This window comes from Melanostigma gelatinosum (genome assembly GCF_949748355.1).
Source record: "Melanostigma gelatinosum genome assembly, chromosome: 20".
Lineage (NCBI taxonomy): Eukaryota > Metazoa > Chordata > Actinopteri > Perciformes > Zoarcidae > Melanostigma > Melanostigma gelatinosum.
Genome location: NC_136653.1, coordinates 13,060,741 through 13,181,757, shown reverse-complemented (window position 1 = coordinate 13,181,757; position 121,017 = coordinate 13,060,741). Strand labels below are relative to the sequence as shown.

Genomic DNA, 121,017 nt, shown 5'->3' with positions numbered 1-121,017 from the left:
ACAAAAGACCACGCTGTCCACAAACGTCTCACTCATGACTTTGAAAAGAAATTTAAAAAAAACCCCGATTTAGCACGAGACATTTCTGAAATTAAGCGACGATAAGTCTCGGCCTTGACTAAAAACGGTGACAAATATTATTTGACGTAAGTTGAGTGAAAGGCTGGAGGTTCAGAGGGCTGTAATACTCACACAGGACAGAGGGAGGTAGCCTGTTGTTCTCACGGAGCGGCCACTCAGTGAATGAGGTCTGTTTGATGCGGATGGCTGCTGCTGGTGGGCAAATGCTGCCTTCATGGGCTGTTGGAAATTGTATTATTCAGAGATCGAAGCACCAATAAAGCTGAGGGGGAAACGCGGTTTGAGGTGAGGTTTGATCACTTACGCTCATTAGTACATACATATAAAAGGTGATATAGATGAAGATTATACAAAGTGATTTACTAACACATTTATTAAATATTGATATTATCCATGTAGACTTACCCAACTGCTTTTATAAAGTAGATTTGTGATACTTGAGCTCTAAAATGAAAGAGAAAATAATCACCATCACACATGTCTTGGTCTTCTTCGCTTTTTTATTTTTTTTATCAAACACACATTATGACAACTCTTATTTACAACCTTCAAGATACACTAAAATCCAACGAGGAGAAGGTAACTTGAATGCAGCAAACGTGCGTATGAATTATTTGTGTCCTCGGACACATTGGGACTTGTAGTTTCTAACGTGAACCAGCGTATACCAGCATGCTTTTCGGCCCATATGGTGGCTTGTTAAGCGCATTTGGCCGCACGGGACCCTTGCTGACCCAGCAGTGATTGGTAGAAAGGATTCTGATGGCCATTGCAACAAAACATTTGGTACATTTATGAGGTAAACATTAATAATATTGTAATATATAAATAAAGGTAATTGATTCAGTATCTGTCGACATAAACATTTGACACTATATTTTATTTTTGAAAGGTAAAATGCCACTGAATGGAGATTCATTGGAAAACCTCGGTGCTGACAGAGAATTAACTTGCACCGTTTTGTAGAGAGGGAGTTGACTCCCAGTGGCTGTCAACGGGATGGATGACTTACCCCAAGGTCATTAATTCGTTTCCTGGACTAAGTAGGCGGGTGATCAATCCTGCTCCTCCTCCTCCACTCCTCATTCTGATGCTCTTTGGTTCCGTCTTGGAGGAATAGTGTTTGAACGAAACCGGAATGTCAAATCTCTGCCTCACTACCCAAATTTGGTACGTGTGAAAGTAAATGTCTTATATTTTTGTGAAGTCTATCATCAAAAGCACTTTGTTTTAAACTAAAGTGACACACAAGCTTATTTTTATTCCCCAAAGTGTGAAGACTCATGCAGTCCACCACCTTGTTGGTGCCTGATGGAGAAAGACTGTCTTTCATAGGGATCAGTGAGAAGCATCATGGTCCTCTGTGGCCTCTGTTCAGGGGTTTTAATGTCCCTCTCTGGCTATCAGCATGCAGAAGGCTAATCAATACTTCAAACCACCATGAATACAAAACAGCACAAAGGGAAGAGAGGAATTATTCCACAAATAGTGGCACTGTATCATTATGGCAAAGCACCTCTGCAATATTGGGAACTCTCTTATAGAGGCAAAAGTTGTTTGCATTTAATTAATCAATGTCAATTTAACATCATGAGATCAAATCAAGACAGGCATTTGGACAGTCACCCTATGACACCACACACTTTAGAGAGCGGCGTTGTGTTGTAGTAAACATTTTCTTTTCATACCTAAATTTGTGAACTTAATCCATTTTCTATTTTGGATATTTTGAAGTCCAACACAATACTCGATCTCTAATTATTTGCAATCAAGTAGCAGGAGCTCAAGAGGAGGAATATGCAACACACTGTTTATATTCTTTGTCCACAGCAGAATTATTTTTGCCAGCCAAATGCCATTGAGTTGGAGAAGATATGGAAGTTGCAGGGGCATTCAGTTCTCAGAGTGAACAGGAGTGGCTCTCTAAAGGTTAACATGTTCATGCTTCTTATAGAATAGTTCTAATGTATAGAGCACAGTACAGCTTCAGAAGAATCAGCTGCAGAAGAACAAAACGTGTCTGTTTTTGGTGCAGAAAAACAAACACAAAACTTCCCGTGTGAAGGAGTGAACCAGTACAATGGAGACTGAACAAGCATGCCTGCATTTTTAAAAGGGGGGGGGGGTCGTTACAAAGCTTTCCTTCATATCTAAATGTTTCCCACAGTCATCGCCAACCGTTATTGCTGCATTGCATTTCTCATAATACAATAAAACATGTTAGAGCAACTGTAAAAATCAGTTTATCGCTCATAGGGGGTCAGAAATCAAATCTATTTAAAATATCAATATTGATGGGCATAATTCAGACCAGTGTTATGCAGAAATTGATCACTCCCCATTCAGCTGGCTCTTCAGATGGTGATTTATGTTTAATCGAGAGAAAATTCAATCAAACCGAGAACCCTCAAAACAACTGTCTTGGATCCATTTACAGTGTGATGGAGCAGTGCACTGATTTCAAAACTGCGCACTGCTTCCACAAAGGAGAGAAATACAACACCACCCCCTGGTGCACGATGTAGTTCAATGAGACCAGGATCTGCCGAGAGGCTGTGTTTCTGAACAAGACCAGGTGATGGCGCCCAGTCCTCAAGACTGAACGCATCAAACAGAGGGACGGGTTGCCTCATATGCAGGTATTTCTCTGGTTACACCAATATTGCATAGAAAGCTTTGATTTGAATTCGTAAAAGATCTGTCTTAGAAACCAAAATCGAATTATCTCATCTGGTGGAAATGAGTTGGAACGATGTGTTTACCAGCTGCACAGTCTAACCAAAGTTTGTACATCAAGTTGCATCAATTTTGACCGACCTTTTGAATCTGTGCCTTGCAAATGTATATATAATCATAATGATAGAGAGCTGTGTTACCACTTTAAATGAATTGAAAGAAGAATTATTTTCTTTAATTTCATGAAAGTAGATTGTTAGACTGGCAATATACATATTACTTTTTATTTTATTATTTACCATCAATGACATTCAGCATTCCTTTGATTTGGGCATTTCATTTGGTTTTGTCTTCCTTTTACACATAAACACGTAAAATGTACTCTTTATAGTGTTTAAAATGCTTGTTACAAAGATGTTGTGCTTGTGAAATATCTTCCTGTCAGTCACTGAGTGATTACATCATCACCATCATCATCCTCGCCATCATCTGCAGCCGGGTCCGAGACTTCCCATGGCCTTGGGCCGGTCTCCCCCTGCTCCATCCCACACTCTTCCTGTTAACCATCCCAACTTTATTGACATTACAGGAATCACTAATGAAACACAGTCTGCTTCTCAGCTCACCGTGTCTGCCTGTGGAGCTATTAAAGGGCCTCACACACAAACCTATGCAGACATGTGTGCTCATAAATATACTGTACGTTCCCATCCCCCCCCCAACAACAGTTCACACATACACACAGCAGTCTTTTCCTGTATGTGTAGCCTTGGTTATCATATCCACCCAGTAACATATACGGGAAAATGCAACGATGACTGACATTGAAGTGTTTGCATCTGTAACTGGAAGTCAGGGGTGCTTCTATAGTTCCAGGACTCCAGGATACCTGCCTCATAAGGAAGCATAATCAAACCTGACGAATCAGCGGGCTCTTCGTCTCAGGGCCTCTTGATTGTTTTTTTGCATCATGAGAAGAAAGGTGAAGGAAACAATCCATCCGTCTCTGACTGTTGCACGGCTTCATCAGCTAATGGCTTTACAACTGCACTCAAAGATATAGGAGGACTCTATGCTTGAACTATAACCCTCTGTGGTACTGTTTTACCACATTCTGTTTACTGGAAAGGCATCCTTTTAAATTAGCAGTCCTCCTTTGTGTTGCATTCTAAGGTCAACATTCTTGTGATGTGGACAGACTCCCTGGTCTGCTGTCGGGACTACTCCCCAAATTAGGTTACCCATTCAGAGGGGCTTGCAACTGGGAACTTTGCAACCCAGAGAGCGGCTGATGCATATGAATAAGGCAAGCAGATCAGGACAGAAGGGTGGTGTAGTAATTGTGTTAAAAAAAAGCGCAAGGGCCCCAAAATAAAGACCCCCAGTATAAGCCTGCGGAGCCCCCCTCACTGTGCAGAGCAATCCCAGCAGATTGGGCCCCATGCTTATGCAAAAAGTCCTCACCCCCATCCCCTCTAGACCCATCACCCTCAACCCTACCGTCACCTCCAAAAGCCTGATTGGTAGGCCAGGTCAGCCAATGAGCGGACATACACACAGCCCCTCCATGACAAAGACTGGCTGAATGTCCCTTTCCTAATAAATCACCAGGACATTAACAAATATGTTCATTGGTAACAAGAGCACAATAGCGCCATTGCCTGTAGAGACTTTTAACAGTGATAACACAAAGATGACCTGAGAATCCCCCCCTGCTGAGGGGAGCATTGGAAAACATTTGACTGATTATGGATTACTGCAATGCAAATCTTTTTGAAAAAGGCAATAAAAGTCTTAAATGTTAGGATACAGCATACTTCTTCTTTTTGGGGGAAAATTTACTGATTTAATTTCAGTCTCTAGTATGAAATAGAATATCTGCCATCTCACTTTAATCCAATACAACTAAACTAAATGTAAATGAATGAATGCAAATCGAGATGTTATATTTCACAGAACTCTTCCTATTGTATATTACATTATTATTAAGGTTTGCTATCAATCTTGCACTGAAAACAGCAATGGCAGCTCATCTTACAGCAATCAACAATCAAAGCTACTTATTTTGAATCAAATCACCATCTCAATACTTACATTTCTTCCTCGTCAACATTGATGATGAATGAGAAAAAGACACGTGTCAGTCGTTTATTTTAATTTCAATCAAAACAGAAATGCAAATAAATGAGCTCAACTCATGTCGTTTAATAGACTGATGGGCCGCTTCTAGTATTAGTTGAAAAAAAGGCAGTTTAGCTGCATACTCAGCATGACTGTCCTCGGAGAAGAGACCCTGAGTTTACTGTAAACAGTGGGGCTGTTTCAAGCCCTCTTCAATTCCCCTAACACATATGGAAATAGTCCATACCTTTAAGGCTTTGTCCTCCTCCAAGAGCATCCACACAGCCTTCACAATGTTAAAGGAGGGACTGGCAAACATTTCATATTCATGGCATACAATTACCTCCATATGAATGGGAATAATTGCCCTTTAGAGGCTTAACTGAAGTATGTATGCAATTTTCAGGCCCTTGGGCTAAGGTGATCAGCCACCTAAGCAGAGGGTGTGCTCTATCATCTGTTGGAGGGAAGGAACATCTGACTGCTGTAGTATGTTACATAGGTCCCAATAGTATGTACAGTGTGTGTGTGTGTGTGTGTGTGTGTGTGTGTGTGTGTGTGTGTGTGTGTGTGTGTGTGTGTGTGTGTGTGTGTGTGTGTGTGTGTGTGTCAGTCAAGCATCTCTGTATCTGTGCATATTCAGATTTTTATCTGCTGAAAAGAAATGCTAAACTTGTGTTTGTTTTTGTTTAGAAAAGGAAGGACGAGTGAAATAATTCAACTTCCCGTATTCACTGATAATTAAGCAGCAACACATTATACCACGACAAACACCTTTTGGATGCAGAGCTTTGAAAGGAAAAGAACTCATCCGGCTGCTGAAACTAATGCAGCTTTGTCATTGCATATTTTTCTTCCCAAAAGAAAACATGTTTACATTGCTGAATGAAATAGTTCTGATACAACAAATTACATCAGATAACTGAAATGTTCTGTTTGGGACAGCTGTTGATAGTGAAAACATGTATGTCACCCAGCTGTGGTGCAGCTCTTCTCCTCTGTGCAGGGTGGGCCCTATACTTGGATGAACCTAAAGGGAAATCCCCTTCCTATTGTTGTCATACCACCCTGACACACACCAGCCCCTCTGAAGCCAAAGGTACTTGAGCGTGTGCCTTCTTAGCCCCTAATGAGGATCCTTGTGCCCAGCTCATCCCACTAATTACCTTCTAGCCATACTGTAAATGGGCCACTCCTGATAATCAGCCTAAGCCGGGAGGAAGGCTGGATGGAAGCGCAGACAGAGGGAGACATGGATGGATAGGGGATGAAAGGAATTAGAGTATTTCAATAAAAGTGATTAGCTGGGACCAAAAGCACCAGTTTGACAACTTGTTAAGTTTTGATGACATCATCCCTGATAGATACGGTGGATCAATCCCCAACTGAGCAGCTGGTTGATTTCTTTTTCTTGAGTGTGTTTCTGCTTACACAGTTGGGGAAACTGTGCTGTGTTAGCGGTGCAATAATAACTTTTGCATGTCAGATTTTGTACTGAAAAAACGTTCACTAATTAGGTTTTACAGTCGTTCAGAGTGTGTCGCAATGAAGTTTGCTGAATCATAACTTTGAACACATTTGTGGAATTAGTCTGTTGATGTTTTATATTTCCTTATGGTCAACAAACAGCACCCTATAAGTATTGCCTTTAGCTAAAGCCTGATACAGCTTATTGTTTTGCATGATAGGGCTCCATTATTGTCTAAAAACTATTAAGAACATCAACAAGTTACACTGTTGCACTGGCTACATATTCCTTTGTTACAATAAACATGGGCGCTGTAGTTGTTTTTTGATCAAACCCACATACATTAACTTTGTGCCATAAATACTCAGTTGTGAACCAAACCGCTCCAAGAGGCTGTCTCTCTTTCAACCCCCCTCTAGTCCCCAATAACAATACTATTCAATTCAATTCAATTCATTTTTGTACAGCCCAAAATCACAAATTACAAATTTGCCTCAGAGGGCTTTACAATATGTACACATTTGACATCCTCTTGTCCCGGAACCCTCACATCAGAACAGGAAAAACTCCCCAAAAAACCCCTTTAACGTGGAGGAAAGAGGAAGAAACCTGTGGGAGAGCAACAGAGGAGGGATCCCTCTCCCAGGATGGACAGAAGTGCAATGATGTCATGTGTAGAACAGGATAGTGAATTACAACACATTCAATGTAATTACAGCACATTCAATGTATGACACAACCACGACAGGAGGCAACACCTGGTCCAGGTAAACCCGGATACACAGGAACCTGTGAGGCGAGAAAGCACAGAGACTCTGGTGAAGAAGTAAAGTTAGTAATGAGCATTAATGGGACATCAATGCATACAGACGGAGGTGAAGAAGAGGAGGAGAGAGGTGCTCAGTGTAGGAAGTCCCCCTGTAGTTTTTGCTGATACCAGTTTGTCCATGGGCCGGTCCAAGGCAAGCCAGAGCCAGCCCTAAATATAAGCACGATCAAAGAGGAAAGTCTTAAGCCTACTCTTAAATGTGGTGAGTGTGTCTGCCCCCCGGACTGAAACGGGAAGCTGGTTCCACAGAAGAGGAGCTTGATAACTGAAGGCTCTGGCTCCCGTCCTACTTTTTAAGACTCTAGGAACCACAAGTAACCCTGAATCACTGGATCGCAGCTCTCTAGTAGGGCAGTATGGTACTATAAGCTCTTTAAGATATGATGGAGCCTGACCAGTTCGGGCTTTGTAGGTAAGTAAAAGGATTTTAAATTCTATTCTAGATTTTACAGGGAGCCAGTGCAGAGAAGCTAATACAGGAGTAATATGATCTCTCCTCTTAGTTCTTGTTAGTACACGAGCTGCAGCATTCTGGATCAGCTGGAGAGATTTAAGAGACTTATTAGAGCAGCCTGAAAATAAGGAATTGCAGTAATCTAGTCTAGAGGTAACAAATGCATGAACTCATTTCTCTGCATCGCTTTGAGACAGGATGTGCCTGATTTTTGAAATATTACGTAGGTGAAAAAAGGCCAACACCTCTGGATCCAGAGTGGGCTTCTTAAGAAGAGGTTTAATCACAGCTACTTTGAAGGACTGTGGTACATGACCTGTTACTAAAGACAGGTTGATGATATCTAATAAAGCTGTGCTAATTAATGGTAGCACTTCTTTAAGCAGCCTAGTCGGTATAGGGTCTAAGAGACAGGTGGACGGTTTAGACGTAAAAATTGTTGAAGTCAGTTTGTCAAGGTCAATGGGAGTAAAGCATCTAAACATACATCAGGGTTTACAGCTGTTTCTAAGGTTACTCTATTTGTGGAAAGATCGGTCGAGGGCAGGAGATTATTAATGTTCTCTCTAATAATTATAATTTTATCATTAAAGAAGTTCATGAAGTCATTGCTACTGAGGTCTATAGGGATACTCGGCACAACATAGCTGTGACTCTCCGTCAGCCTGGCTACAGTGCTGAAGAGGAACCTGGGCTTGTTCTTATTTTTCTCTATTAACGATGAGTAATAAGCTGCTCTGGCATTACGGAGGGCCTTCTTATATGTCTTAAGACTGTCTCGCCAGAGTAACCGAGATTCTTCCAAGTCAGTGGAACGCCATGTTCTTTCAAGTTTTTGCGATGTTTGCTTTAATTTGCGGGTTTCAGGGTTATACCATGGAGCGAACCTCCTTTGTTTTACCAACTTCTTTTTCAAAGGAGCAATAGTGTCCTTCTCAGTGAGCTTGTAGCACTGTCGACAAGATGATCAATCTGGGTCGGACTAAAGTTAGCACAGGAGTCCTCTGTCACATCGAAGCATGGTATCGAGTTAAATACAGACGGAATCACTTCTTTAAATTGAGCTACGGCACCATCAGATAGACATCTAGTGTAGTAACTCTTGCTTAACGGTTTACACTCCATTAGTAAGAATTCAAAGGTTATTGACTTCGCTTGCTAAAAACTACAATATCTAAGAAAGTATTTAGACACAGGAAAAACTGAAATAATATATTTGTAGTCTTTTAAAGATTTACACACACACACACACACCCTCCTCTTACAGTAGTTAGGTTCTTGAGACACAGCTGCTAATAGAGCAATGCCTTCTGCCCCCGATCCACACACCCCCCCCCACACACACACACACACACACACACACACCCACACACACACACACACACACACACACACACACACACACACACACACACACACACAATGCAGCAGTGTTTGCATTGTAATTACTGCAACACTGTCTTTGTCTGGACCATAATCCGAGGAATCCATTGTTGGTCATACGTGCCTCGTCCTTCATTATTACCAATACTTGCCCTCCTCCTTTCCACTGAACCCCCCCCCCCCCCCCCCGCCCTGCACACAAGAGAAGTGTGCTGCACCACAAAGGCACTAAAAAGAGGCACAATTAGCCCTGTGACAGTAAGCCCCGGTGTGGGGCCAGGAAGCACGCCGCTCAATGGAGACAAACTTTTATACGACGCTTTAATGCAAACACTGGAGTGTGCTGCCTCGTGCCTCGGTGCAAAGAGCGGGGCCACTCTCATCACGGCCCTTTGTGACCGAGAAACAAGTGGCCATTCATTTCCATTTATTAGTTACCCATTAATTGGGGAGGCGGGAAAAAGAAATCATCAGTGGGCTGTGCCTTTAATGGAATCCCATGCTAGTCAGTCAGAGATTGCTCTGTCAATGATTATATGGGGATCAATACAGTCAGGGCAATATCTGAGATGGGGGTGTGTTTTTTTTAGAGTGTAAACCTCTTTGAGAAAAACATTGAGAGCAAATACAGCTCTACCTATGCAGTGTAGTAGAGTAAGAACTCTAGTTTCCCTCTTACAAAACAACTCACACAATCTTACACACACACACACACACACACACACACACACACACACACACACACCTTGCTCTGCCCTTGTTTGGGCTGCTGAGCTGTGTCGGGCCACTTCAACAGGTCTCCACTGCTGCTACGATCTACACTGCAGGACCCACATTAATGATCGGCAGACTTAAATAAACCCTCTGTGGTTGTTCTCCATCGATCAGGTGATCTGGCTATCAGATAAGCTAACAGATCCATGAAGGACTCGAGCTGTAATTGAGTTGCTCTGTGGCAGTGTGTTCAAGCACACGTGTTAACAGGCACATTGCTCGGTATGCTGCTGGAGGATTATCAGCACACTTCAGGCACATGGTGTTGCTTTTGTGTGTGTGTGTGTGTGTTTGTGTTTTATACTGGCGACCCGAATGGGAGCTGTGCTCCCTGTGCTAATTATGAGTTGTAAAGCGCGTTGTGATTGCGGTTGTTGGTTTGAGTCCCAGAGGGGGATCAGTATTCAGTCTGTCCACTGCGCTGTGTGATTAGAGAGACCGGGGAGAGGAGGAGGGTAACGTTTGCATTATGATGTGGAGAATCCCCTCATATGTATTTATTGTTTTGTTTTTGACTGGAGTACATGCATCTTGAAATTCATCAAAAAGTCCCAAAAATACTGAGGACAACATAGTCTTCTTAAGCACTGGTTAATGGATATGCCATTCCTAGAGATCACTGAAGAGAGACAGACTTGACCCAAAGTAAGGATCAGGCAGCTATAACATTACAAAACAATGGTGGAAAGTTGATCAATGTAATGGCTTGAAAATAGCCAGGAGATATATTAAAAAAATAAAAACTGAAAAAAGTACATACTGACATCTGAGACGTCTGGAAACAACTATTTGTTCCATATTATGTTGTTTTTGCTGTCGGGTGTGAGTTGTATTAAATATGTAGACTTCAGAGGGTTTCCTAATTAAGTTTAAAAAGTAGCCAGTGCCATAAACTGTCATTGTGTGTGCATGCATTCATGCTACTTTCATGCTTCTGTGACCACCCGTAACACTAATTTTACCTGTCAGCTCCCTCACCACAGCAGCCATACCGGCAACATACACTGACTAACACACACACACACACACACACACACACACACACACACACACACACACACACACACACACACACACACACACACACACACACACACCACAATCACCTGTCCGTTCAGAGCTCTGCGTCCAGCAGGAGAAGGGTTACAGGACAACAACAGTCACAATTAAGCTGCCTTCATTAGAAGTGTATTTTTTTTCCGCAGGAGTTGAAGGGACAGTCTGATGGTCAGGTTTAAGGCTAATAGGGCACAGGGGGATAGGAGCACCTGACATATTAACACACGGGGTGAAGCAGGGATGACACACAAAAGAGAATAAAGAGGCATAATAGTGACTGTTCTGTTAAAGCACTTGATAAGGTAAAGAGGAAAGTAAATTAACTTTCTCTTTAAAAGGCTCCGTCCACATATTTTCTCACTTTTCTTTCGAGCAATCGAGCTGTGCGGAGAGTTTTATCTGTGGAGGCATTTTGATTGCTTCGGTAGAAAGTGGTGCCAATTATTCAAAGAAATCTGTGGAGCCGTGACTTTGTTTTTAAAAAGGGATGCTACGCTCGCAAAAGGATATTCACTCATTGCGATGGTGGAAAACTTCACAGTGACCCTGACCTTAGAGCAGCTCCAGTTTGCATAACTCTCACACAGTTACCTCTGTGGTAACAGCGAGGATCCACATCTCAGCCACTAAATCAGAGCCTGCATCCCATTCTGGCATTCCCAGCCTCTCCTCCTCCTCCTCCTCCTCGTCCTCCTCCTCCTCCTCCTCCTCCTCCTCTTCCTCCTGCTCCAGACAGGACTGATGGCTTTTGTTTGCAGAGGAGCATCATCGCTCACAGCTGCTGCTGCAAATCTGGCCAGCTTCATCATGTCAGCCAAGAAAGCCAAATGAGCTCACCCTTTTGGCCTCACCTCTGTTGCAGTGGTGAAATATGGAGGATGACGATGATGATGGCGATTGTTGGTGATTTCCTCAGCTGTGTGTGTCATTAAGGGGAGGAGGGGGATTGTTGTTCTTTGTCTTGTTTATGTGAGGCGGGTCCACTCAGGGCGGGATGAATTGTCTGTCCTCGGGTCACTGTTTGGATCACCTGGCTGATTGTATTTCAGCTGTTGATTAACTGAGGCTGGATTAATGCGAGAGCAGTTTATGGAAGAAAAGATAGAGCGATTGATCGAACTGTGTCGCTGCTCTGCCACTGTCTTAATAAATCTGCGCTTTATAAATGGAGCACTGAGGTTCTCTATCTCTTTCCAAGGCGAACCCTATAGACCCCTGCTCTTCTCCTCTCTCCTCATCCCCATGTTCCCTCTTCCTTTAATTACTGTGTTCATGCTTGACGGGCACTGATGACTTGATTACGCCTGCCGTGTGCAGTTCCAGTCTCTACCCTGCTGATGAATGAGTCTAAAGCTTATTAACTTACTTGTTCTGATCAATAAGGCGCTGGGCTCGAACGCTGCAAGGACAAGAGAGGAAACTGCTGCTGCTGCTGCTGCTCCTCCACCGCCGGCAGCAGGGATGAAATCAACACACATGATTAGCGTGTGTAACCAATCCTGCTGCTCTGTGCAGAGAGAGGAGCACCGCTGGATTGATTTTCCAGACTACTTTCAGTTGCAGAGGCGTTAGAGTCAGTCTTTCTGTGATTTTTATGATAAAGATTGCTACCGTAGCAAACATATTCAATTCCTGAGGTTGAACTGTATCATGCAATGCTAATTGAATAGCGTAAATAAAAGAGCCCGGCATGGAGGGAATTTGAACGGAAAGTCAAAATGCCTCAGATATTTGGCAAAAATATCTCCAAAAAAGATACAAGTTCTGGGTGTTAATCTGACTCTGAGCAGCACTTCTTAACTTTGACATCCTTTCTGCCAACACATCAGACAATAAGTTGAGTTATCTGTTAAGAATTCTACATATGATGGGCAAGAATTTGATAAAGGTTAATACACAATTTTGATTGTCTTTTCTATCTTTGTGTTGTCAATTAAAAAAGTTAAATCGACTTCACATGCTACTAAACTACAAACTGCCAACTTGTTTTGGAGCTTTTTTACCGTTTGTATCACCCACAGAGGACACCGCTCATGCATTAGCTCCCACTACTCATTGGAAGCCTTCTGACAGCATCCAGGAGGCAGCGGATGAAGAAGGGTTACATCTAAACCATATTCCCCCGAGTAGGCCCTTCAGCACCACCAGGGCCTTTAGAAATGAGAGGTTCATCATTGAAGCTAATTTGAAACTCCAATGGAATCAGCCGGCATGCATGTAGCCCAAACAGCGCTGAACAGATATTATTTAAAGGTGACATCTTAACTGATAATCCTTTGAACAGGAGATTATGACTGAGGAAGGTGCCGTGTGTCTGTCTGCACCCCGGAGCCACAGAAAACCAGAAAAACAACACGCTGTCCTCTCTTCACATTCCGATATTGATCATTTTTTTTGTGCTGGAGATTCAATCTTTTATGGTAAGAGGTTCCAGTATTGATGTATTGTGGTCAGTGATACACACACGAGAGAGCTGAAAGGTGTTTGATTCATTTTTCATGTGGAGAAAACAGATGCTTCCTGTTGCAGAGAAGATGCAGCTCATACGATCCCCCCCCCGCCCTTGTGTCTGAGAACTACCTCTGGTTTTGTCGGGGTCCTTAATGAACAGGACTTTGTAATGTCAGGATGGCCTGTATTGACCTTTGCTTCCCCTCTGCTGGCTGTTGTGTTTGGAGCGTGTGCGAGAGTGTGAGCAGCAAAGTCTTCTGGGAAGAGCCCTTTAAAGATGATGCGCACCATTAATGTGACTGCAGGTCGGCTCCATTTCAGAGGCATTGATCTGCTGCTGGAGCTTACAGAGTGGCCAGCAGCGCTCAGTCAGAGAGGGTTCGAGAGAAAGGTCCGGAGTTGGATCTGAAAATGATGTAATGATGGGGTGCTAATGCAGGAATACTGTGGGTGCTAAAGGTCTCACCAGGTTTTAGTTGAAACAGAGTTCTCCGTGTAGCTTCCAGCAGCATTCAGCTAAATCCGGTGCCTCTCAGCTCAAAGACAGAGAACTTCCAAGGGAATAGAAAAGGCAGGAATTTCTTGATTGAGTATTTGCCTTTAATTGCATGCAAACGAACAGAAATGTCCACATTACCGCGTCTTCACCAGAGTCAAAGAGAACAACTCCACTCCTTTCTTTTCTCTTGCAAGCTCACTATGTTTAGTTTTATGTTTAAGAAAATTAAAGATCGTCACAATTTTAGTTTTTTGGATTCGATTTGATCTTGTACAAATATATGGATTAGGTCATAACGTGATTGCATGTCCTTTTTACTTCTAGTTTATTTAACAGGGACAGTACATATACACATTCTTCTACATTTAAAGAAGGCAGGATATGTAAAAATGTATTTAACAAGAACATCTCTGTAGTTGTTGAAATCACTGTTTCCCTTGTGCACTAGAAACTTTGTTGTTTGCATATATTTGAGGAATCTTTTGTTGCATTCCAACTTGTGCGCCTGAAGAAATGCTTTGATGTATTGTTGGTTAAGATTTGTATGGAAAGGCAAAGAAGGTTGACATGTAGATCAATCTATTTTACAAAGTCCATTAAGCTAGGGACACGTTTTATACTCAGAGTGTGGACACTTAGCAGACTCCACTAACTCCCGAAGTGAAGAAAATACTTGCAGAGCTCTGCAGTTTTCCTCTGATAATTGTACATTATCAGAAATATGGACTGACTCTTACCGTATCTTGGGTCTGAGCGATCCACCGTGACTTCTATTACCTCAGTCAATAAGGACATCGTCGATAAAGTAGTCTGGGATGTGTAGTTTGTATTAAGTGAGGGTTCATGTCTTTCTCGAGTATCGAATATTTAGTTAAAATAAAACAAACGGCATGGAGTTGCATAATTGCATTGTTGAAATGGTGAATGTCACAGAGTAACTGATATTGCTTCAATAATGATTGACTGCGAAAAAAAAAAGCAGCAATGCTTGCCGCCTCTAATTAATTGGCCTGGTGTTACCGGGTGAATCAATGACCATCAGAAGATTGTCTGTGGCCGAGATGAATCTCATGTGTTTGGAGATTGTTAAATAAAAGCATAAACAGATCAATGGAGCTCCACTTTATAGGCTTGGATATGGCTTAGATATCCATGCTTGATGTTGGACTGTGTGTGTGTGTGGGGCAGACGGACCGCTTGGTAACCAGAGCCGTAATACAAGCCCATTTAGCATATGGCTTCTTTTTACCACGGAGAGGTAAACACAGTGGGGAGGCCAGGAGAATAGTAAAACACACTGCTTGGGTCAGATCTCCCTGTGGAGCCACACAGGGTGGACACACACAGAGGACACAGTGTCCAGTCCCAACGACAAGACGAGGTCACTCTGCTCAGCAATACTTTACGTGTGCTTTAGTTTTAGGTTTTTTTTCTACTGACTTCAGTCTTGTGTCAGGCTTGTTAAAAAAGTAAAAGATGCACCTGGTCTTACTTTTTCCACTCTCTACCTTAAAGGTTCTCATCCACAGTCCTTTCCCCCTATACCCTGCAACCTTTACGTCGCCCACTCTGAGGGTCACGCTGCATCTATACGTGTCCCGACACTCGAGGATGTTGATATCAACTGTCAAAACCTTAAACCCTAATGGGGCTTTTTTTTAAAGTGACAATCTTAACAGATCAATGCACCCCTTAGGAGTCACATTACAAAGACCGCCAATGACCACACGTGAAGGAGAGGGGGGGGGGGGGGGAGGGGAACAACATGACACTGGAAGCACACGAGACAGAGTCAGCCGAGACACGTGCATACCGACCTCATACCTGCAGCTTGATTTAATGGATGTCTCGGGGTAATTGTGTTGCAGAAATCCTTTGTCCGCTCAGGAGACTTGCCAGGGGGGGGGGGGGGGGGGGGGGTCCCCTCCAACAGACTGCTGAAAGGGACGTAAATGACCAGCGGTGGCCGGGGTGTTGAGAAGTTAGATGCCGGGAAGCAGCACCAAGGTGGTGCTAAGCTAGAGAGAGGCCACGACGGTCTGTTAGGGTACATTAGGTGGAGGAGAGGGTCTTAAGGCTTCATGAATGTTTCAGCAGGACGGGGGGGGGGGGGGGGGGCATTTGTCTTCCAGCTCAACTGTCAAAAAGCCATCATGACTCCGAGTTGGGGGGAGGGGAGCTGCGGCTCAGACGCCAAGACACTCTATTTCCCTGTGGCGGAGCACGCATACACCATCGCAGACATGGACAGACAATGCAACAACAGGAGCACATGTACTCTTAGCTGTGGTAGTGCACTCAGTGCCCGCCTCATCCGTCACAGTTTTCCACCTCCATCACTGTCAACACACATGCTGGTGAATCACTGCGTCTTGTCTCCTGGACGAGCAGGTTTAAGACCTTTCAGCTTTACGCTCACTAGTGTTTGGCACCGTCGCAAAGCATCAGGTGCTTAAAGACGCATTCCTGCCCCGAGGTAGCTGCTGAACATCCACACCTCGGGGCCTTCCAGCCTCTTCTCCCCTTTGACCTATTCAGACCTTTGGGAGCTGCCTGGGGTCACGGTCAATTGTCCCGTGAACAATAGGAGTGTAGCTGTGATAGCAGCAGAGACAAAATAACTCAGTTGGTAAATTGTTTTATTAAAAGGCAGTGGAAGGAAGGAGTAGACCCTGAAAGACGAGGACATTGACCCTGATGTCAACGTGTTAGCATCAGAAATGTCAGCACCAAGCTCCACATGCGTTGCAGGCCTGTTCCTGGCACACATGACATGCACACGTGTTTCAATATCTATGCCACGGCGTGGATACATTTTGATTTTAGCCACTGTTTAAAACAGAGAAAAGACTGTTTACCCTCTTAGCTGCACCATCATTGCCCTAATTTAGAGCCAGTCGCACCGACTTTTAAGAAATCTGAAGACATTTGGATTTACACTTCTGTATGACAGTATGTTATGATCCTGGCTCAAAGGAGGCAATATAAAGGAGTCATCCTTATGCTGCCTCGCACTAACTTCTTTTAGCCACGGCTTCCCAAATCAGACTGCAGGTTGATAGAGCGGCAGTGCGGCAGTGATTAGAGAGCGTGAAGTGGGCCAGAGGAGGTGATGAGAAGAGGAGGGAGCTAACTAGCTGATGAAGCAGTTGTCCTCCCTTGTCTCCGCGCTGTTAGCTTTGCTAAATGTGACTGACGGCTATTGATGGACATGTAGCTGACCTGCCCCCCTCTGTCCAACACTTCATGATCGTGTGTGTGTGTGTGTGTGTGTGTGTGTGTAGCAGGAATATATGGCCTATACATGAATATAAGTGTAGATTTTCGTGCATTGCCGTCACGTGTTTGTGCCTATAGGGGCTTGGGTTGCAGGGTTAGAGTGCACTGTTGCGGCTCACTCCTGATCTCTCATGATGGTCCACGGGGGAAATCAATCATCAGCTGTCCTGTGTGGCTGGTGACTGTGCATTCTCCAGGAAGAAGAGATGGAGGGAATGAAGGGGGTGAGGAAAAGACAAGAGTGCTTATTGGCTAATCCACTTCACGAGTGTGGAAATCTCCCGCTCCCTTCACTCTCTCGTGCTCTGTTTGTTTATACCACAGTTGCAAACATAAGATACTTATCACATGGAATACTTAGTCTTTTTCTCAAACTTATAAAACACACCACACAACACATATACATCTTCCTCCCCGTCTCTGACAGTAACAGAGTGAAAGCAAACAGACCTCTATTTGACTGTGCAGTCGATGTCCGCCATACGTGAGTGTTGCCCTCTGAGTGTTGGTCTGAGTGGACAGCTTAGTTAGGATTAGTTGGGCTAACGGCAAACATCTTTAGAGGCAGGGAGGCCACCTCATCTGTGCATGGATGTGCATGCGGCCGGAGTACAGTGTCCATATGTTGTAAATCCTTCCCTCAGGGACAACACATGGTGTCCCTCTTTTAATGGTAGAAAGTACACATTTAACACTGAAATCCCCCTCTGATCTATGAAAACTACGTTTTATGAAATGTCAAATTGCACCTAAAACTGCAAGACTGTGACAAATGGATTGTAAATATCTAAATTGAAAGACTCCTTGGGATACATCAGTGGATTTATGCGAGCATGCACCGGTGTGTGTGTGTCTCTTACTCTGGCCAATAGTGTCGTATATAGCAGCATGTGGTCCAACTGTCCTAAAGTACGAGTTTAGAAGACATCCCAGGGCCTTTCCACACCTCTACCCCACCGAGAGAAACATTTGCCTGAGAATAGACCATGGCACAACAGGGGCCAGACAAAAACCACGAGGAAACTGTCACGTGGCAATTACATGGCCTCAGTCTATCGGAGCATAGCATATGCTAAATGTGCCTGTGTTTTCTTGTAAATGTATTCAAAATTGGAAACATGCCAACACAAACACAAAGACAGAGGGCAGCGAGAAATATGGGGTCATTCCGACACAGGAGTGTGTGTGGGAGAGAGGGAGGCAGGTAGGGAGTACTGTGACAGTCGCTACTCTTCTTGCTACCAAACTGGTGGCTTCATCACTCACAGGAATTTTGGGAATACATGCAATATAGCCTTGCGCATAAAGACACACAAATAGCACACAGAGAACTGTTGTAAAGCGCATCGCATGGGGAGCAGAACCCTATAACACTTTCTAACATCCCGAATGACAAAGCCATGATGTCAACCTACAAGCAGATTTACTCCTCTCGCCACTGTTGCATATGAATCGGCTGAAAAGAAGAGCCCAGGGGTTAAATAGTTCAAACAGGAGCAAGGACATGATGGATGGATGGATGGATGGATGGATGGATGGATGGATGGATGGATGGATGGATGGATGGATGGATGGATGGATGGATGGATGGATGGATGGATCCCATGAGACTCAGGTATACAGTAGATTCAATGATGGTTACTTTGGAGTGAATGTGTGTGTGTGTGTGTGTGTGTGTGTGTGTGTGTGTGTGTGTGTGTGTGTGTGTGTGTGTGTGTGTGTGTGTGTGGGCAGTAGGGGGGCAGTAGGACAAAATATGTTGCCCCATGGGACCACAGTGGAACCTCACACCAGCCCCTACAGAGAAGGATAAGGCCATCTGCCCTCTTCACTCATCAATCCCACCTAGAAGACACACACACACACACACACGCACACACACTGAGTGCTGGGCAGCGACATGGAGAGGCTTTGCAGACAGTGTTTGATCTGCCTTTCATCCAGGCAGCAGCATGCAGGCCGCTGAGCCTCTCTGTGTGTCTCCTGCTCTACTGTCCACTGTCCCAGTGGAAATCACTGCCGTATAACAACAGCTCCAACCTGAGGCACGAATGGCAGGACGCAAGCTGATCAGTCTCATCTCTTGACTGAGGGAACAGGAAGGGGGGGGGGGGGGGGGGCACACAGCCCAGTGGATCCATTCAAACTTAAGTTACTTAACACACACAAATGTTTCTTTAAAGTCACAAAGACAGCACGCCATTGTGACGTGACCGGATTCAAACTAGAATACAGCTGAACCTAATGGAAAAGAATCACCACCGTTTACAATTAAAAGACAAAAGAATGGGAGACAAGAAAAAACCCGGGTGTGGATCCGATCTCAGGACATGAGTAGCTAAACCTGAATGCCCAAAGTTATTGTGTTTTTGAAGGATATACGCTGATATATTTGAACGCGTCAAGTGTCACATTTGCTGTGAGATCAAACCTTTTACACTAAAAAGTCGAACGTTTCAGAATTCTCCTTCATCTTCATCTGGTTTGAGGCAGACTGAGGCACAGATGGACAGAGAGCTGGTGTGGTTATCGGTTATGAGTCCACTCAGCTGAGAGTCTGAGGCCTGTCTGAAACCAGGAGCTATAGTCTCAACATCAGCCAGACTACAGCACACACACACACACACACACTTCACTGACAGCTATTAGGCAATCAATAGAAGCCAATACATCAGAATATTTGACCACTCAGCTCCACTAGGTTATCAGACTGAAAGGAAGAGGAGAGGAGAGGAGAGATCTACAATGTATGAGTAAATGCATTTTACGAGCATGGAGCACAGGTGGTAGGCCATATCCCCGCACCAATAATCTCTTCTTTATATCAATAGACATTATTAATTGATCACAACAACACATTCAGTGATGGGATGACATCATGCATTGTTCAGGAGGGAGTTATGGCCGTTTGCTTCAACCTCCGAGGGAATTAACCTCAGCAAACCTCAGCCATATAAATCCAGAGCTCCTATCATTAATATCACATTAATACAGAGATGAATCTGACGGATAGCCCTCCAGAGGCCCGGTTAACTTGCCAGGAGGTTAAGTGTGAAATCAATCCGTATAAACGACCTGGATAAAAGAATCCTCCCGTGCTGGAGCAGTCCTAAGAGTCCTGAATCAGCCAATCAGAGAGGCGCTAGTAAAACCAGTCTTTTAGCACGGCTCGCTAACAATCTCACTATTTCAGCTCTGGCAGCTCATTCTCCTTTTTTCTCCTTCTGTCTCTCTGTTTGTCTTTGTTTTCTTCATCCTTCTCCTCCACCCCTCTGCTCCTGGAAGGCCACAAAGGGGAGTATCCTCTCTTTTCACAGCAGGCCCCTCGTGGAGGCTCGGGGGTTGTATACATAGGAGGCGCAGGGTGATCTACACTTGTTCAAGCATCCATATTTCGGCCATTTCAAGAGAGAAGGAGGCTTTTAAACATTCAGTGAGGAGGTTGACCCCTGACCCTGAAGCCGGCTGTCCATCCGTTACAGAAAATAAACAGAGAGGCTGAGCAGAGTGGGACTGACTCCTCTCCCTGCAGACGGCCCAGAAGGAAGTACAGAAAAAAATAGTGTAATCTTCAGGCCCCTTATTACTTTGATCTGATGGCAAAACAGGAAGATTTCACAACAGTGTGATCTTTAAAGCGTTGTCATTGTGGAATCACTGATGTCTTTCTTGTGCTTTTTGCTTTATTTCTCTTCTGCCAATGCTTCAATATCCCTTGTAGGTCTCACTTAGCACTGTCGCAGCATTGTTGTGTCTGACTGCACGCCCTCAGTGTGAAGTATGGCGACCCAGAGGTTAAAGGTGACATGACAGAGCACCGAGACAAAGGCTGGACACGGTTTCGTCAGTCAGACCTCATGCTGCTGCCACGACCAGGTCCAATTGGATCTTTCCTCAAATGAACCACAACACACACACACACACAGTTACATCTGTTACAGAAGACCTATCTATCTATCTATCTATCTATCTATCTATCTATCTATCTATCTATCTATCTATCTATCTATCTATCTATCTGTCTATCTATCTATCTATCTATCTGTCTATCTATCTATCTATCTATCTATCTATCTATCTATCTCAGGAGAACACATGTGGGACAGTTGGTGACAGTGTGAGGGCAGATGTCAGTCATGCCGAGTTCCTTTGTGCGAGGAGCAATAGACCACCTTACTGCCGCACTCTATTGTCATTCATTTGGTCCAGTGGGGTTTGTTCATTTTTACTGTGAGCGCGCAGACCTTCAATCCACCACTCGGCTCTATAGAAACGCACCAGACAGTGGATGCATACAGGAGGGACACATGCAATGACTGGACCGACGCAATAGGTGATAAATGCACAGGGTCCACAACAAAAACACACACACACACACACGCACACACACACACACACATGCAGATACCATCGTCTGCAAAATGTTAACCAGGACACCATCCGTGGAGTTTATCTGAATTATTTACTAAGACTGATGGACAGCACTTTTGGAGAGATGACACAACAAAACGATGAAAAACAAATCACAACTGATATCAGCTGTAATTGATTTCCTTAAACTGTTGGAGGGAAATAAATCTCATGTTCCCTCTTTCATTTCAGAAACGTATATGTCTGCCACATTTAGCAAAAATCGTATTTTGTATTTAACAAATTGATTTGTTCTCAACTGAGATTTCAATGAAGGACCTGCTCAATTCAGACATGAACCAAAACCAACACTCCCGTTTCCATGCGCTTGTTTTTATTTGTTGATCATGAAAAAGCGGCCGCTCACAGGGAACACACGAAGACACTTTTGATTGCTTTTGCAGCCTTACATTACAGTACAAAAAATGTTCATACTTTATAAATTAAGAGAGTGAACGACATTTATTTTGTACACAAGTAGGCTCAGATCTACAATGATAAAAATAACTTTGCTTTTCAAGCGTTTTGTCGATGCAAGAAAACCCAACATAATAATAATATAATAACATTAATAATAATAATAATAACTAATATAATATTATTATTACGGAATCACAATGTGTCCACAAACAATTACATAATGAAAGCGTTAAACCACAAAACAACAGATAACATATTTTAACATATTATAAATAGATTTAGACACATTTTTGCCTTCAATTTAAATGATTTAAATAGGGCTCCTATAGAACATTCTTCTTTCTTAAGCAGCATTTACATAAAGAAAAACGAGGAGATCCTACCTGTCGCTTGTGGTTTTACTGTATAGATGCAGTCTTTTGTGATACTTGTATCATCAAAAGTGCTCTATGATAGTACACACAATTAGAATGGGTTTCTTTGTCCGGATTGACTCAGTACAGTCTGGCTCAGTTCCAGGGCCGATACTCTGGATTTAAAACGGTTAACCCCGTGTAAGGAAAGGTTTGTCCGGCGTTCTTCTGAATGTTTGGATTGTCCTTCGCTGGCTGCACGGAGCCCTTCTGTAATCCACTTCCTGGAGAAGGAGGAACAGTTGTGCTGTCCAAGATCTGCCTGTCTGCAGAGTGAGAGAATAGCTCAATAAAACAACCACGTTTCAAGGAGGATGCAGTGCAAAATGTTTCCCTTTGTAGCCTAATATATCTTCATCCGTATTTGAGAATAAAGACAAAAATATACTTGTAAAATATAGCCGAAGAAAACTCTGAATATTCGATTGTTCAAATCTGTTGTTGTATTTTTTATTGCGTTTCTAAAATCACATTAGATAACCAACGCTTTATATCCAGATAATAAAAGGGAAATATTGCCTAATATTTATTGTGATGGCAATCACAATTCCTTACTTTTATGATTTTTCATGTGATATTTAAATTCCTGCTCGTCTTGGAAAGAAGCCCCGCACAGGACGCAGGGAAGGGGCTTGTCCTTGGCGTGGGTCCGCCTCACGTGGCTGTCATGGGCGGCGTGAGAAGCGAAGGCCTTCCCGCAGTGCTTGCACTTGAAGGGCCGCTCTCCGGAGTGCTGGCGGATGTGTGTTCGCAGAATGCTGGAAGCAGTGAAGGCCTGCACGAGAGGAAAGCGAAATAAAACAGATAAGCTCTGGTATTTTATCCATAGTTGCATCACTTGTGTTTCTATTTCAATAAAGGATATTTAAACTCGCTCATTTGGTTTAAAGTGTCATCTCTGGCAATTGTATTTTATTGTTGAATTAATTCATGTATAATTATTGATAAAAACAAATGAATCAGACATTTATATTTCCAACGAATCCTAGATAAGGAGAACGGGGATTAGGTTAAACAAACCCCCAGTGCATAAAAAAGGGGAGGATATCGAGAAGAAAGGACAAAAAAACTCAAAAAAACTTCTGTTCATTCCAGGGCCATAAATTAAAAGTATAATCTCAGCAGACAAAAGGGTGGGTTATCTGGCGATAATTAGCATGTAAGTGTCTCCGTGGAGCGTGCCCGTCGAGAGCAACAATGATGAGGGGCTCGCGCCAAATGCACCATGAAACGAGGAAGCACTAAATGGATCCAAACTGCCGGCTGTCGGTTTTAAAAGATGCGTAGAAGAAGAGGAGTGAAGGCCCGCAGGTCGTGCAGAAGATAAATACTTCATTTCATTTTTTTTTTACAATGTCACAAAATTGAATTCAAATTCTATTTTGTGTTATGACGTTTCAGTTTAAAATGATTGTGGTAAAATGTATTATGAAATGAAAACAAAAGGGCGTCTTACCTTATTGCAGTAAACACACTTGTATGGCCGTTCTCCGGAGTGCACACGCATGTGTTTGTTGAGACTGGACGACTGAGAGAAACTCTTTCCGCACACTGAGCACTGCGGATCAGACAGAAAAAAACATATAAAATGTAAAACATCAGCATGAGATAAAGTTATAGAGTCATATTAATTCGTCATGTCTTTCTATTTGGAATGTAAATTGACTTTTCTGGAAGACTTAATCTATCTTTATTGTGTTCTTTAAAAATTTGAGTGTTGGGGGTTTCAATTGATTTTTAATCACTTATTTTATTGATATATAGTTTTGATTGTTTAGGCTAAAAGGTTAAAGGTCTTAAAATAATTTGCCTTTTAGAGGCCCAATAAAAAACCCGACGCATCCGTTTCTAAGTGACGCTGTGGGGGAGCTGTTCTTTCAGCACCACATCAACTTTTGCGCGCACCTGTCGACTTTACTGCCCGACGCAATGACGTAATGGTCTACAATACGGGGATGGAATAGATACTCAGAACTAAATGCAACACACACGCACGCGCAGTGTTTCACCTTATGAGGCCTGTGTTTTTCGTGAACGTGCAAGATGTGGATCCTTAATCTGTCCCTCTTCTCGAAGGATCGGGTGCAGAGGTGACAGGGGAACTTCCTGTCGCCCTGGTCCACGCAGCGCGTGTACTTCAGATGTTTATCTCTGTAGTACTTGTACGCAAACACCTTGCCGCATCTGTCACACTTGAAACCCTCATCGGTATCTGAGGACAGAAATTATAGACAGAATATGTTTAGTGGTAAAACTACAGAGGAGTGCATCAGAGAGTCAAGCCAACAGAAGGTTAGGATTCGGACCTTCTGGTGGGGGGACCGCGCCGTTGTCCTCTCTGGGGTCCTTCAGGGTGAGAGGGATGCCGAGGAACTGCATGTAGCAGTCTCCGTACCACACCAGCAGCTCCTGACCCGGCCGGATCTCTTTGCAGGCCTCATAGAAGATCTGACCCTGGACCTGTACAGCAATCAGGTTCTGCTCCTCTGGGAAACGAGCACACTTCACCGAAGACATCCAGTTTCCTGAGCCTCCCCTGCCATCAACGAAGTGACTCAACCGGCCGTTTTCAAACACCTGAAGAAGAGAGAAAAGGTGTTTTACATTAGATCGGAGTTTAAAACGATCTGATTCATTTCCTGATTGGCTAGACCGGATTTGGAACAGGACGTTTTTGGAGCAATTGTAATGCATTACCTCCCACATCAGAGTGTTGTCGTCGTATGTTTTAATCTCGCTGGTGTTGACCAGTTTCCCTTGGAAAGGTCCGAAGCGCGTCCCTTGAGGGATGCTGCTTTTGTCTGTGAAGACTCCACAGTGTGACACGTTTCCCCACGCTGCCTGGACGACGGTTAACCCTGCAACACAGCGTCCAAAACAGAGTCACATCTCAGCCGCGCCTTTTGTCAACTCAGACACACAATTAAAGTTGATTTATGTAATGAACGTTGGCGAGTCTTACCGTCTGGAAGGTCAAGTGTTTCTTTGTCCAGTGGACGAATGTGAGAGTTAGGAACTGAAAGAGAAAACAAACACAAATGAGCGAATGGGTGATAAACAATCAATGGGTTAATTAATCCAATTTCTGGAGGATCTAGAGAAGTTGATAACGAACTGAATATTATTATATGTTAAAAGTGATAAGCATTATTAGTCCGTATCGTCAGCAGACAGATGTTTTGGGTAATTTCTAGCCAAAACAAGGCCAAAGTATCCCGTTATCGTCTCATATGAAACTAAATAAACATCCAAGAAGTTAAAGCAGAAGTCTCACCTGACTTTTCGGGCAGGGCCAGTCCTGATATGGCGTGACCCACGGTGCGCTCCTGGCTGCCGGAGTAACCGTAGAGCACCATGAACAAGTCCTCCTCGCTAAAGTTGTAAGACGCGCGCGCTTTTTCTGGCGACTGGAGGCGAAACAACCCGTCTTTAGGCGGCGAGGTGGCGGAAGAGGAGGCGCAGGACGACCTCTCGCTGGACGGGCTGCTGAAGTCCGAGGACAGCGGACCGGCGGCGTGCTCGGTCACCACAGCGGCCAGCTCCTCCGGTTTGGAGTACAGCGGGTGTCCGGGCAACATCTGGCTCAGGTAAGGGATGCCGGAGGCGCTCAACATGTGCTCGTGCAGGACCGAGGCGTGGTGGTGGTGGAACGGTGGCGCTCCGCCGCGCAGGTTGAGCGGCAGGTTCGCCTGTGCGTCCGACACCAGACGACCGAGGGATTTGAGCGGGTGGAGGAGGCTGTGAGTCCGCGGGAAGAAGTCCATGTAGTGGTGGTGGTGGTGGTGGGGGCCGGGGAGAGGGGCCGGGTAGAAGCCTCGAGCGGGACTGCCCTTCAGCATGCCGGCTTGGAAGCAGGTCTTGTCCTTCAGCACTACGGGGATGCTGGACAGGGACACCGACATGACAGCACCGATGGGGGGGAGGGCGACGGTTGAAATGGAGATGTGAATCCTTCAGTGGGTGAGAGAAGAAAGAAGAGGGGGTGGGAGAGGAAGCGAGGGAGAGTTATAAAAGTTGAATGCAAGAAATCTAAAAGAGGAAACATGACATCAGGAGAGGTTGACCACCTGAATTGATTTTTTTTAAATGTTAGTAAGCCTTTAATTTACGAATCCAACAAATGATCGCTAAAATACTGATCTTAATTAATGTGGTGCTGTTGATTAATGTTGATTCACAATTGTATTGAATCTACAACTTCTAAAACGCATCCAGAATTTCAGTTTTAAAATTAAACCCGAATAAATAAATATGGACACCGACAGACAAAACATTTTTGAACAAATCTATTGCATAATAATTAAAAAGCAGTCCACGGTGAAATTGGACAGCCGATTTGGCACTATTTCCAGCTGAGGGGACACGCGCCAGAGACACACGCCAGAGGTTCATCCGCGGCGTTAAACGACCGGCGAAAATAAGGTGTTTTCATTTTTAGGAACCGTTTACCAATCAGCCAGTAAATAGAGAGACAAATCAGGGTCATGGCACTAATTAAAGAACAGTCAACCAGAGCAGAGGTCAACATTAATGAAGCATTTTATAGACCTTACAATTACTGTCAGTGCGGGAAAAAGAGAGACATCAGTGTCGGGGAAATGTGAAAAATATTTGCTGAAGGAATTTACTATAATCAAGAAAAATAAAACAAAAATGTTGAATGAAACAGAAAGATATTAAACACAATGAAAACACAAATTTGATTATCTTAATCCTGTAGTATTTTTTAACATACCTATCACATGTATAATAATATTAAGGCACAAATATCTTAGTCAGTACCACATACCGTAATTTCCTATATAAAGGTGCATCAATTTAATGTAAATTGGAAAAAAGAAGCTTACCTTGTGAAATAAATCAGAGATGTTTCACAGTGAAGTTGTCTCTGTCATGTCCAGTATTACAGGTGTATCAATTAAAACAGAAAATCTCCAAATTGTGCAGATATGAGCGCAGCAGGTCTAAGCTTCAGCGTGCGTAATGAGCTGCAGGGACCTTTCTCTCGGTCTTTCTGGTGGTCGGTGGTCATCTGAGGGCACCTATACTGTACACAGTCAGGTCTGCTGAAGATGCTTCCCTGCACCTTCTTCCTATTGGCCAGGAATCAGCTCAACCTCATGCATCTCAATGTCCCGCAGGAATACATTTTCCCAGGGACAACCCACCGCGCTTACTTCAGCACACCAGTCTGCTTTCTCTGCTACAATGAGGCCGATGGAGAGAGGTTCCCAAACATTTCCATATGAGGACCCCCACCCCAACACACACACACGATACGATTGTATCTGAGGGCCCCCCTGTGGAGTCTAGATGTGTGTTATGACTTGGATGTGGTGAATTAGGAAGAGAGAAGAAGAATGGTCGTTTATCGGCGCTCTCCCGGCTCAAAACGAGTAAAGCTGTGACAATTCTCGATAAATACTTTGGTTTAGTTTAGACCGCATGCTCTCGTGCTTGTCATTATTATATCATTATGACTCATTTTCATTTTCTTTTCGTGCTGAATTTTGCATTTGTTGCAAGCTAAAGCTCAGGCTACAGGCAACATGCTGGTGTGTCATTGGTTTATATGCTTGTCCCCAACATGTAAGAAATTAACTTATTCATAGATTGATATCGCTAATTTAGGCGATATAATTACAACCAAAGCTGGCATGAACCAAAACCAAAAAACTCGCAAAAATCAGTTTCTAGCCTAATACTTAATGAGGTTATATCTATGAATCACCTATATATATATATATATATATATATATATATATATATATATATATATATATATATATATATATATATATATATATATATTTATATATATAAATCTATATATATATATATATATATCTGTATATATATAGATTTATATATATATATATAAATCTATATATATATATAAATCTATATATATATCTGTATATATATAGATTTATATATATTTATGTATATATATATATATATCTATCTATATATATGTATCTATATATATATACATATACACACACACAGTTGTATTGTATTTATTTGAATATTTATTGTATTTGACTTTGTTAGCTGTTTTAGTCTATAAAGCTTAACACTACTTGTGCATTTTGCTTGATTTTGGAAAATACAATGAATGGAGGCCTTAGATCTTTTTTTGTCCTTTTTCTTTTAATCACATGAAATAAGAGTCACTCGGTTAAATACTGCAATAACAGAATTCTTTATTTACAAGGCAAATAGCATCAGCGAAGCCATATTAGTTCACAACTTGCATAACTGTGGTTTTTAACTTCTCTTGTATATCTAATTTTGCATAAAACGCTCACACACACTAGGGGTACAAAGGTGGATGCAGGTATACAGTGTGATTCATGTGAACAATGCAGAAAAAAAAATATCTTCACAACAGTAAGCTTTCCTCAGAAAGTCCATATAGTATATTACATATTGCTTCAATATCCCTATGCATCATCTTTTCCATACAAACAGTGAGGGGGGGGGGGATGAGAGTCTTCAACCCAACACAGAACAGAGAGCAATAATGAGGAACAGTTGAACTGTGACCGAGTTTCCAGCAACTGCGAAGAGCTGAGCGATGACGCACCCATTCAATATTGTACACAAGTCATTATACAAATTTATACAGACAGCGGTGTAATGTACAAGAACGAGAACGGACGAAATCTAAGGCATTATGCTCGGGTTTGTAGCATTTCAAGGTTGCATCTTAGCTCTAAGAAATTGGCAGACAATACAAAAGGGCATTTAAAGTTCTTCAAAACCATAAGTTAAAAGAGAGAGAGAGAGAAAGAGAGTGAAAAACAATGTTTTTTTCGTTTAGTGGGTCAAAAGCCTGGATATTTGTAAGGGGCAAAATCATTTATTTGCTCCCGTCCTCATTATAAATGCTTAAAAAAATGCATTGCTACCACATGGCTTTAAATCTTCTCAAAATCTTGACAATCTTTGGAAATTTGCAGAGGGCTGAGAATCATTCTTTAAAATGGCTCAAAAAGGCTTGTTCTGCACAACTGTATGATACAATCAAAACAGCATTTATCAAAAGAAAAGCAGAAAAGAAGAAGAAGAAGAAGAAGAAGAGTGATCTCCTGTAGGCCCCACAGCAAGACAACTGCAGGACATCTGCAATGACAACCACAACACGAATGCAGACTTTTGTCCCAGAATTGACTCGCTATAGCTTCAAATTTCATTTACGCAAGAAGCAAAACAGAAGCAACAACCGGCGACTTCCTATCTAAATGCTGAGAAGAGCATGGTACAACACCACATTGTCAACATGTTGAGATAAAACACCATCAGTCACATCCTTAGGCCTTCAATGACAGTACATTCAGAATGATTCTCTTCCTGTTTTTACGCCGCAACATCGACAGTTAGGACCCTGTTAAGTGACATCATCGTTCAATTTCTTGTTTTCCGTGGGCCTCGAAGCACGCTAACCAACAGGTCGTCTCCCTACGAAAATAAAAGCTGGTAGAATTCAGAAATCCAATTGAAAGGTGAGGATTATTTGGCTTGCTCCAAGTCTGTCCTGGGTTTAAAATAGTTATAAAAATGTTTTTTTTTCTTGTTGTTGTTGAGGAAAATGTACTTTTGAGGTTAGAGAAGATGACTTGCTTTAAATCTTGTGACCCCGACCGGGGCACAAGAATGGCATGTCATTGCTGAACACTTTTAGAGTTGAAGTAAGTGCCTGAGGTCATAAAATATGGCTAAACGTCCGTCAGAGCAGGGCTCATGACCCGAGCAGTCTTAACTCTGACCTCCGCGATAGAGGAGTGGCTGGAGGCAGAGAGGGCGTGTGTCAACAAGGGGATCACAGACTATGCCTCCCTCTCCAGGCCTCAGCCAATGCTGCATAATCTATTAGGAGCGCTGCGTGTGGATGTAGACTTTCTTGGTACAAACTGCAATAAAAAACGGTGTTTAATACTGCATCCAAACGTGGAGCAAAAATGTGTCCTTTTTCTATTCAGGAAACTGTACAAAAATTACAAAAAGAAAAAGACAAAACAAAACAAAAGAAAAACCCCAAGAGACTCTCAAGTCATCGTTATTGCTTGTTTACGTCACACCAGAACAGTTTGCACCGAGCAGCTTGTATGAAGCACTTTTCACTCCAGACGACATAGAAAGCACACTTCTGTTGTTTTTAATCTTTTTTTTAGTTATTGTATGGCTGTGTTGAATTTGTATACGTTTTTCTTCTTTTTCTTTGTGGTGTTCTATGCTAAAGGCAGAGAAGCAAGCGATAATCTGTACACTGTATACACAGCACACCCCCTTACAACCCCCCCCCCCCCTCACCCGTCTGCATCGTACCAGAACATCAGATTGTAAAGGCTCCCAATCCACCCCCCCCCCCCCCAAAAAACAAACAAAAACCCTTCTCTGCTTCCAGAGGCAGTTGTGACCAGACGGGGGAACCAAACCCTAAGGAATAAAATAAATAGGAAAGACAATGTTTTACTTATTGGTATGTACAATCTCTGAAATTCAATCATATATGATTTTTGAGATCTTCTTCTGAAACTAAAAGGACCAAAGTATAATCCATAATTCATGTTAATAGAAGAATCTTCTCAGAAAGAATACAACCGTTAAACTGTTAAAATGATAAAAAAAAGTGCCTCTTTCACACTTTTAAAATCTTTTTTCTTGTTGCTACTAGGATAAGGAATCATCTACAATAATTAAAATGAATCTATACAGAAAAATAAAACTTAATTTAATACACGATATAAACCTCTTGACTAAAATTAGTCTAATCATACAAATCGCCGTTCCACTCAAACCATTCTCTTCCGCAGTGTTTTCACGATCATTTTTTTTTTCCAACCATATCTTCATTCTACATCTTAATTCTCACGACAAGAAAAAACAACAACAACAAAAAACTAAAATAATAATAAAATAAAGAACAGCAAAAAGGCAAAACCGGCTACGTTTTTTGAGCTCCGTCTGTGAATTTGAAGATAACTTGGAGTGTTTGCTGCCATTTCGGAACTATGTGGAAATGTCACAAATGTGTGAGAAAGAGAGGACAAATAAAAGAAAAATCAGTGTACGTCATTATTTTTTGAGATGAGATTGTAAATGGCCGCTGTCCACTGAGAGGAATACATTCATCAGAACGAGGGATCTCCCAACCACTGCTGCCCCCTTAGGTCGGTGTCCCCCAATCGGGAGGCCTACAGTAAGTCACACTACGGTGAATGCAGCTGGACAGGCAGACAGACTGGCTCATCACAAGGCTCTCCCTCCAGGAGGGTTAGGCGAGAGATCCGCCATCCTCCCCCCCAGCCCCTCTCTTCCCTCTCCCTGTGTCTGCTTCGGGGGGCCGGGCTCCTCCGGGGCGGCCGAAGAGGCCCGGCGGGGACAGACGGCAAACGTGGGCTGGGGAGACGAGGTCGGGGCACCGCCCCGGCTGGGTCAAGGGGCAGTCGGTTGGTTACATGTTTGTACAATTTTTAAAGGGCTGACGCGCTCCTTGCTCCAGCTGATCAGTGAGGTTCAGGCTCAGAACTCCACGAGGGTCAACAGTATTTCTGCAGAGAAAACAACAACATATTAGATCACAAAACTTCTAAAGCACTTCGTTGAACACACAACTCGACAAAACACTCGGACTCGCAGAGCTTGAACTTGTCTGCAGTAAATCAGCCACATGTGCAAAAGACTATAAACAAATAGAAATCCTTCTTGGAACACACCATCAAGCCTAAAACAAGTCAGTAAATCACAAAAGCCCACACTAATGGCCAAACGGTAAATAATTGAAATAATCTAAGTGCCAATATATTTCTATAATCCTGGAAGGAGGATAAACCAAGTGACAGATATACTGGTATCTTACAGCAGTCCGAAGTGCAGACAATCAAACAGCAGCACCGTGGTTAAATATTCATGGCCCTTTATTGGGCTTAAAAGCATTACGGACAACAACAGTGCATCTCACATACAAAGCTAACAATACCAGGGAGACAAAGGAAGAAGGATTAACTTGGTTGATATTAAACACAGAAACACATTTGCACTTTTACCCGATTTTCATTGAGTGACTGAGGTCAGTTGTCTTTCAAATCAAAGTCTGACTTGATTATGTGTGTGGGAGTGTGTGGAGTGTGTGACGGATCTGTGCCGCAAGGAGTCACGTTTTCCACGTTCAGCAAACCGGCTGATTAGTCCAGACAGGCCGGCCTTTGAACATCACGCAGTAACTCCATATTCTATACAGTCTATAGAGGCTAAATGGTCTGGCTCTAAAGTGCCCGTGGCTAATTACATCATTGTCCTCTAAGTTCAAGTGAAGTATCAGAACTCCGGCTGGAGGAGTTGCGTAAACTACTGAGTAAATTATTCACCAGCACGGCTGTTCAATAAGTGTACCCAAACACTTAGGGCCTCGCGATGAGACAAACGCATAGGAAGCTGGGAGTGTGGAGAAAGAAAGACGGAACCTTTTAGTTTTACTTAGTCCCCCGATTGCTGTGTACAACTGTGAGGGGTCCATGTCGTTGACCACTGAGGCTTAAACTCTACAAGTGTGTCTTATATTCAACACAATTCCTCTTCATTTGGTCTGGCCGTGCTGAAAGGATGCCCAGCTGTGTAACTTGTAACTGTCGTTTTCGCTCCTCCTAGTTCTAAAAACATCCTTCATTTTGTTTACCTGTTCTTGCCCAATGGAGGGCAAGCCGGGCGACGGCCCCGAGGCCATGGATGTGACACTCATCTGTCCGGCCATCTGGCCCATGCTGCTGGTTGCCATGTTGCCGGCCATGGAGACATTGTTGAGGTTCAGGCCATTTCCGTTGTACATGTTGCTGTTACTCTGCTGGGTGAACTGCGGCGATGCCTGCTGCTGTGAGAACATACTGGGGAGAGGGGAGGGGAACGCAGAGAAGCTCAAACGTCTAACAACGGGAGCAGAACAGTTCCTTCAGGAGCGCTAAGGAAAGTACAAGGTTGGATGGATTTATATTTGTTTCCAAGAAGCATGTAAACAATTCAGACTGCTGAAATGAGTAGAAAATACAACAGGAACCACCTTTTTTGTACCGTTAAAAGAATGCCAGATCAGCTGTTAGCAGTTCCTGTTTCCACTTTACTCATCAACAGACAACTATCACAAAAGTTATTGTGATACTGAAGAAAAAAGGAGAAACGTGATGATTCTTATCAGACATTTTGGTGTCCTTGGAACCTAACGGTCTAACGAGGATTCATTTCGAAGGAAGTTCCATCTGTCCTTACCTGTTGCCTCCTATGTTGCCTTGCGGCCAGCCGTTCAGGTCAGGGGAGCCCTGGAAAGCAGCGTTTCCTTGGCTCTGCTGCATCATCGGGGACTGTGTGTGGGCCATGCGTGGAGAAAGCAGGGGGCTCTGCGGTGCGCCCGGACCTCCGAAGCCTCCGTCTGCCTGTTGGCTCATACCTGTGTGCGGACGCATCGAGATGGGTCAACCATACTGCACCTGCAGGGACTCGACTACTAACCAACGTACCGAGTGGAGTAAATGTCAGCATTCCATGTCATTTACACAATCATGCCGTGGGCATCGAAGCAAACATGATGATCAGAGTGAATAAAGATTGTCCATTCCAGTCTGCATTCAGGAGTATTGACAGGCAGCTAATATTTCCTACATGCACGTAAGCGGTGAACAGGCAAGGAAGTAGGAAGAAAGGGAATAAGGAGATGACATGGGAGGAATGGGAAAGAGAGAAAGTTATCGCTCTGTACGAACCCACGGCCCACAATCAGATGAAGGTGTGAGGGACAAATCAAACATGTCACTATGCCAACCCGTATTATACTAGATTATCAGTCCATGTCCAGATTACTGGGTGCCGGTTCGATTGTCGCTCTGCCTGCTCACAATCCTAAAGAGTCCGGTTTCAGTGTGTGTCCTCTGCTAAACTTTGATTATTGTGCTCTTGGCGCCCTCTGGTGGAGCAAGACTGCACGGCCAGGACTCCATTTTGGACAGTGCAAAGAACGAGAGTACATGGTCACACATCCTGACGGCTAATCCAATGTATTATAAATAACTGAGGAGTGAAGAATGCAGAATGACTTGGATCATTCAATGGCAGCTGATCGATGCACTCATCAGTGCATAATATTACAAATCAGATGATTGCAGCTACTAAAAAGCATGTGATGCTGTGCAATCAGTCACACACACACACACACACACACACACACACACACACACACACACACACACACACACACACACACACACACACACACACACACACACACACACACACACACACACACACACACACACACACACACAGGTTGTAGGGTGAGGTAGGCTGGGGTGGGGTGGGGGTGGGGGAGCAGTACCTGAGTTGGGAAACTGAAAGGCACTGTGCTGCATTTGGGGGCTGAGTACGGCCCCGTACTGTCCGCCCATCATGTTTGTGTTTCCCATCATCATCTGTGAGGAGGAGGAGGTGGAGGAAGTGCCATGCATGTGGAGCTGAGGGTTGGGGGGGAGAGAGGGCAGGCTGGGGGAGAGAGGGGAGGAGAAGGGGCTGGTAGGGGGAGGTGGCGAGGCCAGGCCTGTACTGGTACCGTAGCTGGGCGGGTAGGGGAACTGCTGAGGGTTGGCCTGGGGGATCCGGGGGTTACTCATGCCTCCGGCGGCCATGTTGGGAGGCAGGTTGAGACCCTGGGCCCTCATGGCCATGCTCCTCTGCTGCTGAACCTGCTGGGCCTGCTGCTGCTGCTGCTGCCTCTGTCGCAGGTGATTACTCAGCAGCTCCCGCTGACGCTGTGCCAACATCTGAGCGTTGATGGTCCCCTGGAGGTGGGAGGAGGATGTGTGATAATAGAGAAACAGAAAAAAAAGCTACCCAGAGTCATGACTGCGTGTCAGTGCAGACAGAGCATGTGACGGCAGCGGTGACCTACCTGGTTCGGAGCACTGGCTCTAAGAGGTAGGTTCACATTTGACACACTACTCATCTGAGTCATCATTGGCTGACGGTTCTGGTGGGACAAGAGACGGAAGAAGAGGTTAAGACAAACACCAGTGAATTGAAATATCTTTAAAATACTTAATTCCTGTTCATTTCTAATCCGTACTGCTCACTTCCAGCTCGTAAATTATATATAAACCCCACACGTATTCTACATGAGACCAATTGGTTTTAAATGATATTCCAGTGAAAGACCAGCACATGGCAGGTAGACCTAAATGTCCCAACTATGTACCTACTCGTCCTTCTTTGCACAGACGAGCTGCCAAAATGTCAACCTCAAGGATAATTACACAACTCCCGTCTGCGTGTCACACAGCTACTGACCAAACAGAGCGGTTACAACAGAAAGACTAAAAAACTAAAATCAATGGCCAGGATCCCTTCCAGTCTCGAGGCCCGTGTACCTGCTGTGACTGTAGCCGGTGCTGGAGCTGTAGCCGTAGTGCGTTGGGCTGGTTGGGGACGACCCCAGCGGGCCTGAGACCGGGCCGGGTCTGCATCCTCATCATGGGGTAACCTGGGCGGGGACCTATCTGGCCAGACATGGGGTGGAAGCCTGGCTCTTGCATGGGGGCACCAGGGTAGCCCCGTTGGGCCATGTGGGATGGCGGGGGAGCAAATTGCTGGGTGTACATGGGGGGCTTTTGGTCTATTATCATGGAGGGGTCCTGAGGGAACTGGTCCGGCTCCATCGTTTGATTCTGAAACAGGCCGCCACAGAAATAAATGACTAAAATGTAGACCCATAAAAGATAATAACAATAAAAAGTTACTAAAAACAATAACAATGAACGTGATCTCACCTGTTCTACCAGACCGGGGATCCCCAGAGCACGATCGATCTCCTCCAGGCCGTCAAAATCCTTTAGTGCAGTGTACAGCTGGGACATCAGGGCCCCCTCGTCTACTCCACTGCCTTCACCAGAGCCGTGTCCCGTACTGCACAGCAATTCATCCTGTTGCACAGAGTGCACCGGCCTGGGCAGAGAGGAGACGGTACTTAATACAGCTACAGGAACAATCTAACGACAACAAAGTGGTCTGATAACAAGAGAAATGCTCCTCTTGAGAAGTGAGGCCAGTGAGATGTTTCGACATTGTTAAAAACATGCCATGGTAATTTGCAGAGGAGCATCTCACCTGGTCTGGTTAACGAAAGCCGTCTGGTCGATGGGCATCATGCTGTCTGGCCAGGGGGCTGTCTGGTTGGGTGGAGCCTGTTGTTGGGTGAAATGGTGGCTGACCATACCAACATCCATATCAGCTTGGGCTGAAGAGGAGGACGAAAACAGATTAGGGCAGGATAGTCGGCAGTAGACGGTCAATTCGACAACTTTGGTTCTCATGAGGAAAACATCTGGCAACTTAGATGATGGTCAATATTCTTAAACGCAGAATAACCAGCACACAGCGTCAGGTTAGGCATTAGGTTCATCTCTGGAGTGCTGTACTATGGTTAGCCACTGGGTGGCAACCTTTAACAATCAACAGCAACAATAGAATGTGGGTGAGTTGAGGTCTTCTCCTTTCGTATTCTCAGGGAGACAGAGATGAAGAGATGGGGGCTTTATCGTCACGGGTCAATGTGGAATCTACTCTATAATGTCGTACCGTCATCTAGTTTCTGCTTTTTAAACTTCATGTAACGTTTTTGGGGCACACTGGGCTCTCACCACCGGCAATCATCGGGGACTGGAGCATTGGTCGGGGCCCCGGCTGGCTGTTGGGCCTCATGGGGGCACCGTTCGGCCCCATCCTGCCTTGCATGGGACCTTGCTGCCCAGGGCCGGGCGCTCCCAGAGGAGGCGCAGAGGTTGAACCCGCCCAGCCCTCCTGCTGCTGCTGCATGCCTGGCCGTGGACCCCCTGCAGCCATCAGTCCTAGAGGAGCAAACAACACAACGGAGACGAGAAACGATGAGAAACGCTCCAGGACATCGTGTCCCCACGATGCAATGGTGTAGCACAAGGTGGAAAGACGTCTACTGGGGGATGTTTGAGGACTGCTAATATGTGGGAGTGACAGAAAGTCAGCCAGTGTGGGTGAAGAAATATTTCCTGTCAAAGGAAGTGAGTCACTGTGCCATGACATGATATGTCACAGGCTGACAGCGACACAGAGGTAGAGGGTAAAAAAGGTCTTTCCTCAGGATTCTAAAAGCAGTGGTGTTGACAAAATCATTCAAAAGGCACCGTGACCGAAAAAAACATCACTGTCACACCCACCTGTGCTGACCATACCGGCCTGGTTGGCCATCATGCCGTGACTTCCCACCATGCCTTGCTGCTGCTGCATCAGAGTGTAGGGGCTGGTGGCCCTTATGGGGTACTGTAATGAGGGCTGCTGGGGGGACACGTTCATGTCCAGGGACACGCTCCTCACAGGCAGACCCCTGCCCGGCTGGCCTGGTCGGACTGCCGCAAAGTCTGAAGGCAAGGAATGGGAAAAGTCAAGAACAAAATAGTACAAACTGTTTCATCTATTTAGAAGGATTTTGTGAACACTGTGAAGTGTGTGTGTGTGTGTGTGAGACTCACTCGTTGGGCCCATGCCAGTCCCGATGCCCCGGTGTTGCTGCTGCTGCGCCGCCACGCCAGGATTGGTCTCGGACATCTGCAGGATGTCATTGATGATGTTCTGTTTGTCCATGGACTGGGCAGCGAAACGGGCCGCGGCTCGCAGAAGAGCTGCGGCTGAGCATTCTGCAGGTCGTTCAGGATGTCGTCCAGCTCCGACGACTGGAGGGAGCACGGAGAGAGAAAAGGGGGAGCGTGTGAAAACAAGACACGGATTAAAACCACTGAGGGCCCACATTTAGAAACCAATTGCTGCTTCACCTGCAGACTCAAACAACAACAAAAAAACATACACTACAACACGTGAGGAGCCTTTTATCGTTGAGATGGGAACGGCAGACTTGGCCTTGTTTATAACAGAGCAGGAACCTCGGGATAAAGCGGACCACTTTCCATCAAATCTAGGCGACACTTCACTTTGACTTATCTTATCAGACACACACTACTCCTCAGCTCAACAGCTGGTGTCCTCAAAAAGCACAACTGTGTCAGACCCCCCCCCCCCCTTACTGTAAACAGCTGGACTGAGCCGGCCCAACACAGCTCAAGGCTGCATTTTTACACAGCTGGGCTTTGGACAATCTGGCCCTGTTTTTTTGTTTAGTTTTTCACACAACTCTCTTAAACAAAGACAAGGCCACGCCGGGGTCTGCTTTCTCACTTGCGGAACTGACGAAATTGCGATAAATCTTTTGTTTTACAACACTGGCACTGTCTCCTCTGTATATCTCTTTCCATCTGTGACACACAACAAAACAGGAACGCCGAAATAATGCAGTCCGATACAATCACCAATCTGGCACAATTTCACCCTTAAGTGGAACATTAGTAACTTCACAAATGGCAACAGTGATTGCAGCATTAGTGCATTGAATTCGGTTTTACATACAGAGAAAAAAGATGGCGGTCAGAGCCGAACAGAAACATCAGCGTAGGTGATCATATTGCTTCTTAAGAGAGGCCTGAGGGACTTTAGGTAAATAAGTCGCACTGGCTGGAACCGGCCACAAGAGTGCAGTACGCGAGGATTCACTGACGAGTCCTCATCGTGACATACTGTACAGCAGGAAAACAAGCACACCAGCCAGTGTTCCAACGGTGTACGCTGCTGTTCCAGACAATGACTGGTATCTGTTCGGCATGTACATGATAATACAGATTACAGGGCTGGCCACAAATGCCTGATAGAAAGGATATCTTACGTGGCCAAGGACTTAAGACGGCATATGCTGTATTGTAAGATGTAGGAGAGCTTGAGAGAGTAGCACAGTGAGGGGTGGGGGGATAGTGGTGGGGGAGAGAACCCTAATGAGGTCAGGAATGATGTAATGCTCCTGTATGCTCTCAGCTTGCTCTTTCCTCCTCCTCTTCAATTCTCTCTCCTCCCACTTTCGGTGCTCTCGTCTCCTCCAGTTGCTTTTACCCTTAATGGGTCCCATTTCTATCAATCCCGGTTACTCTCTTCTTCTTTTCAACGCATGCATGGCCATGCATGTCCTTCTCTTCTGCATCTCTCGGGCTGCTCCACTATATTTGGTGAAAACTGCAGGGATTCGTAAGGCCAAGCGACCCCCTCCGCAGATCATTATTTAAGTTCCTGACATCAGAAAGGTACTCGCGGCGGGAGAGCAGCTAAGGACACACACACTGAATTACAAAATGCTGTTTGTTTGAAACCCTGTTTTCACTTCAGAGATTATCACCGAGCACACAAACGAGCATTGTTAACTACTCGAGAAAATGAGCGAGAGAAACTAACACTTTATTTGGTCCTCTTTGATTGTTGTCAACAATTATCAGTAACTCTCATGTAACAGGCCCACTTCCATGTACTTTAACAAGGCCTCTTAGCCTTCGAGTACGTTTCTTTGTACAAAGGGGACTCGCTGCGAGCTTAAGAACAGCAGAGGCTGACTCTCTCTCACATCAGGGTGGCGATGTGGCTCTGCCAAACGTGTATTCTTACAGTTACACTTAAATTGTAATGACGCGATACAACTTCCTGATCACGACTTCACGCACAGCATGGGCCCCGGTCGGGACATGGTGCCTCTCTGACCTGGCCCATGCCATTTCATAGCAACGGGAACCGAAAAATCAGGGTGGGTAAAGCAGAACTGCCACTGCCAAGTAAGGCAAAAAGGAAAAGTCATTTCATTCCAGAATCAGGCCGTTTGAAAGAGCTGAAATGGCGATTTTTAAATAGATTACTGAAATATATGAAGGTTGACTGCCCTGTTAGGAGTGTTACCACTGAATACTTGTTCCTTCTTTGTTCCTGGTATTCATAAAGAGACGAATCGCATTACATAATTTGCAACTACTTATTTCTGCGTGGTATTTCGGGGTGTTGAACGAGAAAAAGTAAAATCGAAAAGAGAAGTTAAACTGAGCAGATATCCGTATGTTGCAACACACTGCATGATTAGGTTTTATTGTGGGACTGGGAATAATCATCAGATTTTTAATGGTCACATATTACATATAATAAATACATATAATACACCCAGTATAGCATGCTCTCATTTTTCCCCGATGACGGCGGCGGTTGTTCAGGTAATGATCATATTGAAATACTCTCTTATCCTTTGGAAGACTACTGGCTCACCAGCTCTTGACATTGAAAGTACTGAAGCACCTGTGTGATGTCGGATACAGTACGTTTGACCGTGAGCGAGCACCGAGAACCAATGGAGATGAAATGATTGGCATGCAGTTTGACATTATATCATCTCTTATAGAATAAAAAGTATTCACAGCCAGAAGAAACGACTGAAGGACCATTAAATCAGACGATCAGACTGTGCTGCGTGAGATTAAATCAGTCATCTATTTTCTTTACCCACTCACTTATATTCAGGGTCACTGAGGAGCTGTACTTTATATGACCGAGATACTGAGTTGAGCAATAATTTCACATGGCAAAGCCCACAGTGAACAGATTCTATGACATTACTGATGATAGGTTGCTAAATTTAGCTAATTTTGGGTTAGATTAAAGAGAAAAAGGAACGTAATTATTAATATGCATTACAATAAGTATACTACTGTTGTGGAGACAGGTTTCGGGTCAGTAGACACTATTTACAATAATCACAGGAACACACACAGATAATCCTGCGTCCCATCGGGCCATGGGGCTAAATGACCATACCTATAGCTCCTCCAGCCATTAGCTGAGCCGCTGCTACGGAGCTCTGCTCTGATTTCTCATTTAGCTCTGCTCCAGCCATCAATAATTCAGCCCTCAAACAATCATGAGGAGGAGAGAGGAGGGAGGGAGGAGGGGGAGGGCGAGGGAGGGGGGAGGCAGCGAGAAAGCAGTGGGTGAGGTTAGTGGAGAGAAGGATGAGTGGACTTTCTAACTAGTACAGTCAGCTTTCACACATGGCCGAGCAGCAGTTCACTAGGAAGGAGCAGAAACCCACTCGCGCACACATGTCACGGCTCGAATGAAGTCGTTGAGCAAAACGCTAAAGACTTTAATCATCGTCTTACTGCGAAACCCCAGATTTCACTTGTACCATCGTCACAAGGCAGAAATTACAACCAATTTAGTCGTAGCACACTGGCCCCTTCTAGAAAACAAAGGCTCAGCATCAAGACGCACATATTAAAACCTCTATTTCTATGTCCCTCTTTTGTTTCTGGTACATTGCTCGTTCTACAAACACACCACTCCCTCTCCCCTCTATCTCCATGGTAGCAGAGAGGACATGCAGGAGCATATGGCTCATCATTTTTACTCTGCCTGCCGAGGCTGGGCTCTCCTGGGGGTATCTACACCTCTCTCATCTCTCCTTCTTTGTTCAGTTCGGCAGCTCTTACCCATCCATCCAATCACCCTTTCCTCCTCTTCATACGTACCAAAGAGGACAAGCACATTCTGTACATACAACAACTACCGCGCGTAGCTAAGCTCGACAGTCTGTACCACTGCCCCTCTGTCCGCACGGGGGGAAAAAAACACTGTTTCAATAGAAATGAGGCACAAAGCACAAACAAGGTCGGGGACAATAAGAAAGCAAAGCCCCTATAACACCAACACACTGGTCTTTGCACACTTCTCCAGAACAGGTTCATTTCTACAAGAAATTAGACAATTGTTTAATGTTTTTGACATTCAAATGGCATGAATATCACCGGGACTGGTCTAAGAGGAAGGTAACAAGAGAAATAGTGACAGCAAAGAACGTGAAAGAGCGTTCATGTTCTTTTGTGTAATTCTATGTAATTCTGTGGTTTAGCAGTGTGTGATACAACTACATATTGCTCGACGTGTGTCTTGAGTCTGTGCTTAGTAGAGCGCGTCACACACAGGTTTCCTGTATGAAAGGCTGATTCTCACCAAAACACTGGTTTTCTTTCCCGCATGAGAGAATCGGCATTCTGCAACACAGAACTTTTTTTTTTGGAGTTTAACCAGCAACACTCTCCCTTCTTACTCCTTTCCTCCTCTTCTCTCTTTCAGCGCCAGGCCTGACCTGAGTTCGCTGCCAAACCTGCGGATTCTGGCCAAACGCAACCGGGATCAAATGGCTGGAGAACCACAGGGACTCCTTCCAAATGTCACAGTTGTTTGAAGCTGGCGGACAGCTTCCCTCGGCTCGTGCTGCCAACGCATAGGCAGTAAAAAAGGACCAGATGTGTTTATATATACGTGAATGAAAAAAACATGCCATGACAAGACTGTACCTCTGAATGGGACTGTATGTGTGTCACAAACGCTGTCTGTCTGACCGCTACACTGCCAGCCCGTTTGTGTGTTTAGCTGTAGCATCCTGTGTGGACATGGGACTCGGAGGAGTCAACATCTGCTCCCTAACCCAGATTAATGCTCAGACAGAGAGGCGAGGCAAGTGGAGCAGCACAGGGCAGAAGAACTTTTCGTTTTTTCGCAATGGGCTAAAGAGAAGGAGGTTACGATCATTCAGCTTTAAGGGGCGGCTCTAGTTCTTTCAGCATTATAAAAATAAAAAGTGAAGCAATAAACAAGTAAGACACACAAGGAGGAGCTTTTTTTTCAGTAGAAACTAACCTGTTCAGCCCGGTCGTATCCCGTGTCTTGTTTCTCCGTCTTGACAAGAGGGTGTTTTCCCCCTTCGACCTTCACCTCCCCGGGCTCTAGCTTCGGTACCTTGTCCTTCAGTCCAGTGTCGTCCTTATCCAGTAGGTAGCGTAGCAGGGCGTTGTCCTTCTTCTTCGGGCTCAGGGGCTCCTGCTTAAGACCAATGTCTATCCCAGAAGCTGGGCCACCAGCGCCCTGGGTTTGGTCTTGGCCCGGCTCTTTGCCTGTGGCCTCTGCAGTGAGTTTGGCCAGGTCGACTGGAGATGTACTGTTCTGCAGCAGTTGGTGGAGGATCTTATGTTTTTCCTTCAGGGATGTTGCATGAGTGTTCCCTCCAGTGAGGCCACCCCGGACCCCGGTCCCTGCCTGGTCCTTACCCTCACCTCCAGGGGACAGGGGTGTCTCCAGGGGCTCTGGCTTGGTGGTGAGCAGTTGCAGTAGCTTGGTGTGGCCCTTGTTGTCATGAAGACGATTGTGAGCGTCGTGGCCCTCGGGGGGCCCTTCCCTCTCCTCCTTGGGCTCGGCTAGGTTGCTCTCTGTCTGGCCCTGACCAACCTCTGTGTGAGGTCCAAATGAGTCTCCGGTAACACCACCAGTACCGCTGCCTCCTCCCAGTTTTGACATCAGATGAGTGTTCACCCCCGACCCCGGTGTGACCCCAGCTGGGGAGCCTATCATTCGGTCAGGAGACCCTAGTGTGTGTGCATGAGGGGCCCCATGCCCGTGTCCTACACCGTGGCACTCACTCAGGGCCTGCAGAGCTGACAGAGAACTACTAGTGTAGCTGTTAGCATGGGTGCTAGCCGTGCTACTACTACCTGCACCTCCAGGCCCTCCACCGCACATCCCCACCGGGGAGGGTGAGTGCATGCCTCCTGCTACACGAGGGCTGCCTGCCCCCCCAGGACTACCCCGGTGCCTGGGAGACAGCATAGAGTTCTGTTGAGGTGGATGGGGTCCACCTGCTGGGATGGGGCTGGCGCGAGAAGGGCTGTTCATCCTCCAGTTGGGGCCCTGCTGTGGCGGCTGCATGCCCCCAGTGTGGTTATGCGGCGGGGGGCAGCCAAAACGGTAGCCCTGCATATGACCCCCCATGGCTGCCGGTTCTCTGGGACCAGCAGGGCCTGGCGAGGAAAAAGGCGTGCTGTTGCTGCTGATGGTAGTGTCTTGGCCCTGGGGCCCTGAGCCTGGCAGACTGCCGGGGGTTGGAGGAGTCATGGAGGGAGTGGAGGAATTCATAGGTTTGGGAGCCATCCCTGTGGCCTGACTGCCAGGACCCATGTCCTGGCCCATTCCACATACTGTCTGCTCTCTGGAGGTTAAAAACAGACACACAGGTAATACAGTTGATTCGTTCAACAGTTTTCATTACCAAGAATGTTCTGTAGACATTCTAAAATAGAGAAAATTGGGGTTTATCCCGAGTAAGTTTTTCGAAAAGGGCCACGAATGTACACATTGGAGCTTGCATCACATCCACACAGAATACATGAAACCATCAGGTCGTGCTGCAGGGCATCGACAGGCTAAAACACGTAAAGAGGTTCATGCCGCAGGTTTGTCTCTCTCTCTTCCTGACACAGGTGTCGGTAGCGAGACATACCTCTGGAGAATGTGCAGGGACATGTAGAGCTGGGGTTCGTTGGTGGCGGGCGAGCGCACCAGTTTACTCTTGGTGTGGGCCGACACGATGGTTCCGTCAGAGAGGGAGAACCGGTAGATGGGGCTGAATGCCTGGCCGTGGCGGAGCACTGAGGACACATACGCAGTTATATCAGCAGATGCACAAAACAGTTCTTCCTCAGATATCATTTGTATACAAAATCATGAACTAAATCGATCCGTGATCCGTACGTGTGAACCGCGGATTATTACACAGTTTAATGTTCACCATCAGTGTCAAATAAAGTTTTACTGACGATCTTTATCGGAATTTATACTTTTCTAGTCACCGATCTCTGATAATGCCACATTGTAAACAACAAATCCGTGTTGAAATTGCCAGAGGGGGAGCTAGTTAACGGTAAGATCGGCGCTCACGGTTTACGAACAAAGGTTCCATTCGGTTACACGATGATGCGTTCAGGCTCTGTTCAGTGAAAATGAGTATTGGGCGAAGGTAAATTATAACGTGATCATAATGCGCTCACGTGTAATCTCGTAAAATGTAGCGTCGGTGAAATCCAGTTGTTTGAAGGAGATGAGAGGGAATTATGACAAGATTTGTTTTTTATCCATAAAAATACAATCGTTTATTTCCTAATCGTTTGAATTGTGTGTTTTTATGAAAAAGAAAAAAAACACCATAGATGACTATAACTAAAAGTAGAAGTATAATTTAGAATTGTTGATGGTTTACTGACTTCAGAGCAGTTGAAAGGATTTGTTAGACGGTTGCAAAGGGATCTGTATCTGCCAACATGGATCATCAATGATCGTCGGCAAAAAAACAAAACGTGATCTGAAAAAGTTTTATTTGCTCCTTTTTTCTTTTGTGCCGTTCTAATCCGTGATACGATCCGAACCGTAAGTTGTATGATGCGTTGCACCGCTATTTCTCTGGGTTGCCTATTCCGTATTGTTTAGGTGCGGTTTTCAGTTTGCGTTTGTAACAGCAATAAAATGATGAACCATTAGCTTTGGTTAGAAACGACTCGTGGTTCGCCCCGTGATCAAATCACCATTTGATACGAATGCAGTGGTCCGACAGCAGCAGTACCTATCAAAAGCCATTCATTGAAGGAGATATTCTTTGCAGTGAGAGGCATTACCTTCCTGCTGATGCCTCTTAGCAAAAGACATCTCCCCGTCGTTCTGCAGGTGGAACCTCTGGATGCAGCGCCTCACCAGATCCTCCCAGCCCGGCTTCATGGACGCCCGCAGCAGACTGGTATCCAGGGACGTTATCTTACCTAAACACAGAGGACCGGATTAGAGAGGCCTTAGTCAGTCATGGAAATAATGATTTTTATACACTTATAAGCTGAGCTGATGGGGATTCAATGTCTCTCTCAAACATAAACATGTAGAGCAGCTGGTTGACCACAGTATGCGCTTCACTTGGCCACTTTGCTGCACAACAGCTCTGTGGTTTGATGTTGATTGAATAAATACGGAGCATTTACTCTATTTACATTTTAAAGACAACTTGTCTGTGCTAGCGAGGCACTGGAATCAGCTGAAGACAAAGTCCCGGCTACGACAGATTAGATTAGTATTTGTACACACTGTATGCTCGCCCATTTAGACACAACAGGTAGACGGAGTCATCCTACTCGTCACAGTTCTGCTCAACTATCTTTAGAACGCTACAAACACAACCATGCTACGTGTGTAAACACAAATACTCACAACAGGTGTCCCTCACCGGTTTTCAATTTAAATGGAGGTAGCGATGCATTTAAAATGGGCCGACAAGCAGACTGCTGCTCAAATGACATCCATAGGGACTGACTAAACACTTGTAATACAAACATTCATAACGGTAGCCTTCGACAGCACAACACCATATCACACAAGTTCTCATTTTCAAAAGCACTGGGAGTGAAACATCTTGTTTAATCGTATTTTATCCAGAATTGAGCATCCTCAACAAACAGGCTAACAAATGTGGGCATGCATACAAGCCTACAATAGTCTGGGTGGGGAACTACAGTCAATTATTATATGTCAGCAAGTAACTATGCGTGTGTGTGTGTGTGTGTGTGTGTGCGCGTGTGTGTGCCACACACAAATGGTACAAAAAGCACATCAAAGACCAGGTGACACACAGACAACCGTCTGCATCCATGCACTGGTGTTCAGACAAGTACTTTACTTCCCAGAGTGCAGACGGAGGCGGCAGGCCTGTTCAACTAAAGCCTTCTCCTAAGGGCCTCAACCAAGGATATAATAATCTTTAAATGCCTAAACTGTAGTGTGAGGGGATTTATGAGCTGGTGACATGGGATGAGGGTGTGCTGAGCATGTGCCAGTGTAAAGGCACTATGTACTTTTTGTTATGTTTGCAACGCAGGGCAAAGCTTTATTCTACCGAATTGGTAATGGGGGAATATGGGCTTTTACTGAACAGTGTATTTCTGCGGACTGAGAAAAATGAACCTAGTTTGCTGTGAATGCTCTTCACTGTGTTAGTTCGTAGTGTACGGTGTGACTGGTTGGAGTACCTTGCAGGTCTTGGCGTGTGGTGAAGCTCTCGTGCGTGGGATGCATGGGTCTTTCCTTCATTGGCACCCTGCGAGCCACACAGATCAGGCACGACTGAAAGTCTAAAAAGAGAGAGAGAGGAAGAGAGGAAAGGAGAACGGAGGGAAAGTGTGGAGGGAAGATGATGTCGAGGACGTAACAAGATGACAGGCCAGAGACAGAGGGGATGAGGGGGGATCGGGAAGGGGAGGAGAGGGGAGGATGGGGGTGTAAATGATCGAAACAGACAGGGAAAGAAAATGAAAATCATGTTATTCCCAAGCAGTATAATTAATACAGTTATTAATGCGCATGGGGATCAGGGCTCCGCTCCTTTCATGAGGAGCAGCTATCGCTGGCAAGGGAAATGATGAAGTGTGACCTTTGAAGGTGTGTGTGTGTGTGTTTGTGAGTGCTTGCATGTGTGTGAGTGTACGTTCGTGCGCATGTGTCTCCGGCTGGTCTCACCTACAGTGCCATCTCACACTGATGACACCTCCCCTGGCCCAAAGTTAAAAGATTGCCATTGCTCAATCATGGCAGTTGCCTCCAACACACACGCCACCAAGTCCAGGACTGGGGTGACCCCAAAAGGTCTGCCATCTAACTTTCCTGTGCCAGTAATACCCCCCCCCCCCCCCCCACCCATCACCCCATCCCACACATGTTTCTGGCAAAGAAATGCATGCCAGGGCCGACACACACACATTCCTCATTTTGACTTAAACAGAACCTCTTGGGTGGTCCGGCCCTTAGATCTGTGAATCTCTCTCAATTCTCTTCCTTTCCCTCTCCTTCCTTCCTTTGTCTCTGTCTATGGCTGGACAGATTCCTGCAACTGCAGCCACTGATCCCGCCTTGCTGCTCACACACACACACACACACAACTCTGGCCTGGGTCCTTGTCAGTCTATTTGCTAAAGTATGGCTGGCAAGCAGCTGGTGCACAAAGGGAGCCAGAGAGGGGTTAAGGCAGGTTTAGACTTGGAGGGAAACGTTTGCATTTTCACTTATTGTTTTAAGTCACCACTGAGTGATAGTTTGGCAGGAGGATGTTATGGTTGCTCATCAAAGCCACTGAGGATTTAGGTAGGTTTATGTAAAATATTGGAATTGTGAGGAGGGCTTTACGTATCGATGCTTTAAACGGTGCTGGAAGTTTTTGGATGAAGGCCATTCACTTGTGAAGGAAATGTACTCAAACTACAGGATCTCAAGTTCCAGTCTAAAGGCATGAAACCCATTGGAAGGCCCAGTGACCTCTCACTCACTGTAAGGAGCACAGAGCCAACATACAATGTAAATCACTTCCCAGTGAAAGGCGAGCAGATGTTTACGCTTGTGGCCACTGGAAACACAGCATCTCTGCTCACAGATGCTCCAAAACATGTTCTCAACATGACGTCTTGATGCTGGATGTTGAGAATTGTCTGAAGGTTCAAAAGACCGGTTTACTACTGATGCAATAAAAGCTACACCCTTTCCTCGGAGTCATTTGCCTGGCTTTGTGAGGGATGTACATGAATTATAGATAGGCTTTAATGACAGCTGCCCGGCCTCTCGCCTCCCTTGTGTCACTTAACTTTGCATGGATGTAAGTCGAGTGGCACCAGAACTGCTCCTCGTCGGTTGCTTATACAGCTTTTCACATACAATGCGGCTAATGCATGTTGTAAATGGGTGCAACGTGGATTCATATTTATAACCTGTCCAATCATATTTTCCGATTGACTATCCTATTCTTAAATTGCAAAAAGTGTCTTAAAAGTCTATTACTCTCAATACTAAATGTTCAAAAATGTGACTGCCACTGTACATATCACAGGAATTGAGGCCATTTCAACAGATCCCAAAACCATGCTGGTCAGAGGTTGTCTTTTAGGGTCACTAGCTTTGTGTCGAATGGTGCTCTATCTATCTATCCACTCCCCCCCCCCACACAGTCTCCCACTCTCGCTCCATACCGTCTCCTTCCTCCTTGATGGACTTGGGCTCCGAAACGGCGAAACACTGCATGGACTCATATTTCTGCTGCTGAGGCTCGTGCAGCTCGTCCTGGCTGTCGCCGTGGGGATTGACCAGCATCCGGCAGTTGAAAGTGTGACTGTTCCTCCTCGGACTCTCGCTGGACCACGGGACGCCATTCACTGCAGGGGGGGAGCAAGAAGGGGCGAGGAGGGGAGGAGATTTACAATGTGGCCGACCTCCTGGACATATTTGATTAATTTTCTTTTTACTGCGGTCAAAAGTGAACAACAAAACGGGGAGCGGCGGCGAGAGAGGCCACCACGCTGCAAGTGGCAAGACGTAATGAGAGCAAGGCAGAGAGAATGAAGGCGGAGAAAGTGTAAAAAAAGGAGAGAGAGAGAGAGAGAGAGAGACAGAGAGAGAGAGAGAGGGAGCGAGAGAGAGAGACAGAGAGAGACAGAGAGATAGAGAGAGAGACAGAGAGAGAGAGAGAGAGAGAGAGAGAGAGAGAGAGAGAGACAGAGACAGAGAGACAGAGACAGAGAGACAGAGAGAGAGAGAGCAGTTGCTGGGTAGAGATCAGTCGTAATGAGCAGTTGGAACCCTGAGCCCTGTGCCATCCATCCACAGCAAGGCCTCCATATACATGTCCTCTAAAACATCATTGCCAATCTTTCTTCTTCTATCCAACACTTACACAGGCGTGAGCAAACACGCATATGTACACACGTGTGCAAGCAGACGCGCACTTACGTACACACACACACATGCGCGTAAAAAAAAGATAAAGAGACATGTACAGTCACGCACACAACTCATTGAACTCGAGCAAACTCCCATCACACTCCATCTGGTTTGTGATCTCATTCGGTGCATTGATAATCTCCCCAGTATCTGGGACACAGCCCGCTGATCATTTCCAGGGTACTCCGGTCTGTGCTGCTCTTCCACCCAGATGGCTGGGCACTCAGACCTCAATCCCGAGCACCGGGAGAGGAAGGCGAGAAGGGACTTAAGAGCGAGCTCCTGATGGGGTGCGCTGACATACATTGCAATCACCTCTTACGTAGATTGTGGAGACGGAACGGAGGTAGGTATGAAAGGAGAGAGAGAGAGAGAGAGAGGAGACGGGGAAAAGAACAGGGCAAAAGTGGAGAGAGAGAGAGAGAAGAAAAAGGCGTACAAAAATAAATGGCCTGCTTTCATGAGATGAGCAATGCTAGTGCAGAGACAATGCTTTTCAGGGAGGCTAGGAGAGAGGAGAGCGAGAACATATAGACGGGAACTTGGTAAGGGTGAGAATAACATGCAGAGTGAAGCGACGGGGATGGAAGGGCATGAGATGAGATATAGGAAAGGAGGGATGCTGCTGACAGGGGAGAGACGCCGGAAAAAGAAGTTAATTAGCTGAAAAGGGAGGGAGTAAAAGAGAGGAGCGAGAGCAAATGTCTGGGCTGAGCATCGGCAAAGGAGAAAATGAAGAGCCTATTGGTTGAATGCGCAGTGCCAACCCTGTATATAAAGCTTACATAACACCTTGTGTTATTCAGGCGTCCCACATCCTCTGCGTAGCAGTTTAGCAGTAAACATTTTAGCGTTTTAAATAAACCGACATCACGATAAAACAGCCACCGCCAACTGTCTGAACGGAGAAAAAAAAAAGAGAGGCGATGATGGTACAAGACAAGAGGAAGCACACCATGTAAGAAGCAAGAGATGAGGTCAGGGTGTGAACAAGAGGGTACGAGCACAGGTGGGAGTGATGCAACACAGAGGACATACGGCGTCCGGGAACAGAGAGCGAGAGAGAGAGAGAGAGAGGGAGGGAGAGAGAGAGAGAGAGAGAGGGAGAGAGAGAGACGTGGAACACAAGTGACACGGCGAGACACAGAGTGACAGGTAAAAAGAAAACAGAGAGACAGAGAGCGAAGCAAAGGCTGGCAGGGAAAATAAGCTGGAGGCTAACCGAGGGATTTGGGCAGCAGGTTCTTGATGAACTCGGCATGATCCCCGACGTGCAGCACGCTGTAGACACTGGTGTTCATTAGCTCCTCCTGGTTGTAGCGCAGGTACTGGGTCACATTTTCAGACACGAACACAATGTTGCCCTCCATGTTCACCACAAAGAAGAAGCCGTCCAGGGCCTGGAAGAGAGAAGGAGAGGAAAAGTAAGAGACAAGTTCAGAGCAGGCAAGTTTGTTTATTTGAATTTGGGTTTTTGAGTAAAACTGTGTTTGACAACTTGTATTTCCCAGTAATACTGGCTGGTAGGTTATTAAAAGCCCTATCCTCCCTCATGCATTTCTCCACTCATCGTATATTGGGATAGTTTTACTGTTCTAGCTCTCGCATCCAGCACCACAAGCTAAATTTGGATTTACAAAGGATTTCGTACAAAGCCCAAATTCCAGACGTTCTTCTGTTGTATGTGTACCTTTGGCCGACGGTGGTCAAAAGAAACACCTTCTAAAAATGGAGGGAAAACTTTTCCAGGAAGTGTTTTGATAATTCACTGGTAATTCTGATATCGAGTTGTGTAAATATGCGGCACATCTACGTTGTGTTAAAAAAACGAGGCAATTGGTGCACTGTGTGCTGGGTACATCAGTCACTCCTGCAGATGCTCGGTCGTGTCTGACAGACAACAGGATAGAGGCATGTGCCTGCCGAGATTGGAGGACGTGGTGGAGGAGGAGGAGCACTTAATTGAATGAATATAGCCCCAGGTTGGCCATTACACACAAGATGGTGTCAATTAGGCCATCAAATCACCCAGAGCTCTTAAAAGGGAATTCTGGTGGTTGTAAAGCTGTAAAATCGAGTGGCACGATAAGAGATAAGGGACTACTGCCAAGGTGTCTGCGCCTCGCCTCCGCTTAAATAATCATTACCTTCACACCACACAGTTTACATTACATGAATGAAAATGAATCAAATATTTTGATATATTTGATGATATAATGCATATTGCCAGTTGCATATTTGGTTTTCCCACCCTGGTTTGATTGCAGCGTCGTTGCAATCAAACCAGCGGGCTCAATTGTTGGGGGTGTAGCAAAGTCATATATCCCGTGTTACACGTTATCGCATTGGAACATAACTTTTCCCTTGCCTGCATTAACACAGCACCCGCTGAAAATAGACTTACGGGGGGGGGGGGATCTCATCTATCACTGCGTGAAGCGCAGCGGTTCCAAAACGCAACGCGGTTGTTGTGCAAGTCCGCCCTGTGTGAAGGAAGGCCACGTACTGGACAAGTAGGGCAAACATAAACAGAGCAAACACTCTTCAGTGCCAACTCTTGCCTTCTTCCAGAGGCTCTTGAATAATGCCGTTAGCCAATACCTTCATTTATAAGGCCCTGATTAAATATACACTACGGAGGTGACAAAAGCCGATACAAATGAAGACACTCTCAATGAACACACCATGAGGCACCGCACTTACCGCGCTCCATTTTGCTCCCGGCCTCCTGCTGTATAAGTCTATGCTGCTTAACCTCCCACAACAAATGTACAGTCGGTAGTGAATTGTTATGCTGTAGGGAATAGGGTCAGGTCTCCTCCCCTCTCCTGGTGTTGCTGTTATTTATGATACGATACTGGTGCTTTGCAAACAGGATCTCTCTTCACATAAATTCTTGCTAACCACGCTGTATTTTCCGCATGACAAAGCAACTGTCTCGTTAAAAACAATTCAAACAGGTCTCTTGTGGAGCTCGCGTTTGAACTTAGTACTTTTTGTTTTTTTAGTATAGACACAAATGTGTACGTAGCACTGAATATCAAAAACTGTCAAGTACCTAAATCTCGCATAAAACTGATTTATTTTTGGATTTTGATGTTTAGTGATATAAATAATAATTTTGCCAATTTTAGTGTTTATTATGTATTTTCAAGGCAAAGTTCTCATCCAATTACATGTGATTAAACTATGTTTAACGGAGGGGCATCATTCACTTTGGCTTCTTTTGTTAAAAGACCAAAAGAGCTTTCAAAAGAAAGTTGTGTTTTTCTTTAAAGTAAGATATCAAAGCCAGTGTTATTGTATTTGTTTTATATTGGCACTGGTATCTCAGCCCTCGTCTCTTCTATTGTCTGACAATGTTGTCACACCACACAACAGCAACCATATAGAGCAATGTACCAGGAATGCAAAGCACATGCCACAGCAGTCATGTGACAGAAGAAGACTTGCCCCCCGAGGGTTAAAACAACAGCACATTAACGTTTTGTTTTTTTCGCGGCTTTCTCCGTCTTCCTTGCTCCTCAGAGCATCCCATAATGAGCCCAGATTGGCGGACGGGGCGGGGTACACGGCCAGAGCGGAGCGGGTGTGAATGGCCGATCGCTGTGTTTTGGGGGGGCGGCTGACAGATGGGAAAGCATGCAGGCTGCACTGGGCTATATTTAGCCGCGAGTTAGTATGTTGATTCAGTGACGCTGGACCAGGAGAGCTATAAATATTCCATGACAGGACAGATCTAGGAGCAAATGAAGGGAAGATGGGGGGGCGAGAGAAAAGAGAACTGAACAAGTACGAGAGAGAGAGAAAGGGAGGGAGGGAGGAAGTGAGTGAGAGGGGAGGCTCAATGAACTGATTCATTCGCTGGGCTGTTGCTTTCTTTCCCATTATACGTAAGCACTTCAGTGGCCCTCCACAGGACAACGAGGCCATTGCTCTGCCTGGTGATTTACAGCCAATCCGGGGCAGATACAAGATGCTGGCAGCATTTACGCCGCACAGCTACACTCGTACACAACCACGACCGAGTGTGACCCATTTGGGATTGTTCTCTATTACACAGAACTCTTCATTACATACCGATCTTGGTTCAAAGAGGAGGAGTATACCCCGAGCGAGTGTTCGGTGTCTCGATATGACACTGTGAATAAGCAAAGATGACCCACCTCCAGCATCATTGGTCCCAAGGCATCTTTGTCAATCACACTTTGGCCCGTTGATGAGACATCCGCCTTCTGCACCTCCTCCTCATTTGCTGCTGCAGCTTTTTCTGCTGACAGAAAAGTCAATGACAGAAAGGTTAGAGGCAAACAGAAACAAACGATTGGTTCGAGAGAACATGGATCTCAATCTCAAGGAGTTGACATAAAACCTCCCCTGTAGTTATACGAGGTGACGGCATTCCGTTGTTACGGGGGAGCGCGGCACTACATCACAAAAACATGACCCCAAAAACATGCAGGTCAAAACATGAGTGAAACCACTTTTGCTTCGCTCTGAGATTGACCCACATACTTCAAAAGAGGTCACTTGTTGACAAGACGTTGAACCCAGTGTCTTTCCGGCTGTAAAGCAAACACATTTTGTCCCGTCGTCAAAACGCCGTGGCTTGAACCCGAGCAGCGAGCCGAGTGAAAGGTGGTTGCAGTAAAAGGGCCGTGTCAGAGCACGCAGCTGCCACGCTGGAGGCTGCCACTGGATGGATTGCATTGTCCCGTCCAAAAAAAAAAAAAAAAAGGGGGGTCTATTATGGAGACAGTGACAGTGTGTGAGCAACTCTCGCTCCCAATAGAGCAGCAAAGTTGTTGCTATGTCAGGCGGCAAAGGCGAACCCAACGAGTTGACCATAAACCCTTTCATAACGACCGTGACTCATTGCATCACAATGCTGTTTCAACGCCACGAACATAGTTTATTGCGCTGCGGACTCAAAGGTGCTGCCACAAACCTTTTAATGTAATTAAAGCCTCCTGTGAGCTCCTGTACCTGCGCTGTGCTGTTGTGCAGTTGTCCATGTGAGTGATTGGGTTAATAACCATGCAGAGAAGCCTTATGTTCAGAGCGTAGGCTGTCCTACTTTTGGAGATGATGAGAGGCGGAATATGAGTGGGCTGTTGGAGGGGGACACACACACACACACACACACACACATTTAACTGTCGCACCATGCCAAGAAGAGGACTGACCATATGGTGAGAGAATGTTGTGGTGATAAGCAAACAAAAATCATGTCCTCCTTTCTTTTTGTTTGAGGGGGGGGTAGATGTGTGAACACTGACACAAATGCAGGTCTTCCCCTCTGTGGGCTCGTTGCAGCACCGCACAGACCCACATTCATCTCTTTCAGCATTAATGATGTGCGCATCAGCAGGACCCCTCCAGGCCCAGCGGGGCCCAGTATACCAGCACAGCTGCCCTGGGTACAGACCCATCACTCAAAGTCAGCGCAGCCCTCACTGGCTCTCCGTCCGGCTACAGAACTGTGCCACAGATAGCGGGAGGAAGTGATTATTTATCAGGGTCATGTCTGCTACATAATCTATAACCGTCAAGACATTGGCCTTACACTCTTTTCTTCTCTCTCGTATTTTACATAGTGGTGTGTTTTTCGACATTTCTCACACGTTATAATGAATACTGTACTTGACTATCTACGAGCTGCAGCTCAGCAGCTACTGTGTGCGTCACCCTGCAGCCTGCGAAAACTGCGTCGGCACGAGCGAGCCGTTAAAGAGTGTAAAGGGAGTTGTAAAACGCTTGACGATGCCCGTATTTTATAAGCTCTATAAAGATATCATAACTCATCAACTATTAAGAAACAACGAGATGAAAACAGAAGGCATAAGCCTATGCTGAGCGCACAACTCCACCCTGATTCCAATCAGGGAATCTGTGTGCAGACTGCATGAGAGGAACAAACGGGGACGAGTTAACTTCCCCTCAGAGGTTGCTGTACAAACACAATCATGCCTTTAGACACAGCCGAGGGATGTTACTCTAGCCTAGTGTAAAAAAAGAAAAGAAAAGAAGAGTGAGGAAAGGAAAAGAAAGGAGGGAGGGGGTATGAAGTAAGACAGTAGTGTGGGGGGAGGGACGGTCAGACGGTAGCCAGAGTTTTGTGTGTGATTTGCTGCATCACATTGCTCACCATTGCATAACGCTGGGCTCTGTGAGTCACATAAAACAAGTTGACATCATCAGTCGGTCCACTCTTATGTCTACCCGTCACGCGGCTGCTTTTGTTTCTTAGATGCACGACACAAGCTTATTACAACAGTTTAATATCTGCCTTGATGTTTACGTAAAGAAAGCTACAACTGTTTTTTGCTATGTTTGGACCTAAAAAAACCCCGGATGATACGGTTGATGTTGGTCTGGTAAATCCAACATGAAAACACAGACCTCAACTAATTGCTACAGAGAACCAAAAAGGGAGAAGCTGGCGAGTACAACTGAACAGGCTGATCCATTCGCCTGATGTTCTGGCTCAGGGTAGAAGTGGGAAAGACCGGCAGCCAACAAAAAAAACTGCTCTGGTTCATCCGCATGATGAAGTGATGGAGGGAACATTAAATCACATGTGCTGCTCTTTAATAACATCAATTATTGTGTGTGGACCAGATCCCAAAGCATATTATTCATGACATTAGACCTGATGCTTCTGCCAACACGGTGCCACCTGTGCCACTTGTGGTTATGCTGCAGCATTAAAACCACAACCACATCCGTAGCATATCCACGATATTGTAGCACAAGTAGCTTCAATTCAAACCGGTTCACTTAGACTAAGCTGTATATGTAGGTTGTATGTCATAAAAACAACAGATATTATGAAATAAATGCTCCCAGCTGAACAGTAATGGTATTCCTTTCACTGTTGCTCTGTTTGGGACCCGTCACCTTTGACCTTTTCTTCAACAGACATAGATACAGTGTGAAAAACATCCTGAGAGGTTGTACCTTGCTCCTTTATTTGTCTGATCTGTTTCACAGTTTCCTTCAGGATTGCACATTTGTCGGGCTTGACGTTGAAGTTGTCGATGTCGTTGAAGTTGGCAAAGATCAGCTCGGCGAGCTCTTCGATGTATTTGTTCTCGTGCTCGCGGTTGCGCTTCTCGTTGCTCCGCTTCGGGCTGCAGAGACAAAGAGAGAGACTGGGGTGAGAGAACGCGATGACGAAGGTGGCAACAGCAGGAGGGATGGAAAGCACGAAAAAGGAGGTTTCAAATGTGGGTAAATTGCATGTACTGAAGGAGCAATTCTATCACAAAAACAGAACGAAAGAACCGAGAGCAGCGGCAGGAAGGAAGATTTATAAAACTACACCACGGATGAGTGTCCGCACACGTCTCTTGATATGACTGAAGAGCCCTCTCGTTTTCATAGCTGCCAAAAGACAGAGCACAACATCTACTGCGAGCCTTGGCATGGAGAGGAGTCAGAAGAGGGATAAGGCAGGGGTCAATGATTCTCCATATGACTTGGAATATATCTCGAGGCCTCTTCATTGTGCCAACACGGAGCACATCAATAAAGAAAACCCTCGTTCTTTAATGCTCGTCTGCAGATAAATTATGCAGATTTATTGTACAGACTGGAACAGTGCTGCCACAGTATCATAGAGCCATTCTTGGTAACTACTAGAATGTGAGTATAAAATACTTTATAAGTGGCTGGAGCTTGATTATAATTCTCGCCATTTTCAAAAGTCCGACATCGCCTTTGTTTAATGGGTAATAAATGGTTTGGCAACGGGCAATTTTGCAAAGCAGCGGTCGTCGAAGCAAGTTGCTGACCACAGACTTTTGATAAAAACGTCTGAACTTGACGATTGCCGTGTGGAAATGAAAATGTATTTCACTCAAACCTTTCTCGTCGCGTTCGAGTGTGCTCATTTGAATCAAGGAGAAACGTCTTCCTGTGGGAGAAATCTGCCATTTGGCTTGAGGACGTACCTGGGTCCCAGAAGTTCGGCAGAACATTCTTTGCGTTTCCGTGACTCTGCCCGGGCAGGGTCAGATGGGTTTTCACCGACTCCACTCATCCTCAATGCATATCAGCGTCTGAAGAAAAAAAAAAAGGAACACACACATCTATGAAAACATGCATACGAAATGTGATGGATTGACTGCAAACTGCAAAATTGTGTGGAAAACCACTTATATACCGTCGGTGTGTGAGCCTGCCAACATGTGCATCTGCATACAACACACACACGCACACACACACTCCTGTGCTGGGGGCACAGGTTGATCCACTCCAGGAGAAATGAGAGAAAATGGAGCGCAGGAAGAGATTCAATCATTTCCCTCTGATGGTGCGGCTCTCCCCAGAGACGCTGAAATGAGAACACGGCGCTTTGCCCACAGCACCAGACTGTGCGCTCAACCACGCACCAAGAAAAGCCCATTCGCTACACGATACCAGGCAAAAGCCCGCAGTGAGAGCAGAGTGGTGTTCAGAATCACATGTGTCCCTGTTTACCGAGTGCCTCGGAGATCGCTTCACCTGCAGTGATTTGTAAGTCACTCAAAACATGAACTGTAACAATAATATCTCGTCTGCTTTTTCTGAAATCAGGCCACAGAGCACGAGATCTTAAGTACGAATTCATGTTGTGTTACTTGCGCGACCTAAAGTGACAAGCTGGCCGAGGGCTTACTCTGCAATTTCAACGGTTATGGTTACGAATCCATGTTGTGTTCCGAATCCAAATCAATGTCGAGACATTCACAACAACTTGAGAGCCTTTGGAGACGTGTCCCACTGTAGATGCCGAGCACCCACACACACCAACCTATATTTTATTCCGCTCCTCTTACTTTGCGAGCCGGCAACGGCTGAACTTCATGCTACTTCATGAAAGACGATCAATTATTGATCAAAGCAATGTCTTATTAATTACCAACATCATCTGCACCCAAAAATCTGATGGCGGCTAATGGACTTGGATTTCAATCGAGGACGATATCTGCCGCGTGGAAGACGTGAACACCACTTCAAAACAAGCGGTGAGGTCTGAAAACATGTGCATCTGCAGACATTTGCTTTGATAGGGTTACAGAGGGAGGGAAACGAGACATAGAGAGAAAAATAAAGCCCCCCCCCCCTCAGCACGATGCAGGGCAGGCCGTGCTGTGATACACTCTCAGCCACTCAAACCATGGAAACGGGTGACAAACACCGCTCGCTGCTCAGTCATTACATAATGCACAACAGAGCACAGCACGGCGTGGAGCAGGGAGGAATAGCATAGCTTAGCAGGAGCAGGCTCAACTAAAATAAAAAGGGGAGCTAGTGACCATGCAAACTTGAGCCTGGCTCCCTCCTGGCCTTGAGTGACCTACTTTAAGCTCATGGTAGGGGCTGCGCTCAAACGGATGAAGTCACAGCAGTGGTGGCTAGCGAGGCAGAGGAGACTCTGAAGGGTAAAGCACGTCCCCACTGTTCTGTTGATAAGGGACTCGAGTCCTGTACAGTTGTGTGGGATAAGGGATGAACACAAACATCGCCGCGCACGTGTCCTTCGCGTTACGCTCCCTCTCTCTCTCGAATGGCATCGGGTTGTCGTTACGCGGTGCTCTCCGCCGACGTTACAACGTCTTATAGCAGAGGTTGTGTGCTTTTATTAATGACAACAGAAACAGGCCATTAAAACTCGCACAGCTAAGTGGCACTCTCCGTTCCCATTGGTCGCGCCGGGGCTTTCCAGCACAAGTTACCATGGGGATTCTAGACCCGATTGGTTGGGCTCGTCCCGCCGGGGACGGATGTGATTGGTTGCCTTCGTCTCCTTGACATGGCAGTAATGATGGGTCAGTGTACGTTGAAACAAAAAAGAAAAGAGACTGGAAGTACCAGGCACGTCTCAATGACACCAACACAGACAGTCAGACTGCCTGGCAAGAGTGCTGGCAGGCCAGTGTTGTTGCTGGGGTGTCCGGTCCTCACGTGGGAAGACTAGCGAGGGATCTCTAGGCAGATATAAACAGCTGGGCGCTGGTGTTAGAAAAGGACCCGTTACCAAAAAGAGAGCCGAGTCGAGCTGCACGATGCGGCGGAAATGAGGCAGAAGCGACCGGTAGCAGGCTGCTTCCAGCGACACTAAAAGTATATTCGACCAACTTTAATGTTATTATTGTTCAACTTCTCCGTGCACCTAGGAAGTAGGTGAAGTTGTGCCAGAAACCCGCACTCTACATGTTTTGTGTTTAGGCCGGATAACGTCATCTCTTCAGTCTACCTCCAGGAGGACACGTGCATATAAATGATTCACTCACACTTAACGACAGCAAAAGAAAAGCACAACAACCAGTGTTGTTCAAAGAAGATAGAACGTACAGTCTGATGTCCCATTTCATAAAGGAAGGAGTGTTATGGAGGAAAACACTACCACAGCCCGAAAAACATTTTAAAAAACATTTCATTGCTCCAGCGACATTGAAAAGCTGAGGTAACGTGGCCGATGAGGCTCCATTGGTGCACCTGCGCCGTGTGCAGATATCATTGACTCAGAGCGATGTAGGGTAAGTGGGGGTTGGGGAAGAGGATTCATTATACGTTGAACTGATTGTCAAATTCTGGAGGGCATCGCTCACGTTTTGCAGTTCATCGAGCCCTCAGCTCATTTAGCTCATTAGTGTTGTAAGTCGAGACATACAGCCCATCATCATTTCAGGCTACCGTATGTTAGACAGACAGTGTGGAATCATTGTTCACACAAGTATTAAGGATGAAAGCTAGAAAAACTGAATGGTAGGGCCATAATCACATTTTTATTGAAGTAAAAAACGGTAAAGAGAGAAGGGTAAACAAATGACAATGTGGACGATCATAAAAAATGAGGGGTTCATTTTACACTCGGAAGTATGAACTGCTATCAACAGTTTGTTTAGCCAACTGCTTGCTGTTGCTGGCAAAGCCCTGGCAGCCGGACGATCATTGGGAAAGTCCACCCCGAAGATGTGACTGGAAATGACGCTGGGGACATGACGCTCACTGGAACAGATAGCCTTCTGCGCAGTTGTTTTGACTCTTCGCAGTTGGGATGAGCTCAAATTCCATAACTTACATCTCCCTCTCTCTCACGCAAACACACACTTAGACGACGGCGGCCATAATTGCAGATCTGTGCGCCGGCAGGTCAGCCCTGCCAGTGTGAACTCGACACTTCTCACGTCATTACAGGTTTTGCTCCTCACCTATCTGTGTGACTGACTCATAGGGCTAAATGAAGGGCTCCGTTATTAAGCCACTGTAATAAGCACAGTGCCGCCTCCGCAACACACCACTGAGGATTTTTCCAATATCTGAACCAGTTTATTACACCGATTCACTCGAAATGAGATTTTATTATTCAGGACTCAATAGCGTGCAAAGAGAAGGGCTGGGTGCCGCAGAGAAAACCAAACATCAGGATATTCTTTGACCGAATACCTCAATGACGATATTGTAGTGTTGATCATTGGTGCTTTTACAAAATGTTTACGCAATACAGGTTCTGTTTGACAAATAATAATCAGCGATGTGGCTATAATGACTAAGTGGGCAAAGGTAAAGAATAGAACAGCCTGGTACATCACTGTACTGTAGCGAAGCCCTAAAAACCAGGAAGAGACACTTATTACTCCATATTATGATATCCAATATATCTAGCCTCATATCACAATATTGATATATTGCCTGGCCCTAGCATAGAGATATGCATTTATAAAGACAGAAAAGTTAAAGTTTGAAAAATCTATTGACTTTGAAAGCACTGGGTGTACTTGAGGGAGGTGATCATAGGTGTGTCATTGCTCGTGTCTTAGGTGTCACAAGAGCAGACTCTCCAGGACCGCGCTGGAGCCAACCAGTCTGGCGAGGTAGGAATGCAGAAACAACAAGGGGCTGCTGCTGCAGAGGACGCCGCCGCTTCTTGTGTCAAACGCAGCTGGTACAACCTGTACATGACTCTCTCTTAAACCTTTAACTGAACCGTTGCAGCTGTGAGGCCAACATGGTGACACGGTGCTGTTGGCTGCACGGTCATGACGGGCAGCATCCAGCTATTCTCCAAATTTTCACACGTCCACGATGGAAAGACTCCACGGCCTGTTTTGGTCTGCAAATGTTGAGCTGCGTCAGTGTGACGTAAAAAGAAAAAATGGCTCTTGATCTCAGAATTTCCGTGGTCAGAGGGAAATCAGTTGCTGATTTTGAAAACGTGGAACAGATTTATGCTGATAAATTATCCAGTTATTTCTCAAATTAAAAAGAAACAAGTACAGAAAAAGGGAGAATATTGATATTTTGGGCTATCAAGCAATACTTATAGGGTGTGACTGTGAGGGCCCCTTGTTGACTTTTAACAAATTCATACAGACAAGATCACCACATCATCACTATACATTCTCTGCAGTGTAACCCCGATCCAAACTGGTGATGTGTAGACAGGTTGATATTTCCTTTACATATATGATTTTGCATACATTTTCCAATCTTGTGATATCCACTCCCTGGCCACTTTATTAGGTACACCACACACACACACATCTTACAAAGCTAATAATGGACAGTTGTGTTTAAACTTTTAATGTTTATTAAAATACACACGCTGTAAAGCTGCGACACCCCTTCTAACACTCAGGTGTAGCTACTATTACTAGACAGTTATTCTTTAATGAAATTCAGCGAACATAACCACACAGTGAGCCAAGCTACATGCAAATCACCAGAGAGAGGGGGGGGGGGGCGGCTTCAAAAACACTGAATCACCAATTCCAGTCATAGTCTAAGGAGGGGGGGGGGGGGGGGGTGGTCTGCCAGTGTGCCATTCCTGTAATGATGTGGGCTAGCAAGGCTTTGATTAGAAAGACACACCCAGAGCTTCTGGAACTTGGGCATGACTGTGCATTAAATTACATCCAACACCATTGGGGAAGTGTTTGAAATCTCCTGCACTATAATAACGGGGGAGGTGGGGGGGGGGGCTCTTTCAGAAAGTGCATAACCACAGTGGGGCCCTGAACAATGTCTCTCTGGTGTGTAATCTGTCCTCACACGGCTTCTTGGCACAACAGGCCTCGAGAGAGAAGCAAGAAAAAACACGGGAAAGCGCCAATAAAGACTGCTTCTGGTGTGCTGCAACACGGGCTGTTTTCCACCCAAACTGAAGAGGAAATCATGACAGGGGAAGGGCCCAGAGGATTCGCACCTTCTCAAGTTTACATCTCCAAGTAATATATGCGAGGGTGAGAAGAAGTGCTGAGAGAGCCAAAACACACCGAAACATGTTGGAACCGTGTCAGATGGTATTAAAGACAAACATGCATTTAAAAACAATATCACTTTCAACAGAACGCAACTTGGGGGGGGGGGGGGGTCCACAGTGAACTCTGGCCTTGCTGACAGCTGCCGTTACCTTGAACCAGATGTTCCGATATTAGGTTTTGGGTCAGTGGGGAGGCATTGGGAGATGGAGGAAGGAACGTGATGACAGATTGAAAGAGATTAGGAGCATTGTGAATTTGAAACATTGAACCTTGGATTTAACCAGACGTCAGTGACTCAGAACCTATAGAGGGATCAGATCATTGACAGGGAGAGAGTATAGAGACAGGAGAGGAAGGTGGGGGAACAAAAAACAGGTAACTGGCCTTTTTCACAGAGGCGTTGTAATCAGTGTGGCTGTCACTACTCAGACTGTCCAGTTTTCAGCTAAATGACATTTAATCCCCCCCCCCCAGTTATCTGGTTACTCAGTGTAATAGAGGCAAATCTACTCCATTGAAATCACACAAACAAGACGCTGTAATCATGGTAGAAGGAGAGGTATGCACCTTGTCTGCTACCAAATCTCACTAATGAGATCCAGAATCACTGCAAGGTAATGGCTCTAAAGTGCAACCAGGAGCCAGCTCTCGCCACCCCCCTTCCCTCCCCTCCCCCATTTACTGAAAGCTGATAACGCTCATGAATCTTTAACACTGGCAGTCACTTTAGGATGTCGCAGGATGGGGAAAGGAAGGGATAGCACAGAATGCTAGGCTCTAGCTGTCAGAGAGCGAGAGAGAGAGACTCCGGGAGGGCAGGAGAGCTGGAATCATGAAGGGGGGAGGAGAGAGAAATAGGGAAGGGATGTCAAAAATGACTAACTGGTATAAATAAGCACCTCTCTACAATAAAATCTAGTCAACAACTGATCCGTGGATGACGGCACTGGATTGATAGTCTCAACTGACCCAGGTAGCATATTTTAGGCCTGTATGTTGACATAGTCCACAGTATATTTATTGAGCAAATTGCTATAATTTGGTTGATGTGATTGTTACACATTTTGTAACCAGACCCTCAACTGTGGTATGAATGGAGCCGAAGAGAGAAGGAGCTTTCCCCAGTGTGGGTATAAGCTTGCGGCTGCGTGAGAGATTAATACAGTTGACCAACAGTGAGCCGGCCTATGTCTTTAACGTAAACAGTAATGATTGCAGAATCTGTTTATAGAGATTACCGTCACTTCAATCCAGTGGAAGAGCCGCATCAAATAAAAAAAAAAATCCCAAAAGTTTTTACCGGACGTCCAGCCCAGTCTGTCTCTACCGCCGTGAAATTAACCATCTGAAGAAAACTGAACATGCTACAACAGGATAAAAAACACATAAGCCATTAATATCTTTGGCTGGTAAAAAAAATTAAAAAATATGCCTGGGCAGTAAATGTTTTCGTTGCGCAGCCACCTTGGCCGGGAAGGCAAAAAGTTAATTTTGGACCGTGGCTCTGGGTTTCCTAGACGTCAAACACCTCGTTGAGTTCTGTTAAAACACTGGAAACTCTTCTCTGAACCAAAACGGTTTCAATTAATGATCCCTCCATACTGAGAGTCTAAATAGCAGTTTTAAGGTTGCCCGATTGCCTCTAAAGTGATGCTGCTGACATAAGAACACATTCAAACGTCTGCATATCGTTCATGACACTCAATCCTCAGATATTATAAAAAGCACTGCAGGACGCTATAGGAAATTGAATTGACTTCATCTGTTTTTTCTGCAGGTCAACTTTGACCTACGAGTGCACTACGTCAGCTATATTACGTAGGAAAATATAAATACGGCAAGAGGAAAAAAAAAAAAAAAAAAAAAAAAAGGATTTTGCACTTGACCACAAAAAAAGTACAAATGCTCAGTGAACTAAAGTCCATTTTAACTAACTGCAACCAAACTCGGCTAACGCAAACTATTATTTTGAGTCCACTCAAATATGGTTTTGTAAGAACTGCTGGCAAGGACACATTGTAGCCAACACCATCTGAACTTTAACCTGTAGAGTAAATGGCCTCACAGAGAGAATGGTGGTTGACGAAAGAGTGGAGCTTTTTTTTTTTTCTTCCTTTCTCCGCACATGAAGGATGAATACTGCAGACCAACGGAACTTTTGGATCAGAAGTAGCTCTAACTTTGACAAAAAGTCAGGCAAGAACTTGGGGGGAAATGAGGGGGGGGGGGGATTAAGCAGACGAAACCTAATCATTGTTTAAAACCGAATTCTGACCACTAAACAAAGTTCTCACGATGTTGCTTATCTGATGACAGTGGAAAATGCGAGGAGATTTTCATTTTCAAAACCACCATCAAAGCGCTTCCCTTAAAAACAAAAAAAAGACAAATCAGCCACAAACTGCCGAGAATTCAGATCATGTACAGGAAACAGTTATCCCAGCTGGAGACGCGAGCCAATAAAACACAGCCACGTTGGATTGTTTCCATACACACACACAAGTCTAATCTCTTCTTCATGAGCTACGATAAAAGAGTTTGCATCACCTGTACATTGTGTGTTTGACACATTGCACAGCACGTGTAAAAGAGAGCTGGCGTTGCTTCTCACCTTGGTTTCAGTCCAGAGAGTCCCTCAGGCCATTGCTGCAAGACGTTAATGCTGCGAAACCTTTAAGCATCGTCCACGTGTCCCTGCTGAGAGAAATAACAGTACAGTACGCGGTGTACATCAGTACAACTCTCACTACCATGGTACAACAGTGTATAGTAAAGGAAGGCTTTAAGTTTGTACTGGGCCATTTCTGTACTCTAGTTGCATGACAAGTGAAGATATAAGAATATATTTAGGGCTACAACTAACATTTGTTATCATTATCGATTCATCTACTGTCATGATTAATCGTTTGGTTTAAAGTGATATTTTCTGACATATTTAAAAAAAAGCTGTTGCAGATTGTCAATCAACTAACTGATTCATTGTTTCAGCACTTACTGTATTAAAAGACAATTTCCTTGCTTTTGTTTCGGCATTTATTTTATTCACTGTAATGTAATAATAATGCTTCAAAATAATCCATATTTTGTAAACAATACTAGCCCACAGTAACACCACTCCCCACACACTGAAGACAAGGACAGCTCATCACAAAAGCCCAAAAAAAATAAAACGTTGAACCGCATGCCGTCCATGTTTGATCATTAATTTGCACAAGAAGCGAAACTACTGTAAACTCCTGTGTAATCGGCGCAACATCTGCGTAGAAAAATTATCACAACAAAGTAATGCTGCATAACAGCGTATTACAAATCATACCGGGAGTTCTCACAGCCAAGCCCCACAGAGTAAGTCTTACTGACTCATGAGTTTCAATACACACACACCCAGACGCCCACACACACCCACACACAGTTAATTAGAAAGAAAACAGTTATTTCAACACAAAATGCTGTACTTCTGTATTATAAGTCAAAGCTAAACTATGTAAAATGTGAAACTCAAGTTAACTGTTAATGTGCTTCAAACTCTCAACAAGTCATCTCATCGGGTGCCAACTGTCTGCATTAAGTTAGCATGGAGCTGCAAGTCGGTCCATCTCCTCGGGAACCTCAAAGCCCATTACATCGTGTCTTTTTTTAATCACGGAACACAATTAATTAGACGGGAGAAAAGTTTAAATTTTTAATGATATTCCCATTTGGATAATTAGAAAATGCAACTGGTAACTCAAAGAAAAGGACTATGATGGAAGAAGCTCCCAAAGAACGGTCCCTGAGGAAGCGCTCGTCTCGTTCTACATGCAGCCGGATGAAGGGAGAGCCAGCCAGCCCCCCCTTTTTTTGGCCTGGGTGACTTCTCCCAAATACCTGCCAAAGTAAGCCAGCTGAGGAATGCACTCACGTGACGTCATGTTCTGACATAACCGGAGAGGAAACCAACTCCCCTATTGACCCGGAGCCATGTGGAAAGGTGATATTCAGCGTTCTGAAACTGCTGCTACACATTCACTCAAATAGCCGAAATCTGTGAAGTACAATCTTGACAAAAAATCTTGCAAATCTATATTATACCATACATTAAGTATGGTAAAAGTATAAAATAGCTGATATGTCTCGACCAAATTTTGGTGCAATTTCATGACTCTGCGTTTCTCAACTCCACCTTCCTCTTTTTCTGCATAACTCTCAGTTCTCATCCTTTGGAGGAATTTCCTCTGAGCTTTAATGCAGTCACATGCTCGGTCCGGCCCTTGATCTGTGGACTGAGTGACAGAACAAGGCAGAAGTGTGAAAACACTCCGTTGACCTAGTTGAACAGTGATCATTTAAAAAAAAAAAAAAAAAAAAAAAAAAAAAAAAAAAATGCCAAACTGAATCACTGAACACGTCCAGCTGACAGATATTTTCTTTGTTTAGAAATGTAATTGGTAAGAACATCCCCTTTACGGATAGTGATTCCTCTCATAAAATTATTCAGCAATACAACAGGAAGTATTGAATCAAAGGTACCGGTAGATAAAAAAGAAAAATGTTGTTTGACAAGCAAAACTAAGGCATCTGTCATTATACCGACTGCTGGTGCGTTGTCGATGAACATACTTTTATATGCAGGTGTAATGCTCCATGCGAGCCAGTACGAGAGCAAACCGCCTCTCACACATATCTCAGACCAGCTGAGCCACGCCAGCTCTTCCTGTGATATTAGCGGTGTGATCCAAGACCAGTGGCGAGTCCCATTAGACGTACGCGTGCACAGACGTCTGCCCGCCAGTGTGCACATCGCCAAACACACTGGTACAGAAGAAGTTCTCAGGAAAGACCTGTGGAGCTTTCCCTTCCTTGACGGGCTATTATGCTTGGCACGGAAGCGCTGAATGACACACGGTGGAACCGAAACAAAAACACACCACCCTGCCAAGACTGTCACCGAGCCTCAGCGGCAACATTAAATCGAGTTTCATGTTACCTAGTATGCTGGTGTGACACAATCAATACGCTTCTTGTAAATCATAGTGACACCTCTTTCAAAAAAAAAAAAAGTACAAATATGAAAAGTCACAAAAATAAATGACGCAAAAGAAGAAAAAAAACACGAAACGTATACACCTTCTCGGGATCATGGGAGTATTTCACATCTGTTGGTATTTAAAGGAGGTCAAAGATCATCAGGTTAAAAGTTCAAGCTCTCATTAAACAGAGTGCAGCCCTTTAAACTAACAGGCAGGTTCATAATTCAGCCCAAAAGCTCACATTATTGTTAATGTTGGGACAAAACAAAATGATGTGACTGAATAACCACAACATATTTCAAAGTTCATGCAGCTTTGAATGTGCTACACTGCAGTCAAGAAAAAACAAAAAATGTAAATGTCTTTCGACAGCAGCGGATTGATCATGGGATGTGAGCAGAAACGCTGCCTGAAGCCAAACCGTGGGTGTCGTTGTAATCCCTTCTTTCTCCCAGAGTTGGCAATGGGCTCCATCTGAGCTAACAATGCTAATGATCCGGCTAATCGGGTTGAGATGGCACACAAAGGGTAGATGGTTCATGTGCTAGAAATTGACCGTAATGGGCCAGGTCGCCGAAAGGCTAAACACCAATGGAGCCGCTACTTGGTGCCTTTTGAGGGGCCCAATAATGGCCTTCAATCCAATAAGAATCAGGGCTGATGTCCATCCTAATGAAAACACCTGGCTGTGTAGCTCTAGTGACACCAAGGTCTGGTCAAGACCCTCATCCTAACCAATAATCAATTGATTTTGGTTCACATAAGAGCAACTGGGAGGTGTGGTAAATCCCATAATCAGATTAGGATTTCCTCAATGTATACATTTTTCGCCACAAACGGGGCTTGTGACAGTTTATAGGTTAAGAAGTATTTTTATAAGCAGCCGGTTTAAACCGATGGACTGGCCGTAACACTCTGAAACGTACAGCCTCAGTTGTGTGTTGGGAAGCCCAAGAACAAGGCACTCGACACCCATAAACGTCAGTGGTGACGCTCAACAGCAGAATGACAGGAATGTGGTTGTACGGGTTTCTTTCTGGGGAGATGTTTAACTGTACAGCTTTAAAGCACAGCAACGATACCCATGATCAGGAACACCTTGATATATATCTATATATTCTTTAAGATGTGAAAAAAACCACACCAACTGATCTATTAACTTTTGCCAGAAAGTGGAAGCATTGTCATTAGGGATGTTGATTATTAACCATTTAACCGACAGTAACAATCTCGACAGATTAATGCCGTCAGTAAATATTATGCAAACTTTTTTTTTTTTTTTTAGCAAAACTCAGGAACGGCTCATCGCTAAAATGACAACAGCTGGTTCATCTCAAAAGGTCAGCCCACTTTAAGTGAGCCCAGGCCGCTGTTGCTGCTAGCCTGAGGCTAACCCCTTATACTGCAATCAGCAAGCAAGACATATGAACTTGTCTTGATGCAAGTTGCAGCATTGATTCACCGAGAAATTAACTGTAAACGCACTGCATTGTTAAGTTCATTGATACATTACTGCTAACTTCATACTCATTGTCGCTATCAAATATAAATTTGTATATTTTCTTTCACCATCGATGCAAAGAGGGTTAGGAAGAAGAGGGCTGCTAACGATCTGTACTATTTGGACTACAAATCCTGTAGCTTTTGTGACATCGACATACACAGATACCCTCCCATAAAGAACGCATTTAATACACTTTGGCACAGATTTCAATGGGCTGCTCGGATGTGCAGGTGCCACCCTGTTGTCACACCTGTTGCTCAAATAACATCCAGTTCCTTCAGCTGTGACCTCAGGAACAGTAAACACACGTGTATTTAAAGGCCATGAGACGACAAAAAAAAAAAAGTGGTGAGTCGTCATGACAAGAGATAGCACATGCAAGTAGCTACTAGCTCAAAGAGCCATGGAAATGCAGAGTTAGAGAGAGAAGGGATCAATCTTTGTACACGGCATGCTTTTAAGATTTGAAGCTCATCTTGTGACTCGTCTGCATGTCAAATGCACATCATCTATTGTGCCTGCGTGTCCACCATCTTTTATAGCGGGTCACAGTTTGTATGGAATTAGTTCCCGTGGCCTGAGGCCGTACAGTGGAAAGCAGACTCGGGATAAGGAGATCAGCAGACACAACTGTGTCACTTCATCAGCCGAAGACTTGAGACAATGTGACGGGCCGACGCTCCGACTCACAGCAAACACGCACACAGCGTCTGACGAATCTGCAAAACGCAACTAAATACAAGTGGATCGAATCAGATTTAAATTAGGGAGCAAGAAAGAAGTGTCACGTCCAACTTGAAGGTACTGAGTGTAGATACAAAACGCCGAGTTCAGGAGCCAAAAAGAGATAGAATTTAATAAGATATCCCACAGAGGGAAAACACAGGAACAGACGTGTCAAGAAAACATGAGGCTCGAACGAAGGGCAAGGTACAGACACGCCTTAAATACACTTGAGGCAATTACGCAGGTGAACCCACTTAAGGTGAGCCAAGTCCAATCAGTCCACAAAACCTAATTAAGGCGCACTCTGCCACCATCTGCTGGATGTCCTGGGGTCCTACGGCGCAGTCCTGACAGTACCCCCCACCCGACGGCCACCTCCAGGTGGGCCAGGCTGGAGAGGGTGTGCACGGTGAAAGGCACGGATGAGGGCAGGATCCAGGACGTGCCGTGAGGGCACCCATGAGCGTTCCTCTGGGCCGTAGCCCTCCCAGTCAATCAGGTACTGAAGGCCTCGCCCCCTCCGCCGGGAATCCAGCAGCCTCCGGACGGTGTAGACAGGGCCACCAGCGACGACCCGCGGGGCCGGCGGCAGTGGGGCAGGCCTGGACAAGGGCGAGGAGAAGAGAGGTTTCAGCAAAGAGACATGAAACACTGGTCTCACCCGGAGAGTCCTAGGAAGTCTGAGTTTGTAAGCCACCGGGTTGATCCTCCTCTCCACAGGAAACGGACCGATGAACCGGGGAGTGAATTTGGAGTCCGTGCGCAGAGGCAGGTTCTTGGTGGAGAGCCATACTCTCTGTCCAGGGCGGAACGTCGGGGCGCGCCGTCTCCTGCGATTGGCCTGGATCCGATGGGTTTCGGTGGCGCGTGTAATCGCAGCACGGGCCTTCTTCCAGGCCTGGCGGCATCTGGCCACAGCAGCATCCGCAGAGGGGACCGCTGACTCGGACTGCTGAGAGGGAAAAAATGGCGGGACATATCCGTACTGAACCTCAAAAGGCGACATACCGGTGGAGGACCCACTCAGTTGGTTGTGGGCGATCTCAGCCCACACCAGCTTTCGACTCCAGGCACCCGGATTGGATGATACCATGCAGCGTAGGTATTTCTCCAGCTCCTGGTTCACGCGTTCCGTCTGTCCATTACTCTCCGGATGGTAGCCTGATGAAAGACTGACAGACGTTTCAAACAAGGACCAAAATGCACTCCAGTACTTGGACATGAATTGGGGCCCTCTATCAGAGACAATGTCACTAGGGATGCCATGGTGACGCACCACCTCTCGGACCACCAAATCAGCGGTTTCCTTCGCAGACGGCAGCTTAGGTAGTGGGACCATGGCCGATAAGGAACCGGCAGGGGGTGGAGCAGGCCCGCCGGGGCTTGGTTTCCTGACTTCTGTGTAGCACAAACAGAACATGCGTGAACATACTCCTCAATGTCAGTTCTCATGCGTGGCCACCAAAAGCGGCGGCTGACTAGCTCCATCGTGCGGGCAGCCCCAGGATGGCCCGTCACTGGTGAGTCATGCCCCCATTGTAGAACTTCAGAGCGGGCGTTGAGCGGGACATACAGACGGCCCGGGGGTACTCCACTAGGACCTGGATCCTCCTCTTGCGCACGCAGGACGGCGTCCTCCAGGGCAAGCGTCACCTGTCCCACCACGCAGCTGGGGGGAATGATGCACTCAGGGACAGGGTCAGTAACGTTGGCGTCATACTGGCGCGATAAGGCATCAGCCTTGGCATTCTTGGTGCCGGGGCGAAACGTGATGATAAACCTGAATCTGGTGAAAAACAGGGCCCACCTGGCTTGTCGGGGGTTCAGGCGCTTGGCCTCACGGATGTACTGGAGGTTCTTATGATCCGTGATGACTGTGAATGGGTGGCGCGCACCTTCCAGCCAGTGTCTCCATTCTTCAAGTGCCCTTAGGATGGCCAACAGCTCCCTGTCACCGGCGTCATAGTTCCTCTCAGCGTCACTAAGCTTGCGAGAGAAAAAGGCACATGGGTGCGTCTTGTTGTCCATACCTGATTTCTGGGACAGCACAGCTCCAACACCAGACCTGGACGCATCCACCTCCAACACAAACGGAAGGGCAGGGTCAGGGTGCCTCAGCAGTGGGGCTGACGTGAACTGAGCCTTGAGATGCTCGAACGCCGCTTGCGCCTCCGGGGTCCATCTGAGTCTGGTTGGGGCTCCCCGGGCCACTGCTGTGATAGGTGCTACTATGGAGCTGAAGCCTCGAATGAAACGGCGATAAAAGTTAGCAAACCCCACAAAACGCTGTACCTGCTTGAGAGTGGCGGGAACCGGCCAGTCCAGTACAGCCTGCACCCTGGATTCGTCCATGATTACTCCATCGGGGGAGATGACATACCCCAAAAAGGAGGTGCGGGTAACGTGGAACTCACACTTCTCCAGTTTGACGAAGAGCTGGTTGTCCAGCAACTGCTGGAGGACCTGCCGGACGTGCTGGCGATGTTCTGTGAGGGACTTGGAAAAAATTAGCACATCATCGAGGTAAACGAACACACTGCGGTTGAGGAACTCCCTGAGCACTTCATTTACAAAGGCTTGGAACACAGCAGGAGCATTGGTCAGACCAAATGGCATTACCCGGTATTCATAATGTCCACTGGGGGTGCTAAAAGCAGTCTTCCACTCATCATTCTCTCTGATGCGGACCAGATGGTAAGCATTCCGCAGGTCTAGTTTAGTGAACACTGTAGCTCCTCCAAGAAGATCAAAAGCGGAAGACATGAGTGGCAACGGATATTTGTTCTTTACTGTGATGTTGTTCAGTGCTCGGTAATCTATGCATGGTCGTAGACCACCATCTTTCTTGGGTACAAAAAAGAATCCTGCTGACACTGGTGAAGTTGAAGGTGTAATAAGCCCGTTCTTAAGAGACTCGCTAATGTAGTCCTCCATGGCCTGAGTCTCGGGGCTGGAGAGAGGGTATAGTCGTCCCCGAGGGGGAATAGTGTTAGGCAACAGGTCAATGGCACAGTCAAAAGGTCTGTGAGGAGGAAGTGCTGAAGATCTAGTCTTACTAAATACTTCAGCTAGGTCATGATACTCTGCAGGGACTGAAGAGAGCTCAGAGGATGAACAGGCAACAGAACACTTCATCACAGGTGTAACATGTTTGGCTGAGATACACTCTGGGCTCCATGATAAAAATTCGCCAGTGGACCAGTTGAACTGGGGATTGTGTTTCTGAAGCCAGGGAAACCCTAGTACTACTCTATCATGTTGGGATTGGACTAAAGCCAAAGAAACAGTCTCTGTATGTGACCCAATCTGCAGTAGTAAGGGGTGTGTCATGAAGTCAATTTTACCGGAGCCTAGGGGTCGTCCGTCGAGCGCCTGGATCTTCACAGGATTGGGAAGGGCCTTGATAGGTAGACCGAGGCGTGTGGCCAGAGCAGAGTCCATCAGGTTTTCCTCTGAGCCTGAATCGATCAGCACCGTGATAGGGATGTTCTCCGGGTTCTCTGGGGTCCAGGTGAGTCGAGCCCTCAGGCAGAGGCGCTTAACTGGGTTGGGGTACTGAGATTGGACAAAATTGCTCACTACGCTGTCCCCTCCTCCTAATGAGCATCTCTCTCTGCGGCGTCGCTCTCGTTCTGCAGGTGTAATGCGGTACCTGCCTACCTCCATTGCCTCCGCTTGAGCGGGCTGAGCAGTGGGGCCCGACGCGCCCAGTGGTGAATGCGCTTGGGGAGGTGCCGAATTGGGAAGCCTGCGCTCACGCCTCCTTTCGCGTATGCGCTGATCGAGGCAGATAGAGGTGGTTATGAGCTCATCTACAGTGACCCCCCACTCCCGACTAGCCAAATCATCTTTGACCGCCTCAGATAGGCCATTGTAAAAAGTGGTCAAAAGTGCTTCATTGTTCCATTTGCACTCAGCTGCCAAGGTGCGGAATTCTATGGCATATGCAGACACAGGTCTAGCTCCTTGGCGGAGCGAGCTGATGCGGCGTGCTGCTTCTCTGCCACTCACTGGGTGGTTAAAAACCTGGCGTAGTGTCTTGGAGAACTCTACTGCATTAGCACAAAGTGGGGAATTTGCCTCCCATAGGGCAGTAGCCCATACTAGAGCTCTACTGGTTAGCAGCGAAATCATAAAAGCGACTTTAGCTTTTTCTGAGGGGAACTGATCAGGCTGCATGACAAAACACAGGTCACACTGTGTCAAAAATCCCTGACAGGTCTCTGGAGTGCCGTCATACCGCTCTGGTGTCTGTAGGAACGTCTTGGCAGCCGGGGGGTTCGGCTGGTGCATTTGCTGGGTTATCCAGGCTTGGATCTGCTGGATCGAGGTTCCCTGGGATTCCACAGCGCCGAGCACCTGGGCTAGGCTGACGTCTCCTCCTTCGGCGCCTGTTACACTCATGTTGTTGGTTCGAGCCTACTGTCACGTCCAACTTGAAGGTACTGAGTGTAGATACAAAACGCCGAGTTCAGGAGCCAAAAAGAGATAGAATTTAATAAGATATCCCACAGAGGGAAAACACAGGAACAGACGTGTCAAGAAAACATGAGGCTCGAACGAAGGGCAAGGTACAGACACGCCTTAAATACACTTGAGGCAATTACGCAGGTGAACCCACTTAAGGTGAGCCAAGTCCAATCAGTCCACAAAACCTAATTAAGGCGCACTCTGCCACCATCTGCTGGATGTCCTGGGGTCCTACGGCGCAGTCCTGACAAGAAGTGCATAGGGTTCTTCTGCTTACTGAACCAACGTGTGAGACGGGTAATAATCTGCAGAGGACGTTGCAGGGGATGACTTTAAACCCCGGCATTACCTGATTAAAAGCGCTGCCGCGCCGACAGTAGAACATGTACCGGTAATTGGACCAGACAGAGCAAAGTGAAGCAGCCTTCTCTCCCTTTTCCCGTCAGGAATAGACATGGTTTTAAACAGTCATAGCTATGTATAGACTGTGTGCGCTAAAAACACACAAGAAACCTAATTTTCCTTTTTAATAATACGCTATATTCCATAAGATGGCACGGTGGTGACATTAGAACCCACTGGCTGACTAATCCGTATCCTCGTGGAAAGCCCGGTGGTATAGACGCAAAAACACACAGTACACGAGAAAGATATCCAACTACAGTAGCAGCTCTGTATCTAACTGAAATAGAAGGAACTCTATAAGTGGTTCATTCCTACTTAGGGTCAAGAACCTTTAGATACCGTCCCGTCAGCTTCTGTAGCATCAGCGTAGCGTCACGGCTCTGTCTCTCCTGTGTAGTCGCTTATCCAATCAGGGCCTTTGTTTTGCGCTCCACTGCCAGATGAGATGGGAGGCGGTTTTGTTTTGACGGCCCACATCAGGTGCCAAAACTACAAATCTCTGGAGTGAAAAGGCATGAATGGAAGCATATTGACATGCAAACAAACACACCACACACTACACACGGGACAATTATAGGTAATTTGGCTGTCCTGTTAGAGGGGGGAATAGATTATGTAGAATTTCAGTTCTATCATCTTTTATGCCAGTATTCAGAAATACAAAAAAAAAAGGAAAAAGCAAAAGGTTAAAGATACTCTTTCAGAAAACTCCACACTAGGAATTAATCTCCCTGTGTTAACAAGGACAAGAATGGCCTTTAACTTCATAACAGTGACCATCGTTACCTTTTAGTGACATCTCAATTTCTAAAACGTGTAGTGCGTGTTCATTGCTCAGAGAAGGTGGAAACATGCTTTCTTACCCCCATTAAAAAAAAGAGACCGGCTGTATTTGACCTATTCATTATCATCCCAACGATATATCTATCACACTAGCAGGTAGTGTCTGTTCAGTCCATAGTTAATTCAGAAAACTATTGCTAGATTACTTGCTTGAAAAACAACGGCCGCATGTCCACCGCGTAACTTCCTGTCGAGCTGAATTACATGCACGCCATGTTCACCTATTATCACTGGTCGTTTCACTCGCCGTTTGTGGTTAATTGTGGGAGTTAACGGGGCGCGATATGAGGCTCGTGAACCTGCGCAACATTTTATGCTCTTGTGATTAATAAAAGGAAAACAAGTACTTCAGCTGATGGGGGCCGTGCTTAATCTAGCCATAATGTTAATCTACCGTGTTCCTGAACTGTACAGTATGGACTGGAAACACTGGTCAGAATCAGCTTTATTGGCCATGTATGCATCAGCTGAGGAGATTCCCTACCGCGCTGAAAACAGCCAAGATAAAGCAAGCAAAAGCACATTATAGGTCAGAAAGGGAACACTGCTAAGTCAGCAGCGAGCGAAAGACAGAACGAGAGAGGGAGGGGGGAAAGAAGGGAACTCAAACTGGTCTGAGTTTGACCCTCACAATGTGTACAGAAAGGAAAAGCCTAAAACCGAATCCCCACATTCTTCTGGTTTATTACGAGTGAGTGAGAAACGCTGCTGCTCTGCACACGTCATCCCGTACCAGCGTAGCCCGGCCCGCGATACCGCCGCTTACCTCCAACCCAGAATAAGATGGCGCACCAGATTTTTCTGAGGGGCAGATTCACACTGCATTTTTTTTGGACCACCCACCCAACTCCACCGGGGCAGCTTGCTCAATCCAACTTCTCCCTCCCTCCCTCCCTCCCTCCCTGCCAAGGATTCCACCCTGGGCAGTGGGAAAGACGCCAACCACATGCTAGCAGCCAGTGCCACAAACGCATTGTGGCAGAGGGGAAAGCACAAAGTAAGACTTCAAACCACGCTGCCTAACCTTTACACACAACTCCTATCAAGGTATCAATCAAGTGGATAACATCCTGCCCCTTTATTATCTACCGGTATCATTCTTTGAGGGGACGGGTGTGTTTTTATGCCTCTCCATTAAGCGCTTTATGTTTAAATAAGTACTTTTTAATTTATTACCACGATCGGATCAGTAAATTACGATGGGAAGCGTGAATACAAATGGACGTGGCGATTTCAGAAACAGTAACAGTTATTAGATCTACCGTATTGTACAGCTAAGCGATACCAGCCTCGCAAAACAAAAAGGGAAAACAGCTGCAGAAGCATCGTCACAGTCATGTGACCGCTGCCGTCTCCTCTGCTCAGGCCCAACTGGCTGAGGGCACCTTCTTTCGCAATGAGCAGCAGACGCCACAATATCATCTGGCTCGGGAGATCGATATGCACTTCGCTGTAGCTGACCTACATAAGTCGAGGAGCGCGGGCCGTCGAAATCCTGCGAGCCTAAAGATCCTCGGAGTCTCCATGGGAGCGGAGCTCGAGGCCGCCCATGGTGTGAGGTTACAAATCTCAGTTTTTCAAAAACATTACAGATTCAACTAAGCATATCGCTCTAACACAAACCGACTGCCACAGAGAATTACCCCACCTGGACGAGCCAAGGCCACTTCAACAGGGTTTGTTTGCCAACATTGAGCTTAAATGTCCCTGAATAATTGTTCTGAGACGCAAACTCTTCCACGGTCACTCACTGCGGACTGGACCTCTCGATTGCCAACAGAAGACAAAAAAGGTGCAAGTTATTAAAGAGCAAATGTGGGCTCTATTTTATCAGCAAACAACTGTAACTTAGCTTACATCTGGCAACACTTCTCTTCATTGTTATAGCTCCTCAATGACAAAGCGCTGTACTCTGATAATTCCAGTTCTACGGTTCAACCAATAAAAGATCCTGTGCCCGGCTGCTGTTATCAAGACAGGACCTAAACTCTTAGCACAGATAGAGAGGAGGGGGGCTGCTTTGAGGTCAGCCGAACAACACAATGACAACACGCCTTGAAGCAGAGCGCGAGTAAATAATCCGGCTCCTCCTCTTCCATGTCGAAGCCCTCTCAGCTCTCCATCAACCATCTCTGCCCTCGCTTCTGACGTCTCTCCTCTCCTCTCTCTTCCCCCCCCCCCCCCCCATCCTCTCTCCCTATGCTGTAAAAACCTGGCCATTTCCCCACAGCTCATCCCTCACGCCCACCCAGGACCTGTCACACGGCTGTTTCCATGACAACACCGACGCAGAGACAGCAGGGTGAGATGCCCAGTGAGACAAACAGATACCGGGGGGTGGGGGATTGCGTAACCCGTCTATCTTCCAGTTTGGCATCTTTTAAATTTGAAAAAGACGGGAAAATGCTAATAGTTCAAGTCTTCTTTAACTGGTCTGGTCATAGTGGTTTTCCCCTAAAAGCAAAGCAACCCGGACCAGTTTATCCTAACATTCGGTTTCAGAATGAAATTTGCAGATTTGATCGAGGGCAGAAATACTTTGCAACATCCTCATGAAATCTCAGATTCCTGCCAGCGCTGGATGCTGTCATTTGACTCGGCTTTAAAAAATAAATAAATTTAAAAAAAAAAGGAGTACACACACCAAGTATGAGGCGGAGGAGTATGGTGTTGTTCAGGAGCTGGACGCACTAAGCGGCAGAGACAGGGATGTCATTTTCCAGCCTGGTTCAAATGAGTCAACGTAATGTTGTTCGCCACGAGAAGTGTGTGGAAAGAAGAGGAGCCGGACGAGTTAACTCGTAAAACGTGCCATTTTTAAAAAGGGGATTCATGTCCAATTTAAACAGAAGTGTCTTTTAGATTGGTTAGGTGTCATACATTTAAAAACTTCAGCATTAATAAATCTCCAACATAGTACTTCTTAGATTGAGATCCGACAATAAGTATTCTGATAAGAATGTTCAAATAACGAGGCCCAGTAAGGTATTCAGGGCTGCAACTCAAGATTATAAACAGTCCAAGCCACAAAGATAGTATTCTATTCTAGAAGACAAGATATTAAAGAATGGAATCTACAACAAGAAAATCTGGCTTTTTAGTTTCTAATTTGATATAAGCAATTAATTGATTCTCTAAAATGTTGCAGATTAATAGTCTCCTGAAGGACTAATCGATGAACGGACGAATCATTCCAGCAGTAAGCGAGTTTAAGCATCGAGGAGAGTTTTTCATTCTTCTAAAACTGCTTATGATTCCAGTGGGGCCGTGGTTACAAGCCTGGAATAAGTTCAGCTTAAAGCCCCAATAACAACTGGCCACAATAACCTGGGGGTCCTTGTGTGATTTAGGTATTCATCCCAACATCTGTGTGATGTAGTTCACTGACTTTAATACACAAAATCTGCATTTTAATTGAATTTACTGACAAAATCTTATAGATTATCCACCGGATATATCTAACGCATAATGGCATTATGATAATGCTGTGTAGCTAGATGCCACTACTGATTTTGCACACAAAATTCAAAGCGTCAATCAGTATTAACTGCAAGTATGATTCTCATTATGTCTCCACTCGGAAATGAAATAACTTGAAAAAAAAAATATATATATATATATATTAAGATGTACGTTCGCATATTTGTAACCTTGTAACAACCACTACTTTAGTTCATTTAAGCTCAAAAACCGGTGTTTAGTGTAAAGATTGTCTCATAACAACACGTATGAAAAGTCTGCATAAATGACAAAGCATGTCTGACATAATTACAAAAAACAGGATTTAATTCTACATTAGTGGGTGTGCACTGCAGTATAAAAAAAAAAACTCATTAGTTATATAAGGACTCTCATATTAGGCAAACTGTAACAGTCAACAACCCGAGAACTGGCAGTGCATGCAACAGAGCAAGGGTCAAATGATTACAGTATCACTCAGGTGACGCAACAAAGCGAGCCTATCGCAGGGCAAAAGTCAGCAATTACAAGACGAGAGGAGTGTCTCCAATTGCAATAGAAAAACACTTTGCTTTGTTTTATGGAGTCGTGAAGACACATTGAACATGGGATGGGCGACCCGAAAAGAGCTAAACAACACAGAAGGTTTGTGTGAAGGAAGCAACAGACTGATAGAAACAAACAACACATTAATGTAGAGATTGCTTCCAGACCATGTGACCCGATGTCACACACACCTGTTGCTAAAGCTGTATTATACAATGGGTTGAAAGGTAACACACACTACACTAAACTGTGCTAAGTCAGTGTGGAAAAAAACAAAACAACCGCCAGTCAGTTATCCTTGTATAAACATCCACATACTTGCAGACACGCTTGCATGAATTCCGGAATGGTCATCATCCAAAACACAGTCGGTCTATTGTACCGTTTAGTCGAGATGACACAAAACACATTTTTCCACGCAAAAGCCCTGTTATAGGAATCTGAACAGCAGACGAGTATGCTTAGACCTAAGATACAAGCAAAGCAATACTACTACATACACTGTACATGCATACTGTTGGAATGCATGCTTTCATCTGTGCAGGACTGCATGCTTTGCAACTAGGGGAGGCGCCATATGCATGCCCCGTGACCTCATCGCTCAAAAGTAAAAGTATGAACCACATGCCATCATTGTTTCTTTTAAATCCCTTGAGTTTACATTCTGTGTGGCTGCCGGTATTGCTGACTGAGATCCAGCCCTTGAAGTTGCAGCTGGACAACATATCTTATTAGAAGCTCAACGTCGGGTGATGTGACACCGGTGCTGCTGCTGTGCACCATCAGGTGGGCAGAGTGATGCAACAGCAACTGCTCAACTGGTTCCACGAGATGCGTTCCTGCAGCATTACCCGTGAGGAGCGTTGACAATCACCGAAATGGCACAAGCCGTCTGCCTGTATAGTCCCGAATCAGTCAAGCAAGGGGGCCCCATATTAGGAGTGCAACGCAGGCACAACAAAGACACACACAAGTCAAAACTCTGGGTAGCATTTCCCCTGCATTCTATATGGGCACCTTACATCTTCAGAGAGCACCTTCTGTGTTTTATTAAAAGTCCTGCCTCAGTTTACATCTCACACAATTAAGCCCCCGCGTGAGTGCCACGCAAATTGTGTTAACACGTAATTATAAGTTGTATGACGTGTTGGGAACGCAATGCCACAACAAACTGAAAGCACCGTTTTTCCTCCTCCGAGCTTGGAGCGACAGTTTTGAGTTTCTCGTCCCCGAGTGCACGGACAAACTTTCTGAACACTTTCGTCCAAATGTTTAAAAAGGAGACCTTTCAACTGGTTAAAGTGCTCGCGTTATATAGCTTGGCAGCTACATATATCCTCGTAGTAGAGCACCTCGACGATGCATAGTAACACAAGAGAAACATGAGTTCAGCAAAAACAACGAGAATATGCTCCCTGCACCCTGAACACATGGAGGAATTTAATAAAACTTACATAGTAGCATTTTTAACACCACACAAAAAGCCAGGCTAGCAGCCCGCTCAAACACATGCTGGTAAGAGCTGTCCTGACTCACTCGTTTATTCTGACAACGACGTACCGAGCAGCCAGACTTAGCCTGCGGCTAATCAGCTAGCATGCTAACTACGTTGCTGCTGTACTGGCGAACTTCGTCCGGTGTTGTATACACGGTCACCCGCTCACTCAGCACAAAAAACCCACACAATGACATATTAAAGTATTGTGCACGCTATATGTGTATGGCACACCAAATGTATACATAGGTCACCACTAAATAAAAAACCGGCTGACAAACATTGGGAGTAACTCGCTTGCAAAAGCTTCGCTAAATTGAGTTCGCTGCAGAAAACACTATTGACACAGGCAGCGGGGTTAGCCGAGGAGCTAACAATGCTAACGAGCTAACGCCGAAAGCGAGAGCCTGTGCCAGACACAGACACACAACCGAGATTGAAGACCTCGCATTGGATCGGTTTTTTCCCCCCCACAACGAAAACACTCACGTCCCGTCTCGGCAGCGAGCACCAACACGTGTGGCTACTTACGATTTGATACTTTCTGTCCGTGTCCTCGTTGTTAAATTCCGTTTATCAGACGCCGCTCTGACCTTCGCGGTAGTGAAACAACATTTCTGCTGGCTAACTGTGCCGCCATGTTACTCCTGCTGTGCAAACCAATGCTGAGTGTTTATCTGGAGCTGGTAGCTGCTATCCTCCCCCACACCAAACCACATCACGGGGCTTCCAGCAGTATCAACTCAGCAAACCCTCAACGCTGATTTACCTGTTCAAGGATGACACGATTCTCCATATTTGATCGAACTGCGTTCATTTGCATTTAATCTCAAGTAAAAAAAACACTGACAGTTACTTAAAGCCCCCACAGTGTCACGACTGTCAGTATCTAATCTTTAAATGTATGTTGTTATTTAAGAGGTGGGGAAACTATGCCCCCCCCTATCCCAACTCAGATTTACCAATATAGTGATAAAGGGTGTTTAAACCAATACATCTACACTAATGGAAATACTGTTTACCAACATGTTTAAGCTCAAAGATGTTTACCTTCAACAAATAAAAAAGGATGGTAAAAAGAAGACAGTTGAAGTTTCCCTTAACAATATCAATCTAGTTAATTTAAAGATAGAGACATTGTAACTAAACAGTAAAAAAAAAAAAAAAGAAGTGTTTTTCTCCAAACTGTATAATTTTGTTGGCCATCTTACTATATGACCACATTAAAACGCAAACAGCACGCTAACATGTCAGTCTTTAGACATATTACAAGTAAGCGTGTCCTAGTTTAGGTGCCTTGATTTACTGCGTGGTCAAACTATCCATAGATCAAGCAAGCAAGGAGGCGTTTTCTCTCCTTTAAAACGTGTGCAACACTGCCACCAAGTGGCGGATAGGTGAAACACCAACAGGGTGGTTTCTGCACGAGTATATGAACAAGAGTGCCTGTGGAGTACAGAAACTCCATGTGGACGCATTTAACCACACACCACCATTTTTGTAGGTTTTTCTCGTTTGTGTTTGTTTATCTAAGGGCAAGGTTTGTGCAGAACAGTGCTCTACACAGTAGAAAATACATATTTGTGTGCACATAATTGTATGAGGAGGCTTTGAAACACCATTTACACATAAATGTTGGGTTATACAATCTACACAGTGACTGATGACATAACTGGAACAAATTATGACAACAGACTTCTTTTTCTCCATGTTTTTTGCTCAAGGTTCCTAACAATATATCCATTAAAGAAAAATAACTCTTGACAGTTGTTTCTTTCAATAAAGATTTTATTCCTTTGTAAGATAAACAATCAGGACAAGCTGAGAAAAACCAAATACACTTCTGATATGCTGCTGGAGACAACCATGACTTACTGTGTACCTAAAATCAGTTAAGGGGTTTAATTCTTTAGAATAAACCAGCGTTATCGAGGCGATTGTTTCTTACGATACTTTTGTAAATTCATTTTATGGCATGTATGCGAAATACATATAAACAGTCAATCAGGCTCATTTGGCACATTTGTAGTGGGTTGAGGGGGGAAAAAAAGAGCCAACAAAATATGGTTTTCTCGCACTCAGTCCGTGCTTTAACAACATATCATTCTTGTGGACATTTTTACCTTTTATGCAACAATGTGCAGGGACAAACAAATACAATGAACCCTTTTCCTTTCCATCTCTTATAACGTCATCTCATATGACTCAAAACTAAAACACAAAGTGTGTTAATGACAGTGTTATAGGCAGAACGGCAATAGAGTCAGCATAATTTCATGGCAGGGGATATGTTGATTTGTGACTAAAATATGCTTTAAACTCAGATTATGAAACACTACATCAGGTTACTACATCTTTAGTGGCAGTTTTGCACTAAATCTACGTATAGTAGTAGTAGTAGTACAGGGTGATGTCTCCTGTTTTCCTGGGCTGCATTTATGCACACTTCACTATTCTATCCAGGAGTGGATATTGTAAAATCCTCTGCTTTGCTTTCCCATCATATCTGTTGGCCAGTGACACGGCAAAAACACATGTCCTGCTGTGTGAGTTTGAACAGTCTGTGGTGTGAACCCAGTGATTATAAACAGGACTGTATGCAACCGTCACTGATGGAAAAATAAGAGATACTATTAGGAAATTCTTACAAAAAAAAAAGTTTGCAAATATCCTTCCAAAGAGGCGAAGAAGAGGAGCTGCTAGCACTTATAAATACAAGAAAAACAAAGGGAACCAAATCACAAGCTGGAATACACACTATTTTGGAAAAAGCATTGACATGACCTGACTTGGGAGAGACATTAAACACTGAAGGCATCATTCCTGAATTATTTTTTTACACACCCTATACAAAACAATCTGTATCAATAGGCACTTCTTAAATAAGGAATTTTTTTTTTTTTGTTCCCCCATCGTTTGTTTGGGAATTTGTTTTGTTTTTATTCAAAGTGGCACAGCAGAGCAATGATTCTTAAATCAAGGCGTGCTGGACGACTGCCGGCAAGCAAAGCTAAATGCATTCTGGCTCTCGAAGTCCAGCTGGGAGGTCAGTCCTGTGTGGGGGCTGAAAATGCGTATCGTGGGCGGGCGGGGGGGGGAGGGGATGAGGGGGGGGGAGGGGGTGAGGGGGGGGGGGGAGGGGGGCTGGAGGGACTGTTGGTTGGATGCAGCCACGAAAGCACGGGCTGAGATCATTTCTTTGGGAAGGACGCGACAGAGAGGAATGCATTTATGACAACTTCTCTTTTCTTGCTCTTGGTGAATCGGCCGCGTGGGAGCTCACTCCATTTACTCCATTGGCTAAAAACAAAAAAGGGACACATCCAAATTAGTTCCTATGTACGCATAAACATTATGCATAAAATACAAAGAAATGCACATCGTCTCATGTCCGGAGGAACACATTTACAAGAAAAGTCAATGTGCGTCGTACTTTGTGCTCGTTGCTCACCTTTGTCTTTCTTTGATTTGCTCTTGGAAGGAACCACTTTCTTTTTCAAAGTCTGAGCTTGGGCATGCTCTCTCCACCGGCGCAGCTGGAAGTTGATAAATTTCCACATCATGAAGGCCTGAGTGAGGCAGATGGCAGCCAGGACAGTGATCCTAAAAGAGTCGGCAAATCAAAAAAAGGTTGATGAAGAAGCCGCGTGTCACACATCGATACCGCTATAAATCAGATACGAATTCTTGACCTCTCTCAAGTCCCTGTCGAAGAATATTGGTCCACCCTCAGCTCCTCTTATCCAAAGCAGTCCATTATGTACGGAGAATGACTAGTGACATACTCCTTTCATTCTAATCTATTGAAGCTGGCGTTGGTGGACAACTCTCTTCCTCTTCTACAATGGAGCCCTTCCTGTATGACTGTTGAACCTCAGTACTACACGGTGAGAGCAGAAATAAGCTTTTGATCCTTCACTCTAAGCGGCCAACTTGATGTTGACGGATTTACACCATGGGAATTAAGAACATATCAAGGAAATGGACAAGAATATAGCATCGAACTCCAGTAATGCTAAAACTCCATTTAAGAGTGGGTTTTTTTCAGGATAAAATAGTCCCGTTTCTCCTCTCCGACACACTTACCGAACAAAAATAATGTTAAAGTTCCCCGCAGCCAAATCAAAGCCTTGATTCTCAGATGTGGCGAGGCCAAAGCCCACGGTGAGGACGGACAGGGACAGGGTGAGCAGCCGGCCAAGGACAAACAACACGGCCCATATGGTGAAACTGGAAGACAAGAGGATGACTTTCTCACCACCAGTAATGCCTCACTGGTGAAACGTTCACGGACCGTCGCACAATGATGAGTCCACACACACCATTCTGAACATGGGAACTCACCCCGTTTGTCTGTTCTCGTTGCTGAAGTAGATCAGCCGGGAAACGTGGAACAGAAGCTCGACGAAGTAGTGCAACACCAGCAGGACCAGACCCAGACGGTTCAGACTGAAAGACACACAATTCCACCTTTATTACAACACAGAGACACCAATAACTTTCCCCTGAAGGACAGTGTACAAACACAGGACAAACACCACATGTTCGACACGTGTAGTCCAGTTCTTACTTCAGAATGTAGGCGCCTGCAATGTGGACCAGGTACAGGAAGATGTACACAAGTTGGCGTGGAATATCCTCCTAAACAGTAAACACAAAGGATGATGGACCAAGAACGCGAAATATTTACTCTGCACGTGGAATTTAAGCACGGCGAGTACGATTCTTTGAAACAATGCAACACAACCAAAGGAAGTCAAACAGGAAGTAGTCTGAGGGTCCAGACGGACGCTACAGCACGTCATACTAAAGCATCACAACACACACACACACACACACACACACACACACCTTCTTTGTCTTTTGGAAATACAGTTCTGGCAGAGCGTGTAACCAGTAGCCCAGCTGACAAATGAAGTAGAATTTGAACTGGAATCTGAGGGAAAACAGGAGTTTGAAAAATGAAAAGGTTTTCATAATTCAGAGCCATACTTGAAGCGCTTGTAAAACAACCAATAAAGTAACACATGACAGCATTTGTTGTCTATTTAAACCACAAAGGAAAAAAAGAAAAAGTATCTCTAAAATGCACACGGCCTCCACACATCATCAACGTTACAAACTTACGGCATCAGTGTGTGCGGGTAGCCCTCCCACAGGCTGACTGGATTGGACAGGAGTTTTTCCTACAAACAAAGAGGCATTTACATTACAATCATGGACATGATTTTTTTGGGGGGGTAAAACATCTGTTGCCAAGAACAACATCAGCTTAGCTAGTGTACGTACAGAAAGCAGGATGCTTGCGCCCCAGCCAAAGGAGACTAAGTAGAAGGCGCTGAGCTGGCCCGACTCATTGAACTTGCTGTGCTTGGTTTTGGAGAAGTGCTTCTTCCTGTTGATTTTCTGCAAAGATGACAGACAATTAAAAAAAAAAAGAAGAAAAAAAAGCAGCGCTCAAAATGAAAGTCTTGTGTAAGCAGGTTTGCGTCTCACTTACATCCAGCACGTACTCCTGGATAATGGCATGCATGATGATGGCCACCAGCATGTAGAAGAAGGTCGTGGCCAAGTCCTTGATGCCATGGTGGAAGTGGTTCACGGCCGTCTCCTCCGGGCCTTCAGTGGCATGCGTAGAGGTCAGACACATGAATATCATATAATCACATTTTCACATGTTATATGCTTTTTGATTTTCCTGTAACGCCGGTACCGACGCCTCAATTGAAATACAGCTGAAGTTCTTCTTCTTACTATATTACGTGTACATTTTTTTTTTTGGTGCCATCTCTCAAACTCTTGGGCTTGTGCCGCAGTATTTGCACACGCAGCACAACACCAGATTTGAATGGCTAAGAACGTTCGGTGCATCTTTTTTGCATTAAAAGAAAAATATTAGAGAGCTTTAAGAGAATGTTGCTGCACGAGGCCCAATGTGTTTCACCAATATCCACAATATCAGATGAACCCTGTTCATCCTTAACATGAACTGTTAATAACTGTTGATCCATTTTAATTAAATGTAATCAAGTGATTCACACGTTTAATAACCGTAATTCCCGAGGTGAGGTGTTTGGATTAGTGAGTCACGACTGCAGTATTACACCCCTTTGACATGAACCGCCTCAGCACAATAACATGTCATATTAACATACTAACATAACAGACATATTATCTACACAGCCTCCTGCCTGCTATCTGAGAAACACGGAGAACAACGCGATGAGTTGCAGCACGGAGACACACGACGCAGGAGCGGAGTTCCCTGCGAACAGTTTGGTGAAAGACTAAGAAAAACCACAGTGGGGCAACTTCATTCGTTTCACGACAGCAGAGTTAGGTGCACGTTATTTGTGTGATTAGATACAGGCTGTGAATAAGTCACAGAGGTACGTACTCAGATAAGAACTGAATCACCTGCAGCCTGCAAAAAACCCACCAGCCACCATAGCACAATTCACCCGGCACAAACTTGCCACAAGAGAACTTTAGAAATCAGGCAGACTAAATTTAGCTCCAAAGGAGGGGGGGGGGGGGGGGGGGGGGGAGCTCTCGAATGAGTTTGTGTAAAGCTGTGAAGAAGAACCGCTCTAGAATCTAAATGAGAGGCTTCCAGCAGGACGACTCGAAGAAAATACTGCATTGTGTGTCGAAGACAAAACTTGCAGTATCAGTTCAACCCTTAACTTACCGTTTGTTGATATGGTGACGTTGTACTGGACTGTTATGAATAACACCGCAAACTTTGAGGTGACCTGTAGATGGGGGGGGGGGTAAAAAAGGGGTTACATGTGTTTACACCCTAAAACTTGGAGCATTGCATTTATATATCAAGGATTCCCTGCAAGAACTAAAATGGAATGACCGTAACTGTGATTTTGGCAATCTATTATAGCAATTTTAGGGTGATAATACACAAAGATCAGCAATAAATATGAGGCCATATGGGAACTGTGCAAAACTACTGTGACAACTGAATAAATGGGTGATAAAGCTCTGCCAAGTACTTCTGTGGAGGTGTTGGGGATACACTAAACATTATAATTGAATGTATATAGGAATACATCACTAAAATAAATCACTTTAATTAGATTGATATGAGATGGGCAATTAAAAATGACCCAACTAATATTCATCAGAGAAGCGAGTATAGCTGCATCAATACAACCAAATAATAAGGTTACAATGGGAAGCGGCTTAGTTTTCCTTCACAACAAAAGAACTATTTGACGACAAGTTAAAATGCAATGCCGGGAAGAAGTAGTCACTGTGTGAATTAAATTGCCATAAACGGCCATCATTTTTTGAAAAATGTTCATGCTGCCGCCACGACACGATGTACACGTTGCAACAGCTGTTCCTTCGAAAAGGGGATTTTACTTTGTAGAACCAAAACAGGAAGTAGTCGAAATCGACGCAGACGTGACACTAATGGCGCTGATTTTTCACTGAGGATGAAAGATCCTTTTTTTTTTTTTTTGAAATGCAACATAAATGTGAGTGAAAGTGGACCCGCACGCAGCTCCGAGTCGGCGGTTCGGTGTGAGCCGGGGTCCCGTTAGTCCGCCCGCAGCCTCGAGAACGCCGTTCGAGCTCCAACACTTTCCGTTTTAGGGGCACGAGCGGGATTCTCTGTGATGACAGCCCTCTCAGTCGTTGTGTGATTGCCACGTAACACACGTCTACGCACAAAAACCAACCCAGCGGAGAGCGTTGCACGACTATTGTAGCGCACCGATACTAATGTTGCAAGTCTGCAACAAGCTGATACATTTCCATAAACGAGCTGGAAGACGCATCCATCAATCACACGTGAACAACTTTGGTGTGTTGTGTTTTTGTGTTAATGATCGGGCCTGCAGACGAGCGATTTGAAAATATCGATCTCGACATGGGAAGCAGCCAGATGGACAGTGGATTCGAATGCACACGTCGCTTTAATGAAGACAAAAACGCATTACACCTTTATGAAAACATACCCCCGAATAAATCAATACATCTCGCGGATTAAAAGGCAAAAAGCGAGGCCACCGTGCAGAGGGAAAACTTTCGATCAGGGGAGGAAGTAGTTTAGAAGAATACGATCAGACAGCCATGTCGCTTTGCAGGAGAACGGATCATTCGGCAGCCCGTCTAGCAGCAGTCCGGGTCCACTCTCCCATTCAACATGTGGGTCGGGACTTACCTCGAACATCAGCCCGAGGAGGAACACCATAGCAACACAGGAAACAATGTCTGCATGGTTCTGGATGACAAACTCATGGCTCAGCACTGGCGGATTCTTGTTGGTCTTTTTTCGGATCCCCATGTCGACACTATTCGGCACAACTTTTGCTTTACGCGGCGCAGATGTGGTCGGTTTCTGTCGCGATATTGTTATTATTATTATTATTATCCGTCTGGTACGAGGACGCTCAAAGCTTCATACGCGCGAAGGGCCAGGCAACAATTGAACGGCGTGTCACTCTGCTGCTAGTGGGAGGGTCGAGCCGCGGAGGCTGATCAACGACACTCTTTTACGCACGGGAGAGAAACAGCTGGGCCTCTCTATCGCTCCCTAGAGGTTTGGAGTATAAGAGAGAGTATTGCTGTCATAAACCCATTGCCTGTAAATGCATTTCCTTCTTTTTTTGAGTGACCATGAGTTCCTTATTTTGAGGAAGACACTCATTTGCTTTATTGTGGAGAGTTAGAGGAGTAAATTGACACCACTGTCACATGTGGAGCGGTATCAATCTTCTCATCTGGCATCGGCAACAAAGCAAATTAGCCTATTTCCCCCCAAAATGGATTCCTTTAATCAAAATACACACTAATTATAGATACTACACGCCAGGGGCTTTGCTGATGGGTACTGTAGTACTCCAGGACACACATTTTTTTGCCCTGGGGCCCTCTGGTGGTAGATTCGGCCTTGAGCTACTTAGACTACCCACACGCAACACATTTATTCTACACAAAACATAAAATAACGAACTGATACTTGAGCTGAGTATGTAAGGGCTACCTTTGATTTATTTGAGCACACATGAGGAAGATCATCGTATTGAAATGTAGCCTCGGCATTTCACCACTGACTGACTAAAGGACAAAGGATTGTGACAGGGAAGTTAAAGCAGGAACTATTACCCAGTCATACACACACACACACGCCTACATGCACACAGGCACAATATCTGTTATGTCATTACACATTTCTGGTTTGCCTGTTAGTTCAGAAGGTTGTCACGATAGGGTGGGGCTTCTCTCGACTCACAAGTTTCAAGGAAAGAGAAAGAGGACGGCTGCGTGCAGACGCATGTGCCTCTGTGTCTGTACACAGCTGTCTGCCATGGGAACTATATACTGGTAAGTTGAATTGATGGTGATATGCAGTAATAATTGTGTGTAAATTAAGGCAGAATGTGATCGATTTGGGATTTGTATATGAGCTCGGAATCATTTGTCAAGAATCTTGATGAAAATACGATACGTTAACTCAACTTTGGCTGTATTTCTATCGAGGGGAAGATAATATGAATGATATTTTGATATTGTGCTGTCTGAAATGAGTTCATTTTTGTTGCTTTACTTAATCCTAAATGGCCTCTCATTAAACAGTTTAATATTATATTGAGTCTAAAGGATGTAAAGACTTTATGGAAACCTCTAATGAAGTTATTTTGTGACTGAGAAAATAGGTTTTAAAATGCCATTCAGGTGTAAAATAAAAAATACGGTAACTCTTATGAAAGACTTGAATGAACATCATAAATCATTTTGTCATTCCTGCCGATAACATCATTTTCCTATCATGTTTGTAAGCATGCCATGTAGCAGGACCCAGTGTTTATGATAGAGTTCAAAGGGCAGCAGACTGCAGTCACGTTGCATTTCACCACCGTCATAAGATTTGTGGTAAACCTGCACAAGATTTCAACGAAATGTTTTGCGCATGATAAGCACTCTGTCTTTCCCATGATACTCATTGTTCATGTCGTAATGCTCCTACAGATTGACCAAAATGGCACATGAGCTGCATGGGGTCCAACACCAAACTGTCCACAGCAGCTTTTCCTCAGAAACTGAGCAAAGCACATTTCTACCATCATCGCAGAGCGACGCGTTCGGTTGAATGACGACAGAAATGCCTCCATCGGACAATCGATACACTAGACTGCGATGGTTGCTGACCATCGCTGGACTCTTCTTGTATATTGGGGACATTTGGACAGACATCGCACTGGCCGTGAGATATTTTCGAGAGGGTCATTTCGTGTGGACCGGACTGACTGTGGTGTTTGTGCTGGGTGGGCTGCTGGTGACGCAGATCTTCAGCTACGCCTGGTACAGGGACGACATGAAGGACGCCATGGTGAACCCTGAGGGGAAACCAACCGTATTAGGCTTGTCCAGAGGTAGCCTGGTTGTCCTGCACCTATTTGGCATGGGCATCTTCAGCAGGTAGGACCTCGATAAGAGTGCAGCACTGCATTACATAACATAAGCTGCTCCTGTGGAACGCATGCATGTTTCCACTCAAAATGTATCTGCAAACCACATATAAGCTGCAGTGTATTGTAGGATGTCGTCTGTCTTGCGCACCAGCAAAGGAGGAAATACTGACTCATGTTTGTTGTCATTGTGTTTGGCCACCTGTTGCTAGGTATTATCACCTGCTGACAAAGGACTTCGCAGTGGTTTGGACAACTAGACATTCATACACAGTGGACGAGAGGAGCGACGTGCACAAGAATTTGTTTTGCGTGGCGACAGATCTGAGCATGCTCAAGCTGTTTGAGACTTTCCTGGAGAGTGTCCCCCAACTCCTTCTGCAGCTATACATCGTGCTGGGCCAAGGGGGTTCCTCAGTCTTGCAGTGTAAGTCGAGGCAGGAAGTGACATCTTTTGGAATTCGCTGTGTCACCATGTAAAGCATCCGTCCATTTCTTTCAGATGCATCCATGGCGTTCTCCTTCTTCAACATCGCCTGGTCCCTGGTTGACTATCGCCGCTGCCTGCGCAGATCCCTCCCCCACATCGGGGAGATGCCCTCCGGCCTCCCCACAGCCATCTACCTCCTCTACAAACTCTGCACCATCAGCAGCCACATCCTCAGCTACACCCTCCTCCTCATACTGAGCCCCTACACCGCAATAGGCCTCACCGTCCTCTGGCTTGTGGGGACCACCTGGACACACGTGCTCCAGACCAACTTCTGCTCATCCGGAAAGCTCGAGCTTCTGTACCGAGCGGTCATCGGAGTCATCCTCACGTTCACCTTTTTCAACGTCAAAGGAGAGGGCACCAAGGTGCCCGTGATCGTCTACTACTCGTTCTATGCTTGTGTAAACATTGCCGCTCCTTTGCTGCTGGCTGTGTTGAAGCAAGAGTTGCAGGGCTCCACGTTTTTGCTGACAGTCAGCTTTTTAATCTTGGGAGGATCAGTGCTGGGGCTGGTGTGCCTCGTGCTGTACTACGTCCTCCTGCATCCCAGAGAGAAGTGGCGAGAAGCGGACGAGGTGGACGGCCTGAAGAAAACACATGCCGCAAAGAGAGTACAACGCTTTTTACAGCTTGGATAATCTATTTCTGGTTACGGGAGTGCGGAGAAAAAGATGGCTGTGAATCTGAAACTACTGTTAACTACATACTAACAATTGAATGATGAAAAGAAGAGCCTTTACTTACAGAGAGGTGTCATCTTGATGTTGTGCCTTAATAATGCTAACAGTTATCTTCTGAGGAAAGTTAGCTTTTTTCATTACTAATACAAACAGCCAATAAATGACGTGCAATAAAGTTAAGATATAAATTACATTTTATTTATTATTGTTTACTAAACTTGTCAATAAACTACATATTTATTCTTAGCAAAAATACTGTATTTGTAATAACCCTTATGGAATGCATTGTCTCCTTGGATATTATATATCACTGCGACCAAGACTGTCCCATTAATAATGCATTGTATTAAAATATAGAAATGATATTACATTTTTACCCACACTTTCTTGTTGTCAGAATCATAACAGACAGTTGAGTGTACTTATCGTTCAGTAACATCACCTCACCTGGCGCCGCGTCAGCAGGATTGTATTTGGTGGGTGCGGAGAGATGCTTCCTTAAGCCTGTAACACACACGTTAGACACAAGGTGGCGCTATTGTCCAGGTTGACTTTACTAGGTTAGGACCCATATCACCCAAACAAAATTCATACTTTCAGTCAGGAAACATGCAACAATATTCCATGACTTTTCTAATCACAATGTCTTCTCCCTTCATATTTCAAGAGCCCAGCTGGCTGTGATCTCACGATACTTGAGCGCTTTCATTGTTCAACTTTAGAATCGAAACCATAATTGTATGATTTATGCCACTCCTTTAATTGTACAGTCATTTGTTCGAAGTTGCATGTTCATCGTGTTTGACATATTTTTGTTCTTTTCCTGCCTCTTTCCACCTACTCCACCAGAGTGTCTCCTGAGCATACTGATAATTAAAATTAGCCAACAAAAATATCACAAAAATATTGAATTGATCGCCACAGATAAAGCTCACCGGCAGCACACAGGCGTGAATACAGTTTCTCCTGCTCGTGGCCACCAACATCACCTCCCTGACCTCAAATTAAACCACCAGCTGCTTCTCTGATCCTTCTCATCTTAATCACTGGAAACTCAAAAGGTGGCAACTTGTAAAATCCCCCTCTCCTCAGAAATGATGAAGACAGAAGTCAATGGATGAGCGAACTAGAAATAAAAACAAACCGGTGCTAATTTTGTTTTGACGACCGGCAAAATATTGGGCGAGTCAAGCCGGAAAGAGCCGAGGACGCCGTTTCTTCCTGGACGGGGGCTCGAGCGGCCCAGTGTGAGCTCACCTGGGAGGAACGCTGGCAAACCGCAGGGTCCAGAGACCACCATGCCCCCCCCCCCCCTCCCACCCACCCCTTCTCTTCCTTTAATTCAGCCAAACTCAGAGCTTTTTGACTTGTTTATTCCAAGGGGCCACTTAAACCTTCATCTGTCAGTTGTGCTCTATCAGACACACTCCATAAAATGACAAAATTAAGTGAGGAACTTGAGGGAGAAATGAATCGCTGCCAGGTAGTTACCGCACTGAACTCAGCTTTACTGGTGGTAGCTGCAGACGAGTACTCTTGGAATGATTAAATGTTTTTTCTCAATGTTTATTTAGAGTCAGCAAAGCTATTTGTCCGACATGAATAGCTTTAAAGTAAATGCAATCCTAATGTAGAGTGACGAGATGGATAGAATCCCGATAGCCTACCTTTGGGAACCAAAAGGAGGATGTTGCACTACTGCACCTGTAGGCAGGACACATCATTAGGGAGGAAATAAAGTGACTTCATCCTTTGCATTTCAGATGATGGATGATGCCCTCTCTCCCTTCCACTGTATATTTCCTCGGGTTTAGTGGACTAATGCGACGTAAACCTGCCAAAGGGCCTTTTATTGGGAGAAGATGCATGTGTCCTGGGCTGGACTCCTAAGCAGTCTGTCCCTTTCCCTCTTCCCTTGCTTTCGTTGAGCTGCACACACATACTTTTTGGCTGTGACTCACCACTGATAGCACTGCCAGGGAGCAGTCACAAGCCATTGGGATGAAACGCCGTGAGTAAAGCATTACCTCCCTCTCTCTATAGGAGAAAACAAGCAGAGAGAACTCTGGCGTTGACAACCTCTCTGTAATTTCTACTTCTGGCACTGAGAGCTTAATACCCCAGTAATCTCTCACTCTGATCTCAACTGTAATGCACCTCCACAAGGGCTGGAGAGCATGGTGAGAATGTGAGAAAAAACCAAACAGCGCATCAAAGATGATCATATGTGACAGTGCAAGCGGAATCTCCAAAGCACTAGAGGCCTTCATTCCGCTCAGCCAAAGACAGAAAACATTGACCACTGAGTGCACAAAACACAACGACGTGTAAACTCACACCGCAGTCACCGTCGGCAGCTCACTTCTGCCTGATTGGACGCCGCTCAGCGTCTGCGTAAACAGCATTGACCAATGACCTCTCTGTAACCATCACTGGCTTTTCACCAAATCTTATCTTTTTGTTTTCCATCACCACATCCTGCAACAAGGAAGGGGGTGGGGGGGGGGGGGCCTTCCCGGCGTATGCCATCCCCACAATTTGTACAGACACAATAAACCCAGAGAGGCAGGCTGTTTTTCATTACGGCTTCAAAGTCCATATAAACCATGATTAATGAAGCCCTGAGACGTTGTATGTCTTTAATTATTATGACTTGACTGCTGCAGATGCATTAGCGAGGTTGGCGATCTGTACACGTCTGCCTGGCTCACTCGGACATGGCAGCTTCGACTCGTTCTTGGAGAATTCCCCGAATGTGGGAGACGAGGACGTGCAATGGCACAGAAGTTTCTTTAATCACTGTTCGTGCACTCTTACAAATGAGTTTGGGCAGTGACAGATTGGAGAGCAGGCTGAGGATAATCACATGCAGTGGGCTGGTGTGTGATCAGAGCATGGCATTGCGTTACCCAAAGGGGGCTCTGTAAATAAAGTCCTCATGCAATGAATGAGGATATGGTAAAGTGCATTACGGCTGGGCACAATAGCCCCGCCATTGTTACGATATGGATTTCTGCTCCGGAGTGGGTGCCGGTGTTGTATGACAACAACTGCCACAGGGAAGCCATTCTAGGCTTAAGCAGAAAATATTGTGGATGAGGTCAGTTGTTACCATAAATCGGACACAAGGCACCAATTACCCACAGTCATAGAGAGAATGAGCTTAAGTTGGGATGCATCTTTATGCTCTGGGACTTCCAAGAGACTTCCCTTTCATGGAAATGTATTTTTTCAATTATAAAGAAAAGCATCTCGGAATCAAGACCCACACAGTGAAGCTGTCCAGTGTTAGAGTTTACAATTCAATAGATACATTTTGAGAAACATCACAAAGATTATTATTCATATCTTGGGTTGTAATGTGTACAAATAGGCCGACACCATCATCAAATTGAAGTAATTTGTTGGAATAGACAGACAATAACAACGTGTCTACAGCCGCACTAGAGGCTTTGACACGGTGACACTTGGACCTAAATGCTAACATTGGCATGCTAACACCCCACAATGCTAACATGCTGATGTTGACCAGATATACTGTTTACCAAGTTCTCCACCTTAAGTTCAGCATCAACACTTGCTGATTGGGACTAAACACAAAGTACAGCCGAGACTAAATGTCATTAGTTTTGCAAGAAAAAACAAAAAGTGTCTCATCCTCATCAGGAATGTCTGTCCAAAAAGACAACCCACTCATTTCAGTACGGACCAAAGTGGTGGACTGACTGACAGACTGACATTGCCATCAATAGAGCCCATACATCCATGCTAGAGTCACATAGCATTGGCTACAAAGTGACGCATGCATACTGTACAAACTGAGCATGTTTGCTTCTGCTGACCGACCTTCTACTCCACTTTTTGATAATTATGATAAGAGGCAACTGGACCAGCCAGCGCAGCAAAGATGTACCCAATATGCACAGGTTTTGTGACGTAAAAAGGTTCTCCAATTTTTTATTACCCTCAAACGTCAACGGAGAAACAACAACAGTGCAGCTCCAATCGGGGCAGTTGGTGTTCAGTGCTGTTTGGGAATTAAACGATACTTGTTGAAGAAGTAAATTGCAGTAGTTAATCCTCTCCTGCTTCCAGATTCTTTTCCCAGCGAGTCCATGGACCCAGTTCGGGGCGAGGACGATTCATTTATGGGTGATATTAATTGGCTAATTAATATGAAATATAAAATAAATGGTAGAATTCCCCTTGAGCCCTTCTTAAACTTACATGAAAGTCATCTCAAAAGGACTTCAAAGAATTGTGGGCAGCAATTAAACAAAGTGGACCGTCTACTCCGAGTCTCATACAAGGCAGTGAACAGAAACAAAGAGCAAAGAGGAAGCTCATTCGTGTAATCCTCATTTAGGGCAGCCGGTTTATGTTTCACGGTCATGGACGCACATAATGGTGCTACCCATCCCAGCCCTCACACACAGTGTCTCTGACACACACACACACACACACAGATAGAAAACAGAAGCCATGTTTGTGTTGGGCATGCTCCCACAGCACACAGGATGATGGATTATAGTGTTCCTGTTTATTTATGCTGTGCTGGGTAGAGGAATATAAGGCAAAGACCTCATGCATACAGCCTATGTATAGCAAATACAATCAGCCGTAAAATAAGATTGCATATTGTGAATGAGAAATGGGTTCACACATACATACACATACTGGGCTGCAGTCACACACACACACACACTGGTCTTTTTCTTACAGGGGAAGCTTGACTTGATTAACCTGGCCGGGGGAACCCGACATGTTTTTCCTTTTACGTCATGGCCTGCTCCCCCCGAGCGGCTCGGTGGAAGCCATCAATTCTACTTTGTCTGCAGTTTGTCTGTTTGAATTTTTTGCTAATCTGTATCATTCGTTGATGGCCTGTTGGCCCGGCGCAGGAAGTGCTGAGTGAAGACCGTCGCAGCGTTTCTTACTCAGACATCATACATCAATGCTTTCTTTTTTCGTTCACCGAAAATATCTCAGTTGGATGGATGTTTCTGGTATTTTGAAGTTTTGTTGTACTTTGCCAGGGATGGATAGAGGAACGGGAGTTTGAGAAGGCGAGGATTGTCGGCACGGCCTATGAGAACGGTTGGGGAGGTGCACAGAGCGCCTGTGACTGTGTGACTATGGGGGACAAATGCTTTTCTCTCACACAGCTACTCCCTGAGCTGCGTACACTCCAGCTTATCACCCCCTTGACCATTTCTTTCTGTTTCTCCCTGTATCAGAAGGCCCATAGAGGGAAAGATGCTATGCCTGATTATAACAAGAGGTCAGGCCTTTGATGCTGGTACGGTGAAATTTGTTATATGTTAAGCCAGTGCTAATGTGATTATGGACATTGATCCATTAAATCTACTGTAAAAATGCAGCCTGCACCAGTTTTGAACTCGATACCGAGGGGAAATATGAGAGGTACTGTGAAACATTAAAGACGCTTTGATGTAATATTTAACCCATCTGCAGCAAACGGGAGGGGGGGGGGGGGTCCATAAAAAGCGCTTTGGGCCAGAGTGAGAGGGACAGGCCGGTGTGAGAAATGGGATGTGTGATTTTTCTTTTTTTCTCTCCGGTCTCTTGCGGTGCCGTTGCAGTGTGGGCATGAAGAAGGGGCAACCGCCTGTCACGATCACCCTGGAGGATGTTTTTATCAGGGCACTAAAATCAGGCTCTGTGTGGCTGGAATACTCTGTTGGAACTCCCCCGCCCATCAGGATCAGCCCGATCGCCTCACTCCTCTGCTGCCATGGGAAATAAGTGTACAGTTTAGCCGAAGTTTGCTCCTAATGCATAGAACAGTGAAGCAGTGAGGCTTAGGAGAGAGGCTTGCGGGCTGATTAGTGTACCGCGTTACAGATAGAAAGGTTATAATGCATTCATTTAAAACCAATAAAACATCGAAATGCAACCAACAGAATGGAATGTGTTCTTTCTGTTCTTTTTTCTTTGTTTCGGAAAATGATCTTTGATTCGATTATTTACAGCTCATAGGAATTGAATGTAGGCTTATCTCTTTTTTACTCGGTGTCTCTGCCCATCTATTATTAATACTTATATTTGAATCAATATAACAGAAGATAATGTACATCAATACATTCCAATATAGTAAAAGTAGATAAACTACCTACTTCAAATAATTTCCTGTCGTGCTTTAGCCGGACTTCTGCGCTGATAAGTTTAAGTCATTTTGATATATGCAACGACTAACGATAAGATATTGGTAGATGAAAATGGGTATTTCTCATTTACAGATGACAATTAGACACCGTTTTTTCAATTTCATCCCACCAGCCGCAAAGCCAATTTGGGCCAGAGGTGTCTCCAGGACCACATTTTGACACGCTGACCCACAAGGAGAGAACAATACCAGCGTTGCTGCCGCAGCTGTTAACAGACAACAAAACAAACAGGCCATGTAAATTCAGCTTTATGGCTTTTTTTCCCCACCATCTTAAACGTGAGAAAGCTTTAATTCTCGCGTTAGCTGTCTAGTCGGCTGTCTTTCTGTGGCGGAGAGCGCAGAGATTACCAAACCAGAGTGTAGATCCTGCAGACAAGCCATGGGCAGCAATACAAAGCCACGACTGCAGTGGCTAACTACATAACCAGAGTTTGACTTTCTTTATTTTTGTGGGGGGTTTTCACAGAACTCATACGTCTTCATGACATGTTTCTTAAATAGTAAAACACATATTTTGACCAAAATATGTGCTGCGCTTCGCCACCGCTTGTCGTGATTAAAGGTCCTCACTTCATGCCTCTGAAATATCGAGGACGCAGAGTGTAACTGAGGACTTCTGCCATCTCTTTACCAGACCATGAGGAAATGACTTAATTCAATTGTGGGTTCGCAATAATTCCTAAGAGGGTATCCCACTTTTATTTTCTCAAAGTGTGTCTTTCTCATCTTTGTAATTGTAATTTGTTCAGGACATTGGATCTGATCACATATACTTGTATGTGGCCGCCACAAAAGTGCTGTATGAGGTAGTCTTGAGTTTTATCTGATTCCACGAGCCTGCCACGAACTGTTAATGTTGCGTAACTCATATAACGTTGCACTAATAACGCCATATCGTCTGGGATCAAACGTTTGAGGATTGACTGAGAATGAAGCAGACGAAGGCAAGTTGGCCATCAAGGAAAGTCTTGGCCTATGAGGGTCAAAGAGTCAACGTGTTTTTAACGTCTTCACAGGGACAAGAATCAATAATCCGTCCTATAAGACACGATACAGAACGAGGCATAGGTGAACGCTGATGTCCGTGTTGGTTCGGGTGTCAGAGAGCTGTCAGTGTGACGTCTCGCTGGGACGTGCACAGTGCACGGCCTTTCACTCGGGCCCATAATGCAACAAAGGTGTGATGACTGAGTAATCTCTTTAAACAGGCTCCCTGGCAAAGCCACGGGGTCACTCCTGGGCCCCGGAGTCTGCACCAGAGGAAACTACAACCCCCCTCAGATCCCAAACTCAGATAAAGCACACTGATGACATCACCGTCTCCTCCGTTTCTTTTTTAAAACACCCCAGTGGTCCTCCCTTATTAGCATGAGCAGTGTAGCGGGCAGCATGAATAATAATGTGCTCTCCCTCTCACACCGACTGAGCTATTCGGGTTGAAACCGCAAAGCTCCGGGCAGCAGCCAAGCTAAGCAACAGTCAAGGGGGGGGGGGGGGGGGGGGGGGGGTCAAAGCATCACAATTAGAGGCAGTTTATTTTGTAGGCCGCCTCTGCCAGGGGGATCGCACACACTGTAATTTTGCGCCAAGGATGTTTGAGACTTCATGTTGCTGGAGGAGTCGGTGGAAAGTTGACGCATATTCGGAGAGGAGTTGCGGTCAGAGGGGTGACGCTGGGTGGAAGTTGACCAGTAAAGTGGAACTGTCACAAGTGGTGTTTTACGGAGAACACGGACAGAAATTCAAGTGTGAAGTGCCTCCCTTCTTAAAGGGGCAATGGGGAACTCAAACAAACACTACCCGCCCCACCCTCCCTGTGCGTGTCCCAATATGAACAAATTACTCTGTGATAGGAGCTATAACTTTGACTTATGATTATTATTGATCATTTTATGAACCGTGTGAAGCAAAAGTACACTTCATGCCACCCAAGGGTCCTGTCCAGGCCGGGCTGCACCATATGTACCCAGAAGAGGGCTCTGGGTTCAGGTCGAACACATGTGGGATATCCCCGCTCAAACACACACAAACACCAGTTCCAGCCTTAATATAAAGCTCTCTTCGGGAGTGTTTGGCTTGTGTAGCCTGCAGTATGTTGCTCGTGTGGCCCGTAGCTGCTCTGAATGGACTTTTCAGATGTATTATGACAAGGATGAGAGATTATCTACGCCTATACAGTACCTGCAGTGTTTTATTGTACTGTTACTTCAGAAACAAAACGCAAAATCAAGGTTAATCACACTTTTAATCACAGACTAAGAAGACTCACAGACCAGTCTGTGTCATTCTTATAACTGCATGCCACGGACTGATATCTGGCCAGTAGATGGCGGTATTTGTACATGGAAGTGCTATCCATCTACGAGGTTTACGTAAGGCCCCGGCCTTCCAGGGCTTCCAGTCACTGGCTGCCCGTGTCTGAGCGAGAGGCCAGCGGTCAGACGGACACCTGATCCGGCCTCATTACCGTCATCACCGCTCCGCACTAATTAGCGGAGTGGCCGACGCTCGAGCGCACTGTCCTTTACTTAATGACGGTTTTAATGAATGCTTTTCCGTGTATGAACTGCTTTAAGACAATGAGCCTGTAACTCATGTTACTCTGACGGACAAATCTTTGACAAGCACTGTTTTTATAAAAAAAAATAAAAAAAATCTTTTGTTTTGTGTTTTGTTTTGCAGCGATATCCGGAAATACAGAGATAATAACCGAGATGATAATTCATTGTCTGGAAGTTTCAGCAGTAAACGGACAGAAATCGAACGGACAATTAAAAATAATGTTGGCTGAGAAAATCTAAATGAACATTTTGAATCAACATTTTTCTTGAAGCAATTTTAAAATGATTCATCGCTTTTTGAAAGCTTCTGAATGTAATGAATGGCGTGGTTAATGGTCGTCGTTATTATAAAATATATATCAACTGTCATATTATATGGTAAAATGTCAAAAAGCTAAATAATAATGTAATAATGATAATATAAAAAGTTCCACAGTAAATCTGGAATAGTACAAATTGCACAAACTACTATTTTATTTTTTTTACATAAGTCACTTATCAATGTATTTCATTTACTATTTTGACTCACCTTTTGATTGGAGCGGTTATCGTATTATTATAATTCAACATCGAAAGTTATGTAATATAAATCAAAATATGCAGGATGTGTGTAGTCACTTTATCTTCTCGAAAAGTATCATTATTATTAAAACATGACGTTGTCGACATGTCGAAGAGGCTGAATAATTTACCACAATATTATCTATCGATTGACTCTACAGGAGAAAAAAAAAGGGATCCGTGCGCAGCTCTCCGGTGTGCAGCAATATGGGCAACAGTAACTGTCTCACTCACAACAGCGAGTGATCAATAATCCCGGCGGTTTGGGACAGTGGGGGCAAGGCACGTGATGGCAGATTCCATGAGAGGGGCAGCAGGACAGGGCCAACCTTGACACTAAAAGGACTATTGAGTTTCAAGACAGCGAGAAGTTCAGGTTTCATACCTAAAATGAAGTGGTCACAATTAATGAAACCGGAAAATTACAGTTGGCTCTTGGATGTCTATACACATCAAAGCTGTGTAAGCTGTTTAGATTTAGAAATTTGTAATTTATTTTAGCAAGCGGATAGAGGATATGCAAATTGCAAAAGTCTAAACTGTGTCTGACTTATTATGTGTCGTTTTTAAGGCTTAAATAAGACTCTCTAAAAATGATATTTCAATGACGTATTATTTTATTTAAATTCCAAAATTGCAGAAATGAAAAGCTCCAAACAATTTAAGACAAAGGCAAAGCCATCAAATGACTTTTCACTTTTGATTCAGGTCCGACACCAATACTGCAGTAATATTCCCACCTGTCCTGGAAAGTGATAAAGCTCTTCATCTCACTTGCATGCTTTGCCAGGAAGTGACGGCCTAGTGCTCCTACTTAATGATTTCCACAGGACAGGCTGTGCATGACGAACCCCAGAGAATCAGACCTCATCACCACACACACACACACACACACACACACACACACACACACACACACACACACACACACACACACACACACACACACACACACACACACACACACACACACACACCTATATTATCTATCAGAGGGATACTCCACTTGGTCCAGCGCGTCTCAGCACTGCCTGTGTTTGTATAAGCTTGATTTTCACTACTGGAAGGTAATAGCCATCTGCCCAAGCAGGCTGGAGGGGTATCATATTTGAGCAGGTAACTGACGGCTATTAAAAATCACACACTTGGTCTCGAGCTCCTCTCACTCTCTCTGACACACACACGCACACACACACTGCAAGTGACTAAATGAGACGGGGAGAGAGGAAGAAAGACAGAGATTAAATATAGTGCCGGCGCCGGTCTGTGAGAAACTCGAACGCTGGCAGGACATACCAGGCAGAAGGAACATGGCGTTGATGATGGTGATGATTTATAGGTGTAATGTTTGATACATCTGCAGTACAAGAGGTTTGTTTTCCGCTATAATGGGGCGGACACGGCGGTGAAAGTGTAGGTTTGCAGTGAGGCAGGCAGACACATGGTCATTTAGAAGAGACAGAGCCGGCCAACATAAATCCAGGACACACTTATATGACCGGACTGACAGGTGAGTGGAGTCAGTCAGGTCCAGGTTAGCTGCATTCCCAGGCCTCGTCTCCTGTCCTGGTAGTGTGACCCCCCCCCCCCCCCCCTTCCCCCCGTCAACCCCTGCTCAAAGGGCATGTGCGACCCCGTGATGACATATGACCTCTTCAATGGCCCTCCCGAGCCGCATCTGTCATTTCCCACAATCCCGCTCCCATTTTCATCTCAGGGTAAGCTGGAAATTACAGGAAAGAACAGTGGACGCTTCCTGTTGCCAAACTGGAGCACAATCTAGAGTCCGGTCAATTTCAACACAGTGGATTTATGATAAGAACTGGTCGACAAGATTGTGCTTTATTCTTGTTTTTGCATCATGTAACGGTGACAAAAAAAGTTCATTTGCATTTCTTTTTTTTTGTAGGTTTTACAGTTTTTGCAAACAAAGACATGATATTTCATTAGTTTCCTGACTCGACATGTAAAGTTATGTATTTTTGGGGGAAAAAGTCCCAAATGCATGACTATTTTGAAAATAAAATAGTGCACATTTTAACATCTCATTTATTCAGAAGACACAGGGAATGTTCATTTATTCCCCCGGCTATCTGTAATGGTCTAATTACCCTCTAAAAGCTTCTCCATTGGCGTCTGTGTAATGAGGCCCCTGTAGACTACAGGTTGACATAAGACTGCCTTCAGCTCACCCCCGCTGCATCTTAAACCCCCCCCCCCCCCCCACCCCACTCTCCCCCATCCAGCCTTAGGGGGGCCTAAAGTGGAGCGACCAGCAGCGGTCCATCTGCACAGGACAGGGCGAGCGCAGACGGAAGCCATTGAGGTGGAACATACAGGAGAGGTCCTGACAAGATAAAGATATCAGGAGCAGACAAGGGCAAAGGAACATATTGATGGAGAGGGCCTCTCTCAGGGCACACCGACACCAGATACCTGCTATTTAAAACAGTGGTTTCGCTTGCTCATGGATTTGTCCGTGCTGCGGTGCCATAACCTAACTGGGAAGGCCATGAACTCTCTCTTTCTCTATCTCTCTTCGCCTCGTCCCTCTTCGTCCCCCACTTCTTCACCCCTCTTTTACACAGTGTCAAGCAGAGCACAGTCACCCCTGTAACCGCGAATGCTGCCGACATAAGGCTCCATCTTTGGCCCCTAATGAAACCGGAATATTATGGAGTTCCAAACTGGATCATATTAAAACGGTCCTCCCCTCTCTCTCCCACAGACTCTTCCTCAGACTTAACCATTAGGGCTGCTCTGGTCTTTCAGTGTGACAGGGGCCCCCGGCTCAAGCTCGTCTGGCCGAGGGCCAATGCCCCTCTGAGGACGGATGCTGGGATCCAGTCTACCCATTGGCCATGCATTGTGTGGAGCTAAGTGACAGTGAGTCTTGGGCAACAGCTGAAAGAGGCTGGCGGTATGAGCCTATATGGGGGGAGGGTCCGATCTGGCTTCGAGCACCGCCTGAATCTCCCAAAAGTGGAAACAAAATAACACAAAAATGTAGTTGTTGTCTCGAGCAGAAGATACGTTTTTGGTTCTAAGGTGGTAAAATCGTTTAACAAATCATAGATTTTCTCTTTTCATATATGCAAACAGCAATGTATACAATATTATGAATACTGAAAAGAATTGACACATTTAGTTTTACACCAATGTGGCATTAAATCGATTTCAATATTACCAAGACATGTTGCAAACGGCTCTTTCTGCTGGAAATGACTGATCTACAATTCATTATTTACTTGAATTGTTTTACACACACACACACACACACACACACACACACACACACCTATTTCATTGTTTCATCCATCAACCAGACATCCCTCCCTCTCTTTAAAGCCCTGCTCCGTCCTACTAAGGTACATTGGCCTTCGCCCCCCCCCCCCTCCCCAGTGACTGGCCCCTCCCATGTTCCAAAGCCCATTATAGCCCCTCAGTCCCTTTCCCCTGTCACCAGCTCTCTCTGCTCCTGCCCCCCCTCCTGTCACATACCCCTGCCCCTGCCTTGTCACACCCCTGCACTGATGGATGGTTGGGGTCAGTGGTTCAGCTGTGGAGTTCAAGCCTGCGGGCTCCGTGGACTCCCCCCCCCCCATCCTTCTGCCGCTCCCCCCCCCCCCCCCCCATCTTTTTTACGACTCTTGCTCTCTCCTCTCTCTCTTTCTCTCGGATGAAAACAATGTCAGAAACCCAAAGCTGGGCACTCAGCTGAGAAAACTCATAACTCTCCCCTCAGCGCCCACCTTCTCCAACACTCACTGTTAACACTTTCATTCCTCGCCGGGCCCTCAAATAGACCCGGCTTACTGGGGCCACATAAATCACCGGGGGGGGGGGGGGGGGGGGGGTCAGGCTGGGCCTAGAGTCAGGCCTCACCTCATGTTCAGTGGGTGGAGGCAGGTCACCCACTGTCACTGCACTGTGACTTATCTCTTTATAATGACGCCTCTTGGCTGTCTGTGAATGTGTGTGAATATACATGTTTCCAATTTTTTTTTTTTTTTTTTTAAAAGGCCTTCTCAACTTTAATTTTTTGACATTGAGTCAAATTAGAACGATTGTTTTTGCTACTTTTGGCCGAGCGTTGCATTGGCTCACCGTGCTCTTTGTGGTGCTGTTTACCGTCTGATTCCGCGGCCTCACATCTGCGGCGCTCTGGCCACGCAGCTCCTGATCACCCCTGTCCTTACGACTCCATAGCGAGGGTATCTGGAGAGTCTCAGATCCCAGACCTGAATCCATACTGACACACACTCTGCTCTTATGCTAATCACGCTGCTTGGGAACATTGAACCGACACGGGGGTCGGGACTGGGCTGGACAGGGTTTTTTTTTTTTCGGGTCGGAGGCCCGACGAATTCCAGTAGTTTTTGAAACGTGGCAATTATCAGCATTAGCCTGCACCCTCGACCCAAACCGCCAAAGTGAGCGGAAATGGCAGCAATCAGACCCGATTTCCCTCGGAGATGCTGGATGGGCTGGACACAGAGACACGGGCCCTCAGTCCGGGGAGGGAGAGCTGCACCAGATCCCTGCAAGCCCTTCTGACAGATGGGAGCTGAGCGTGGCGAGTCCCGGTGCTGACAGCAATGTTGCCAAAATTGCTCTTGGATTGACTAACAATTAAGATATCAGAAGAGATCACGGCAGCTCACTGACAGCTGCTTCAATTGTTTGCACCTGCTCCTCATGGAGTTCCGCACATGTCTGGCACGGATTAGGCCGACTCGTGCTGGCCACATTTCACCTTCCCACAAGTGATTTACTCCAGAATCCTCCTCACTAGCTTAGCATTGTTATGTACCTCTCATCTCCTCTTATGCTTCTGTTTGATTGATACAGTAGAGTTTTCAGTCCGTGATACAAACAAGAAACAGCTTCTGTTTGGTGCACGTGTAGTTCATGTTGTGAAATCCCAGAGGTGTTGCTTTACCTTGCATCAGTGGCTTTCCAACACACTTGCAGAAGATCTTGATAAGCCGGTGAAAACTGAACTCTGGGTTTGTTGATGTGATAAAGAAAGTGTTTATGTGGTGCACTGCTGACTGCTTGTACCCTGAACCAGTGCCACTGGGTTAGGGTTGGACAGACTGATAAGTAAAACAAGAACCGGTCTCGTTCACCAGAACTATTCTGTACTTTTACCTACTGCCAGTTGCGGTTGTAAATGGTCAAAGGAGAAATATGATGTCATACTATTTCTTTCCTGAGCATCAGTGATCTGTTCTAGAGAGAAGGAGCAGAGGGATGAAGAGTGAGGAGCACCTGCGAGGAGAACGCACACATACGTGGATGCATGAGCACACAGTTGTGTGTTTGTATAATACGCGCAGTTCAAACAAGGCAACTCTGTCCTATTATCTTTCTGTCAGCTTTGGCTCCATTAAAACTGCCCTCAGTGCACAATAACACCAGTATTCTCTGTGTGCCGTCATTGCCCATAATGCACGGGTAAAGCTTCCTCTCTGCCTGTGCATGTGCACCAACAGTATTGCTTATGGACCTGTAGACAAGCCAATTACCAAAGTATGTCTCCAAAAAAAAAAAAAAAAAAAAGAACAGGAAGGAAGGATATCGAGGTGGCAGCCGGTATACCCCTCCCGCTACCACCTTACACAACTGCACACACACACGTACACACACACACACACACACAAGCACACACCACTCCTCCCCTTGTCTGGCAGGGGGAGACGAGGCCAGTTGTACCCAGTGCCAAGCCCTCTGGAGCCAGGCCAGTCCCGCTGGACCCTCTGGATCGTATTCTGGTGTGGGCCGTTGTGGCTGGTTGGTCCCACTGTGTAACTCTAGCTCGGTCTCTGACACAGTACAGGTATGTCCCCTGTGGCCCAGATTACCAGGGGACTGTGTAAACAGCCCTGCTAATCTGAGGAAGTATCCTGTTGGCATATTTGCGAAGCCTGCCTCGGCGACAGGTTTGGTATTTCATTTAAAAAGACATTGTGGGCATCATAAGACGGACAATCGAGGGGATAAATGTGATTTATTTCGTTCAGGTAAGAATCACTTTAGAAATGGAAACACTTTTCTGTTCTTGTTCCTTCCCAAAGACATTTTGAACAAATGTCAGAATGTGTGAATTCTCCATTTTCATCCCATATATATTAAACATAAATCTGCTATGTCATGTGAGACAATCTCAATATAAAAACCCAAAATCTGCTAAAGAAGTGCTTTGAATGCATCTTTTTCACATCACTCTTTTGTTTGAAGATGCATTTTAACAAACACAAGTGAAATATGGACATCAGAGATCAAAGTAAACATAAATAATCTTTGCAATATGTCTGTGACTTTAGACTACTCGAACATAATGAGGAATAACCCTTCAAATGGCCGTACCAAAATCTCTGTACCTCCTCCCTCACCTTCTCATCTCGTCACGGAGAATTCGGGTCGCTGCATCTTTTAGTCACTTTAATCTGCTAACAGCTTGGACTTGGGCCACTCGGTCATTTCTTTGGCCCTCTTCCCATTGTCCTGTATGTCATCTCCAGGCAGACACTGTTAAGATATTAATGGCTGCATGATGAGATGGTCTCCTTACAAGGCTGCCCGTACTAGATAATTGATCATGTAGTGAATGACATGTCGTGGTTCGGGTTTAGGTCCATCTGCCCCACCACAGAAGCATGCTCATCTTTTTTTTTTCTTTGTGACACACCTTTTCTTTGGAGGCACCACCGTCATGGTCTCAGGCGGACAAATTAACATCTATAAAACATTAACGGAACTTATTCGATTCGATAGAAAAAATGAAGGGGGAAATCTCATCCTATCCCAGTCTGTGGAGAAGAGAACAGTCTAGCCATGAATGGAGGAAAAAAAAAACGTGAGTGGAAAATCCTGAGACATAAATCACACATTAAATAATAATTCTTCCTGCGGAGTACAAACAAGTCTAAAAACGTCCGAGTGGTTTCTTTTTTCTGTTGCAGTGACTAATCCCAGAGCCCAATGAGAGAAGTAATGAGCATTCTTTTCTGACATGAGTGTGTTTATAGGAGCGCAGCTCTAGCATGTAAAGAGAGACGCATGGAAGCACTTCTCTTCCTTGGAATAAAGTAATTAAGGATATCTCGCTCCATTTCTTTCTTCTTCGTGCCGCTCTCGGCCAAAGAACGGAACTTTCTGCGTGTCAGTCGATCATCGCTGCAACTTGACATCCTGACCCGGACATTTAATTTATTGATCTTCATTTTATTCGGATGTAAGGACTCTTTGCTCTTTCAAATTAATCCAGGTTTAATTTGGCCCGGGCCCCCTTATCCCACCCAGCATGAATGGGCCCCTCTGTGGGGGCCGAGCTGGCCCCTGGCCACCCAGTTTTATGGGAATCTGCAGTGAATTAGAAAATCTGTCAATGCGAGAGGAGCTGCGCCGCGCGGATATGCCGTGTCACTCCACCTGTAAAAGAACTGCTCTTTGTCCATTATCTCCCAGGCTTACCTGAGGAGAGTTAACCTTGAGGTCAATAACATCTCCGTGGTGTTTCATGACTGGCTGGGCCTGGGCCGGGGGGTCTGAGGAGAGCCATTGTTAACACGGGGGCCGCAGACCCACACTTCCTCCCTCCTTTGGCTCTCCCCATCAAATACCTCTGGGAAACAGATCTGTAAAGAGCAGCGGCGGGAGCCACAAAGACGTGATCACTTTCACAGGAAAGAGCAGCCACCGTACCGGTTTGTCGTCATTGTGGTTCATGTAAACCGCTCATTTCTTTAAATGAAGCTACAGCCTCATGGTATATTTCCCCCCGGGATGCCATTCGTTGGCATGCTGCAGACCTTTTACCTTGAAACATTTTAAATTTAGTCTCATAATTACACATAATATCGAACTCTAGACTAATACTCCATCCACGGACTGCTCTGTACCCCCGAAAAACCAGGGATGTGGAACTTTTGGCTGCATGCTCTCTTCCTCTTATTTCCCTCCATCTTATATGATTCATGCTCTTCTCTAGCATGCTCTTTGTAGTTAAGCATGCTGGTATTCAAATCTAAGCATCCCAGATTGGACTATAATTTGCCTGTGCATATCTATTGCTCTCCCCGTAATCATCCACATGGTAGAAATAATTGTAAGATTGTAGGAAAGTTTTAGGGAGTGTGCCAGGCCTATAACAAGTCTTTTGTCACAGCAGGGTAGCATTATTTCTTTCAATCCAACCCCTGCTGTGAGTAACAGGAAAGGCATTTGTGTTCGCCGTTGCCAGAAATGGATTCAAGATGACGAGGAGGGAATAAACCGACTTGTAGACTAATTAAAAAACGTATATGAAGCTCTGTTGTGACAGTACAAACAATCAGAGAGTATTGTCTGCAGCATTCATTTGATTATTTCTGCCCCTGCGGAGACCTTAAACAAACTGACGCACAGTCACAAGTCAGTTGATGGTGTCTGCTTTGAAACGCTCCTCTGTTTAGAGGGAGCCATTTGAATAGGATTTGACCAGCATGTAAATGGTGGGGTTGGGAGAAGTTTACACTGAGAACAGGCAGGCAGGTGCAGAGCACGGGGGAAGTCCAGGTGTGCCGCCGCCGCCGACAATGACACAGATGCACACTCTGTGTTTGCCGTCTCGCAGAGGAATATGTAATTCACCTTTCTAGAAAGTGGTTCGGTCGAATCAAATATCATTTTCCTTGCTTCCTGCAGTCATTACTTTCTTTTAGCCGCTGCAGTTCTGTTAGTGCACGCGAGGAACAAAGGATCTGCCTAATTTGACTGGATATGCTTAAGTCAGTCATGCATTTTGTCAACAAAGGCCAACAAAGCGAGTCAGACAGCTCAGCGCTACGCAAGCCGACAGCAAATTAAACAGTGCTGGACTGATTACCGCTTGCTGTCCGACGTGGATTTACTTTTGCCAAACAAAAGCAGAGGCAAATGTCTTGTATCGAGGTGCTCATGGGAAACATGTCTCCTCTCGTCTTTTCCCATGTTAAACACAACCCATGCCCGCCATGTTTCTGCAGCACTTAGGCCACGCTAGCCAGGTATTGATCTGTGCTGTAGAACAGGAGGGCCCTCTTTGCATCCGCTGCCTTTTTTTTTTTGTTGTTGGGAAAACTATGTTGTCATTGCATTCACTAACAGCCCCAAGGGGGTGGTGTGGAGGCGAGGGAAAGTGTCGGGCCAAGCACATCACCTGTTCCTCCGACCCAAAATAGGACACAACTTGAGATTCAATTTTAGCAGCCAGTGGGGCTTAGCGAGAGCAGCGACATGGGGCGTAACGACCGGCGGTGAGTGACGATCGCAGGCCCTCACTCACAATCAGAGGTCCCCCGGGTGGCCTCATTTCACGATACCTGCCACTTACTGTGGCCTGTCATCAAGCGCGGACACTATTAATAACTGGATATTTAGATTTGGTTTTCTATTCAGGCCTTATTTGAAATGAGTAGTTTCTGTTTTATTACCCCTTGACTGTGAAAGGTTCCAAAGAAGTTTGTACTGTCTGTGCTTTCGTATCTGAGATCATCTCACTGGTAAGAATGGGAATTAGACCATGGCTGACAGGACAAGACATGCCAAGGCAAGCAAATTCTTTGAGATCGTTTAAAAAAAAAAGAAGCTCCTATTTCCTTGAAAAATCTCCACCCTAACATAAGATTAAAACTCAAATAATCAAATTGGGCAGTAATCAAAATCACAAATCTTCTTCAAAGGAAAAGACAGATCCTTTTTCGTTGATTTCAGCAGCTGCATCTTTCTTTCTTTTTTTTTATCTGCATTCAATTTGCGTGCTGTCTCTGTGCCATATTAAAACACAATAAACCACAAAACAAATATTTGTTTTTCTTTCCTCGGTGGAAGTAGTGGGCTTTGAAATCCAAACCAGCCGCCTCGTAGCTCAAATTGCTGCTGTGAAATCTAAAGTGACAAAGCATTTCTCTCTCTCCCCTCCAAGCCCTTGTCCAGACTTCTTTTTATTTGAACCTGCTAAGAACAGCAGATGCTTCACTTTTTCATCATTTGGAAAATGCATACCTGCGTTCTTTCCGCTATTCTACATTTAATCCTTTGTGAAGGCTTGTGGTTATTTGCGGTTGTAATTACGCCGTTCCCATTAAGGAATAGTACTGCTAAATAGACCCATTACTCTCGAACCCTGCTTTCGTCGTATAGGAAAATGACCGACCACCGTAGTGATTGGAAGGAGGCCCAGCCTGGATCTCGAAACAGAAAACACTCACACCTGAAAGAGACAGAGGCAGAACTGGAGTCCCATATTGTAACCTGAACCCATTTTCAGCCGATTCAGGTCAAGGTGGCTGCAACAAGCTACTGCAAGCTGAGACGTCCTTCTTCCTAGCCATGTCCTCCCACGTCTTCCTGGGGATCTTGATATATTACTGCCAGCTGATAGGCAAACCCTCCAGGGTTTTATTCACTCTTGTCCAAGTTGGAGGATATCTCGTGATCAAATGCTTGAACCACCTCAATGAGCTTCTTTCTAGAGAAAGTGGATGGTGTCGTTGGGGGTAGCACATCTGCTTTTTTTGCAGATGCTGTAGTTCTCCTCGCTTAATCCAGTCTAAGCCTCTGGTTTATACGTGACAACCAGTGAAGTGGCTCTTATACCGCACTGTCATGGTTAAGAGGTAGCTCAGCCTTAAGGTGAAGCTCTTGATTTACCTACTGCTGCACGTCCCATCCATACCTATGGTCATAAACCCTCAAAAATGAGAATCTAAAAATGAGAATCGACATGACTCCATGACTTTGACAACATGTGAATTAGTTTGTCCATAGAACTGAAAAGATGGAAGAACAATTCCCATATCTTTTAAGGAACACTCACCCGGAAAAACCCCTTCCATCACCAAGTGAACGTGGGCAACATTCAGCTTGTACAATAAGTGGGGGCCTTATATAAGACACATTGTCTACTGCAGGTCTTTTGCTCCCTTACGGGATCACGCCAGCATTGACGGAGCTCACGGCCCGCAGCGTTTCTTGTCACCGATCCGGCTGCGTTGTCCCCTCAATGGGTGACAATGACGCTAGGATGTCACCTGGACTTTGTTTCTGTGCGTGTCTCCACCTCCCCACCCTCACCCCCTGGGGTGATTCCCAGGCCTCAGCTCCTCTCACTCCTCCCTTTTGCATTGAGAGATTAAACAATGCGTCGCGAAGCCTCGAGGCTGTTTTTTTATTTTTTACACCTTCGAGCTTTGTTGTTCTCCCTCCTCCCTCTTTTTGTGAAATGTACAAAATAGCAGGGCCGATTGATTGCAAAAAAACATTTTGGGAACCTTGGAATAAGTGCATGTGGCCAGCAGGGGTGTTCCACAAAGGACTAAAGGACTTATTGTTGTTGTTGTGTTGGCATTATGGTGGCAGCCCGTAGCGTGGCAGCACTGTGACGACCCTTCCTTTCAGATTTAATGCTGAGTGACGTATCGCTGATAATCACGAACAGATTGAGATCGTCCATGTTGCTTGTATTGCGTGAGTTCTGCAGTTGGCATAGTTATATGGGGAAAAAAACAGTGTTATTATGAATATAATTCATACAGTGTTTGATTTAGCCAATGGGAGGCACCCTACTAAAAAAAAAAGAAGTATTACTGTCCATTTTAACCGGAATGAGCTTGTTTGTATAACTATGGTAGGAGCGGTTTTGGAAGGTCTTTCACAGCGCATTGAGTTCAAATCAGTTTCCTAAAAAAAAACAACATACAACTGTGTCACAGTAAACCAAAAATCCTCTAGCTGATGGACTATGTTTGACTTAGAACCTGGAGTCATTAGAAAATAATGTACGTCCTTAGATTCTACAGAGAACACACTAACAGCTACAGCAAAAGATGCCAGTCCACAGTTTACTGCTTGTAAATGGCTGCTATGTGTCAGTGCATACATTTGGCACTCCTTCTCTGTAACATTCTGCCTCGTCAGTGAAGCGTGCCCGTGGGTCTTTTACTTCATTGTTATTAAGTGCCTTGTATCCTTTCCCTGGTCTTAACCATGATGACAATGCCTTCCAAATCCCAATCATTTAGAATTCTGTAAACAGACCACCGCTTTCATGTGCGCACAAACTACACAGTGAATACCCTCTAATAGCGCATATCAATTGCTATTAGGACGAGGGGGAAAAAGAGGAGAAAAAAACAGGGGGGTCCGATTATCCCCGAGTCTCTAACAGGCCAAATAAATAGTACCATGTGAGTGATTTGGCCCAGATGGACACCCGAGTCCAGGGGAGTTAGAGTTGTCCAAAAACCATCAGAGGTTCGGAGGGAAGTCAGGGTACCTGCCTTACCTCCGCATCCCCTCATCATCAAGGGCTTAGTGTCCCAAATGGATTTTACAGTCACCGCTCTGCGACATGGAGGCTCTAGGCTGCACAGTCCAATCAAAACCACTTGTGGAGTTAGGGGTGCTTTCAACAAGTTAAAATAGTCAGTTTATCCAAATGACAAAAAAAAGAATGTCAAGGTAAGCCACCCAATAGTTGTCGAGATATTACACTCTGGACCAAGGACAGACAGACCAACAGGCCGACATTGCCATCGAGCCATGCCGATACCATGGATGAAAGATTTAACTGAACAATATCTTTCCTGTCTGGGTTACTGTCACTGGGGCAGATCATGAAAGGAAAAACAAAACAAAAACACAACTATCTGCATGGCTACTTACCCCTAGAGGTAAGTGAGAGGATATGCATTGATTGTCCCGTCAAATGCAGATCCTGGCATTCTTCCCATTAGAGCAACGTCTGCCTCATTTGAGTGTGTAACTCAGCCTAAGCCCATCCACGCAAGGTAATGGAAATGAGTTCACGTCCAAAAAGCAGTTTGGATCAACGTGCTCATCCTGCTTGATTTAAGATTCATGGTGACAATGCCGACTGGATGACATGACGGTCTTGTCAGCCCCATCTATCTCTTCAGAACTGATTGATGGTTTTGTTGTTGTCTGTCTGCCTTCACCTCGCTGAAGACATCTCTTGGAGAGACAGTCAAAAAAAAAGACAACATCTGTCTACCTGTCAGCCGCGGTGACCCGCTGACAGGGAGTCTTTGTAACTTAATATCGCAGAGAAAACGTAGCGACCTCGTGCCGCCACCAGCCTTCTGTCACAGTGTCGCAGTGGGAGAGCGTGGCGAGGCCAAGTGAGTGCAGAGACACCGAGGTCCTGCTTCCTAGTCATGGGCCTGTATGTCTAAATGCAGCAGCACATGGAATTGTTTGCAGTGGCGCTGACCCCGAGTCAGCGCTGTTTGCGAGAGATGGAGCCTGTCTTTTATCAGTCCCCATTAGAGGGGACAGGGCTCGGGTGTGAGTGTGCGCCTGCGTTTGCATCTGTGTGTGTGTGTCTTTGCTTGAGCAGCCACATTAATCTCCATGAGTGAGCGCTAGCAGGTGTTAACCTATGTCACTCCTAATCGCCATGGCAACGGAGTCGTGGCACCTGGAGGTGTATGTGAGGCTGTGTCATGTTGTGGTCATCGACCCCCCCCGCCCCATCATAACACATGAAGATACAAACAACTATCTGTGACTACATCAGCGCTGATTAAAAGAATAAAAGAATAATCTGACATTTTGGGAAATATACGCTTATTTCGATGTGAAGATCGACACAAATCTTGTGCTTTTCCAACGTGAGGCTAAAGCCAGCAGCTATAAAGACTGGAAACAAATAGCCAAGTTCTGCTTCAATTGTATTAATTCAGTAAAAGAACAAAACTAAATGTTAAACATCCCTCTGATCCAGCCGTCTCCTGAAATAACAAGCGACTAAATGCAAGAACAGCATCTTTTGCCCCAGCATCACTTCATCCCCCTCTAGGCTCTTGAGCACAAGATGAGACTATCTTTTGGGATCAACTCTAAAATATCTTCCTTACGGCGTAATCATTTCAGCTGAGGTCAAGTACTGATGGTTTTTGGGATAGCTCTTCTTAATGCACCCTTAAGTCCTCCGGCTCTTTGGCTACGTTCGTCTGGCAGACAGAAGTAAGAGAAGGCTTGTCGAGGGAAATGCTCGGCGGAGGACTTTGGGCTGGAATGCGGCGCGGCGCGCTCCCAGAAGGCCGCGCTGCAGGGGCCCGAGTAGTGGCTGCCACACGCCGTGATTGCCAGGGGTCACCGCCCGAGCCCCGGACCCTTCAGCGCCAGACTTTTCTACGCATGATTCGGAGTTCACGTGTCAGAATGTTCTGCCGCTCGTTTGCTCCTCCACCGGCTATCCTCAGGGGACCGTAAGAAGTCAGAGGATGTGTGCCCGAGTGTCGGATAAGCACATTCAGATCAGAGACAGGACAAAATAAGACAAATTAGGAATGAGATAGAGTGTGACACGGAGAACAGCGAGCTGCGTTGCAGCTGCGTTGTTTACCTTCTGAAGGAGGTGACGGTGAAGCCGAGCGCGGCTAGCTAATGCTGGGTGGCAGCTCTTCTGAGGCCTGGGCCCCCTGGGCTTTCTGCTGGCTGGCCCAGCTGTCATCTTTCTAATGATTTCTTTATTTTGCAGGAAGAGCTTGTCGCCAGGGGAAACGCGCCACTTCCGGCATTGGGAAACCCGACGCTGAGGCCAGGCCGACGCTGGGACCCGCTACGTCTGCAGCCACATCACAAGGGATCAACACGCCCTTTCATCCTGCCTGTGTTTCTTTGCTTTCTTTCTCCCTCTATCCACACAGTCATCAGTATCGCCCTTTCTTTTGGAGCTCCCATTTGTCCTGGGGGGGGGGGGTTAGCTTTACTCCTCAGCTGTAATAGTTTTCTTTTGACTCCTAAATGAGTATTTAGTATTCCATTTGGTGTGTCGCTGATATTCCGATAAGATCTAATTGCGCTTCAACTGTAACGAGATTTTAGGAAGTGCATGATGCAGTCATCTCCCTAAATCTCTTGCTTTTGGAAAAGGCAGCGACACACACAATTAATAAACCTTTTTATCTTCTATTTTGCAAAAGTGGAAACTTTTCTTTCCCCCCGCCCGCTCTTTTTCCAAAATGGTTCTCGTAACTTCCTGGCAGATAAACAAACACATTTGGGTCATAATCCGGCACATTAAAATGCTTTTGAACCTTGCGATTGATTTTTGTAACGTATCTGAAATCCATTAGCGATTCTGGCGGCGGGCCGGCCGGATCGGGGGTGAGCGGGGTTACGGGCCCCCGATCTCACCCTGGTGGAGCTTCTCTCTGAGGGCGAGCTCGCTCACATCCCCAGAGAGCCCTCGCTTTCTCCCAGCCCTCCGTCAGAAAACCTTGAGAGGGCCTTGAAGGAAAGAAAACCAACCCCCCTCCCCTCGTTCGGTCGAGCATAATCAGGCCCAGCCTCCCAATCATGAAACCCAAGTTGAGCGCGACTTACAGCAGTTCCCCGCGCTTCTCTCTCTCCAGGCCCCTGCTTGCTGATTGTTCCAGAAACAACAGATGGAAATTGTGAGCGTAAACATCAAAATATTGCAGGAGTCATGGCTGAGAGCGGCGTGGAGCAGAGGTCCTCTCTCGCCATCACGGGGAAGCTTTCACAACATGAGACGGAGCAAAGCCTTCAGAAAAACAACCGCTTTGTGTCAAAAGTGATAGCTGTCAGGATCCAACACACAGAAGCATAAACACGCACGCACACACACACACACACACACACACACACACACACACACACACACACACACACACACACACACGTAAACACACGCAGTCCAACCTGACCGACATGAAGGAAAAGACTGAAATCAAGCGTATGTGAATGGTTAAGGCTGAGTCACTTTTTGGTCGATCACATCTAATGAACAATTCTGCAAACAAAGAGTATGATGAGTCAATTCTGAGAAGTCAAATTGCCAAGACGGGATACTTCAAACACACAGAGACTATTCATTATCGTAGAAACTCAAACTTCTAACAAGTGGAATTTGTTCTTGTGTATCTAACCCCCCTCCCAAAACAACAATAACCCAGCAAACGAAACACTGAATATATATACATGTGTATGTATGTAAAATTGCCCTCATTTTAATAGATCTTAATTGTGGTCGAGCAATCTGTACAGTGGCACCTGAGAGTCAAAGCATGCAGCACAGCTGAAATGTAAACATTTTCGGAGACTGATTGGCATCCCAACCGCAGGACCGTTACCTGTCAAGTCCGAGCAGCGCTTACCAACATGATGAGATGTGTGTGTGTGCGCGTGAGTGTACATTTGTGTGTATACATGATTATATATGATTGAAACACAGGCCGGCTCGAGACACTAAAAAAAGCTCTGGTTAAAATCAGAGAGTGCTGCTCCGCTCCAGACTGACAACGACATCATATCATCTAAATTCTCAGAGATTTGATTTCTGAAGAAAAAAAAAAAGATTCATCAGCAGAGAAAGTGAGCATTGATGAGCCAGACAATTGTTTTCCTAGATTATATGATGGCCAGGACGTGGCAGCTGATATTTGAAACGGTAAATATATTTCAGAAGAAAGATTCTGATGTAAAAACATCCCATAAAATCTCTTCCAAATGTAATCTGTAATAATCTGTAATAATACATTTCTAACCTCAGGAGCCACGGAAACAATTCAGTCTACAGGGAATCATTCAGTGCAACTTCTAGGAAATTGATCAATTGATATCTTGGGTTGACTTGTTTTTTTTCTGTTGTAAAATAATAATAAAGAACATATGTTTAGTGTGAAATCATCTTGCGTTTCTCTCCCTTTTATTATTGAAGACATAACTGTACTTTATATGGTAGACATTCATCTTTATTTCTGACATTTAGTTTCTATAAATTGAGTAATATTTTGAATTCATGGATTCATTAGTAATCATACATCACCATTAAAAACATGTAATATCCAGCCTGTTTTCCTCTTGGTGTTTTCAGATATATTTCTGTGACACAATGACTCAGACACGGCGGTTTGGAAAGCTGTCTGGCGTATTAACAAGGAACAGCGAACCAACACTGGAGAACAACTGAGTTTCTTTACATTTCACCGTCACGGATTTGACACACTGATTGTCAACTTTATCAAACCAACATCCATTTTTTTTTGGGATACTGTTTGTCAGCCATGACTATATGGCGCTCACCACATAGCATGACCATTGTGTTGTCTGGGAGCCGTGAGTTCTCCCATTAAAGCCAGTGATTGACAGCTGGGCCCCGGACTGGAAACTCTGTTGGGGGGCTCAACACTACGGGGAGGCTGCCATTGATATCTGCTGTGTAATTTTCTATTGGCAGGTGGGTTATGGCTGTGATTAAATCTGGGCTTTAGGCCCTGCCATCAGCATTATTGTGTCGGGATTCCCCGAGTCCCTGCTCTCCGGATCCTCTGTCACATTCTGTCATGCCAGCTTTGGACCCTGCCAGCTGGCCCCCCATGGCATGGCATAACACGGACTATGTTAGGGCCCCCGCCTATGCTTTCTCTCACACCCATGTACAAAGACTCTCAATCATACCCTCTCACTCTTTTTCCACTCCCCCCCCCCCCCTCTCCCACCATTTAAAGCCCCACGCTGTCATCCGGCAGCACCGTTTCTATTTATTTTAGTCTTCTGCTGGTCTCTCAAGCGGTTGCATCTGTCCATCACGCCTTTGCAGATCAGCTGGGTACAGCCAACGGTGGCGGAGGAGGGTCACGGCAGGTTTACAATGTAATTTGCGTGGGCGAGCAACGTGGGTGTTAGTGATTACTACTAAATGTCTGGGACGTGCAGGTCTGGCGTTGGTGGGCACAGACTGGGACAGCGGCTAAAGGTCAGCCGTGCTAAAACAGAGACGCTTCCTATTGATGTCTGACTGGCGTGTTTGTCTAAGAGCAAGGAGGCGAGAAGAGCCAAAGCCACTCTCATTGGCTTTGGCTGAGGCCACTTTACCCCACACACATAATTGGGGGAGGCTTCAGCATGAGTTTGAATCATCGCTGAGCCGTCAACATCACAATTACCCCATTTACCCTCCGAACACTGACAAATTATTCTGAGCTAATCTGCCTTTTTTTTCTCTGAGAGGGCAAATACGGTGGATTCAAATACTTACAGGGACATAAAATAATAGCAGCAAAGTAGGATAGAAAATTAGCTTGAATCCTTTAAATACTTAATAACTACTACATGATTCTACTTACATGATCTGCTAAGTGTGTCAATTAAAAAATCAGAGGCAGACAAAAAAAAATAAGCACATGATTAAATGTTGTTTACCACATAAATATGAGGTTGGGATGAAATAAACGTGTAACCACCACTTTTTCAACAACAGACATCAAGAATAAAGTACTGTGAGCCTTCTGTTAATTATTTTCTAAACAAAATGAGTTACGTATATTAATGTCATCCCAAAAAAAAAAAACGTGATCATAATTTTAGGGAAGTTAATTTGCATATTGTGTAAAATAAAAACAGACAGAGCATGTGAGGTAATCTGTGTCTGTGTTCTTCCGATCGTGTGTCATACTTTAAATTAAGACTCATGGCTGGCATGAACTCAATGAATAGCTCCATCGGTTAA

The 121,017-nt window shown here is 45.3% G+C and overlaps 4 protein-coding genes across 4 annotated transcripts; 1 reads left to right on the top strand and 3 right to left on the bottom strand.

Moving 5' to 3' along the window:
* Positions 1 to 22,413: 22,413 nt before the first annotated feature.
* prdm14 (PR domain containing 14) lies at positions 22,414 to 26,219 on the bottom strand (the record flags this gene model as incomplete). Its single annotated transcript, XM_079291813.1, has 8 exons — positions 22,414 to 22,583; positions 22,873 to 23,092; positions 23,774 to 23,875; positions 24,327 to 24,529; positions 24,624 to 24,894; positions 25,015 to 25,175; positions 25,280 to 25,333; positions 25,592 to 26,219. 8 exons carry the CDS (start codon positions 26,217 to 26,219, stop codon positions 22,414 to 22,416), a joined length of 1,809 nt encoding a protein of 602 aa, XP_079147939.1.
* A 4,505-nt stretch (positions 26,220 to 30,724) lies between these two features.
* Positions 30,725 to 82,237, bottom strand: ncoa2 (nuclear receptor coactivator 2). Its single transcript, XM_079291765.1, is given in 23 exon segments — positions 30,725 to 31,874; positions 32,999 to 33,203; positions 33,583 to 33,760; positions 34,682 to 35,141; positions 35,252 to 35,329; positions 35,727 to 36,023; positions 36,126 to 36,300; positions 36,463 to 36,592; positions 36,996 to 37,202; positions 37,548 to 37,748; positions 37,860 to 37,976; positions 37,979 to 38,060; positions 42,937 to 44,278; positions 44,570 to 44,717; positions 45,738 to 45,878; positions 47,133 to 47,234; positions 49,116 to 49,298; positions 51,086 to 51,263; positions 54,030 to 54,133; positions 56,824 to 56,996; positions 57,819 to 57,926; positions 65,728 to 65,813; positions 82,105 to 82,237. Coding segments are annotated over 21 exon segments (4,602 nt in total). The 5' UTR covers positions 57,908 to 57,926; positions 65,728 to 65,813; positions 82,105 to 82,237; the 3' UTR covers positions 30,725 to 31,862.
* Positions 82,238 to 83,353: 1,116 nt separating this feature from the next.
* Positions 83,354 to 90,042, bottom strand: tram1 (translocation associated membrane protein 1). Its single transcript, XM_079291857.1, has 11 exons — positions 89,759 to 90,042; positions 88,265 to 88,328; positions 87,074 to 87,192; positions 86,863 to 86,979; positions 86,701 to 86,759; positions 86,425 to 86,509; positions 86,144 to 86,214; positions 85,918 to 86,022; positions 85,660 to 85,803; positions 85,025 to 85,176; positions 83,354 to 84,873 (listed from the first exon to the last, which is right to left on the bottom strand). The coding sequence occupies exons 1-11, from the start codon at positions 89,879 to 89,881 to the stop codon at positions 84,803 to 84,805; spliced, it is 1,110 nt and encodes a 369-aa protein (XP_079147983.1). The 5' UTR covers positions 89,882 to 90,042; the 3' UTR covers positions 83,354 to 84,802.
* A 1,657-nt stretch (positions 90,043 to 91,699) lies between these two features.
* On the top strand, positions 91,700 to 98,945 carry xkr9 (XK, Kell blood group complex subunit-related family, member 9; the record flags this gene model as incomplete). The annotated part of the gene is made up of 6 exons (XM_079292350.1): positions 91,700 to 92,016; positions 92,219 to 92,433; positions 92,509 to 93,110; positions 98,216 to 98,308; positions 98,417 to 98,460; positions 98,783 to 98,945. The coding sequence occupies 6 exons, from the start codon at positions 91,700 to 91,702 to the stop codon at positions 98,943 to 98,945; spliced, it is 1,434 nt and encodes a 477-aa protein (XP_079148476.1).
* Between the last annotated feature and the right edge of the window lie 22,072 nt (positions 98,946 to 121,017).

Bases quoted from the DNA above. Each gene is read 5' to 3' on its own strand.
- tram1 (XM_079291857.1), bottom strand. From the start codon at position 89,881: ATGGGGATCCGAAAAAAGACCAACAAGAATCCGCCAGTGCTGAGCCAT. The intron at 87,193-88,264 runs GTAAGTTAAGGG...ATGCCACTGAAG, and splicing joins CGTCACCATATCAACAAACG to GCCCGGAGGAGACGGCCGTG. The intron at 86,760-86,862 runs GTACGTACACTA...CTTTGTTTGTAG, and splicing joins GCGCAAGCATCCTGCTTTCT to GAAAAACTCCTGTCCAATCC.